Genomic DNA, 144179 nt, shown 5'->3' on the forward strand with positions numbered 1-144179 from the left:
ATGTAAAAGGTTAAGATCTGATTTTCTGGAATGGTCACGAATGAGATGAAATCTTTCAACTGTTAATAGAACTACTGACCAAAACTAAACTGGGAATGGATGGGATCCTGAAGGAAAGAAACTGCAAAGAGTTTATTGAAGGGGCTTAACCTGATAGGATTATATTTAGGAAGCAGATTTCTTTTTCTCCCTCCACTGCCTCAAACAGACTCTGTGGTATCCCCCTCCTCTGCCTCTTTACAATATCTGGGGCAGATCCCAAAAGTTTTTGGTCAATTACAGCTTTAAGAACAGCTTTAAGATCATTTTCAGCCACTGAAAGTTTAGTGTAGTATAACTTAAATTCCAGTCTTGTCCCATCCAATGAAAGCAGGCCTGATCCATGGCCATTTAATATCAGGGCTATTTTTGCTGTTTAATTTTTGCTGATAATTGCTGTTTCTCTCCTGGAAACTCTGCTCTTTACTGAACCTCCCCCTCCCAGCTTTTCCTTTGGAATGCTATTCCCAACCATCTTCCCATCACACTACCAACTCCCCCGACCTTTCTCATCCCACTCCAAATACCCCCAACCTGGATGAACCAAACAATCCTTCTCCTTTGTCTTTGCCCTCTAAGTGCTAAATGTTGATAGAGACAAATCTCATTAACAGTGTAGATTGGTCCCGATCTGTAGTTACCAACCTCAAATGGGCCTAAGTCACTGATCAGCAAGGCTACAATGCTTCTCTAGCCTCCATAACAAATATATTTAAGTATACTCCCTTCTCATCAAACCCCCAATCCTTCCACATCCCCCCCTTCTCAGCATAGGACCTCCTATTTCTCTAGAAAAACAAATAGATAAGACCTCCTATATCTGCATCAATATTTTCCTCCTATTGCCACACCCATTTGCAAAGGAAAACGTATTTCACTGTTCACAGAGTGGCCACGCTGTGCAGGCAAAGTTAAAAAGTGGGTAAGTGTCAATCAGGGAAGAGATCAGTGTGTAACTTGACATTGCTGAGAATAGACAATCTGCACATCAGGCCCCAGTGGTATAGCATTTCCTTACAGCAAGAGGAGAGAGTGCACAAGATCCGGCGTCTTGCAATGCATTGGTCCCTGTTGGCCAGCACATCCAATCTGCAGCTTATATGCAGTATGACTGCATATAACCCACTTCGTGCTACAGTAGAGGACCCTGAGTCCTCCTTTCTGGGGTCTGAAATACAGAACACTGCAGGCATGCCTGAGGGCCATTAATGCACAAATGTAAGCAGAACAAAGGAGTATAATTCCAGCTCAGAACAGGGGAAGATATTTCCTCACAAGGCAATAAGCCCAGCACAGGCTGTGAGAGTCCTCTATCTCTTTGCAAAAGGAAATATTCCAGGCAAAAGGCCAATCTTATATCTAGCCCATGCATGGGGTTACAAATTGTGCATGACTGCCTTTCCCAACAAAAATCATCCTACCTTCCATCCAAGACCAACCATCTTATTCCAAACCAAAAACCTCTTTCAACCCCCACATCAACCTATAGATACTGCTCAATCTCCTTCCCTTCAATTCACTACTGTCATTTCCTAATATTCTACTCATCTTCACCCCACTTCAATCTTGCTTCTACAATAAACACCATAAAATTATCCAGGTCAATTTCAGCAAGGACTTCTCATCACTAAATTCAGATTAGACATCAGAAGATGTTTCTGTTTTATCTTGACTGAACACTGTGCACATTTGACATTCTTGACCACTCTCTCCTTCCTCCGAGTTCTTTCTGCCTTTAGTGTCTCTGCCACCACACTGTCCTGATTTTCTTCACCGGCAAGACCCTGTTTTCTCCACTAGCATTCTCAACTCCACATGCCCCTTACATTTAGAGCACCTCAAGGTTCTGCCCTTTCCTCCCTGTAAAGCTCAGGCAATTCTATTGCTTCTAGGATCCTCTCATTGATACTGTTATTCCAAAAATATTTTATGAGCATCCTCTATGGGACAGGCACTATGGGAGGTGGCAGAATTCAGTGGCAGGGCCACTTCACTGCATGACTCCAGAAGGCACCTTTCACCTAGAATGCTGTGCAAGGCAGTGACACTGTTTAGTGGTTCTCAGAGAAACCGAAGGGACACCTACCCTCATAGGCTTTACTGGTTTGCAGGAGAAATATAAACATAACAAATAATTTCAAAAGTAATTACTCAATTATGGTTGGGAATAGCATTCCAAAGGAAAAGCTGGGAGAGGGAGGTTCAGTAAAGAGCAGAGTTTCCAGGAGAGAAACAGCAATGTGCCAAGCACTGAGGTAGGAAGAAGCATGGTATATTGGAAGGCCTGATAGAAGGCCGCTGTGCTGGCATGAGGGAGCGGGAGAGAAAGCAGTGTGACATGAACCTGGAGGGGCAGACACAGGCTACATCACATAGACTCTCAAAGGCCACTTGAAGCATTTTACTCTTGACCTTGAGTTTTACTCTGGATTTCTAGGGAAATCACTGAAAGACTTTAGTGGACAGAAATACAATCAACTCTGCATTTTAAAAAGCTTATTTTAGCCGCAGGGTGATTATAGTAGATACAGGGAGGCTGGTTTCAATGCTAAGAAAGTGACTTACAGTGACTTATAGGCTGTTGGCAGTAGCTAGAGAGAAGTAGACATTTTCAAGATATAATTTTAGGAGGGCTCTTGTAAGAATGTTCTGGTCTAACCAACTGGCTACACAGTGGTACCGTTTCCTAAGACGAAGAACCATGGGAGAATCATGTTTAGGGAAAGCAGCACAGTTCATGTTTGGACATACTGAATTTGAGATGCTTGAAGAGCATCCCAGGGGAGAGAGGCTAACTGGCAGTTAGCTGTATGTTGTTCTGAGTTAGAGATATGTTATTCCTCTCAGCAGTGATTAGTCCTTCTCAAAACACTCTCTTCCTCTGTTGTCCTGCTCACCGTTGCCTGTCCTTCTCCGGTTGTCCTCTTATCTCTGTATCTTAGGCCCCTTTAGTCACTGGGAGAGGATAATCTTTTTTTTTTATTTTTTTATTGTGATGTTAATCACCATACATTACATCATTAATTTTAGATGTAGTGTTCCATGATTCATTGTTTGCGTATAACACCCAGTGCTCCATGCAGTACGTGCCCTCTTTGATACCCATCACCAGGCTAACCCATCCTCCCACCTCCTTCCCCTCTAGAACCCTCAGTTTGTTTCTCAGAGTCCATCGTCTCTCATGGTTCGTCTCCCCTTCCGATTTCCACCCCTTCATTCTTCCCCTCCTGCCATCTTTTTCCCTTTTTTTTTTCCCTAACATATATTGCATTATTTGTTTCAGAGGTACAGATCTGTGATTCAACAGTCTTGCACAATTCACAGCGCTTACCAGAGCACATACCCTCCCCAGTGTCTATCACCCAGTCACCCCATCCCTCCCACCCCACCCCCCACTCCAGCAACCCTCAGTTTGTTTCCTGAGATTAAGAATTCCTCATATCAGTGAGGTCATATAATACATGTCTTTCTCTGTTTGACTTATTTCACTCAACATAATACCCTCCAGTTCCATCCACGTCATTGCAAATGGCAAGATCTCATTCCTTTTGATGGCTGCATAATACTCCATTGTATATATATACCACATCTTCTTTATCCATTCATCTGTCGATGGACATCTTGGCTCTTTCCACAGTTTGGCTATTGTGGACATTGCTGCTATAAACATTGGGGTGCATGTACCCCTTTGGATCCCGACATTTGTATCTTTGGTGTAAATACCCAGTAGTGCAATTGCTGGATCGTATGGTAGCTCTATTTTCAACTTTTTGAGGAACCTCCATACTGTTTTCCAGAGTGGCTGCACCAGCTTGCATTCTCACCAACAGTGTAGGAGGGTTCCCCTTTCTCCGCATCCCCGCCAACATCTGTCATTTCCTGACTTGTTAATTTTAGCCATTCTGACTGGTGTGAGGATAATCTTGTATTGTTTTCAGCCACCCTCTTGGTGGTAATTTGTTATGGCAGTACCAGGAAATCAATACCCTGACTCGCCCTTGGCTCCTCCCTCTGCACATGAACCCATCACAGATCTCTAGTCTAACCAACCAGTGCCCCTCAAATCCATTTGTTTCCTCCATCCCCACTCCCAACAACTCATGTAAGACTCTATCATCTCTCATCTTGCTACTATTAAAAAAAAAAAAAAAAAAAAAAACACCTAACTGGCTCAATGGGTTTATTTTTGCCCTTCTTCAAACCTACTCAGAGGCCAGGGTGACCTTAAAAAAACAAATATTGACACCCCCCTCTCTTGAATAAAACACATCTGGTATAATTAGGATAAAGTTCACCATCTTCAATATGGAAAACAAACCCTTCTGTGATCTCACCAACCTGCCACCCAAAGTCAACACTCAGTTTCCTGTTCATTACTCTTCCAGCTCCAGCCATATCGGACTTCTTTAGGCTCCTCAACCTTGCCATGTTTTCTCACCTTTTATTACTAGCCTATTGCTCACACACTTCTAGTTATGTATTTAATGCATAAATTCCATGACAGCATGGACTACATCTGCCACATTCACTAGTATATCCTCTGTGCCTAATGTGTACCTAAGAAATACGAAGTGTTCAGTAAACACGTTTTGAAATAATGGCACAGAATGCAATCAAATTTCAAGTTACATTAGACTAAACCTGATCAGATCGATTTTTCTGGAAATCCAAGTTTTAACTCAGGATATATTTTAACAGAAATAATGTATGAGGGGCACCTGGGTAGCTCAGTTGGTTAAGCATCTGCTTTCAGCTCAGGTCATGATCTCAGGGTCCTGGGGTCAAGTCCCGCATCAGGCTTCCTGCTTGGGGGGGGGCTGCTTCTCCCTTTCCTGCTACCCCTGCTTGTGCGCTGGTTCTCTCTCTCTCTGTCAAATAAATAAATAAAATCTTTTTTAAAAAAAAGAAATAATGTGTGAAAAATTCAATCACCATTTATATCAGTGTGTCTAGGGAGATAAATATAATTTCATTCAACGAGCTCCCCCCCAAAAATGAACTTTTGAGAATGAGGAACTGTCTCTACTCCAAACATGCTCAGTCATTACCACCTGACCTTGTCATTCAAGCCAAGTCCTCAAGCTCAACATGCACTCAAGCATGCCCTGAGGATGCCAAGTAGAAACATAGGTCTTAACTCTTTCTGAGGGAGGGTGCCACTGCCCTGGAGAGTTTGAAGACAGGAGAGAAGGCCAAGGGAAACAAAGTCAATATTTCTCGGCCTGACTGGGGATTACTCCATTTCCCCTTCCTTCCATTTGGTCAAATGCTTCACATAAACAGTAATGGCAGCTGACAGCTTGGAAGAGAAGTTCATCTCTACAAATAAACAAGCTCGTGGTTCTTCTCTTCTCTTTCTCTGCCACCGTCCTATTACTTGCCCAAATCACAAAGAAAAACTAATGCAAATTCTGTTCTACATTTACACCCAACCTATTCAATACACTTGTGATTACAAAGCCCACCATTCTGTATTCTGGTATCCTGATATATGTAAAATTAATAGGAGCACTGTCATTCATTCTAAACTCACGATAGTACCACCCAAATCTAACCTCCTCCTATGATCCTAACTCAATAGAGGTATGACTCATCTTATTGCACTCACTTTATTGTACTTCACAGATACTGCATTTGTTATAAACTGAAGGTCTATCCCAACTCTGCATCAAGCAAGTCTATGGGCATCATTTTTCCAACAGCATTTGCTCACTTCATGTCTCTGTGTCATGTTTTGGTAATTCTCACAGTATGTCAAACTTTTTCATTATTATTATATTTGTCATGGTGATCTGTGATCAGGGATCTTTGATGTTACTATTGTAATTATTTTTGGGGTGTTACAAACTGCACCCATACAAGACAGCAAACTTAATAAATGTTATGTGTTCTGACTGATCCACTGACTCACTGTTATCCATCTCTCCTCCTGTCCTCAAGTCTCCCTATTTCCTGAGACACAACAATATTGAAATTAGGCCAGTCAATAACCCTACAATGGCCCCTCAGTGTTCAAGTAAAAGGAAGAGTCACATGTCTCCACTTTAAATCAAAAGCTAGAAATGATTAAGCTTAGTGAAGAAGGCCTATCAAAAGCTGAGATAGACTGAAAGCTAGGCCTCTTGTGTCAAACAGCAGAGTTTTGAACACAAAGAAAAAGTTCTTGAAGGAAATTAAAAGTGTTACTCCAGTGAGCACACAAATAAGAAATCAAAACAGCCTTATGCTGATGTGGAGAAAGTTTGAGTGGTCTGGATACAAGACGGAACCAGCCACAACATTCCCTTAAGCCAAAGTCCAATCCACAGCAAGACCCACCCCTCTTCAATTCTGTGAAGGCTGGCAGAGGTGAAGAGGCTGCAGAAGAAAGTTGGAAGCTGGCAGAGATTGGTCCATGAGGTTTAAGGAAAGAAGTGGTCTCCATAATAGAAGAGTGCAAGGTGAAGCAGTAAGTGCTGATGTAGAAGCTGCAGCAAATTCCCCAGAAGATCTAGCTCACATAATTCATGAAGGTGGCTACACTAAGCAACAGATTTTCCACGTAGATGAAACAGCCTTCTACTGGAAAAAGATGCCGTCTAGGACTTTCATAGCTAGAGAAAAGTCAATGCCTGGCTTCAAAGCTTCAAAAGACAGGCTGATTCTCCTGTTATGGGCTAATGCAGCTGGTGACTTTATGTTGAAGCCAATGCTCATTTATCACTCAAAAATCCTACAGCCCTTAAGAATTATGCTAAATCTACTCTGTCTGTGCTATATAAATGTAATAACAAGGCCTGGACGACAGCACATCTGTTTATGACATGGCTTACTGAATATTTTAAGCCCACTGTTGAGACCTACTGCTCAGAAAATAAAATTCTGTTCAGAATATAACTGCTCATTGACAATGCACCTGGTCATCCAGGAGCCCTGACGGAGATGGACAATGAGACTAATGTTTTCATGCCTGCTCACACAATATCCACTCTGCAGACCATAGATCAAGGAGTATTTTTGACCTCCAGTTTTATTATTAAAGAAATACATTTCGTAAGGCTACAGCTGCCACAGATAGTGATGACTCTGCTGGATCTGAGTGAGTCAACTAAAACCTTCTGGAAACGATTCACCGTTCTAGATGTACACTCATAACTCAGGAGAAGAGGTCAAAATATTAACCTTAACAGCAGTTTGGAAAAAGCGGATTCCAACCCTCATGGATGACTTTGAGGGGTTCAAGACTTCAGTGGGGGAAATAACTGCAGATGTGGTGGGAATAGCAAGAGAACTAGAGTTAGTAGTGGCGCCTGTAAAATCAACAACACAAGAAACAACAGGTGTTGGCAAGGATGTGGAGAAACAGGAACCCTCGTACACTGTGGGTAGGAAGGCAAACTGGTGTAGCCACTTGGAAAACAGGGTGGAGGTTCCTAAAAAGTTAAAAATAGAACTACCCTAGGGCGCCTGGGTGGCTCAGTTGGTTAAGCAACTGCCTTCGGCTCAGGTCATGATCCTGGAGCCCCAGGATCGAGTCCCGCATCGGGCTCCCTGCTCGGCGGGGAGTCTGCTTCTCCCTCTGATCCTCCCCCTCTCATGCTCTCTGTCTCCCATTCTCTCTCTCAGATAAATAAATAAAAAATCTTTAAAAAAAAATAGAATTACCCTATGATCCAGCAATTGCACTATGTGGGTATTTGCCCAAAGAATACAAGAACACTAATTCAAAGGGACACATACACCCTTATGTTTATAGCAACATTATTTACAATTGCCAAGATATGGAAGCAGCACAAGTGTCCATCTACTAATGAATGGATAAACAAGAGGTGGTATATATAGACAATGGAATACTATCCAGCCATAAAAAGAATGAAAACTTGCCACTTACAGTGACATGGCTGGAGCTACAGAGTAAAATGCTAATTGAATAAGTCAGTCACTGGGACTGACTGAGCCTGCGTGGCTCAGTTGGTTGGGCAACTGCCTTCAGCTCAGGTCATGATCTCAGGGTCCTGGAATTGAGCCCCATATTGGGCTCCCTGCTCAGTAGGGATCCTGCTTCTCCTTCTCCCTCTGCCACCCCTTTTACTTGTGCTCTCTTGTGCTCTGTCAACTAAATAAAAATAAAATCTTTTTTTTAAAGAAAGAAAGAAATCAGTCAGAGAAAGGCAAATACCATATGATTTCACTCACATGTGGAATTTAAGAAAACAAACAAGCAAAGAAGAAAAAAGAGAGAGAGAGAGACAAAGCAAGAAACAGACTTTTTTTTTTAATTATAGAGAACAAACTGATGGTTACCAAAGGGGAAGTGGGTGGGGGGATGGGTAAAACAGGTGATGGGGATTAAGGAGGGCACTTGCCGTGATGAGCACTGGGTAATGTATAGAATTGTTGAATTACTATATTGTATACCTGAAACTAATATAACACTGTATGTTAACTATACTGGAATTAAAATAAAAACTTAAAAAAAAAAAAAAAGAAATGGACCCTGAAGCTGTGGGTGAATTGCTGCAATCTCCTGATAAAGCTAATGGATGAGAAGTCACTCATGGACGAACAAAGAAAGTGGTTTCTTGAGATAGAATCTACTCCTGGTGAAGATGCTGTGAAGATTGCTGAAATAACAACAAAGGATTGAGAATACTATGTAAACGTAGTTGATAAAGCAGCATCAGGGTTTGAGTGGATTGACTCCAATTCTGAAAGAAGTTCTACTGTGGATAAAATGCTATCCAACAGCATCACATGCCACAGAGAAATCCCCATGAAAGGAAGAGTCAATCAATGCAGCAAACTTCATTGTTGTCTTATTTTAAGAAGTTACCACAGTCACTCCAACCTTCAGCAACCACCACCCTGATCAGTTAGCCACCATCCATATTGAGAAAAGACCCTCCACCAGCAAAAAGATTAGGACTCACTAAAAGCTCAGATGATAGTTGGCAATTTTTAGCAATAAAGTATTTTTCAATTAAGGGATATACATTGTTATATATATGTATATAATTATTATACAATATATTATAAATATATACAAATATATAATTATTATACAACATAATATAATGTTATTGTATAATGTTAGATGTTATATTATATATATTATATAATTATATGTTATATGTTATGTATTTTATATTATACAATATAACATGTTATATATTATATATGTTATATACATTATATAATTATATATGCTATATAATTATACAATATAATGTAACATAATATGCTATTGTATAATATTATATGTTATATATTATTACATATAATATACAATATATAATAATTATATATGCTATATTATATATTATATAATTATACAACATAATATAACGTTATATTATATATAATGTAGAATTAAATATACAATGCCATTATGCACTTCATAAACTACAGCATAGTGTAAGCATCACTTTTATATGCACTGGGGAACCAAAAAATTCATTTGAGTCACTTTTTTTGGTATTTACTTTATCTACTCAACTCAGCCATTTTCCCCTTACTGTCGGGATAAGACCTAAAATCTTGACTAGAGCCTACAAAAACCAGTATGATTTGACCTGTCTCCTGAGTTGCATCTCTTCCCAGTCAACTCTTCAGTTTCTAGCCTCCTTTCATTTCCTTGAATATACCATGTTTCCTTATCTAGGAAACCATTGCACATTCTGTTTCTGTTGCTGGGAGTGCTCTCTCTTTCATCCACCCTACATTTGCCTACTTCTACTCAGCCTTTATTTTTTTTTTTTTAAGATTTATTTGAGAGGGAGAGAGAGAGCAGGAAAGGGGGGGGTGGGGAGAAACTCAAGCAGACTTCACACTGAGAGGGGAGCCCGAACTGGGGCTCGATCTCACAGCCCTGAGATCAGACCCGAACTGAAATCAAGAGTCAGACACTTAACTGACTGCCCCACCCAGGCGCCCCTCTACTCAACCTTTAGATCTCAGTGGAAACATCACTTCCTCAGAAAACTGTCTCCCTTCAACCCTGAGACTACATCACTGCACCATTAAATACTATCACAGCACTGTGTGCCTTTCTTCTCAGCCCTTCCCAGGGCCTATTAAAGCACTGGATATAGGAAATCCCAAACAAATATTTTTCAAATCAACCCTTGCTCTGGGGGCTTCAACTCACCAAAAAGAATACCTTGCTGCCTATTTTGAATCTTGCTTCAGCTGCCACCTGCACACTTCTTTTTGGGGGAAAAAAAAAAAAAAGTCAACAGGCCAAAAATTTCTATTTGTTTTCTGAGTTTATGTCCACATTGTAGTTCTAATAGTTGGGAAGGTGAGATAATATTATACCCCCTTCTTTACTATAGATTTTAAGCCCAGAATACCCACCTGTAAACTTGATTGTCTAAAACAAACTTCTCTCAGATCATGGATAGATTCTGTGGTAAATACGTTGAATAAGGGAAAAGTCTCTCCTTTAAAATTAATCATTGCCATCTGTGTGCTTTATATATTTACTTTCCTCAGCCACTTTGTAGTTTTCATGTTGTTCTATCATTATTTGTTGACTTGTAGGACCTGCTGTATATACCCATTTATATACTTGCTCATCAATAATAGGAACTTGGTGTTGTCTTAGTAAACTCAGCTCAAGTTTGCACTTGGTAAACATCTAGTAATTCTTTGTAATTTGATGAATTTAGTCCCCTTAGGCTTCTGAGAAATCCTTAAGAATCCTTTCTAGGGATGCTTTCTAGGTTAAGCATCTGCCTTCGACTCAGGTCGTGAGCCCAAGGTCCTGAGATGGAGTCCCGCATTGGGCTCCTTGCTCAGCGGGGAGCCTGCTTCTCCCTCTGCCTGCCACTCCCCACTACTTGTGCGTGCTCGCTCGTGCTCTCTCTCTCTCTCTGACAAATAAATAAATAAAATCTTTAAAAAATAAATAAGTTTTTAAAAATCCTTCCTAAGTAAGATTTCTCAGAATATTCTGAGTTGCCTCTTTTATCATTCATATTGCTGATTATAATTAATATTTCTAATTTAATATTGCTGATAATAAGAATGAAAACAGCTGATAATTATTAGGCATTTATATGTCAGATACTGCAAAGCAAACTATTATGCATTTAACAGTCATAATAATCCTCTGAGAGGGGTGACTTTTTTTTTTTAAGTAGGGTCCACACCCAGTGTGGAGCTGAACGTAGGGCTTGAACTCACAGCCCTGAGATCAAGACTTGACCTGGGATCAAGGGTCGGACGCTTAACTGACTGAGCCACCCAGGTGCCGCTGGATAACATTTTAATGCTATTTTACGAGCTAGGTGATTCAGAAATAAAGAGGTTAAGTAATTTGTGCAAGAACACACAGAATGTAAGTGGTAAAGCTGAGATTTGAAACCAAGCAGTCTGATCCCAAGGCTGTAATCACTCACTGCACTATATTACATCCCCTCCTTGTAAAAGGGCTGCAGCCATAGGTTTCTACTTTGGATATAAATAAGTATGTTCCTACTGGACCCAAACCTCCTGAAGAGAACAAATATAAGTTCCGCACAAAATGCGAGAAGGAAGGGAAGGAGGGAAAAAAAAAAAAAACCTGGAGTCTCGCGAGAGTGAACAAAAGCCTGCAGAATCTGGAGGGAATCTACACTTGAAAGAAGAGATTCCTATTTTTACAACTTCCTGTATAAGAACAGGCCAAAATCAACACCCCATGAGGCAGTTAGCTCCAGGGGAAAAACCGCAGTCTCTCTGGTCTAAAGAACAAAAGGACAGATTTCAGGGCAACCACAGGCGCTAAAAAGTGAAAGGCAAAATCCCAGGAAAGAGAGAGCTGGAGAAGGCATCCCAAAGCCTGTGTATAAGTCTGTGTATTCTCTGCCCCAAGTCCCTAACAGATCCTTGAACCATGCAGCATGCATGCACAGAAAAAACTCAAAACAGCCCCACTAAAAGAGAAAAGAGCTGAACTGAGATTTGAACTGCTGCCCAAGAGATAGAAATTATACTTTGATTTGAACCAAGTTAATTGCCTGCTGAAAGAAAAACCTCCATATTTTTAGAGGAATATAACAGAATCCAGAGTCTTTACAGCACAATACCAAAGTGAATTCAAAAATATTCAATATATTAAGGACCAGAAGAATGTGAATTCATCTCAGGAAAAAAGACAAAGGAAATTAACTCTGAATGACCCAGATGTTTCAATTAGCAGACAAGGATTTGAGAGCAACAAGTATAACAACGTTAAACCAACTATTAGTGTTTTCCTTGGCCTTAGAATGTTCCAGAAAAACATGTTTACAATGATGAACAATATAGTTGATCTCAACAGAAAAATAGAAACTTTATACAGGGCCAAATGGAAATTATAAAGCTGAAAAATACAGTATCTGAAATCAAAAAGGCAGCTTTGCAGGTACAACTTTCTTCCTCAAAAGAATTCTTTCTCTTTTTGTATATAATAATCTCTTTTGTTTAGTCTCTCTGATAACTAATCTTAGCTATCTAACTCCTCAGTTCCTCCTTCCTTGAGTGTTCAGTGGCTGACTCCAGTATTTATGACAGGTATAATCTCTCTGACTTGATTCCTGCCTTAGTTTTATTCCACTACCCTAACTAACATTTGTGTCTAATTTGACCTAACCCCGCATCCCATCTACAGTAGTTTTAAAAAATGTCCATGGGGCACCTGGCTGGCTCAGTCGGTATAGCATGTGACCCTTGGTCTTGGTGTTATAAGTTTGAGCCCCATATTGGGGCTTAAAAAATCCAAATTTTATGACATTCCCTCCTCCAAAAAGTAGACCATGATTCTCCTCCCCTTGAGAGTGGACTGGACTCAAAGAATCACTTCTAATAAACAGAATAAGGCAAAAGTGACAGTGTGATTTCCAAGACTAGGTCATGGAAGGCACTGAAGCCTCTTCCTTTCTCTCTTGGGTCACTCAACCTGAGGGAAGCCAGCTATCCATGTCATGAAGACATTCAGGCAACTCTATGGGTAGGTACATGTGGAAAGCAACTGAGTTCTCCTACCGATAGCCAGCAAGAGGTCTTCAGCCAAGAGTCATGTGTTATGTGTTAAACTGTGTCCCCCCTAAAAGATAAGCTGGAGTCTTAACTTAGATACCACAGTACCTAAAAATATGACCTTATCTAAAATAGAGTTCTTAACACAGGTAATCAAATTAGAATAAAGTCATTAAGATGAGGCCTAATCCAATATGACTGATGTCCTTATGAAAGAGGGAAGAGACACACACACAGGGAGAACGCCATGTGGAGATGATTGCAGAGATCAGGACAATGCAAGTACAAGCCACGGAACGTCAAAGACTGCCAGCAAACCACAGTAAGCTAGGAGAGAGGCATGGTATAGATTCTTCCTCCCAGCTCTCTGAAAGAACCACCCTGCGAATACCTTGATCTTTCACGTCTAGCCCCCAGAACAGAGACGGTACATTTCTGCTGCTCTAAGCCACCCAGTTTGGGGCACTTTGTTACTGCAGCCCCAGGAAACTAACAAATCATGTGAATGAACCGCTTTGGAAGCAGATCATCTAGTTCCAGACAAGCTTTCAGATGACTGTAGCCCTAACCATTATCTTGACCTCCACTTCTGGAGACAACCCTAGCCGGAACTGACTGCTAAATGGCTACTGAATTCCCCACCCACGGAAATTATAAGTGTTTGATGTTTTTAACTGTTGTGATGGACGGAACTGTGTCCCCACCCTATATTCATATGTTGAAACCCTAACCCCTCAAGTGACTATATTAGGATGAGGGCCTAATCCAGTATGACTGGTGTCCTTATAAAAAGAGGAAGAAACACCAGGGATGGGCACACACAAAGAAAAGGCCATGTGAGGACACAGGGAGAAGGCGGCCATCTGCAAGACAAGCAGAGGGGACCCAAGGGAAACCCACCCTACTGACATCTTGACCTTGGAATTCCAGCCTCTAGAACTGTGAGAAAATAATGTTCTGTTGTTTAAGCCATTCAATCTGTGGTATTTTGTTATGGTAACCCCAGAAGAATAATATAGCTGGTAAGTTTGGGGAAAACTTATCACACAACAGATAATAATATACTTTCCCACACCAGCCCCCCAAACACACACATTTTCCATCTCCATTTATCACCCAAAATTGTCTCAACAGTCTAGCCCCAAAGTATGCAAATTAGAAACATCAGCAACATTTCTTTGAACAGGTTTGGTGTTTTGAAACTTGATTCCCTTGGAGCGCCTGGGTGGCTCAGTCCTTAAGCATCTGCCTTCAGCTCAGGTCATGATCCCAGGACCCTGGGATTGAGCCCCACAGCAGGCTCCCTGCTCAGCAGGGAGTCTGCTTCTCCCTCTGCCTGCCACCAACCCCCACCCCCGCTTGTTCTCTCTCTCTCCCCTCCCCCCATCAAATAAATAAATAAAATCTTAAAAACAACAACAACAACAACAACAAAGAAATTTGCTTCCCTCACAGATTATGGGAAAGGCTCTGGGATAAATCTGTCAAGTAAGGAACAAGTCTTCCTATTAGGACCTCTAACCTTTAAGAGAAAGTAGTAAAAGATGACAATTAGCCTATGCATGACCCTGTTTGATTTTAGACTATGAGCACGACCAAGATCATAATAGGAAACTTATACTTCTAACTCAATGGGAAACTTGTGTCCATTGGAAATAACCACTACCTTCTCTCTGCTTTCCGTAGCAGCTTGGATGTCTGCTAAGGATGTTGAATTATATGAAATTGTTAACCCCTCAACCAACAAACACTTGCTCTTCCAGACTTGTCTCAGTTATATTTTTAAATTCCTTATAGTTCCTAGCACAGAGCAAACACTCAATAAATGTTTAGAGAATGATTAGATCCAGAAGAACTGTCCCCTTTAATTCTATCCGCAGGCAGTCCTACTCCAAGACTTTAAAAAGGCAGCGCTGAGCTGGGAACCTTGCTCATTCATCTTACTCCTGCAGGAGAATTCCTTCTGCTGTCGCTCCTGACAAATTCAAAGTCTGGTCTGTTTGATTTCTCTGGTAATCAATTTTCAGCATCTGATTGTCAGGTAAGCTCTCTCTAACTTAACTCTTGCCTGTCCCTTTCCCATCACAGTGACCATTTTCTGCCTTGCGTTTTTTGAACATAATCCTAAAGTCCATGCATTCCATTTAGCCCTTCCTCAAGGGCCAATTCTCTGCCCTTGTACCTGGCTTCACCCTGCTTATAACCAATCAGCACCCTCAACCATCTCACCTATCCAACTCCAGGGCAGGCCCAAAAGAAAATTCAGCAAAAGTGTTTAAGGTTGAGAACCTACGTCTTATGACTTGATGGCCTTAAATCTCTTTAGTTTTGGTTCCTGGAAGTGTATTCTACTTATTTGTTGGGGGACGGGAGGCTAGTTCTGCACTATTTTAATGTCTATATAATAGATATTATGAAAATCATAGAACTTTGCATGAATGTGGTTGGAAAAGCTCATCTTGAGTGTTTTCTTAGCCCAAAACTCAAAACTGCTTTCACCCTTTCCTACTACCAAAGGAATTTAGGTTTCTGTTAAGTATCTGAGGGAACCACACTTATTGGAGCCAAAAAGAAGCTGCAATCTCCAGTAACACCAATTTTTCTAGTTACATTTCATACTTAACCCTGGTCTATACCTTATCTAGAAGTATTTAGAGCTTCTCGAGCTAATTTCTAGAAACATTCAGGGGCAACCCTTTTTAAAATTGACAATCTCAAAAAGATCCTTAATGTGTTCATGAATTAACTAAGGATACAACTTGCCTTGAGTGTTGCCAAGTAGTTTCTCCAGGCAAAAACTTTTGGAGGATGAGTATTTATGTAAAAACATTGTAACTACTCACAATAAGAGCTAACACTTATTGAGTGCTTTTACAATGTGCCCGCTGTGCTCATGTGTTTAATATGGATTACCTCATTTAATCCTGCCAACAGCTGTGAGAAAACTCATGCACAAAAAACGTAACTTGTCCAAAGACATGCAGCTGGTAAATCAAGTAGGGTTTAAACCACTTGAAGTCTCTGAATCCAGAACCCCACTGCCTCTTGGGCTTCTGGCAGCTTTACTAATGAAATTCCCTTCTGGTATTCAGCTGCCGGCATAAAGATTTCACTGAGTTATCTCCTCCTTTTGTTGCCAGGACCTGGATAAGGATAGAAATGTCTCCTGGACTAATCTATTTCTGTCTAGAAGAGAGCCCTTTGACAATATATCAGTACCCATCCAGGAAGTATTCAATAAATGTTTACTGAATGAATGAGGCCAGTTTGGAATTTGTTCAAAATAAATGATTCTTTTATATCCACCTAGGAATAAAAAAAAAAAAAAAAAAAGAGGGACTGTCTCAAAATCTTCATTCACTAAGTGCTCACACGGAAAACTGCATTCCATTTTGGTGACTCAGGAAGGTGAAATCACAGAGAAAACTGGGGGTAGAGGGGGATGCAAGTGGAAGGTGGAGGATGGGGAGAATTGCTCTGTAAGAAAAGAGGTCCGGGTGCTAGACGCAAAGGGATGAATCTAAGTCCTAAGTCTAACGGAAGTCCATAATGAAAGGTCAGAAAATCCAAGGGGAGGGAAGATAGTAAAATCTGAGGAGACCCTCAGAGTGATTCTTCCAAAATTTGTTTCAACACTCCACTCTTCACTCTAAAATGTCCAGATCTTGGAGAAAGTGACGTTGCAAATCATCTGGGTCGCCTAGGTGACTTCCTGGGAGAGTGCCTATAGCTGTACTACGAAAGGTCAGTAAGAAACACAACAGTGCCCGAGGGGTGAAACGCGCCAGCTGCTTCGCCAGAGGCCAGGTAACCAACCACCAGCCACAAGGAATTAGGCGTACCAGACCAAAAGCAGTTTGGGAAGCCCGCTGCAATGGACCAAAGCAGCCACCAGATGGCACGCAAGGATTAGGATCGCGGGGACTTCCGGCGCACCCCCCGCCCCTCGCCCCCACCCCCCAGTAGCCCCTCGGCAAGGTCCCAGGCGGGCGCCCAGGGCAGCCCAGCTTCTTCCTTGCGGCGACTCCCCGCTGCGAGGTCAAGAGTGGGCCTCGCTTTAAACGGACTCAGGCACTGGCCCAGGACTGCAAGGGCCTCGCGGCCGGCCGTCACCCAGCGCGCCCCGCGCGGAGGGCGCTGACCCGGGATGGGGCGGCGCGCGCGGCGGGCGGCCATAGGCTGCGGCGCGGGGCGTAAGGGGGCGAGGCGGGAACCTGCCCCGGCCCCCGCGGCGGCCCGAGTGCGCGGGGCGCGCGCCGCGAGGGGGAGCGACCCTGCGTCTGCGGCGCACTGTGCGGGCCGGCCCCCGGCCCCCGGCCCGTTCGGGACCCAGACGCCGAGCGCAGCCTCCAGCCGCGGCGTGTCAGCGGCGGGGGGTCCAGCGAGGCGGCGTTTCCGAGCTCGGAGCACTCCTCGACGCGGGGTTTGGTTTTCCAGTTTTCCGCTACCGAAGAGCGTGCTTGGGTACCAGAGACATGAATTACGCACGGTTCCTCACCGCCACGAGCGCAGCGAGAACGCCTTCCGCCGTCCGCGTCGTGAGTGAGTCCTGGGCCGGCGCCCCTCCGCCGGGGGGGGTTCTCGCCGAGCCTCCGGCGGCGGTGCCTGCGGGCGGCGCTGGCGCGGGTTCGTTCCTGCGGCTGTGACGCTCCCAGTGGTGCAGGCTCAGCGTGCAGAGCTGAAACGGGGACAGACTTTGTTCTCAGAGCACTTGGGCCGGAACGGGAGGCGGGGAATGGGTCTCTCAGCTGCTGCGGGACACGTCCTTGGAAGAGGGAGGGTGTGCTGTCTAGAAAGGCTCTTCGCGGCAGGATGAGTGCATGTTAGGCGCAGGTGCAGGTGTGTGCGGAGTGGGCAGGGCCTGGTAAAGCGGGAAGGAGTGAGCGCTGGAGCCTGACGGGCAGGGAGGCGCTCAGAGGAGGAGAGGAGGCTTTCTGGGATTGTGGCCCCTCGCTTAACTGGCTCATCGCTCCGCCTTAGTTGGACATCTCCATTCTTTGGTTCCCCCACCAGCGAGCTGGGTCCAGAAAAAGTAATTTTACGTGTTTATTTTAGGTTAGTATTCTATCCCTAGAAATTGTTCAGCTTTACAGTTTTATTGAATGCAACATATTGAGCTGTCTCTGTTGATGAAAAGTCTTCAATGGAAATGTTTATTCTTCTCTTCCGTATGTATTGTAGCTGAGACTTGGAGCAGGGCACCGAAATCAGTCATCTCCTTGGCTCCTGGATCACCAAACCCCAATACGTTCCCTTTTATGACTGCTGTTATCACCATAAAAAATGGAAAGCCCATCCAGTTTGATGAAGAGATGATGAAGAGAGCACTTCAGTATTCTCAAAGTGCCGGGTAGTTATCAACAGATAACATAATTTTGTTCATTTTCATGAGCAATATTCTAATGCCCACTGATAAAGTAACGTATCTTTTTTAACTGGGTATTCCACAGGTAGGAAGGTTTGGGGGAAAGTTTTCAAAGAATAATTAAGAATAATTAAGAGCAACAGGTTTATTAAATGCTTAACCCTCCTCAGTGACTTCTCCTTGACTTTAAATAATGAAAGGCTTATTTCCTTGTAGAAGCCAAGAGAAGGTATATATCATTGGAGCTGAGACTGGGGAAAAAAAAAAAAAATGATACAGTTAGGGGAAGAGAAGCAGGTTAGGAGGAAGGAGGAAAAGGACAATCCAGAAAGCAGCAAATTTTAAGTCCTGAGGGGGTGGATTTTGTAGAAATTGTGTTCCCTTAATAGTTGCAGACAGCTATGCAAATACTTTGCCCTCTGTTCAGATGTCTTTTATTTTTTTTAAGATTTTATTTATTTGAGAGAGAGAAAGAACAAGTGGGGGAAGGGGCAGAGAGGGAGAAGCAGATTTCCCACTGAGCAGAGAGCCCAACCAGGGCTGGATCCCAGGACCCCAGGATCATGACCTGAGCCTAAGGCAGATGCTTAACCAACTGAGCCAGCCAGGCGCCCCCAGTTGTCTTTAATTTCTTTTTTTTTTTTAAATGGTACATTTTATTATGCATATTTTATCAAAACAAAAAAGTAGGACTGAGATTTGTACTGAAATATGAAAGGTAGGCCACAAAACAAAACTAGCATAATTCAAGATCTACTTTGTAAAAGGTAACAGTAATCAGAGAAGCAGATCTTTTTTTTCTGATTTTTTTATTATGTTAATCACCATACATTACATCATTAGTTTTTGATATAGTGTTCCATGATTCATTGTGCATAACACCCAGTGCTCCATGCAGAACATGCCCTCCTCAATACCCATCACCAGGCTAACCCATCCCCCACCCCCCTCCCCTCTAGAACCCCCAGTTTGTTTCTCAGAGTCCACAGTCTCTCATGTTTCATCTCCCCCTCCGATTTCCCCCCCTTCATTTTTCCCTTCCTACTATCTTCTTCTTTTTTTTTAACATATAATGTATTATTTGTTTCAGAGGTACAGGTCTGTGATTCACCAGTCTTACACAATTCACAGCGCTCACCACAGCACATACCTTCCCCAGTGTCTATCACGCAGCCACCCCATCCTTCCCACCCCCCACCACTCCAGCAACCCTCAGTTTGTTTCCTGAGATTAAGAATTCCTCATATCGGTGAAATCATATGATACATGTCTTTCTCTAATTGACTTATTTCTCTTAGCATAATACCCTCTAGTTCCATCCACGTCGTTGCAAATGGCAAGATTTCGGTTTTTTGATTGCTGCATAATAGTCCATTGTATATATATACACCACATCTTCTTTATCCATTCATAAAAGCAAGCTGGAACACATGCTTTATGACTTTCCTAGCTGGTCTTCTTCCAGTGATAAAGGGTAATTTATGGAGTGTCTACAAATTATACTTTATTAAAGTCTTCTTTGTTCTGTAATTGAGAAGTATATTGAAACATAGCACGTTATGTATATATGAATTATATGTAATATATACTATAGGTTTTTCTTTCCATGATACAAAGATCTTGAGACTGAACTTCTAGGTAGCCTAGGGAAATTTTCCTAGGAGAACACAGAATCGATCATTCAGTGAGTGCTCTAATATAAAAGAAAGAGAATAGGCTTTGGAATAAGAAAGATGTAGATTCATATCTCAGCTCATTTAATGAGTCGATTTCTATAAGTCTGTTGCATTGTCTTTTAAATAGGGTTATTAATATTGGCAAAAAACGTTTGAGGATTTTTAAATTGAATAAAGTGCTTGGCATACAGTTACCATTTAACTATTGTCTAGTATTATTAATGGTTTTTAATACTATAAATTTGAAAATATGTTTTATGCTTTAGAATCCCAGAGCTGTTGTCCTGGCTAAAACAGTTACAAGTAAAATTGCATAATCCTCCCACCATCAATTATCCAACCAGCCAAGGACAGATGGACATATGCATAACATCTGGCAGCCAAGACGGTCTTTGCAAGGTAAGACAGAAAGGAAAGGGAACCCCAAATTAAGAATCAAATACATTCATAAATATAGTCATCTCTCACCTGACCACAAGAGGGTCATGTTTTTTGGGGTTTTTTTATTTATTTATTTGAGACAGAGAGAATGAGAGAGAGAGAGCACATGAGAGGGGGAGGGTCAGAGGCAGAAGCAGGCTCCCTGCCGAGCAGGGAGCCCGATGCGGGACTCGATCCAGGGACTCCAGGATCATGACCTGAGCCGAAGGCAGTCGCTTAGCCAACTGAGCCACCCAGGCGCCCGAGGGTCATATTTTATGAGTTACTGGTAGTCTATCTTGTCTTTACTTAGAATTTTAAACAGGGAACCTAAAGACATTCACCAACCGGATTTTTCTTAAATGTAGATCATGTGGTTAATGTCCCAGAGCTATGAGTCATTAAAACAAGATTCCCCTTAAGGAAGTACTCAACTCCTACCAGAAGCTTAATTAATGAGCACTGCTTAATTTCATCTGGCTTAGAGATTCAGGTTACATTTTGATTTATGTAGTTACGAAGTTTCACTAGGATTTTTATATTCTTTAGAAAACATATCCTGGTACTCCTGAGATGAAATGTTATTCCTTTGCCAGTCTGCTTAGGTCATCTGTGCTCAGCCCTGTTTACATCTGGTCTCCTTGGATGTGCTTCTGTAGATCTAGGTCTGTGTCTGTCCCTGACTTCTCTCTGGGTTAGTTCTCCTATTATCTCCCTCTCTCTCTCTCTCTCTCAGTTCTCTTTCTCTCTCTCTTTCAGTTATTCCATTGGCCTCTCTCCTGGGTTCCAGCAAGTCCACAGATATAACCACTCCTGGGGAGTTCCCACAAGAGACTGCACCAGTGGTTCTCAGTCTCATCTGTTTCTTTTTTTCTTTTCTTTTTCATGAATAATTAGTCCTAGATAAAGATTCTCTATATTCAGTCTTCACATCTAGACTAAAAAGGGCTCTTATTTATCTTTTTTTTTTTTAATTTTATTTTTATATATTTATTTGACAGAGAGAGTGAGAGAGCACATGCAGGGGGAACAGTAGAAGGAGAGGGAGAAGCAGGCTCCCAGCCGAGCAGGGAGCCGAATGTGGGGCTCAATCCCAGGACCCCAAGATCATGACCTGAGCTGAAGGCAGACGTGTAGCCATCTGAGTCACCCAGGTGCCCCATAGACTAAAAAGGGCTCTTATTTGTCTTAAACCAGAGGAGCTTTGTTTTTCTTTTTAGGAAAATGTGAAAGCTGCAATCTAGTTAGCTTTAATGAATTTTAAATTATTGTGACAGAAAAATGTATTTAAGTAATAAGAATATAATTTTTCCTCCCTCTTTTTGTATTTAATTTGGAAAAAAAGGGGAATTAGCTACTGTTTGAGTGTTTACTTGAAGAGAAACATCTGTGATTCTATAGATTAATATGAAAAAAGTTCTTTTTAATTAAATTCTTTTCTTAGGAAGGTATACCCCATGAACTTTTCTCCCAGAACGATGCTCAAGACGATTTCTTCATTATCTTTCACATCAGTCATAACAAAGGGAGATAGCATAGATGGCCAGATACACCAATAACTCACTTACTTATAGACATGCTTATTACAGAGGCCTTCGTGGGAATCTGGTTTACTATTCCTTCCAATTTGTTCTCCAAGATAGATGTTATGTTAGGCACCTCTGTCTCTGTCTACCTCTATTAAATAGTGCTACCAGATAATAAACAGCCCTTCTTTTCATTTAGGATATTTGGCATTTTCATGTTCCCTAATTGACATGGAAAATGTATGTGATTAGGTTTTCGTTTGATTTATTGGCAATACACATGCCACCCAAGTAATTTGTTTGGTCCTAGGATGTCCTCTAAAGCCTGAATCACTTAGAAACTTTTTGGAGGAAGATACTGTTTGTCATAACATGCCAAAAGCTCATAAGGAAAAGATGAAGGGAACATTCTAGGCCAAACTGGAAAACAAAAGCCAGAACGTCTATCTCAATTGATAATGGCCATACTGTTTGTCATGAGATACAGGTTGTTAAAATGATAGGAAGGAGAGGCTTGAACTGATGATTGTGACACACCACAAGGAAAGAAAAGATGATTCCATGAATTATGTAAGATTTTGTCATAAAAGACCCCTTTGATATCTATTGTCTAGATCATATTGTCTGCAGAATCTCTGAAGATTTGTCACGCCTGTCCTTAAATATCCTTTCACATTGTTGATCTTCCCATCCTTTCTGAAACACTCTTCTCTGGTTCTCTCAATATCTCATTGGCCCAACTACCCTGCCTTTGCAGTGCCCTCCTCCTCTACACATCCATCATTTGTCAAGAGTTCTTCAAGGCTCAGTCCTCAGAAACTCTTCTCCCCTTAATCCACATACTCTCCCTGGGTCCCACCATTCACACCCATGCGCTTGATCATATGCTAATAACTTCCAAGCTCCTTTCAAATCCATGTGTCCCATCTGTCTACCTGGCACCATGACAGGATGTTTCAAAGGCATCTCAAACCAAAACACACTCATCACCTTGTCCCTCTCTGAGAGTTTGTGGTTCTGTTTTTTCAGTGAACAGCATCACTCCCTCTATCTGTCTAGCTCCGTGGCCAGCAATCTAGGAGTCATTCTTCATGCCTCCTCTTCCTCACTCCCCTATAGTCCATGATTGTGTTCTGTTGGTTTGGATTTCCTAAATACTTCTCAGTTCTCTCCAATTCCATCATCACTGTCTGTCAGGCTACACCCATATCTCTCCCCAGAACTGCAGCAAAAACATTCCAGATAATCCTCAAACTTCCCAGACTTTCCACATATATTCTCACTCATCTTTCATTCTTTCATATTGAAGGCAGAATGATCTTCCTAACGTGAATATCTGATAATGTGACTCCCCCTATCCAGCCTCTACCTGAAATTCTTACTTGCCTCATGTGGCTTGAATGTCTACATGGTATTTCCCTGCCTACTTCTGTCTGATCTCATTCCACCCTCCTCTTTATATTTCCCCTTCAAGTCACAGAATTATTTCAGTTTCTCAAAGTACCTACTGTGATCCTCTATACCAACTCATCACTTCCTCAAGGAAGCTTTCTCTGATGCCCCGAATTCCCTGAATGCCCAAGTCCTCCTACAATGAGCCCTTATAACATTGTGCATCTATACTTAATAGCACTCACCATTGTTTTTAAATATACATTTATTTGAGTAATTATTTGATTAGTGTCTAGCTTTCCCATTGGACTAGTAGCTCCATGAGGATAAGAACCGTGTTGCTATGCTCATCATTTTGTCTCCATGCCATACACAGGCTTGGCTTATAGTAAATATTTAATGAATTTTCAAAGAAGGAATAAAAGGCATAAGTGAATTTTAGGAGCCAAACCAGTTATCTTACCCTAGAACAGAGTTTGGGAAACTATGGCTTGAGAGCCAAATCCAGCCCTCATCTAACTTTGTAAATAGAGTTTTATAGGAACTCAGCCACACCCATTGGTTTATATAATGTCTTTGGCAACTTTCTCATTATAGAGGCAGAGATAAATAGTTGCAATGGAGACATTATGGCCCACAAAGTATGTACCATCTGGTACTTCACAGAAAATTTACCAATTCCTACTCTAGAATCCTAGTGAGCTCAAACTATAAAAAAGGCGTTCTAAGAATGGAAAGAATACTATCCAGACTAACCTATGCTTCTTTTGTTAGGTGTTTGAAATGATGGTTAATCCTGGAGATAATGTCCTCCTAAATGAACCTGCTTATTCAGGAACACTTCAAGCTGTGAGTACACATTTTTATGAAAGGCAACTCTCTTTCTTTTAATAAACAAGAAGAAAACATTACACTTTAGAATTATCTATGGAAAAATAAAATAGTATCTTCCATCTGTAAACAAGAGCATCTTAAATGATATATGCAAAATATGTTAAATGTGCCCTCTGCTTTATACATTTCTTTTTACAAAGTCTAAATGTAAAGGTGCTAAAATTAAGCTGTGCAAAATCACATCCAGCTTTCTTAATATTTCACTTGAAATGCAACTTCATTTACAAAAACTAATTTTTTATTACTATCTTTTATTACCACATGTCTAAGTATAGTCATATGTCAATTTAATATAACTGTAAACCAATATGGTATAATTAGGACTCTAGTGTTAAATTAATGGGACTATAATGTCCAGAAGGAGGAAGCTGATCGTCTGGCTCTGCTGTGCCCTGCTCAGAGCACAGCACTGAGAAGTAGGTTTGTTTGGGACACAGTACTTTAGGATAGCCATGGACTGATTTGTGCAGGTCATTAGGTTAATAGACCTGGAACCAAAGGGTGGAAACTATAGGGAAACTATTTCAACTCAATATAAGAACTTCCTAGCCATGAGCCTTTACCTGACTCCTGACTCCCTAAGGAGGTAAAGCGCTGCCCATCACTTCAGGTGCTCAAATTACTCTCAACTGTCATCTAACACATTCTAGCTTAAAATAGGGGAATGAATGAGGGGACCTTTCTGCTCTGTTGATTCTAACTTCACATTCTCTCTTTTTTTTTTTTCAAGTTTAGTATTATCTTAATTAATATATAAAGCTATTAGCTAGTCTTAATGAAAGGCATATTTTCTCAAAACTCCTAAGACATGAAATTGGATTATAAAAAATGCTTTTCCAGTGAACAATCTGGAAAGGAAATTAAGAAAGCAATTCCATTTATAATAACAGGCAAAAGAATAAAATATCAGAGATTAAACCTAAGAAAAGAGGTAAAAGAGTTGTACATTAAAAACTACAAAATGCTGCTGAGAGAAATTAAAGAAGACCCAAATAAATAGGAAAACATCACCTATCCATCAATTGGAAGACTTAATCTTGTTTAGATGTCAATACTACCAAAGCAAACTACAGATTCAAAACAATCCCTGTCAAATTCCAGTAGCCTTTTTTGCAGAAATAGAAAAGCCAGCTGTCAGATTCATATGGGATTGGAAGGAATCCAAATGGCCAAAACAATCTTGAAAACGAAGAACAAAGTTGGAGGACTCCCACTTCCTAATTTCAAAACCAACTTCAAAGCTATAATAATTAAAACAGTGTGGTACTGGTATAAGGATGGTTGTATAGACCAGTGGAATAGAATTGAGAGTCCAGAAGTAAACCCACACATCTAGGGTCATTTTATTTCAACAAGGGTACCAAAACCATTCAGTAGAGAAAGAATAATCCCTTCAACATAATGTTCTGGGATAACTGGATTTTCACATGCAAAAGACAGAAATTGGACCCTTGGACCATATAAAAGTTTAACTCAAAATGGATCAAAGACCTAAATGTAAGAGCTAAAACTATAAAATCTTAGAAGAAAACATAAAGGCAAATCTTCGTGACCTTGGGTATGGCACTAAATTCTTAGATACGACACCAAAAACACAGGCAAAAAGAAAAATAAATAAATAAATTGGACGTCATCAAAAATTAAAAACTTGTGTGCCTTAAAGGACATTATGAAGGAAGTGAAAAGACAGCCTACAGAATGGGAGAAAATATTTGCAAATCATATATCTGATAAGGACTTAATATCCAGAATATATAAAGACCTACAACTCAATAACAACAACAACAAAAACAATCTAATTTAAAAATGGATAAAGGACTTGAATAGAAAATTCTCCAAAGAAGATACACAAGCATAAAAAAATAAAATAAAAAAAAGAAGATATACAAGCAGCCAATAAGCACATGAAAAGATGCTCAATATCATCATTAGTCATTAGAGAAATGCAAATCAAAAATAAAATGAGATACTCCCTTATACCTACTAGAATACCTATTTTTTTCATGTAAAATAATAAGTGTTATTGAATCTTGTACATTGCTAGTGGAAATGTAAAATGGTACCGCCACTGTGGAAAACAGTTTGTCAGTTTCTCAAAACAACCATAGAATTACCATGTGACTCATTAATTCAACTCCAAGTATATACCCAAAAAGAATTGAAAACTGGAGCTCAAACAGATAATTGTACACAAATGTTCACTGCAGCATTATTCATAATAGCGAAAAGGTGGAAGCAACTCAAGTGTACATCTACAGATGAATGGATAAACAAAATGTGGCATATACATATGATGGAATATTATTCAGCCATAAAAAGGAACAAAGGTTTTTTTTGTTTTGTTTTGTTTTTTTAAAGATTTTATTTATTTATTTGACAGAGAGAGACACAGCGAGAGAGGGAACACAAGCAGGGGGAGTGGGAGAGGGAGAAGCAGGCTTCCCCTCGAGGAGGGAGCCCGATGCGGGACTCGATCCCAGGACCCTGGGATCATGACCTGAGCCGAAGGCAGTCACTTAACCAACTGAGCCACCCAGGCGCCCAAAAGGAACAAAGTTTTAACACATGCTACATAATGTTGAAAACATTATGCCAACTGAAAGAAGCCAGACACAAAAGGACAAATATTCTATTACTCCATTTATTTGTTTCTTATATCTAAAATAGGCAGATTCACAGAGACAGAAAGTAAGTTAGAGGTTATCAGGGCCTGGGGATACAGAGGAATGGATAGTTATTGCTTAATGGGTACAGAGTTTCTGTTTGGGGTAATGAAAGGTTTTGGAAATCAGCAATGATGGATGCACACATTATGAATGTGATTAATGCCATGAGTTGTACAGTTAAAAATGGGAAAATGTGGGGGGGCCTCTGGGTGGCTCAGTTGATTAAGCATCTGCCTTTGGCTCAGGTCATGATCCTGGGGTCCTGGAATCAAGCCCTGCATGGGGCTCCCTGCTCAGTGCTCAGCGGGGAGTCTGCTTCTCCTCCGCCCCCCGCCGCCCCCCTCTCGTGCTCTCGCTCAAATAAAATCTTTTAAGAAAAAGGCAAAATTTTTGTTATATATCTATTTACCACAATAAAAAACTAAAGTAAAATAATTGCTTTTTCTTAATGATTGGATACTAATTAATAATTATTTACTAAACTCTTTGTATAATGCCTACGAATCTAAAACCAGTGTCTGTGTAATCGGCATCATGCACACATGCACAAATGTTTCCACATACCCAAACAGAAACTATGTGTCAGGCTATGAGATTTGCTAGTAAGCAATATGTGTTTATTTCATGGCCCAATATTAATTTGTTTATTCGTGGTAGATGTGCTTTTTCAGCCTAAGAACTTTTAAATTTGTCATAAATTTGTCTGGATTATTCCCACCTAGTACATAATTCCACATTTGCTAAAAGAGGGTGTGCTTATCCTTTGAAAAATTTTTCTTCTGAGACCCTCACTCAAATTATTGTTATTTCTAAAGTTCCAATTTTTTTCTTTATGTTCATCCAAGAATAAGATTCCCCAAGATTTTGGGTGCCTGGGTGGCTCGTTAAGCGTCTGCCTTTGGCTCAGGTCATGATCCCAGGGTCCTGGGATCGAGCCCCGCATCGGGCTCCCTGCTCCATGGGAGGCCTGCTTCTCCCTCTCCCACTCCCCCTGCTTGTGTTCCTTCTCTGTCTGTGTCTCTCTGTCAAATAAATAAATAAAATCTTTAAAAAAAAAAAAAGATTCGCCAAGATTTTTATAAAATTATGTCTATAAGCAAGGCCACTGCTTGTGATTTCAGGCTTAGCCTTTGGTAAATACAGACTACCTCCATACTCCTTGCTAAGCTGCTGCCCTGTTCCCCTCCATGCCCATCACCACCCTGGTCCCCCTGGCCCCTCTCCTAAGACCACCCGGAACTTCCCATGATACAGAATTAATGCAGGGGGCCCCCAGGACTCTATTCCAGTCAGGTGCTGTTTCTGATGTACCCGTGTTCTACCACCTGTTAAATATTTTGAAGATCACCTCGGCTTGTAACCATTTTAGGTATTAGCATAAAAGATGCTTTCTGTGTTTAACTTTGTCAAGAGAAGCGTTCGTTAACGAACATGTACTTTTTGAACCAGTTCTAATTCTAATTCTAAAGCTAATTCAGTCTGAAGAGGGCAGGTTATGCAGTATAACACCCCACCCCAATCTCCACGGCTTACGGCTAGAAAGTTTCTTGCTCTCACACTCCACGTATCGACCACACAGCTTCTCTGTTCCGGGCCATCTCCATCCCAAGCCCCAAGCTGAGAGAAGCAGCCTCTACCTGGAGCATTGCCAGTCTTAGAGAGAAGGGAGACAGGAAATGGAGAGCCACAAGTTGGATTTTAAAGCTTCTGTTTGAACAAAACACGCATCACTTCTGCTTGCAGTTCACCGGCCAAAGCAAGACAGTATTGCCAATCCTGACATATATGAGCAAGGAAGCATATACTCTTTCCTCTGAGAACTGACAGGGCATATTTCTGAACAATAATGGAATCTACCCCAGGGCAACAATAAAATGAGAATATACACTCAACCCTTGGAGTGTAGAGATGAGTGCAGGTTTCTATGTTTAAGGGTATAAATGGTAACATTCTTGGTTAGTAGAAGAAGAACCAATGACACATTTTGTGATCATGTCTGAATCTTGGGCTTTTCTTTTTATTTGTGCTCAACAGCTGAAGCCGCTGGGCTGCAACATCATTAATGTTGCCAGTGATGAATATGGGATTATTCCGGACTCCCTCAAAGAAGTACTTTCCAAATGGAAACCAGAAAACTCAAAGAACCCCAAGAAAAACACCCCCAAGTTTCTTTACACTGTCCCAAATGGCAACAACCCTACTGGAAACTCATTAACAAGTAATCGCAAGGAGGAAATCTATGAGGTATTTTAAAAGAATGTGTTCTGTGGCAATGTTCTTGTTTATTTGACTTTTGAGAAGAGTACTGTGCAAGCTCCCTTTCTTATTTCTTATTATTACAAGGAAGATAGTTTTTAATAAAAGGAAGTCATCTATGCCCGAGGGTCCTAATAAATTGTAACATAAGAAATTACTCCATCCTTAGTTAACTATGAGATTTTTCTTTTCCTTTAATTGATATTTTCATTAAAAAAATAGCATTTTTTACCTAATGTTAAATTTTATGAGGTTATTTAATCAAACCCCGTTTGATTTTCATTATTTATATTTATATTTTCAACTTCTCTCTTCTCTTTCCTACTCCTTCGCATTTCAGGTTACAAAGAAATTCTTTAAAAATAAGAGGCATGCTCCTTTTGTCAAGTCTCTTTTAGGTACCTGACTACGATGTCTAAACTTTTCACTATTACCATTTTTTTTTTTATATCAAACACATACATAGCAGTACAAAAATCTTTGAAAAATAAGAGAGAAATGTGCCTTTTGTAAAGTCTCTTTTATGTACCTGACTGTGCTCCATAGACTTTTGCTACAAATAGCTTTTTAATATAAGTACCAAAGCCATATTAAACTATATAGAATGTGTAGTGGAATCATAAAGAAAGATTTCAAACAGTTTCTTTCACTTATTTATGTGTGTATGTGTCAAAATATTGTCTTATTTTTCACATACTCCAGAGTTCTGTCCGGAGTTCTCCTCTTATTTACATACTACCCCCAGATAGTCTCATCCAGTTGTATGGCTATAAATTCCATTCTAAATTTCCCCTGAACTCCGCACTTCTGTTTCCAACTCCTCCATCCAACTTCTGTTTCCAACATCCACCATGAATGTCTAATGGGCATTTCCAACCTACCATGGCCAAATGGAACTCTTGATTTAGTCCAGCCACACCCAACCTCCAATCCACAACCCCTCACATTCTCTATCGCTGTAAATAGTGCCACTATGAACAGTCACCCTTTATTCCTCTCTTTCCCTTCTCTCCCCCTTCACCCCCTACATCCAACCCATCCTGTGGACTCCACTACCAAATGGATCCAAATCCACCAGTTTCTCTCCTCTGCGCTTACTGTCACCATCTTCCCAGCCACCACCTTCCTCACTAGTCTACTAGGATAGTTTCCATGCTGGACCTTGCTGCATTCCACTCTCGAAATCCAACCAATCATTCTTCACACAGCAGCCAGTCATGTCCTTCCCTCCCTCCTCTGAAATATAAATGTAAAGCCAGTCTCGTGGTCCTCCTGTTTACAATCCTCTAGTGGCTTCCCTTTTCAATTAAAATAAAATCCAAATTCCTTCATCTGCCTCACAAAGCTATGTGACCTGGTAGTCTAGTCTCAGGCCTTATTGTCTCTTACCTCCTTCTTGCTGCAGGCCACTTTGTCATGCTGAGCACTTGTGTTATCTTGTCAAGGAGGGCTTCCCAATGATTCAGCCTGAAACAGCTACCCTCTTTCTCTCTCTTTCCCCCTCAGATATCACCCTGTTTATCACCCTGCCTAGCCCCTAAAACCTCCTGCTTATATTTCTTCTCTTCATTATCCATTGGCTTATGTATATTGTCTTTCAGAACCTAGAATGTAAGTTCCATGAGAACAAGAGCCTTCAGTGAGTGCCTTGTTCATCTCTGTATCCTCAGTGTCTAGGAAAGAGGCACTCAGTAGTTTCTTGGATGAATAAATGAATACAAAGAATTATGATTCCAAGTGATTTTCAGCTTAGATAGTTCTTAAGAATTAAATATGCTACTTTAACCTTTTTTTAGCTCGCAAGAAAATATGATTTCCTCATCATAGAAGATGATCCGTACTATTTTCTCCAGTTCAGCAAGGTAAGTGATGATGTGAACTTATTTCACAATTAGAAGATAAATTGTGATTACACTGACTTGACTTTAACCTGGCTGCTGAGTCAGAGCTAATCTATCTTTACATTGAAATTATATAAAATTAGTAGTAATTTGCTACCACTTCAATCTTTAGTCTTTCAGTTTTATCGTGGAATTAATACTTCTCATGTCTGGTATTACTGCTTTTTCCAGAAATGACTTACCTTTAAAATAGGAGCTAGTGCTCTATACCATGCATTTGGACAAACAGAGTGAGTCGGGGGCTGATGGTCTTCTTGAACTTCAGATCCTAGTTCATAGTTTTTTAAACATCATACCAGGGATGTGAAGTAGGTGTCAGCTATAATCTCTTGGCAATGGCTGGCTGGAGTGATGTCTGAGAAGGATCTGAAAGAGGAAGACGGTCGTGCTCAGTTAGCGGTGTCCATTACAGACATAGGGGAAAGCAGTACTGGCAGAATGCCACCTATTTACCATCCCTGTCATTGAAGGCCTGGATCTTACCTGCAGAATAAGGGATTTTTAGGTTCCTTTTCACTATATATGCATGCCACTTTCCACGATCACCGTCTCCCAATAGACATTAGCAGTGGTACAGACTCCCAATGCCTGATTCTTCAAAATCAAACACTTTCTTTATTTGCTCTCGGAGCTGCTGAGAACATCTACTTGGATTCAATGCTTCCTTTAAATCTACTGAAAAGAAACAAAAATTCTTGATTTTTCTGTATAGTTTGCTGAATATCACGTCTACCTACCTACTCCCTACCCTCCGCACGACCTGGCCTCTTTTCTTCTGTGCATCTCCTTTTGAAGGAAATATTGAGGTCCATACTGCAGATTGACTACATTCCTCATCTTGTTTTGTCTTTCTAGCTGTTCTAAGGATCAGCATTCTCTCTCAAAACAATCCTGAATGCTGCAGGCCCTCTTCATTTTGATCTAATCCAAATGAGTTTTTCTTGAACCCTTCCTCTAAATCTATTAATCCTGGATCTCAACCTTTGAGCCTTGGAGGGCCCATTTGAGGTTTCCCTAAATTCATAATAATAGCATCTTAAGCAAATGAGTAAATTCTTCTGTATGTTTTTGGCAGAAAAGCTGTGAAGCTAGGCCAGTACTCATAAAAGATCATGCATCTCGGTTTCTTATTCCATTTTAAGGGTTGAGACTAAGGTAACAGAGAAGATGGTTGTGTTACTGCTATCGGAATCTATGCCCTTTCCATTCCCTACACAAAATAATTATACATTCACTAAACAGAGTTCTGAAACCAACAGTATGTGTTTTTTCCATTTCAAGTCCTGGGCACCAACATTTCTTTCCATGGACATTGATGGGCGTGTCATCAGAGCTGACTCTTTTTCAAAAGTCCTCTCCTCTGGGTAAGGCCTTGTGTCTTAATTTACGGCCAGATCTAAAAAAGATAGGCTGTACCTGAGTGTCCTTTAGTCCAAATAATTCTCATTTAAGATGCTAGTATTCCTACTTACCTTAAAACATCAGTTTGATTATCAGTAGTAATATATGCCTTTTCTTTATTCATCTCCAGTAATCAAAGGTATTTGGGCATTAATCTAAAGTTGGAATGGGACTGGTCAGGTTTTGGGTTTCATATATGAAAGAACACATTTCGAATACTTAGACTTGCATTCTATTTTAAATGTACACTTAAATTTGAATTTTAAATAACAAGTAGCTAGTTTTAGTAGAGTGTTTTAATCGTCTAGGTCCCCAGGTCACAACTGTCTTCCTAATGAAATCAGTATGGTGACATGTATTCATTGTTAACCCAGGCCTTTTCTCTTTTTGTGTAGGTTGAGAATAGGGTTTTTAACCGGTCCAAAAGCCTTGATAGAGAGAGTTGTCTTACACACACAAGTTTCAACCTTGCACCCCAGCACTTTTACACAGGTAAGGACAATGTCAGAAATAGGAGGGTTTGGGTTTTTTTTTTAAGCAATCAGAATAGAAAATAGATGTTAGCAAGTAAGCCTGAGTGAAGGTGGCAGGGAGGGAAATCACTGATACATAATCTCGAGATCAGATGCCGCAGATGTTTACTGTAAAAGGCAGATGAGAATTGAATTAACCTAGTGATACTTTGCAGCGTACAGATGTCCCCATGTTTTATCAAGTTGGGGGTTTTTTCCCATATTTTTTGTGTCTGTTACCAACAAAACTTCATTATCCATTTATAACATTTAGAACTTCCATTTTATATAGAAAAATCACTGAAAATATTATACAGCATATATCTACTATGCATTTTTTAATAAATTTAGAGAAGCGATATAGTATGGTAACTAATGGCATGGATCTGGAGCTAGACAGTCTAACTTGAATCCAGGCTCTCTGTCTCACTGACAGGGTGACCTTGGGAAAGTTCATTTAACCCTTGTGCCTTGGTTTCCTCATCAGTAAAATAGAAATGATAGCCTAATTAGGTTATTACAAAGATTAAATTATCTAAAATGTATTAATATATTACAGTAGTTTCTGGCACATAGCAAGTACTACATAAGTATTTGTTATTTTATTGTCATTGTTATTAACATTTATTATAAATCACTGTAAATCTTGGTTCAGCTTGTTATTTTTCTTGTGGTGGTTTACAGGTAATCAAGAGTGATTTGCTTTTTATGCTTTGAAAAGAAAAAAAAACATTTTAGAGGGTGAACCATGACGTGTGTTATTGTGTCTTATCTCTTCTAGCTTCTGGTATCACAGCTTCTACACCAATGGGGAGAAGAGGGTTTCCTGGCTCATGTAGAGAGGTATTGCATGTTAGCTTCCATATTTTACATAGAAATAGGCTTCCCTTTATTAATTTTATTAATTTTCATTGGAATTATTCCAAAATAAAGGAAAAAAACAATGGTCAAAAGTTTGCCACCAGACAGGTCAAATAAACATGCTCTATTCCTTTTTCAAGCATTCCACATTTTAATCAAGATAGAAAACAGATTTTTTTTTTTTTTAAAGATTTTATTTATTTTTTAGAGAGCGAGCGAGAGAGAAACAGCATGAGAGGGGAGAGGGTCAGAGGGAGAAGCACGCTCCCCGCTGAGCCGGGAGCCCGATGTGGGACTCGATCCCAGGACCCTGGGATCATGACCCGAGCCGAAGGCAGACGCTCAACCATCTGAGCCACCCAGGCGCCCCTAGAAAACAGATTCTTATAGACTGGACTCCTGGTTTCTTCAGTCAGTGAACCAAATGCATGCCTTTCGTTGTGTTCTTCTTCTAGGGTTACTGATTTCTATAGGAACCAGAGGGATGCATTACTGGCAGCTGCAGACAAATGGCTAAGTGGTGAGTGGAGCATCATCCTGTCCTGTGACAGACATCAGCACTTTCATGGGGTGGGGGGGTGGCGGGTAACACTGCACAGTTATTGTTAATAATATTGGGAGATGAGAAACAAGAGTCCAGGAGTATTCTTGTCAGGTAATGTGACCCTATAAGCAATCTCAGAAGTAACAGTCTACAAACCCTGGCACTATTCTATCTATCTCTGCTTTACCTGTCCGCTGCAAAGAATTTGTGGCTTAAAGGGGGGGAAAAGACCTTTTATTTTTTTTTTAAGATTTATTTATTTATTTATTTGACAGGAGAGAGACAGCGAGAGAGGGAACACAAGCAGGGGGACTGGGAGAGGGAGAAGCAGGCTTCCTGCTGAGCAGGGAACCCGATGCCCAAAGCGGGGCTCGATCCCAGGACCCTGAAAATCAGCTAGCAATAACTTAAAGCCAAATGATGGCTATACTCAGAAGATTTTAGAGTTACTTCAAAATTTCCCCCAAACAGCAGAGGAATTGTCAAACAGTATGCTCCTTTTCTAATTAGACCATATAAAAACAAAATAGTACAATCTAAGGCAGTTCTCTCATTACAAATTACTTGCATTCTAATCATTAGCATGATTTATCTCTCTAATAATACCTATTGCTAATTTGATTGCAGGATGATTTAGATTTAATTTTCTATTAATGAATTATGTGGTTTTAATTATATCATTAAAAAAGCTTTTGGGGTGGGGCGCCTGGGCGGCTCAGTTGTTAAGCATCTGCCTTCGGCTCAGGTCATGTTCCCAGCGTCCTGGGATCGAGCCCAGCATCAGGCTCCCTGCTCAGTGGAGCGCCTGCTTTTCCTTCTCCCACTGCCCCTGCTTGTATTCCCTCTCTCGCTGTCAAATAAATAAATAAAATCTTAAAAAAAAGAAAAGAAAAAGCTTTTGGGGTGAATAATGGTAAACAAAAAAATCAGTTCCTTATTTCTGTCATATCTTGTTCCCTATAAATTTCTGGTAAATATAGAATTCTTTTTAATAAGAGTACTATTCTACCACTTTGTACAGTGGAGTTAAAGAACAGGTTCTAGGGGCGCCTGGGTGGCTCAGTTGGTTAAGTGTCTGCCTTCAGCTCAGGTCATGATCCCAGGGTCCTGGAATGGAGTCCCACCTCGGGCTCTCTGCTCAGCGGGGAGTCTGCTGCTCCCGCTCCTTCTGCCTGATGCTCCCCTTGCTTGTGCTCTCTCTCTGTCAAATAAATAAATAAAATCTTTAAAAAAATAACAGGTTCTAATCAACAGCAAGTTTTAAAAGATAATTAAAATCAAAATAATTGTCCTTCCTTCTTGGTTTCTCTATCCTAATACTCAATGAAACATAAAGCCTACCAATACTTCTGGAACTCTTGAATTTTCAGTACTTCTTTTCATAATCTATTACATTGTGATAAAAACTCTAATCCACTGGACTTCAAAACTATTGTATAAATGACACAATTTATTGAAGCACTGGAAGAATCTAGAAGGAGTCGAAAAATCTTCTCCTATAATTAAAAGAGCCATAGTTGGCTTCGGTATGGTTCTAACTAAGGGAAGTAGACACAGGCCTTAGATGCCTTGCACTACCCTAAGACTGACTTGGGAATTGGAAATATATACTTGAGTATATATTTGGAATTGGAAATATATACTTGAGTATATTGGAAATATATACTTGAGTCTCCCTCTCTCCCTTCACCCCAGTCTCTTATTTTTTTTAAAGATTTTATTTATTTATTTGACAGAGAGAGACAGTGAGAGAGGGAACACAAGCAGGGGGAGTGGGAGAGGGAGAAGCAGTCTTCCCGCTGAGCCCGACATCAGGCTCCATCCCAGGACCCTGAGATTATGACCTGAGCCCAAAGCAGACGCTTAACCAACTGAGCCACCGAGGTGCTGCCCCTACTCTCTTACTTTTGAAATAAACTCAGAACCTCAATTTTCAGGACTCATTAAATTCTATGTTTTAAAAATGCTATCCCCGAAGGAACTTTTTTGGATATACTAGTTGACAGTTACTGCGATTATGTCATTAATTGATATATTTGATATCATCAAAAATGACTTTAGCAGATATTCTCTTTCTTGGTTTGTAGGTTTGGCAGAATGGCATGTTCCCGCTGCTGGAATGTTTTTATGGGTTAAAATTAAGGGCATTTCTGATATAAAACAACTGATTGAAGAAAAAGCCATTAAGAAAGAGGTAAAATGGGGGGGGTTATACTTTTTCTTTAAAGTGATTTTTCATTTAAAATAAAAATGAAGAGAGGTGTTTATCATTGCCCTCCATCCCAACCCATAATATTTTAATATCAGATGTTATCTGATATTTCTATATCTAATATTTCTAATAATATTGTCTCATTGTTAAAATCATAATAGATTTTTGAGTTACATAATTCTTCTTCTGGTCTACATTAATGGAAATACAGCCGTTCATCTCAGCTACTGGTTAGTTTAGCGACTAAGAGCAGAGGGCTTTTCCCCTCTGATTTAAGAAAGTAAAGCATGCTAGCAAACTTGGGAAATTCGTTAACAGTATAATGAAAAATGTTTAAGTAGCCCATCATTTCACCACCCCGATTTTGTGGCCATTTGTAGTATATTTTCTTGAAGAGCTCATCTACATGTAGTATTTTGGCTGTGCAGTTATTTTCCATGGTTAAAATTACACAGAAAAGTTTGTATCCTGTTATTTTCACTTAAAATTGGCCTGTAAGGATTTCTTCCAGGATTTTTTTTTTCTCCTTTTGTCCTTAAATCTACTTACTTATCATTTGGGGGCATTGATTAAGGTGGAAAATCTAAATATTTTTCTGTGTAGCTGTCCAATTTACCCAACAAATTATCCTTTCTCCCTGAATTAATGCTTTTGGCACATTTGCCAGTCTTTTATAAATACTAAGATCTGTTTCTAGGATCGCTTTTGTTTTGAAGCAATAATTACGAGCGAACAGATTGTGTTGATACAAGCACAGGACCATGCTAGTACATAAGAGATGAGGTGGTTTGGACGCTAGAAAATTGCTATCTAGAGGTTAGACCTGGGAGCTGACTACCTGGACTTTGAGTCATGCATCCTCTCTAACCATCTTACTTGAGGGCAGGACTCACGCTTTATTCATTGTTCTAATCCTACTAATTCTACACAGCAAGTACGTAGTAAATACTGACTTATTTCAAAGAAATACATTTTAGTATAATAAATCAATGTTGTGTTTTCTTTGCCTTTCTGTCAATGCCATTATCATCAGGATCATTTGATAAGTGGCTATCTGTATGTATCTCTGAGGTAGGTGCTGAGGACATAGACCTCAGGTTTTCTCATAGTTTTTTTGGTGCTCTCCATCTATCCCATATATCCTGCTGCATGTAGCCTTTCTTTTTCTAAATAATCTCCAACTTTACAACTACAGCTTTAGCCCAGTTGTTCTGGTCATCTTATAAAGAGATTATCACTACTCCCTCCTTCTCTTACAGCTCCTCGCTTATAGTATACACCCCCAGTATTTTCCACTATATTGGGAGAAATGATGGTTTTCATTTGATTATTAATCAGGACAGAAACCCATCTTCTGCCTTGAAATCTCTTCCCCAGAGTGCCCCAAACCATTTCACTCCCAACTCACTTTACTTTAGTAGGCAGTGCCCAGATGTATACTACATAACAACAATGAATGCTTTTGAATTGCATGATTGTACTACATAACATCTCAAAGACCTACCACAATCGAAGTTTATTTCTGACTCACATAAAACTTTCAAAGATGTGGGGCGCCTGGGTGGCTCAGTTGGTTGAGCGACTGCCTTCGGCTCAGGTCATGATCCTGGAGTCCCGGGATCGAGTCCCACATCGGGCTCCCTGCTCAGCAGGGAGCCTGCTTCTCCCTCTGACCCTCCCCCCTCTCATGTGCTCTCTCTCTCTCATTCTCTGTCTCAAATAAATAAATAAAATCTTTAAAAAAAAAAAAAAACTTTCAAAGATGTGATGTGCAAGCCACCTCTACTCCAACAAGCAATTCAGAGACTCTACTTCCTTCCTTCTTGTTGCTCTTCAGACTTCAACACATGGATGATTCCACAATGGCTACAAAATGGAAAGAGCATGATGGATCACACGCGGGGAGATTTTTATGGGCAAGGCCTAGAAGTGGCATGCATCACTTCACATCCATTGGCTAGGATTCGGTCATATGGCCACACATAACGAGAAAGAACCTGGGCAACAGAATATATTTGTACACCCAGGAAACAGAGGGAATGGAGGTCGCAGTTAGTGAGGCAGCTGCCACAGTGCTCTCACATCAAGAATAGCAGTTGTTCACACAACTCCGTCTTGACATACATAACATTTTTTTTTTTTTTAAAGATTTTATTTATTTATTTGAGAGAGAGAGCACGAGCAGGGTGAAGGGCAGAGGGAGAAGCAGACTCTCCGCCGAGCAGGGAGCCCGATGCGGGACTCGATCCAGGGACTCCGGGATCATGACCCGAGCCGAAGGCAGTCGCTCAACCGACTGAGCCACCCAGGCGCCCGACATACATAACATTTTTATTCATTCACTTTATGTATTAAAATTTCTACCTCCTTTCAGTTCTTTGCACCAATCTTCTTCCCATCTCAAGGCCTTTACACTGTCTTCTCCCTAATATTCTTCACCCACTTTTTGCTCGGCCATCACCTACTTATCATCCAAGTCCCAGCTTAAAAGCCACTTCCAAATTTGGTAACTTAAAAATGGTTTCTCATTGTTTGAATTTATATAACTTCTTGGTTAACCATTTATTCATGTTTGTTACCATTTCTATTTCTTTTATAAGCTGTCCTTTGCCCGTCAAAGCAGGAATTTGAGTGTTTTTCTTCTTGGTTTCTGTGTATACTTTAAATGGAAAAGAGGTAGCATTTGCCATATTTACTATAAACATTTTTTCAGGTTCTGTGCTTTTAGTTATGTTATTGTAGGACATACAGACTTTTTCCATAAAATGGTTTTTCTCATGATTTTTTTAATTGTTTTTAAATATTAAAAGGCTTTCCCCTCTCTGAGATTGGATCTACCTATATTTTAGTAACTCCCTTATTTTCCATAAACTCTCTTAGATATTAATGCTTCCCGGAAATGTCTTCTACATTGATAGCTCAGCTCCTAGCCCTTACTTTAGAGCGTCCTTCTCTTCAGCTTCTCCAGAACAGATGGATATGGTGAGTACAATATTCTCTTCAGAGTAACACCAGATATCAATTCTATTTTTTGGTGCATTTGTTCATTTTTGAGTTATAACATTATTTAATGTCCTCTTGGGTTTCTGAAAAACAGATATCACTTGAAAAGTCATGAATTACTATTAAAAGACACACTTTAGTGGCAACAAATAGACAAAGGCATGAGACCAAGCTGGAGTTAAACTCCATCGTCTTCGTGAACTGTTTTCAGACTTACTGAACCATGCTGGCAGATTACTAGCATGTTATGAAGAAAACTTCTTTCCTTCCTTCATGGAATTAGTATGAGCTAAATTCAGTACAAATTCATGAAAGCCATCAGTCTCTTTCTCAGAAGAAAAATATATCAGCAAGGGTCAAATACAGTAATATTCTTAAATTAATTACAAGTCTGGGTTCAGCCAAAATAACAGGAAGCAAAGAAACAAGTTCCTAAGGACTGCATGTCTGGGAGTCCAAACAGAAGAGTCATAAATTGAACAATGCCATTAACCTTGAGAAGAGTCTGTACTTGCCCTCACAGATGGATTGGTTCTTGGTGTTCTTTATTTAGTTGCTTTCTCATATCATTAAATATGCTTTACATAAGTTACCTCTGCTTTTACATATGAATAGGCAATTGAAATGATATAGAGTGCATATGCAGGTGGGAGATTATATGAAAGAATAACTTGTGTTGTGGGGAAAATGGAAAATAATGATCTTGAGGGCTATAAGAACAAACAGAAATCCTGGGAATCTGATATGCTTATATCTACATATATTAGTGAACATTGATGGCATCCTACCCAGATAAAGCTGATGTTAAATTTGACTTTTGATTGCCTTATCTCAACCTAAGATGAATACTCTGTTTGAATTTTTTAAAATTATCACAGACTTTTCCTAAGTAGCATCCTGATTTCATTAATTCTTGTCTCTTTTCTATTTCAGGCCTTCCAGAGATTAGCCCAGCTTATTAAAGAATCTTTATGAAGAAATCAAACTCTTTATGAAGAAATCAGAATCTCCCATGGGTTTTTCACATAAATTATTTTTAGCTTTTAGCAGGAAGAAATGATCATTGGCATTAGACTTACAGATTGGATTTCAATAAGCATGTCATATCTGCAGTAATTTAACTAGACAACTTTTAAAGTGCCCTTAAATTCATCAGATTGACAAATTTATAATTCACTTATACCTTTTGATAAATTTTCACCCTGCAAAAAGTATTTTTATCCTGGATTTTATTGTAAGGAACTCCAGTTGCTTTATGGTTTCCCATAAATTTTCCTTGAAGCTAACATTTTACCATAAATTATTTTGAAAATGTAAGAAAATAAATTAAATTCAAAATGGTATATAATGTGAACTTTTTCTATTTTTAGGAAAATTTAATGAAAGCTTATTGCAAAAGATTGTTAGAATTTGACTATTATAAATGATTTTCAGTAAGAGTACCACAGACATTGTGTTGTACCACAGAAATCCCTTTAAAATAAAATTCTGAAACTAAGCACATACCTAAAGGCATTAGACCTATTCCTTTTTTTTCTTTTTTTAAGATTTTATTTATTTGACAGAGACATAGCGAGAGAGGAAACACAAGCAGGGGGGAGTCGGAGAGGGAGAAGCAGGCTTCCCGCCGAGTCGGGAGCCCTATGTGGGGCTCCATCCCAGGACCCCCAGGATCATGACCTGAGCCAAAGGCAGACGCTTAACGACTGAGCCACCCAGGCACCCCCAGACCTATTAATTATATATAAGGAAGAAATCAGAGACTTAGAAAAATGTGCTACACTGTATTTTCATAATACCACACAATTCACAAAAACACATTCTTATCAGTTATATCATTTAAATCTGCTACACCCCTTTGAGGTACTTAGGCTATACTTTCTAATGATTTTCTTTCTCACCTTTTCAGATCTTTATTCTTCCTATCTGATTATTAAAGTAATATATGCTCACTAAAAAATCTTCAAACAATAGCATGTAAGCAGTAAAGTAAAAGCTACTTGTTATCTCACCCCCAGTGATAACTGCTGTCAGAATTTAGCATCCATCCTTTTAGATGTTTTTCTATGCATGTGCCTATTATATGTAAAAGAATGAGATCTCATTACGACAGAGTATCATAAATACCCTGTATTTGCTCTCTATTGCTGTGTAACAAACTACCAGTATTCCAAGATCCAGTAATCGTTAAAGTTATAAGTTCCTTTAAGGAATTAGGAAGTCCTTGTCGTTTATGACATCTTTTGTGTATACAGGCATACCTCAGAGATACTGTGGGTTTGGTTCCAGACCACTGCAAAAAAGCAAATACCGCTATAAAACAAGTCAAATGAATTTTTTCATTTCCCAGTGCATATACAAGTTATGTTTACACTATACTGTAGTCTCTCAAGTGTGTGATAGAATTATGTCTAAAAAGCAACATACATGCCTTAATTTAAAAATACTTTCTTTCAGGGCGCCTGGGTGGCTCAGTTGTTAAACGTCTGCCATCGGCTCAGGTCATGATCCCAGGGTCCTGGGATCGAGCCCCACATCGGGCTCCATGCTCCACAGGAAGCCTGCGTCTCCCTGTCTCACTCCCCCTGCTTGTGTTCCTGCCCTCGCTCGCTCTCTCTGTCAAATAAATAAAATCTTTAAAAAAAAAAAAAAAATGAAATCTCATTTAAAAAAAAAACTTTCTTTCACAACTGATGAATTCCTGAACTCTACATCTGAAACTAAGAATGCACTACATACTGGCTAATTGAATTTAAATAAAAAATATATATATTTCTAAAAAAATACCACCATTTGAGCTTTCAGCAAGTAGTAATCACTAATCACAGATATTAACAGATAATGAAAAGTTTAAAATATTGCAAGAACGACCAAAACGTGACACAGAGACATGAAGTGAGCAAATGCTATTGGAAAAATGGTGCTGATAGACTTGCTTGACACAGGGTTGCCTGCCATAAGCCTTCGATTTGTAAAAAAAAAAAAAAAAAAAAACACATCATCTGCAAAGCACAGTAAAGCAAAGCACAATACAATGAGATAGGCCTTTATAAATGTACCCACCATAGTTAGTATTTTTTTTAACATCTGGATGAGATGTCACATCTTCCAACAGCTAAAGTTCTTGAGCAAAAAAATCTCACCTCCGAGCTCACATTAGCTGGCTCCAAGCCCAAGTCCTGATTTTTAAGACAACCGGTGGGAGTTACGTAGGTGAGCCTGGGAAGCCGCAGCGCCTGGAGGAACACTGAGATGAACCTGATGATTCCACTACCCTAAGAAGAAAGAGGAAAGTATACATTAGATTTATAAAAGTAAGCCTTCCGCTTACTTTATTCAGGAGTTCCAAAAGTAATCAAAACTTCTTAGCCAGCACTATATAAGTTCTGCCTTGCATTTGTCTTTAAGTCACCAACACACTGTAGTTGACTTAAGACTGATGTATAATCCCCAGCTTTCAAGGAAGGGATTACCCCTAACCACAGTCTATAGGAATCTGTTGCGTCCGGGAAAAACGGAGTGAGAGCAAAGTAGAGAAAGAGCACAGGAATGATTAGGCTGCCCCTGATTACTCAATGTTTATTTCCATCCAGCGAGATTACTTTCCCCTCAAACTGTAAAGCACTAGAAGACTTGCTGCTGGAGCCACTGTCAATTTTTCCAACCTCTTGGGAAAGCCGTTTGGCAGTGTAGATCAAGAAACATTAAAATGTTTATATCCTTTAACGCAAGATGTGAGCTACTGTGGACCGGCTCACTTGGCATAAATGCTAACTTCCCTCTTGTGGCTTTGAGCACTGTGCACGTGACCTTCTGCATTTCCAGATGCCCTGGCAGCTACGGTTCCCGGTGTGAGTTAAGTTCTGCCACTCAGATGCCTGGATTCAGAGTGGAGTTAAGAGGGCAGCAAGGCAAGATGCAAGGCACCCACTCTGCTGGCATAGCTAAGGGCAACAGGATTTTATCGCAAGCAGCTTCTTGGTTTGGGGGGTTTCTGATTCTGACAGAAGTGAAATCCGGGGACTAGAAGTTGTTTCTGGAAGCCCCATTTACTTTAACACCCATTCCAACAATTTTGGAAACCACAGAATACATAACAAAGACTTTTTGCTTAAACCAGCTAGAGGAGTTCCTGTTCTCTGTAACTGAATGCCAACCAGGCCAGGCGTCAGGGTCTCCAAGAGCACCTTCAGGCTTGATGCTTCCCTAAAAGGACCCAGAGGATGCAGAAGTTGTTGTATTCACAGTTGCCATTTATTGCAGCAAAAAAGATAGAGTAAAGTCTCCAAGGGAAAAGGTGCCTGGGACAAAGTCTGGAGGAAGGCAGGCATGAGCCTCTAAGAGTCCCTTCCTAGCGGAGTCACACCGGATATGCTTAATTCATTCAGCAATGACGTGTGACAAGTGCAAAGTGTGGTCAACGAGGGAAGCTCTCCTGAGCCTGGTTGCCCCGGGTTTTTATGCGGGGGGAGGTCAGTCACATAGACATACAGTGCCTGAATGATGGACCTCAGTAGAAGCTGCACACCCACAGGGGAAAATCAGGTGCTCGCTGTAAATCACATTGTTAGTATAAACTATCTAGAAAAATAGTTACCATGTGGCTCAAGACCCGACATGCAAAACACTTATCACTGAGAATATTCCAAGAGCTCAGTTCCCATGAGCCAGTCAGGGGCCAGTCACAAAAATGGCCCTTTCTTGGGAATGTGCCTTGTTTGAGTGACCCAGAGCTGCTGAGTTAACCCTTTCCCACCCACCAGGAACCCCACTTACGGACATTTATAGTAAACAATTACCCAAAATATGGAAGAAAGTAAAAAAAATATGAAGATAGTAATTGTAATTTAAAACGGCAAAAAGCCAGGGGTAGAGGGAGAGGTTTTGTGACTGAAGGTCTCAGGATAAGAAAACAGTTATGTCAGTTATGGTTCATCTGCTTAACTAAGTTTTAGGCAACCACTAAAACACGATTATGAAGCACTATCATTCATTTTATGAAGCATTATGGTAAAATGATTATATATAATACGGAATGAAAATTCAGGGTATGAAAGTGTCCATATCCTCTAATTACAACTATGTAAAAACTGAGAAGACATCTACCAAAAAAGCAACAACCGGGTAATTTTTTTCTTTATTTTCAAAATATTCTATAACACATGGCTCTTTACTTTTATAATCAAAAAAATAATAATTTTTAATACTTCAAGCAAACTAGTCACAGTTTTGTTTCAGTTGGATAAGCAGAGGTTCCTAAAGGCAATGGTAAAAAGATCTAGGGACAGCAAGGAGGGAAATCAAAATGAAAGTCACATCCATACCACCATAGTCAATTTGGATCTGGTCAAAAATTACATAGGTTTAATTTCCTAGGATTAGTTTATGGAGCTTCTGTGTGGAAACCATGGTGTCACCAAGCATGGTCCACAATGAACGGAAGCGGCTGGCACATTGGGTCTTGGTGGTACTCAATATGGGTATTTCAAGTTGGCCTAAAATGGAAGTTGTCACTTGGTATAGTTTCCTTTTGATTTAAATTTGAATATTTGTCAACTTTAGCAATTTCCTCTCCTCCATGTAAGAAAGTCTTCAATGCTTTCCATATAATACTTACACAGCATGATATATCTTCACATTCCTTTTCAAATGCTAATTAAATCTCTAGTGGGTGGAAATTATTAACTTTAGCAAAAGTAGGTTTAATTACATTTTTTGGAGAATCTAAAAGTCTTAATAAAAATCAAATATCAATGAAATTTTAACTGGTGATGTGTGTTTATTAAGGTTTTAAGTTACCCAAAATAAAAAATCACAACTCCTTTCTCCAGAACCCAATGGTAATTATGAGAATGCCATTTTTAAAAAAGGTGTCTTGATGAGCATGCCTTTACAGTTACCCTACTTTTATGCTTTAGGATTTAAAATTTCATTTATTCATTTTATTCATTCAGTGAGCAAATATTTATTGAGTGTCGACTTATTCCAGGCATTCAACATACAGCAGTGAACAAAACACAGAGCCTACAATTAGGGCAAGGGTTGGTGAGGGAAGACAGACAACAAAGAAATTGAGTAATAAAGTATTTTACATAGTGGTAAGTGCTTACAGGATGGAAGGATAGGTAATGATTGAGTGGGGGTGCTATTTTTAAAAGAGGGCTCGGGGCGCCTGGGTGGCTCAGTTGGTTAAGCGACTGCCTTCGGCTCAGGTCATGATCCTGGAGTCCCTGGATCGAGTCCCGCATCGGGCTCCTGCTCGGCAGGGAGCCTGCTTCTCCCTCTGACCCTCCCCCCTCTCATGTGCTTGCTCTCTCTCATTCTCTCTCTCTCAAATAAATAAATAAAATATTTTAAAAAAAATAAAAAAATAAAAAAAATAAAAGAGGGCTCAGTGAAGCTGGGACAGGTCACAGTTGAGCAGAAAGCAGACTGCAATGGGCCAGGCAGGTATCTGTGAGAAGCACTCCTTGCAGGGGGAGCTGAGAGGGTCAACAGCTCTGAGAAGGGACAGCGCTTGATTTGTCTGAAGAACTATAAAGACCTCAGACAGGCTAAAGACTAAACCAAGGTCCATTAGACTGCTCGGCTGCCATGACCAAGTACTGCAGACTGGTGGCTTAAGAGAAATTTATAGTCTCACAGTGCAATGTCCAATATTGAGGTGTCAGCAGGGTTGGTTTCTTCTGAGGTTTCTCTCCTTGGCATACAGATGGTCACCCTCTCCCTGTGTCTTCACCTGGCCTTTTCTCTGTATGTGGCTGTGTCCTAATTTCTTCTTTTTTTTTTTTTTTTAATTTATTTTTTAGAGAGCAAGCGAGCCAGAAACAGCATGAGAGGGGAGAGGGTCAGAGGGAGAAGCAGGCTCCCCGCTGAGCCGGGAGCCCGATGTGGGACTCGATCCCAGGACCCTGGGATCATGACCTGAGCCGAAGGCAGACGCTTAACCATCCGAGCCACCCAGGCGCCCCTAATTTCTTCTTCTAAGGACACCTGTCACACTGGTCATATTGGATCAGGGCCCATCTTATGACCTCATTTTAACATAATTCCCTTTATCTCCAAATACAGTCTCATTCTGAGGTACTGGGGGTTGGGACTTCAATACAAGAATTTTAGCAGGACACAATTCAGCCCCTAACAAGAGGTAAGTGGTAAAAGATAAAAAGTCAGAGAGGGGGCGCCTGGGTGGCTCAGTCGGTTGGGCGGCCAATTCTTGATTTTGGCTCAGGTCACAAGGTCCTGGGATCGAGCCCTGCATCAGGCTCTGTGCTCAGCGGGGAGTCTGCTTGAGATTCTCTCTTCCTCACCCTCTGCCCCTCCCCCTGCTCACACTTTCTCTCTCTGTAAAATAAATAAATCTTAAAAAAAAAAAGTCAGAGGGATGGGAGGGTGAGGGGAGAAGATTAGGTAGGGCCTTGAGTTTGAATTATTCTGATGGAAATGGGAAGCCATTAGGGGGTTTTAATCAGGAGAACAGCATAAGCTGTGCTTGGTTTTCAAAAGGTCACTCTGACCCTAGCGTGGAAAATAGATGGGAATGGAGCAAGGGTAGAAGCTGGGAGATCACTTAGTAGTCTGGAGACAAGACCTTCTCTTTTGCTTAGGACAGTCAAGAAAGAACTCCCTGACGACAGAGCATTAAAGGGAAGTAAATGAATAAAGGGAAATTCATGGAAATACCTGAGGAAAGAGAGAAGCAAAACAATTTTTCAATAGAAATTGAATGTAAAGAGGCTACCTAATGAATTTAAGGTGAAATAAGTATTAGAGTATTCCTACTCTCACATGATTTGAATATGTAACTCATTTATTAATCTTATTAGCCTGACTTGTCTAATTTGCATTTCTTTCCTATTCCTGCTTTCAGATTTTTTTATTCCCATTTTATTTCACTAATTTTGCAAGCTGTTTTGTATCTTCTTTTATTTGGAATTTATAACTGAAATTGAAAATTTAAGTACTAACTTGAAATATGGTCATAATTTCAGTAACACTTAGTGTTGAAATAGCTAGATTATCTGGATACTACAACCAAGTATTCATTAGAGTCATTGAAAAAGCAATCAAAATCAGAACTTAATGAAGGTCTTAATAATTTTATGTGTTTAAGGAAGAAACTATATAAAGAGAAAATAAAAACATTTCTTACTACACTTCAGACATATTGGAAACTGCTTTGAAAGTTCAGATCATTTGAGGCTCTCCATGCTTATGGCATTTCAACCATCTGCCACCCTCAACTCACAGACCTGCCACAGGGTCTTCTTTTCCAAGACTCCTTGAACCCCATCTTGGGAAGGAAGCAGCAAAATAACAGGGGTCCTAGAATTTCCTAAACACCTAAACTTCCACCCTTCCAGCCACATAATACATGGAAAATTTTGAGAGAGGAAGAAGGAAGGAGGGATGGGAAGAAGACAGGGCGAACCTGCATATATTTTGACCTAGCAATTTTAGTTCTAAGAATTTACCATAAGGAAGTATTTTAAAGATCTCATCACCGCATCTACTCATGAAAGAATGAAACAGCCTAGAGGTCTAGTCATAACAACCTTCCTTCTAGTGCCCCTACTTGGCCCTACTTCCTTCACTTGCCTAATTCCTACTCATCCTATAGGCTCAGCTTAAATTCCACTTTCTGAGAGAACACTGCCCTGACCCCCAAGGTGAGATTAGGGCATTCTGCTAGTGACTCATATAGCACCCTATCTCTCTGATTCTGTAGCACTCACCACAATAGTAAGTAATATTTGTGCGGTGCTTAGTTAATATCTGCCTGTCCTCTTCTCTTCCCAGACCACAATCTCTGTGAGGACAGAAACTATGCCCATTTTCTTCACAGCTATATCCTCAGAGTGTATCACTGTGGGGCAGACAGCATGCTCTCAATAAATATGTGTTGGCACTGGATCCACTTTAAATGGATAAATTTTATGGTATGTGAATTACATCTCAATAAAGCTTTTTTAAAAAGATGTTACCATTAACACATTAATTAAGGGGTGCCTGGGTGGCTCCAGTCGGTTAAGCATCCAACTCTTAATTTCAGCTCAGGTCATAATCTCAGGGTCATGAGATCAACTCTGGCATGGGCGTCCGGCTCTGTGCTCAGCAGGGAGTCTGCTGGAGATTCTCTCTCCCCCTCCCTCTGCTCCTCCCCCCTGCATGCTCACTCTCTCTAAAATAAATAAATAAATATTTTTTAAAAAACATAAATTAGGGGCGCCTGGGTGGCTTAGTCATTGGGCGTCTGCTTCGGCTCAGGTCATGATCCCAGGGTCCTGGGATCGAGCCCCACATCGGGCCCCCTGCTCAGCGGGAAGCCTGCTTCTCCCTCTCCCACTCCCCCTGCTTCCCTCTGTCACTGTCTCTCTCTCTGTGTCAAATAAATAAATAAAATCTTTAAGAAAAAAAAACATAATTAATTAAACAAACTAATGAAAATTGCCAGACAGTGGCAAACAATGTAGATAAAAAAAAGTATTTGGGCTATGTATCTATTGACATAGAAAAATCTTCAAGAAATATTATGCAAAAAGTTTTATAGAACAGTTTATACAACATGATCTTGCTGTTTTTGCTTGACAAAAGGATATACCCTTATATGTAACTAATATATATATATATAAATATATATATAAAACCAATATTAAATGTGCCCATATTTCTAGGCACAGTTCTAAGGGTTTGTGATACCAGTGAATAAAAATCCCCATTATTGTGGAGCTTACATTCCAGCATGGGAGACTGGCCATAAGTAATAAACATAATAAATAAGAACATTTTACAGTATGTTAGAAGGCAAAAAGGGCCATGGGCAGGGGGGTGCAGGGGGTTGGTAGATGAGGATTTAAGAGTGCTGGGGAAAGGCATGCTGCAGTTGTTGTTTTTTTAAGATTTATTTATTAGAGAGAGAGAGAGAATGCAAGCAGTGGGGAGGGACAGAGGGAGAGAGAGAATCCCAAGCAGACTCTTTGGTGAGCGTGAAGCCAATGTGGGGCTCCTCCTGTGAGATCATCATCCCAGCCAAAACCAAGAGTTGATGCTCAACCGACTGAGACACCTAGGGCACCCCCATGCTGCAGTTTTAAATAGGGAGCTTAGCCTAATCTTTGGAGAAGGATTATCTGGATACTACAACCAGAGCATTAGCCAAGCGGGTATCTGACAGAGCAGCAAGCCCCCGAAGCATGTTGTAGCCTTTCCTGTCAAGGAACAGTGAGGAGACCAGTGTGGATGCAGCAAAGCAAACAAGAGGGACTACATTAGGAGAGGAGGCTATGGCAGCCATAGTCCCTGCTGCCATTGTGGGAACTTCAGCTTTCACTCCATGAGGGATGGGGGCCATTGCAGGAATGTCACCAAAGAGAGAGATGATCTCCTGTTTGAGAGGATGGCTCTGGCTGCTGAACTAGGGGGGAGTAGAGAGGCTGTTTAAAGGTTAGTGCAGTAATCCAGGCAAGAGAGGACGGTGGTTAAGACCGTTAAGAACGAGCAGAATAGGCGGCTAGGAGAAGTTAGTGCCCATATTTCCAAAGACGGAGCCAACAGGATTTCCTAATGGACTGAATGTGAGGTGTGAAGACAGGAATCAAAAACCAAAGTTTGGGGCGCCTGGGTGGCTCAGTTGGTTAAGCAACTGCCTTCGGCTCAGGTCATGATCCCGGAGTCCCAGGATCGAGTCCCGCATCAGGCTCCCTGCTCAGCAGGGAGTCTGCTTCTCCCTCTGACCCTCCTCCCTCTCATGCTCTCTGTCTCTCATTCTCTCTCTAGCAAATAAATAAAATCTTAAAAAAAAAAAAAAAAAAAAGTTTGGGGTCTAAGCAACTGGGAGATGGAGTTGACAATAACAAAAATGAAAGCAGAGGATGAAGGCTGGTTTGAAAAGAAAGAATTGGAATTTAGCTTTGGATGTGTTATTTTTGAGCCGTTTACCAAACATTTGTGCTAGATAATTTTCAAATTATCATCACTGGCACCCTCTGCAGAAGTATCTGCCCAGAAGCCAGGACTACACTTCCCAGAATCCCCTTCTCCATCAGTTAGCCAATGAGAGATGTTCCAAGTGGCTTCTGTTTGAGCTTTCTGAAAAATGCTCACCTGGGGATAGGTGCTTGTTATTCACAGTAGCTTCAGGACTTTACTGACTGTTGCCTGAAGGAGCTGGTGGGAGGATCCTGAAATCTGTGATAGCTTCCAGACCTGTGCTTGCTGCAGGCTGAAACACAAGTGACAATTTTTTGTCCTTTCTTCTAACCAATGGCCTTCTAACCATCATTTAAACTTCCAATTCATAATCAGCATGCAGTCTTCTGTTTTCCTGACAGATAAAACATGCAAATGGAGATGGGCAGTGGGCAGTTGGAAATGTCAGTCTGGAATTTGGTGGGGAAGTTGGGGCTGGAGATGAGATTTGGGGGTCATCAGCAAATGACAGCATTTAAATCTTGAGCTTGAATGATCACCGAATGAAGAGAGAGAAAAGTTCAAGAACCAAGCCTGAAGCAAACCAACCTGGACAGGCTGCAGGAAAAAAGAGGCCATGTCGGCTGAGGAGGAACCAATGAAGCAGAAACATCCAGGCCAGCCTCACACCCCGGAAGCCAGAAGACAAAGAGCAGCAAGGAGGAGAGAATGGGCCACCCATGCCAAGTGCTGCTGACGGGTCAGTTTTTAGCTGACGGCTGAGAACTGACCCACTGGATCACATAAAGTGGAGGTCACAGGTGACCTGGACAAAAGCAGTTCTGTGAAGTGGAAGGGTTTTTTTTTTAAGCCTGACTGGAGTGGGTTTTAGAAAGAATGACAGGGAAAGAATTGCACACAGCTGTGTTCGTTGTAAAAAGCCTGGTGACTTACATGAAGAGGTGGGCAAGCAATATCTCTGGGTCATGTAACTACAGGTGAGGTTTTGTCCCTTATATCTTTTTATTGATTAGCTGAAATGAACATGCACTCCTTCTCTAATAAATAAAAATAAAATTATTATCAACATCTCATCTCTCTGTTTCAACTACCAACCTGCTGTGGCCTGGGGCTGACTCTGAGTTCCAAGGGGCTCAGGTCTAAGAAAAACAAACGGTAGACACATACAAGTTCTTGGGTGTCAGTCTCAGTTCCCAGACATTGCTCCACCTTCTCTTCACCCCAACACCATCAAATGATGCACATGCTGTCTGTTGTTCCCAAACTCCAATTACTGAGCATTTTCAAATTAAATAGTACCTTGACAACTTCAAAATTCTTTTCAATAATTAAAATAAATGTTTATGGAACACTTCCCATGTAGTAGGAACTTGCTAAGCACTGCATTTAAAAAGATGAACGTGATTGCCAAGGGCTTAATTTATACTGTGAGCACTGTTTATGCAGGAGAGCCAAAGATCCGTCTAACAGATACACCTGTCAACTCTACTGAGGAGAGAAGGGAAAGATGAGAAATGTCAGGCACTTGAAGCCTGTAAGACCTAAAAAGGTAAAAAAGAATCCTTGGGAAATCCAAATGTGACATTTTATAAAGAGTGTTAACCTGTTACTGGAATTAAAACGCCGAGAGATTTTTGTGAACTGCTTCTGATCCTCTGTACCCAGAAGCACTTAATTAACATTTATTGAACTAATTACCTCACTTGCTCTCCTTTACTGAAGTAGTCATAATGATTATCCCCTCTTTCTAGCAAATACAAAGTTAGGTTTAATGAATGCAGACTAATTAACATACAAGTAAAGCTAGAGAATCTTCAAATGTTTGGAGGGCCCACGGGGGCATTTCTCTCCAGCCTCCAGATGATTTCTGTCATGGTAATGGTGATGTGCTCAATTTCTAGTCCCTGGGGTTGCAAAGTCCATCTGCCAAAGAAGGGGGTCTTCAAAGTACAAAAGGGAAGAAAACAAGGATAAAAAAATGAATATGACAATATAGCTGAGGTGAAAAGTCATAGTGTTAAATCTTGGTGAATCTCCTAACTACTGATAATAGACATACAGTAAAATCTTACCAGGTTAATGAATAATAATGATGAAGCTAAGTGCTTTTTACTAATTTAATGCTTTCACCTAATTTAATGCTCAAAACAACTGGAAGCAGAATTATTAGCCCTATTTTACAAATGAGGAAACCGAGTTTCTGGATGGCCTAAGTGATGAATGACCCCAAGGCCGGCTCAGGGCCAGCCAGATGAATGGGGGCAGCTGCAGGCTGGGGTCCCACAAGGCAACACAGAAGCATTACCAGTACGTTTGTGCAAGAGTGATCAGAAAAAGAAGAGGCAGAGGAGTGCAATTCTGCAGGAGGTTTTCAGCATTTAGGGACCTCTCACCTATAGCTAGATTCTTGGCACACAATGGCTCAAGAGAAAGAAGCCAGAATCGAACTCAGATTATGTCAAAGACTCAGAAATAGACCGCTGTAGATTTATTATCAATGGTCATCAAGAGGGAAGAATCAACATGAAAGCCTCGTGGGGATGACAACTGTCAGAATGTACAGGCTTCAATAATTTGTGACAACCTAGGAAATCTCAAAAGTTGGTATGCAGAATTGCTTCATATTGTATTACACTACTATGTTGTAATGAAAAATGCCAAATTTATTTAAAATGTAAAATGAAGTGACAAATCTTGACCAGCAGGTGGCAGGCTTACCTCATGATGATGTCTTAAAAACCTTGCGGAAGGATTACAGTAAACTTTCGAATCTAGGTAGTATCATTACAAAAATTCAAATATATCTCATACTTAGCAGGAATTAGGAATACAACATGATTTAATCATACTATGTCCTGTAACTTCATGGCTAATGTTGACTAAATGTGTTCATTCAATTAACTGCAAGAACATAAGATAATACATGTAGGTATTAAGTGAATTCATCATCAAGACATTTCCACACACTAGACACAAAGTACAATGTCTAGACCATTCTAAATTATAGTGGGGGAAATTACATATTTAATTATTGATTTCCCACTAAGATATTTAATATATTCTGTCTTCCTATGTGAGGCTTGTACAATTTTATATTGCATACTCCTGTTTCACTTAATTTTTTAAAAAATGTTTAAAGTTTTCATTTATTCTACATTTAAAAGTATATTTCACATACTATTCTAAGTTAAAATGGCAAACCCCATCAGAGAACCATGGTAAATTTATGCTTACTCTTAAAATATATGTTGAGTCTAGCAGAGTAAGATAACACATTTTGCTTTATTGAAAAGAATATTTCTTTCTTTACCTTATTTACATTACGACAACTTCTGGCTTCACTAACTAATGTAATAAGTTAATAAGCATGCCTTCCCCCAGAAGTCTGTTGGGCACTAAGAAGGAAAAGAGAAGTTTCCTGCCTTTGAGGAGCATATAACCATATTACAGAGACAAGACCAATGGAATCTTATGTTTCTGGGAACCTTCTAAAATTCCAAAATATATGATTGCATATACATTCCCTTCAAAAGGCTTACATTATCAAAGTGCAACACGGCAGCTGGTTTGACTTTTGAGTAAGGAATGGTCAGCTAGGCACTCCTTAACTGAGTTACTCATTAGCACCTCCACCACAGCCCAACCCTCACACATTCACGCAGCCACTCTTCAAAATTCAGGTGATTACAATTTGTATCTCAGAAAAGCTTCACAGGCCTAGGTATCCGAGCCCCCTTTACTTACAGAACCAGAAAATGTTCAATCTACAAATGCCAGGCGTCTAAGAAACGCATGGCATGATAAAAACATAAGGGGGTGCATACATTTCAAATGTCGGCTAAGAAAAGTCAGGAGACAGAATGGACCAAGTCACGGAAGGCTGGGGGTGCAGGTGACAAGTGCAGAGCTGGACAAGTGCGGGTGCGAATAGCTAAGGAAGATCTCCTGACAGCAATAAAGGCGAGCTGGAGCTGGGATGATGGCAGAGATTCAGAGAAAGAAGGGCCGTTTGGGTTGGGAGAGAGATATGAGAAAATATAAAAGAGCTTTAATTATTATAGAACATTTGGGAGACACTTCACCTAATTTAATTTTTAAAATCATGTGCTCTTTACTGCTCACTAATCTTCTATGAAGTTTGTATCTAATAATTAATCTTCTAGGATCCTACTGTGCTAACCCTCCATAAGCTGATTTTCTTCATGCCAACTGCACTGTTATGGGCCAAATTGTGTCCCCCCCACCCCCGCCCCAAATTCATATGTTGAAGTCCCAACTTCAGTTACCTCAGAATGTGACCTTATTTGGAAACTGGGTGGTTGCAGATGCAATTACTTAAGATGAGGTCACAATGGAGTAGTGTGGTCACAATATGACTGGTGTGCTTATCAAAAGGGGACATTTGGACACAGACACACCCCAGGGAGAACACCATGTGAAGACTGGAGTGAGGCTGCCACAAGCCAGTAAACTACCAGAAGCCAGGACAGAGGGGCCTGGAACAGATCCCTCCCTAAGGCCTTCAGAGGGAGCACGGCTTGCTGACACCTTGATCTCAGACTTCTCGCCTCCAGAACTATGACACTAGTTTCTATTTAAGCCACTCAATTTGTGGTACTTTATTACAGCTACCCTAGAGCAAACTAACCACGCACATCAACCAGAATTCACTACCTTGACTCAGTGTTGTACAGGTACAAACGGATACGGTGAAATCCAGTAGGAGTATCCAGATGTAGCCGTCTATTGGAATGTCAGAGCAGGGGACAAACTGTTGCAAGCAGAGGCTGTATACATCCAAAGACTCTGGGTCAATCTTCTTTTGCCAACTTGAAATCAAGTGCGGCTGCTGGTGGAGGCCCGTGAAACAGCAAAAGGGGCCGGATGAGGCTCCTCTCTGGGTTCCCATCATGGGGAGGGCGGGCCGTGCCCCTGCTCTATCAACCATCTGTTTGTTTGCCACATCAGCCGGATGCGAGGTATTCACACTGCGCTCCTTGACTCTTCTTGTTCTTGTTCTCATGGCTTATAGGTTGGCAGACAGACTACCTTGCATGGCAGAACTGGGCTTTCAGCTCCACTGCCAGCCCGAAAAATGATCCAGAATGCTCCTGACCCTGATCCACACATCTACGACTCTCCGCCTTTGGTGGCCGTACTGTGCTGATTCTGAAAAACAGAACAAAACAAAACAAAACAAAATAAAAAACCGTCCATATCTCTCTGCTTATTTGGTGACTTATTTATTAACTGACATCCCCATTTCTGAAAAGGACTTGAGGTGACTTAAAACAAAAACACCTGGCCAACATGTACATTGAAACTCTATGATCTGAAATGGACAGGGTAGCTACCCATTCCATGAAGTCTATTTTTATGGAATTGTCAGGTTTTCCCAGATACCTAGTGGAAACATATGCTCATCTGTGCTATTAGAATAACGTGTGCTTTCAAACTCTGAAATAAGTTTTATCAGCTATCATGTTGCCTTTTACACATTGAGCAGATAACCAAAAGTAAATTGATCAGTGGGAATGGTAGAGAGAAGGGGGGGAAATGTTCCCATTTCTCATTCTTATTATCTGCTGATTACATTTCCCTAAAACAGACTCGGTAACACAATAAACTCATGCAGGAAAATTCACTTTGTGGAAAATGTTTTGTGTGTATTTCTAACTTGTTACTGTACATACTCTAAAGGTGACAGAACTTCTAAAAGAGACAGAAAAAACTATAAGAGCCAAATATATAACAGAAGAACAAGGAGAGGCTGAAAATAGGAGAAATAAAAATGAATTGAGTGAATCATTTTTTTCTATGAAATAAGCATTCAAGCACTACAACTCCTTACAAATTTTTTTACACAGAGAACTGCAATTCCAGAAAAGAGGCAGGGGTGGGGGATGACTGACAACATTTAAAATTTGTAACAAATTGATTTTTTAGAAAATTTTTAAAGAAAACAAACAGAATCCAAGAATTTCAGTGAGAGCAAATGATCGTAGACCTTTTCTGTAAGAGATGTTTTGAATTATCTTAAAGAGTCTCAAAATAAACAAACAAAAAACCAGAACCATTTCTTCGAAAAACGAACATATGGTACAGTTGCATTCAAAACCCCATCCCATGCAAACCACATTCAAACTGCATGGCAACACAGCTGCCCTCTCCCGAAAGATTAATCATTTAATTGCATCCTTACAAAAAATAAAACTTCTCAGGCCCTCATGCTAGCAGCACATTGCATTAGCGTGACACTAATGTTGGCCGCCTCTGAAATTGTCACTCATTTGCCCTGCTGTAAGCTGATTCTTCCATATAAGGAGACATGAGTCAGCGTAAGACTATTACACTGAAGGATGACACAATGTTCTAGACAAACGTTTTCTGGAAATACATGGTCTTAGTCAGCTCTGGTTACCATAACAAAATACGATAGGCTAGGCAATTTAAACAACAGACATTTATTGCTCACAATCTGGCAGCTAGAAGTCTGAGACCAGGGTGCCAACACGGTCAGGTTCTGGTAAGAGTTTCTTCCTGGCTGCAGAAGACTGCCTTCTGGCTGTGTCCTCCCATGGCAAGGAGAAAGATCTTCTTGAGTCTCTTCTTGTAAAAGCGCTAATCCCAGCAGGACCCTACCTTTAGGACCTAACTACTTTCTAACCCCACTCCTAACACCATCACGTTGGGGGTTAGGGTTTCAACATATGAATCTGGGGAGGACATAACTCAGTCCATAGCACACACACAGGATCTATCCAGTTCTGCTCCCCTTTTGAGGTCCTCTCTCACATAAATTACTCATCTGCGCATAGCACCCAAACCCAGCAGAACTCACCCCAGTGGGTTTTGAGCCTGTACTTTGGGCTAAGACAGTAGGGCACCTGCCACCTCAATAGCAACAGGATGCTGTGCATGTTTGTGTATAGAGCTTCTCGGCCACAGGTAAACACCATAGGCAGTCAGCACTTTTTTTTTTTAAAGAGAAAGAAGGCATTTTTTTTTTTTTTTAAAGATTTTATTTATTTATTTGACAGAGAGATAGAGAGCACAAGTAGGCAGAGTGGCAGGGAGAGGGAGAAGCAGGCTTCCCGCTGAGCAGGGAGCCCGATGTGGGGCTCCATCCCAGGACCCTGGGATCATGACCTGAGCTGAAGGCAGCCACTTAGCCGACTGAGCCACCCAGGCGCCCCCAGTCAGCACTTTCTTACACCAGATCGCAAGCACTCGAAGGAAGGATCAGTACATACATTTTGTAAATGAGGTGGAACTCGCGTGGTAGGTAGGCTACGCGGCTGGGAGGAAAGTAGCATTCGTGGCAGGCTGGCCAGAGACACAGGATATAGAAGACTCTTATTTCCAAGCAACTCCATCTCTGGAGGTCCAGCTACTCTACCCCCATCGAACACCAGGCCTGTTGGAAAGGGCCTCATTACATTCCACTTTGGGCTGGAAATGTTAAGTGTAATTAAATGAGAAGAGCACAAAGATTCGTGGAGCTCATGAACTCCATGCTCTCCATCATTCAGCTTTTATCAACAATATGCCTAGTATTAGTGCTCTTGTGACCATCGTAAAACACTGGACAGACTCCTCCAAAATCCAGAACAAGGTGAAATCAAATTCCAAACATAAATGATATCTTGGTTTTCCTGGCATGCTGTAGTATGTTGTGATCTGAGACCAGTAATCAACCAATTAGGCCTTCATCAAACAGTCCAAACTGGATTAAAACCTCTCTGTGCAACCCCACTCCAATGTGGCCACAGCAACTCTCAAGTAATTTGACTGAATCAAAGAAATGCCACGGACTCCCAGTGTCCCTTCACATAACAAAACCCCTACTTACAGGGCAAAGGGCAGTGGAGTCTCTGACTTCAGCATCCGATCCCTATAAGATACAGAATATATGAATCCTTATTATATTTAATCCTCATAGTATCATGCATTCCTTAGGTATTACAGTTATAGAGATTTAATATTAAGCCAGAATGGAGCCAACCCTGTGGTCAAGCAGGAACCTTTGCAAGTCTCCCCGTAGGCTCCCTTCACCTGGGAATTTGATAGGTATCTTCAAAACAGATGGATCTGATGCCCAGATATTTACATAGAGAATTTCCTTTCATCCCTCCCTTTGGAAATAGGTTATATACTCAAACAGGTACGTTAAATTTTATGGTTAATGGAAGGGATTTTCTTTTTTCTTATTTAAATTCAATTAGCCACATAGAGTACATCATTAGTTTCAGATGTAGTGTTCAGTAATTTATCAGGTGCATATAATACCCAGTGCTCATCACATCACGTGCTGGAAGGCATTTTCTAGATTAAGTCTTACTATATACTAATTTTATAACCTAACTCTACAAGAGAAGCCACCTCCCCAAGTAGCAACTTGCTTCTAACTAAATAATCATTCTTTTTTTTTCTTAAGGCAAGCAACCATTCAAAATGAAGTCATTGCCTATTCTCCATATATCTCCTTTCCTAATATAGACTAGTTTATTTGAAAACTGTATAAGTCACTATTAAGCTCATATTTTATTCAACAGATATTTAGCAAACACCCACTATGTGCAGGATAATACCCTGGATGCAGAGCCTGTAAGAACATGAGCCGTGGCCTCTATCCTCCAGAGTTTTAACTAGTTTGGGTGGATAAGAAATGCCTGTTAAATGTAGCTTACAGGGCGCCTGGGTGGCTCAGTTGGTTAAGCGACTGCCTTCGGCTCAGGTCATGATCCTGGAGTCCCGGGATCGAGTCCCACATCAGGCTCCCTGCTCGGCGGGGAGTCTGCTTCTCCCTCTGCCCTTCCCCCCTCTCATGCTCTCTCTCTGATAAATAAATAAATAAATCTTAAAAAAAATGTAGCTTGCACAATAAAACAGTTTTAATGTTGTACCAGATAAAAATGAAATCACTTTGGGGCGCCTGGGTGGCTCAGTCGGTTAAGCGGCTGCCTTCGGCTCAGGTCATGATCCCAGGGTCCTGGGATCGAGCCCCGCATCGGGCTCCCTGCTCAGCGGGGAGCCTGCTTCTCCCTCTCCCTCTGCCTGCCTCTCTGCGTACTTGTTCTCTCTATCTCTCTGTCAAATAAATAAAAATAAAATCTTTAAAAAAAAAAATGAAATCACTTCATTTGACGTTTAGGAAAATTCTTTAGACTGATTAAAAATGTAAAAGTCATTATATTTTTATTGTTGCTGGTATTTATTCTTGCTGTAGGCCTGTCACTGAAAATTCATTCATCATGCTTAATGGTTTTATTAATCTTCCACTATAAATAACTCATGGGATAAGAGTCACTCTCCAATTTGTTTGATAGCTAACCAAAAAAAAAGGCACCCTAGTTCCTTTGTAAATGAACTGTCACTATAAATTATGCAATGTCCCCAAATTGAAGACAAATCTGGCATATTTATTTTGTAATAAATTAAAAATGTATGCATTAGACTTGATTTTCCCCTCTTACTGCAATATTAGTTTCACTGATCCAAAATACTACATCTAATTCATTCTCAAACTCAGGAATTATATGGCTAATTTATTGTGATGACATTAAGAGCCAATCATACTGAAACTCATAAAACATTACTCAATTTACCATGCCCTCACAGGTATGCTGGTGGGCCACATCGCCTTAATGTTTAGGATGACACAGCTTGACAGTTAATGCAACAAATAAAAAATAATCTCACTCTAAACTTATCAATATGCATTTACAGATATTAAAGATAATTATTCCATTAAAAGTTGCTTCCAGTTGATAAAGAGTACGAAGTGAAGATATACAGACCCCCTTCCTAAATTCCCATTTCCCCTCACTCCATGGCCCCACCTCTAGACCTTCTAAGGAACTCACAGCTCTAACCACCACTCCAGATGGAGGTGTGGCTCTAAGGGTCCCACTGGCATTTGAGGAGCTCTGAGGAAATCCCCGAGTGATCTATAGGATGCCAGATACCTTTACTAGGACTGCGTCAGGGGTAACAGTGCCTCAGCACTAAAAACCAGCAGGTCATCAGCCTATACGCTTGGTGAAGCAGAGATGATAAGAGCAAGGGGGAGAGTCATTTCAGCCCCAACACCAGGCTTCCGGCTGGTGCCACCATAGGGAATTGGGAGATTGGGGCGGGGGGGGCGGGTAGCTAAGGGAAGTGGCAGAGGACTACTAACTATATTCTTTCATCACCCTCAACCCCGATGACAGAAGACAGGGGCCAAGAAAGAGCTGGAACACGAAGCAGGACACAACGCTCCTGACCCAGGGTAACCCTGAGCACCCAGAAGGCCCCCAGCACCCTGTGTTTGGACATGAGCCTCCTGGCCCCTAAGCACTGCCTGACAAGAGGGCCACTTAGACTGTGACCTTCTCCTACAGCAAGTGAGCCCCTGGTGGAGCCGGGGGCAGGCGGGGCTCTGGGGGAAGCCAGGGAGGTTGAGCAAGGGAAACCCAAGAAGGGATCTGGTAACGCAGCAGGCTCTCTGAAACTGCCAATACTACTTTCTCAGTGTGGTTTCTTAAAAACCCAAATGCCTTTGTAAGTAGATCTCACAAACTGAAAAAGGTGTGTTTTGGTACCACATGCTGGCATCAAAGAGCCAGTGATCCTTGAATTGTGCAACTTCCATGTTCCTGATTTGCCTGTCAGACCACATTTTTAATATTTTAGGTTAGACAACAACTACTATTTACAAGAAGCCTATGCCTGAGCCCGAATCGTATAAGAAATAAATCAATCCAACCACTGAAGCATGTGGTCTTTGGGAACTGTCCTGGAAGTCAGGCGAACAGGAATGGGATCTGGAGGGCTACAGCTGGGCTTGCATCTGAGAAGTCTCTCAGATTCTTCCCATAATGGCTTTGGTTCCTCATTTCCCATGAGTCTTCCCATAATATTATGAAAGGGAGGCAAGTAACACTCTCAAGAAAAATAGTGTGAGGGTAAATACGGGCAAAGATAAAAGACAGAAATCCAGATTAAGACCTTTAAAAGAAAACCACCCTAGTTCCAAAAAGAGTACACAGTGACTTCAAAATGCTGACCTTCAAGCTATAAAATGAGTGTGAGGCAGGGGGAGAAGGAGTGTGATTTTCCTATGGATGCCTGTTTTGGGGCTCTTTTGTAATACTACCATCTCCAGAAATCTCTTTGGTTCTCCTGCTCTTCAGGTAGGTACCCTGAGGAATGGGGGCCCAGTGCCAGATGAATTACAAGTTGGTAAAGGGCTAAGGGATGACAGGTAGTTCTGCTTGGAGTGAACTTATTACCTACCATGTCTCTTATGGGCAATAAGCAATAGTGGGCTTTTAATGTAATTAAATGTAATATTCATGTAACAGATTCCTAAAGATGGGCTGGGTACTCCCCTTTCAAGCTTAGTCCATTTTCAATAATTAGTCCCACAGGCCAAAGCACACACACAGAATTATAAATCACTGAAATCAATCACATCGAGACAGATGTGCAGAATCCTTTTATACTCCATTCTGTTTTCTCCCTGTCATTGCAAGCCAATGCCATTACACTTATTAATGATTCTTAGCTGTACCTCTGATCCACCTCACCCTACATTCTATACTTGTGAGCACCAAATCATAATTTCTGCTCAGTTTAAGGAAACCGGTCCATTTAGTTCATAAATATAATCACAGAATTCTTCAAGTTTTAAGGATGGTTAATTTCAAAATTAAGCCGCCTTTAAAATTCCTACAAAAGCAAAAAGGAAGACTAATTGACATTAATAGTAGAAATGCTATTATATTTAATTAATAGCTGAAATTAGAAGAGAGAACCCGTAAACCATGATGCTGAAAAAATAGCCACAAACTATTTCTTAGAAACCTTCTTCAAAATGTTTCATGCTTTCAGCCCTATAGTGATCCACAATATTTTAGCAGCTTTCCCTTTGTGCCAGCTGACCCAAATCAGGGAGAAACATGCTGGTAACAGATCTGAAACACTTCATCAGAAAAAAAAAGCAGAATCAATGTCACACAGACTGAGGCCAAAGTCTGAATGGCGTTTCAGACCAGCCAAGCGACTGATGGTATTTGTATTTTAAAATGCCTGCCTCCAAGATACTCCAATGCAAAGTTCTAATACCAATATCCAGCATGTAGTTGAACAAAATTTATTGGCATCTATTACAGGCCAGAAACGGTACTAGATTAGACTGAAAAGACTCCTAAAGAGAAGCTGTGAAGCTTATACATGCCTGAGAAGCAGGTGTGGTCCAAATGGGAGAGACCCTATTCCCTTAGCCATATAACCAGAGTTATCTCAAACCCCCACACTGTCCCTAAGTGAAAACAACGATCCGTAAGCACACTCATCCATGGTGGAGAATGAATCAAACACTGTGGTTCCTGTAATGACATGTAGAAATTGTATGTGTTATTTGGGAGAGGGAGGGCGGGGGTCACACTAAAGGCTAGGACACAGAACTGTGTCTTTTGCGATAGGAAAGAACAGAGTTTCAATCTGTTAGAAAACTTCCTTCCTAGGGTTGGCTCAAACCACCATTGTAACATCATCAAAAGTACATTTCAGTCCCCTCTCAGCACTCACCTGTGGTGACAATTCACTTGTGGATGTCCAGAGTGTTCATGCTCCCCACTATGAAGCCTCTCAGGGAAGGGCCTGGGCTTTGGACCACAGCTTTATGGAAACCTAGCCTAGCAGAGGAGAAGGCCTCAAGAAAGGAAACCAGATCTCCATATAATGAGGGCCTTCTCAGCCCTCCAGTGTCCTTCAAATCCTACCAAATGAAAACCAGTTATTTCTACCCAGTGCCGGGCAAGCATCTTATTCTCCCCATTCTTGCCTCTGTAAGTCCCCTAAGCCCCCAAAAGAGCTTGTGCTCCCCCATCATCCACCTCATCCTCTGCCCTCCCTGCCCTAGCCACACAGAGATTTCTGGTGTTACATTTAACTATAAGCTAAAAAGAAAAAATAATAGAATTTCCTTCCCTTCCCTCTCAACACAAGTATATTTACCACTCAAAAGACAGAGGCATGAAAATCACCAGCAGAGAAATGGGCAATTCACCTCTCCGAGTTTATTTTGGGTTTCTCACTGAGCAGATTTACCAGGTTATTCCAGCTGAGGTCACAGTGATGCTGTAGATGTTCACCTGGGCTTGAGAACCCCTCCAGCCTGAGTGCCCCTCGGGCCTGAGCAGCATTCTGACGTTGGTACTGTGACCTCCCTGTCAAGTGTCAGGGACAAAGGACTGTCCTTGTGGGACTCTTGGAGAATATGTTGGCTTCCCGTGGATGTTCGCTTTCCCACTTGTTGGACAGTGATTTGTTTGTTTGATTACTTGGGTCCCCCAACACTGACCTCTGCCACCCTATGGTGGGAAAGTGGATGTTTGACCTTCCCTCCTTCCCAAGGAAATTATAAACTAAAACAAAACAAGCTATGTGCAAAACATAACTTTTCCAGAATCCAAGAGAGAGGCACCTGTGAAGTCAAGTTTTTACAAAGGGTTCCCTCTAGGACTCACCCCATCTCCCCGGGCAGCCTTTCCAGGGCTCTGTTCACACTTCTCTTACCAAGGGGTGCCCTCTTCTCACCTTCCTCTGCAAATATCCATCTGCCATTCAGAAAGCCCCTACACACAGGAAAAGATTCTTGGATTCATCCCTTTTCCTGCCAATAATTCATCCCTAAATGTGACTCACCGTGTCCACGGAAGCCCTGATGGGTGGGAGGCTTGTCTGCAATGGTTATTAATGTGGCAAAGTGTCCGGGAGGGCAGGGCTTTGATGCCTTCTCCCAGGGAGGGCCAGGGAGGGCGTGACCCTTTGAGCTGGAGCTTCTGCCCCATGTGAGTTGCAAGCACGCCATCTGCACTCCTGATTATTGCCGCTGGCTAACTGGTTAGACCACACGCACATGCCCACACACCTCCAAAGGACCAACACCAGTGCTCAGTCGAAACCCATAATGAGGAAGGGAGTATTTTTCTAATACTGATTCATACTTCTCAAGATGCTTCACTCTCCTTGGCCAGCGCGTCACAAGATCGTGGAGAGAAGTATTTGTTTTCTTTCATTCCTCCCCCATGCCCCTTCCTAACTGTGTCCTTTCAGACTCCCAAGAACAAGGAAAAGGCCTAATGTAGGGTCACAAGAGCTCTTACTGTCCCCTTGCAGGAAGGGGGTAAGGCCAGAACTTCCCCTGTCCCACCCACCCTTGGTCAACGGAGGCTGAATTGAGGACAGAGGTGCTGGCGAATAACACGGGGCCTACGTGGTCACTGAGTACGAATCCTTGTGTGCCTCAACACAGAGAAAAGCGAGAAGCTCCCCTCCGAGGGGCTCTTCCGTATTCTCCACACTCTAAAATAAGTCAAGGCTATGTAATCAGCCCAAACATGGACGACACTCTTTGAAACGGACTGATACCCTTTCCACTCACATATATCTCTCTGCCAAAGAAAACCAATCATTGGGGCTACTCGAAGTTCTGGACTAAGAGTTACTAGCTTTCCTTTTATCCATGTGATACAGAGCGATGTTTCGCAAATACAGGGTGTGAAATCCCCTTGAGGGCTGCCCTGGAGACCATTCTATCCAGGAGGTCTGGAAGGCGGTCCTCATCCCCGGGGGGGGGGGGGGGTTTCTAAAGCAGGTGGTCATTCCCCTCCATAGTTAGCTTTAGGTGGTCCAGGCAGACAATAGGAGCTGGAAGAACTATAAAAATTATGTTCATTCCTAAAGGGTTAATCTGCTTTCCAGAGGTGCCATACTTTCAACAGAAAAAATAAACAAAATCTATTCTAAGGACTAACTATATAATTAGAGGATAATAACAACCCCATGGAAAAAAACACAGTGATAAAGAACAATGGAATTTGTGGATTAATTAGCAATACAATGCTGAGCTTTGTGCAGTTAGAGACTGATAATACAAGTACATCAGACTGGCTCACAACACACTTCCTGGATTTCTGAAGCTGAAGAAAATTCACTGAGTTTAAGGTCAAATCTGAGATCTTGCTTATATTACTCAAAAAAGCATAACCATTCAGTAGGTTGTATGTGATGTGGCTTTGTTCTGGTATTTTTTTCTTTGCATTCTATTTACAATACTCAGGAAGAATTTTTAAAAATTAATGAGTTTTAAATATTGTATGTGTACAAATGTCAATCATTCATTAAGTAAAATATTACTGAAAACTGAGAAACAAAGATACAAAGATGATTGCAACAAGCTCTTATTGTCACACTGCCTACAATGTAATGCAGGAGTTGAAAAAAAAAATAATAAACCAAGGTTAGGTGTCAAACTGAAGAAAGTATATGGTACATAGGTGAAGTATTCACGAGAAAGTCATCTTGAGGAGATCGCAGGGGACCAAGCTTGAACTGGACCTTGAAGGCTTGTCAGTTGCCAAAGGGTGAACAAGCAGAAAGAAGAAACAAAAGAACTAAAGGAACATGGAGGCATGAATTCGCATAGCAAGTAGCTAGGGTTGGCTAGGATATGGGACACTAGGGGACACTGGCTGGATGGAGCCTGATCTGGAGAGGGAGACGGGCCAGTTCATGCTCAAAATTTGGACTTTATCCTGAAGGCACTATGAATCCATACACTGAGGGCTTAGCAAATATACTAAAATATAATTTTAATTTATAAAATATAATTTATATTTAATTATATTTATAAATTAAATATAATTTAGAGAGAGGACTCATTTGGAAGGGATAATGGGCCTGAGAGGGCAGTGCAGGTGGAGGGTCCATATGCAGAGATGTCTAAGGGTAGGGTGGGCAGTGCCCAGTGGCTAGCTGGATGACAGACAAAAGGTAGATGGGTGAATCGAGGATAGCATCCATATTTGTGGTGTGCAGAGCTGAGAAGATGGGGGTTCCAGTAACCAAGTTAGGACACATAAGTAGGAGAGCAACTACAGCTCTTGAGTTGTGTTTGGGACATATAGAGCTCAAGTTTCCTAAGGGTCACAGGAATTAAGATATTGGTAGATTACATATAAGAGTCCAAACTCAGGGAGATTTGGAGAGGAATATAACGTTTGGGGCAAAGATAATACTCAAAATATTAATAACCATTAGAGACCAATGGTCAGGCATAGACACTGACCAATGAGAATAGGTGCCTGATGGACCAGAAAGAATTGCAGCAATTAACAGCTAGCAAGACACCAGCTGAACACCACCTTGGTACTGACAGTCATCGGATTGGAAGAGCAGAAGGGAAAGCAGAAGGGAAGAGGCCACAGGACAGAACACTTACAATGGGGTGGTGCAAAGGAAAAGAACCTGGAGAACGAAGATGAGAAGGAACCGTCAGAAAGACAGGAAAACGAAGAAAGGTTTATGTCATAGAAGACTGGGGACCAGGAAGCTTCAGATGGGAAGGAATGGCAGTATGGACTATTAAAAAGATGTCTTACCCATCTCTTCCCCAGACAGACAATTTGTGGTGTGGATGTCTATAGGGAACAAGAGCAGTGCTCAGGAGGTACCAGGAACCATGGAGTCTCAAAGCTGAGGGATGAGGGTGACCCAGCACAAGTTAGGGTCCAGGGGGAAACACTTAAGTTCTTCCCAGGAGTGACCTTCCACTAAAGATGGTGTCTCCAATCATGCTGAAGCTAAACCGGGGCTGGATGAGAGCAAGAGGTTGAAATGAAGCCAACCTTTAGTGACGGTATCTCCCACTATCACACCAAACGTCACTAGGCGGCTGACCCATCTGCCCATTTCCTTCCTCAGACAGAAAACAGACAAATATCCCACTGACCTGCCTGGGCTCACTGCAAGGCTCTCTCTGGGTTCTCGAGTTTATTTACCTCAAGCCTGTAAAATCTCTTCCCTGTAATCTTTCTCCACTTCAGTCTTCTCCTCTGTGACAGAGCATTAAAAGCAAATTTCCCACACCTGCTTCAAGCCTATTTAAAATAGCATGAGAGCATTCTGCTGATTCTCTGAGAATTTGAAAAAAGGTGGACAGGAGTCGCAGTGAACACAGAATTGTTGGAAGGAAAAAAAAGTAATACAATACTGTGGAATTATTTTAAAGTGAGGACAAACATTTAATCTTTGATAAAACAAGAGAAAATTTAGGGCTCTAGTGCAAATCAAAAAAAGATTCAGGTTTTTTTAAAGATGGGCTGAAAAGTTCTTAGAGCTTAAAACGTGTTATTATTGGAGATGCCATAAAGCCAATGTTAAAATATTATTTCTAATTTTAATCTTTTAGGGAAAAATCAGGCTTTGAGTCACTTATAAGCCAGAACCCATGCACCGCCCCCCCCAACACAGGCCTGGGTAGAAGCGACCTGTCCACGTGTCGAAGCTATAGCGCAACTCGAGGACCCCGCTTCCACCCGCCTCCTGACCTTCGATGTCGTGACGAGCGAGCGCAGCTACACCAACCTTGGGCAACGAGATGCAGCCGCGTGCGGCATTCTGGCACTGTCCGGAGCATGCTCAGTCGAGTCCTGACCCACTTTGCAGGTCCGAGCTCCTGGCAGGGTGTCGGAGGTGCTACTTTGTTCCGTTTGCCAAGGACCGAGAGCAGGAGGAGAGAGGCTGGGAGTTGCTTAAAGACGCCTCTCTCCTTGTCAGCAGTCCCTGACCCGGCGGCGGAACAGGCCCAGCCTGGCATAGGAGCCACCGGGAACGTCAGTGTTGAAAGTCCACCCTTCCGGGTTTTCTCAGCAACCAAAGGAGAAGAGGGCGGTACTGGAGTAAAAGGGTCGGTATGGGGGCGTGGTCAAGGGGCGGCCCGAAAGGAGCCAGGGAGGAGGAGCCTGGTCCGGGCCCCAGAAATTTTCTCCCGCAAGCCTAAAAAAAGGGGGGGTGGGGGGTCGCTGCTTACATTGCAGGACGGTGCTGCCGAAGTTCTGCAGGCGTTTTCAAAAAATCATTTTAGAATAACATAGAATAACATATCTTATTTAAAAAGCACCAGATTGTCCGTTATAGAAAACTGAGAAACTGTAACTAATCAAAAAAGAAGGAAATTAAAAATCCCTGGGACCCCACCGCTCAGAAGCCACCAGTGAACATCCTGCTGTACTTTGTTGCAGCCGCTTCTGTGTGGGCTTTAGAAGTGACAGCAGAGTCACCCGGTAAGGCCTGCGAAGCTTTTGATTGCCAGGTGGCTTCACAGGTGGCCTTGGAATAGGGTAAGTCCAGAGGCTGGACGGTTAGCTCTCTCCCGAGTCCCAGGATGGAATCCTAGGAAACCTGTTCCTGGGTGTCCCTGAACAACAATGCGACACGACGCTCAGAAAAGTTGCGCTGGAAGCCCTGGGAGCGCCCTGCTCCCCAACAATTATCAGTCACGCCGCCCAAGCATCACAGCGTCGGAAATAAGTGCCCTCGGCTCCAGCAACACCCTAGGCGTGCTTGAGCGGAGCCCGGGGGACCGAATCCCGCCCCAGAGGCTGCGCCGGCTGAATGAGGGACTCCCGGGCACACTCAGCCCGCCCCCCTCCTCTGCGGGTGGATCCCGCGGCTCTCACAGGTTCGCCCGGCGCCGCCCGCTCCGCCCCGCGCCCGCGGCTGCTGCGAAAACCCGGCGGCGACACCCCTCCCGGCCCCGCGCCTCCGCGCCGCCCGGCGAGCCGCACTGGGCATGCTCGGCACCGGCCGGCTCCGGCTGCTGTAGGTGGGAAGCTCCGCACTCCCGGCCGCCCGCGGCGCAGCCCGCATCGCTGCCCGGCGCCTGCGGAGGCAGCTCGCCCGCAGTAGGCGCTGCTGGGCGCGGGGCGTGGAGCGGCGACGGCTCGCAGGCTGGCCATGGCGAGGAGCGCAAGGCGGCCACCTGAGTGGCGTGGCGGCGTCAGGTTAGCAGGGGCGCCGGGACAGCAGGGGCGGCGGGGCGCGGGTGGCAGGGAGCCCCGCACGGGGTGGGCGGCCGAGTCGCTGCGGCCGCTGGGGCCGAGGAACTTTCGGGCGCTTAGGCTGGCGGAGCCGGAGGAGGAGGCTGCGTGCTGGAGGCGCCGCGAGGTCCCAGTAGCGGGCTCCTGGGGGTCTCAGGATGCTTCGAGATCCGTGCGGGGCGGGACCCGGGGGGCCGGTGGTTTGGGGACAGCCACCTCCCAGGCTTGTGCCGTAATCTTCCTACGGCGAAGAGCGCGGTGTCTACAGTGTGATGCCTAGGAGCCTCCTGAACCTCCGGGGGGCAAGGGAACGCCAAGCAGCGGCGGGGGCCTTCGCCGGACTTCAGATCGCTCGGGTCACCGTGCCTCAGTTTCCCCGGGACGGGGGTAGGGTGTACTGTCCCGTGGCCCGGAGGCCCTGAGTTCGTGTTCTGCGCCCAGAGCCGGGAGAGTGCAGCGTCCCGATGCTGCAGGAGTGCGAGAAGCTGTGGGTGCAGCAAGCCACCGCCTCGCGACTGGAGCTCTCGGAGTTTGTCGCATTTGACTCCATAGCAAGTTGACATCGAATTGCTTCATGGCATGGAATGGGGAAACGTGCTTCATCGGCTTAAAAAAAACCAAAGTAATTGCAAAGCCGATTTATTTTAAGCTCGACTATTAACTTGCCTTGGCCTCCAAAAAAACTTGAGCTTGCAAGTTGCAAGATTTATAAAGCAAGCTAGCAAAAAAAAAAAAAAGAAGAAGAAGAAGAATGTAGGTCCATTATCTGCTCACACTGTAGAAAATAATCTATTGTGGTCGAATTGTCATTGTTTTTAAGGATACTTTTTAGCAGAAAAGTTTGGTTACTGTAGCAGTCTTTATTTTGTGTTAGCTTATATTAAGAACTTGGAAATCTAGCTTTGGAGAAGCTCAGTGTTTTTTGTAAAGGTTTCTCACTTTTGCTTCTAGATGAAACACATTTTTTTCAGTTGCTACTATGCTGAACATAGTAAAATTGTTCAGGATGAAATGCAAGATGGAAGAAGATTTATATTCAGAAGGGAGACTGTTAGAACGATATCGTTCCTACTGGCATTTTACTTTTACAGAAAAATGCAGTTTGTAGATCCCACTGGGGTTTCTACTGTTGATTCTTGCTAAAACATTTAGTACCATTACAACTCTTAGGATTATTGGATTTAATCGGAGCAAGGTAAACAATCCTTGTTCTAGTGGGAACCTGTTCTACCTCTCAGGCTATATCCTCAAGCCTGTTTCCGTAAGTACCACTTAGTAGGTTCAGTTGTTTTATTTATTAAGCTTATTACAAAACTTCTTGCTTGCATTCTTGACAGACCTTAAGACTTTGGAGGTGCATTGACTTTTCATTGGTTTGTGAATAGCCTTTAATGTTTGTTCTGGCCTGAGATGGCTCCAGCTCTAATTCCAGATCCTCTGAGTGATTTCCCCAGGGAGCTTTCTGCTTAGCCTATACATAACCAAGATTTAAGAACAGGAAAGGCTTAAAATGTCCAGACAACAACAATAGCAATGACATGATAGTCTTTCTACAAATTAGGCCTGAAGTCCTCCATGTTAGCCCAGTTGGTTGGTTGGTGGTGTTCATTGCTCCTAAATGTACTTCTAACTACATTCACAGAACAATTTAGAAGTTTGGGGAAAAAAACAAAAAAACACAAACACTGAGAAATTGCACTTCTCTTCTCTATAAAAATGCACCAAGTTTGAAGTCGGCCTTGAAGCACCGCATATATGCACAATTAATCCTGTAGAGCAAGTCTTGTGTTCTCAGGCTGCATTCCCAAGTGGCAGTCAATAATGTCTCCCCTTAGCCTTGGCTTCTTCGTGACCTAGAGGAAGCAGCAAGGCCTAAGTGTCCCTCTTTGTGAATGTGAGGTTTAATACGGATCAGTAGGCCCCCTTTTGGAGCTAAAAAAATCTCATTTTTTCAAGATTAGGAAAAGCAGTGAAATTTAACAAATGGCATGTTTAAACGCTGCTTATTGCCTCAGGAATTCCACAAAAGAATGGAGTTTCCTAAATGAAAATGACCAAAACTGACAAGATTTAGGTCCAAGAGGGGTTTTACTATTGCTAATGAAGAAAAAATAGCAGAGTAGACTTTGTATTCAAATGAGGAAACAGGTGATCAATTCTTCTTTTTCTTTTCTTTTCTTTTTTTTTTTTTTTAAGATTTTTATTTATTTATTTGACAGAGAGAGATACAGCGAGAGAGGGAACACAAGCAGGGGGAGTGGGAGAGGGAGAAGCAGGCCTCCTGCGGAGCAGGGAGCCAGACACGGGGCTTGGCTCCATCCCAGGACCCTGGGATCATGACCTGAGTGGAAGGCAGACGCTTAACGACTGAGCCACCCAGGCACCCCCAATTCTTCTTTTTCTGTGCCTGTTGGGTTCTTTCAACTCAACTGCTAGGCATGTAATTTTTCATTTTATTTTCATGTCTTTAGATTTCTGTACTGTATGGTGTTGTAGGTGACATTGGATATTCATAGCAAACTATTGGCCTTTAAAAATAGATCTTCCCGCATTCACGTGGCCATAATTTATTCAACCTCTCCTTTGGCTTGTAATTTGAATAGTTGAGTAGTTAAGGCTATTTTAAATTTTGTTTAATTTTGAATTTTTGTTCTTTTTTTTTTCTTAAATGAAAAACTTCCAGATACTGAAATACCAAATAAATATTGTGGCAAAGTGGCTTTTAACCTCCAACGTAGTATAGTCAGATTTGTTAGATGAGTGTCATTTTTTGGAACTCAGAAATCATTCAGATAGTATCACTTCCCTCACCTAACCAAGCACTTGGGGTGCAGCTTGCCCTTTCCAGCCATGCCTAGGAGGACACTTAAAACTGACATGTTGCGATCCATGGCAATTCACATTAAAGTTAGAAATCTTAAAAAAGAAAAGAAAAGAAATATCCTTAGATGTGAATTGTCTAAGTTTGCTATAACGCCTCCTGGAATGGTTGAAGAATTAAGGGGTTTGATTGAAAATGGGTTAAGACCCAGTTAAGAGCTGTTGGAACTAGTTTCTAAGCTACACTCAAAACAGAAGCCCTGTGAATTTATGGTCTTGCCTCTGCCTCCACCTGAGGTCTTCACTCATTAAAATATCACATTCATTTTTCTTCCCCACAGTCTTTAATAGTTAGGCCCCAGGGGCTGCAGAAATGAATAAGACTTGGTGACTCAGAATCTAGTCAGAGAGACAGACTTGAGGACAAATAAACTATAGTGCAAGGTAAGTGCTCCAAGAGAGGTATTTGTACATGGGACTGGGGAGACAGGAGAAATGAGCCCCTTGGGTTGGAGGAAGAGGGGGGGCATGAAAATAGTGACATTTCCATAGGATCTTAAGGAATGCCTAAGGAATTTGGGCAGAAGTCTTCAAAGCAGAGAAGTGAACTCTCCAGGCAGAAGGAACACCACTTTGGTAGTTAGAATAATGGCCTCCCAAAGATGTCCACTCTGGGACTTTGCAGATTGATTAAGTTGAAGATTTGGAGATGGAGAGATTATCTGGATCATTCAGTGGGCCTAGTGGAATCACGAGAGTCCATATAGGTGAAAGAGGAGAGCAGAAGTCAGTGTCAGAGTGAGGCCATGTGAAAAAGATTCAGCTGCCCCTTGCTGGCTTTGAAGATAGAAGGGGCCCACGAATCAAGAATGCAGGCAGCCTCTAGAAGCTGGCAAAGGCAAGGAAACAGATGCTCTTCTAGAGCTTCCAGAAGGAACACAGCAGGGCCAACTCTCCGATTAGCCTAGTAAGATCTCTTTTGAACTTTTAACCCACAGAACTGAAAGATGATACATTTGTATGTTAAAGTCACTAAGTTTACGACTTAGTGTCATAGAAAGGAGCAGTAGAAAGCTAATACAACCATTATGCAAAGCAAGACTTGATATGATGGAATAATGAGCAGAGGCAGGAGAAGGAATGAAATGGTCCTTTCATTGTGATGAACTTGGTGCCATGCAAAGGGGTTTGGATTTTATCCTATTATATATAGAGAAACAATGGGAAACCAGCTAAGCATTTTTAAACAGGAACATGCAATGAAAGACTGCTGCAAGATTTATCTTCCTAAAAAAGCAATGTATGGCTACACCCCAAGTTTCATACAGCTGTTTGACAAAGGGTGTCTAGCCAGAGGTGGTCAGTGACAGAAATCTGGAACCCGCATGGTATATAATTCAGTTCTCTGAATTGATCTGAGACAGCATTTGTATACATCTGTGAAATTAATATCTTAAGAGACTCTTATTCACAATTTATAATAGAAGAAGGTCATAAAAAATAAAGCAGAAGGGCCAAGTCACATTTTGACTACTTTGTTTCTGCCCATTGTCCCCTTAGCAGACAGCTGCTCTCCTGGCTATGTACCATGCAGACATGACCAGAGAGCCATGAAAGCTCAAATCTAATGCAGTTAACTTGAGATGATGTGATGTCACCTGGGCCAGCTCTGACCAGTTGCTCGTAGCTTGTGGGATGTTATGGGCTTGTACAGGCTCAGCTGGGAAATGGCCAGAATCAACTAGCAGTCTTCACTATAGGCTCTGTATTTGCCAGGATATGGATGAAAGCTATGATACTAGATGACCTAACTTCTGTAAGAAATTCAGTCATTCTTTCCAAACATATTTATTCACTCTCTCTCTGATGTTCAAGAGTTTAATTTCTGTCCTATAAAAACTTACAGTCTGGTTGAGTTGACATCTCTGAGTCTGGAAAACCTCAACTGAAGAAATCTACCTTAGTGTTACAAGAGAGGCTCTGAACTGAAACTAAACTATATGTTAGAAAAAATCGGTAAGAGGAAAGTACACTTTTCAGACAGCATGGGTAAAGGAAGCCCTTGGCTGGCAAAATCTGAAACTGGAAACAGTAAGACTTGACTAAGAATCATCTTAATAAAAATAAACTGTGTATCTACATTGTCTAGCTCCCGTTTGTATAACTTTTAAGATTTTTATCCAAATGTCCTTATAAAATGACATAATAATTATTGTTTACCACTGTAAAGGACTAGCTCGTTGCAAACCATTCCTCTTTCTTGAATCTCCTCTGCCTTGGTCTACTGGGATATGCATCCCTAGTTCTCTCCATGCTTAGTTTATTTATTTTTTTTTTTTATTGCTCTTTCCCAAAAAGAGGCTTTGTCTCTCTTTTCTCTGAGTTCTAACCTTGGTCTTCTCGTCTTGTGGTCTACTGTGTTCCTTCTGGGTGATTTCTTTTTCCTCATGATTGCATCACTAGCCCACACACCAATGTCTTCAAATCGGTATCTTCAGATAAGTTTCTCTCATCCATTCATTAGTTAATTCATCAATCCATTCAACAAATATTGATGACCTGAAAGCTTAATGGTGGGGCAGATGTGCCCAAAAATAATGGCAGGGGGAAAAATGAAGGTATGGGTAAAGATCAGTGAGAAGAGGAGTGTCCGGGGCTACCTGGGGAAGTCCTAGAGGGCTTTTGAACCAAGACTTAAAAGCCAAGTAGGGGTTTGCCAGATATGTAAGGTTAGGAAAGGCAGCATGGCCAGCTGGAGACACAGAGATGCTGTGGGGAATGTGAGAAGGTCAGGAAAGAAGAGGGGCAGGGGAAGCTCCAGAGGTGAAGTTGAAGAGGTGGATAGGAATCAGATCATGAAGGATCATGTATGTCCTGCCAAGAATGTTACTTTTGTACTACTGACAAAGACATGGAATATGTTTTAAGTCGGATCTTTCAGAGTCAGCTGATTTCGGCAACAACCTGGTATGTGGATTGGAGGCAGGCAAAGCTAGAGGGAGGTCAGCGAGGAAGGAGTCTGGTAGACTGGTGCCAGTCAGAGACAATGAGCACATGAAGCTGGGACAAACCAGGGGTGTGATGGCCACGTGGGAACTATTCCAAGCTGACCAGTTAATTCTTCCCAGTGGCCAAGCTCCCCTGTAAAGAAGTAAGTAGATGTATGTTTAGGCATTGTGTTTTCTTAAAGATGCAAAACCCACTTCCCTTGGTCTTCAGCATGGGGAGGTATTTGAATAAAGACTGCATTAGTATTTGGCTCCAAGCTTCACCCAGGACTTTGTTCTGGGTCTTTACACCCCAGGCTGGCCATGGGATGGTTTGAACATCTAGTAACCCTTGAGATTTCTTGCTTCTCAGCTGCTAGTGCTAACTTCACTTTGTAAATTCCTGCTTCGTTACCAAAGCCAGGCACTGGGCTGCATTGCCCTTACTAATCACGCCTGTGCTTCTGCTCATGCTCTCTCCTCACCCACCTTTTTACCATTCCTGTTGTCAGTCCCAAGTTGGAGGGAAGGTTTTTTTTCCTTCAGGGTTTGGACAACCCTGGATTATTTGGCGTCCGAATGAGTCTTGCTCTTGTTAGACTTCCCAAAGGTAACTTGGTTTTCTCCATCTTAAAACACTTTTGAGGAACTTGAAATTAATTTCTAGAAAACACTTGAGTATTACCAATACTTTGCTTCACTTGGGGCAGAGCATTTCTCCCTGTGCAGCTGGACCCAGGACCTATAGTGGACTTTTGCTTCCCTCCTGCCTTGCTAGGGCATCTCATCTCTACCTCTGTGTTATGGCTGTCTCCCCTTCTTTCACTGGTGTGTTAGTTTTTACTTCCTAAGAAATGGATCATCCGTCCCAGAACCCTCTTCATCATTTCTCGTAAGCAGCCCTAGAGGCCCCCTTATTAAATGGAATTTCTGGAGGAATACTCTAATATCCCAGAGTTCTTGAGATGAGGATGTACATCAGATCCATTACATGAGTGTTGCAAAAACATACTATAACATAGATTTTTATTTTTAATTGGCATGCCGTGTTTCTTTCCATCCCTACTTATCTAAACTAAGCCATTACTCCCGCTGAGAAAACTATCCTGTCTCCTTTATTCATCCTTCAGGATTTGACCAACCCCAGGGAACATTCTATGACCTTTCCAGCTGGCCCTCTGAATTTCTGTGGTATTTGCCCAGTTTAGTGCTTAATTATATATTGTTTGGTATACAGTTATCACCAAGATTCTAAGCACCATTAGGATAAAGAACTGGTCTTAAAATTTTTTTTAAGCCCACAGCAATTGGTACTAACCTGATAATAGTGGCCTCATAAATACTTTGAGTTCAGCTTAACTGATATAACTGGCTCTTAATTTTTTATCACTTAGCTGAATCTGACTGCACAGGTTGAGAAATCATTAAGAACATCGGGCAAGTGTGCTCAGGGCCTTTTCCCATCAAAGCTGAGAGAATAGCAAAGCTTCCTTCAAAACTGTGTGTGGCAATCACTAAATCCATATTTTCAACTTTCTTCTGGTTTTTTGTTTAGTTAAGGTAATTTTCCATATTGTTGCACTGAAAAACTTAATTTTGGGGAAAGGTTGATCTTACGATATGCACTAAAGTCAAGCTAGAAGAGTATTTGGATTCAACAAAATTTTGAAAGATAATTGATTTTATGTCCAAAATTTTAAAATAATTTTTAAAATAATAACAGTATTTCAAAATAATTAATTTTAAATAACAATTCTGAAAGCTTGGGTGCTTATGACATTTAGACAGTTTGGCCAAGCCGTGGTATTCATTAAGTGATATCTGTGCATGGGCTGTAAGAGCCAGGGAGTGAGGGAAGACGAGGTTCTGTGAGGGGCTTCTCCTAGTGGGTTGGCGGCTTGGTCTCTGCTGCTTTCACCGTCAATGTGGACAGAAAGAGCACCAGGGGCCTGCCTGTGTCCTAGGGTAGCGTGAGACTCAAATGGGATACCATCCATGGGAGTGTTTTATAAACCGTAAGTGCTAGGTAAGCATAAGGGACATTGTTATTGAGCTCTTAATAACAAATCAGATAGGGTTTGAATTACAGGATCTCTTCTGATCTGTTTTTCACTAAGATCCAGTTCCTAGTGTCTGTGAAAAACACTTGGCATATGTGATTCAGGGAAATATTCATTATGCAATTTCACTTTGTGATAATAAGCTGGTAAAGGAGGAAGGAGGAAAGGCTTTTTTAACTACCCTCTTCAGTTACTGAGCATATTTTTTTCAAATAGATGAAATTTTACTCTGCTGAAAGGAGAAACCCAGGGTAATCCAGTTCCTATACCGTGAATCTGAATGGCCTTAATCAAACAAGCAGAGAGATAAGGAGTAAGGGATGGTTTTGACATTTGATGTATAAATTAAGTAGGCGGTTGCTTTTCATCTCAACAATAAAAAGAATGCATATTTCAGGCATGGAAAATAGTCCCCAGATACATTACGCATGCCAGACAGCAGCCCCAAGTCCTCTGACAGACCGGCTCCCTCAGCCTTGCTCCAGGGCCGTGTTGGGAGCAGCTCAGCCCCTCAGGGCTCTCTGTAAGGAAGGATGGGTCTCTTGAAGACGGACTTTTAAAGAAATCTTGGTTTATATTTTAAAGTTAGTTTCATGGTAAGGAATAGACCTAGTTACCCAGAATTTCTAAGAAATGGGCAGAGTTTGCAGGAAATGTAGGGCAAATGTAGATGCCTAGTAAGTTAGTAATACGTCGAAATGAGAGGGCATAGAACTAGTATAAATTCACTCAGCAGATATCCAAGCCCTGGCAATGAGCACAGCATGTTTCTAGACACAGGGATACGACATACTACAGCGAACAAGGTCAACAACAGAAGTCCATCCGTCCAGGAGCTCACATCTGCATAGGAACAGGGTAGTTCACGGTATGGAGAAAAAGGCAGGGTAAAGGTGACAAGGATTGATGGCGGGTTGGAGCATGCTATTTTTTTGTAAGATTACCAGGGAGGGCCTTGCTGATGAGGTGACATTTGAGAAAGGAAATGTAGGAAGTGAGCCTTGCAGGCATACCAGGGACTTATTTCAGACAGAAGGAATAGTAAGTGCAAGGGTTCTAGTATATCTGGCACATTCCAGGATTAGCAAGGCCCAGTGTGGCTGGCAGCGAGCGAGAGAAGGGTAGAGAGGTCAGAAATGAAGATTGCGAGGCTGCTAGGGGCCAAATATCGTAGAGGCCGTGGGAAGGCTTTCTCTGGTCTTTACCTTTGAATGAATAACCTCTGGAAATGTACACTGTAATAATTTAAAAGTGTTCGTGTTTCATTTTCATTTTCTTTGAAGCTTCCCCGTGTTGTTACTAGTCATTAAAAAGGGGGGGGGGGAGTAATGAACACCTGTTCCTAGGACAATCAATAAATATTTGAACACCAACCATATTTTGTCATAGTGGAATTTCATGATAAAAATTGTACCCCTAAATGGCAAGAGCAGACCCAAGACCTCTCTGTAGTGAATTAGGCTTGAGATGAAATGTAGATTTCACAGCCCCAGTTGGGGACTGTGGTATGCCTCGACCAGCCCCTGCAGGAATCTGAGCTGATTCACCTCAGCAGTGTGGTGAGGGTGTCTGGAGGGTGTGGATGGAGGGTCCAAAGGCCTTGGGAGCTTGAGTTGGTTTTCTTTTTCATTATATGGCTTAGGATGTGAGAAACACTCAAGAAGTTGCCTTTCCTACGGAGAACAAGTTACCATGTGCTGTATGATGCACAAGCTGGTTCCTGGGCCATCACCAAGTCACGAATGGCTTGGCGACTACAGTTCTTTGCCCTGGTTGAATTTCCTGCAATGGGATCTTCCTTGGACACAAAAAAGTCCCTGCTCTTTCCCTCTCCCCCTGCCCTTCTTTACCACTCACCATTCCATCCCTTGGCCAGCCCCAGCCACGCTCCTGGTTGTCATGGTCATAGAATGGTAGATCAGAAGGGGCCTAAGAGATGGGTCTGCAGCTGAGAGGGATCAGCTGACTCCCAGAAGTCATCTACTAGTAAATGGCAAAACTGAGGAAAGGAATTTGTGGGTTTTAATCCTAAAATGCTAAACTAGTTCCCTCTTCACCGCTCATCCTAAAATTTCTGTTCTTGACTTTAACCTCAGGGCCCATCCCATTTCTCACCTTAGGAACCTAATTCCAACCCTTTGCTGTATTATGATCTCAGTTCTCTGGCTACAGGGAGTCCTGTAGCAAGTTCCTCTCCACATTGGCTATCCCTTGGAACACTGGATGTATTCCTATTAGACATTACTCTGTGTCTTGTTTGGGTACTATTAATACTGTCCTTCATACTCATGATAAGTGAAATAGCTTTATCATGGGCTGTCCAAGCACAAAATAATCAACCACCCTCATAATATCATGTCAGTGGAAAACTGCCCACAAGTGCATTACATCTGGCCAGTTGGGAAGCTTTCTATGTCCAATCAAATGGGGAAACTGAGAAAGGCACTTTTACTCTGAAGGCCTTAGGAGTTTACAAAGTATACCAGAATCCACAAGAAAATGTACTTGTTGGCAGTTGCCTCAGGCCATATGTCCTATTTAGGAAAGCAAGTGAAGAATATTGCTTCTGATATGTAGAGCGGCATACTCTGCTGCACGGCAGACATGCATCTGCCTCTTCCGTCCGGGCAGAGAGCTGGCCAGCCTGGATCTGCAGGCAGGCAGCTAGGGGTCAGCACCTCAACAAAACATCTCCCTGATACCGTGGGATCCTCTGGCCATTCTTCCAGGCTGGAGAAGAGTTCTTACTCATTGATATGTGCAGCCTTCCAGATGCCCATCAGCCCCTGCCTGACTTCACTCTGGATAGAGAGGCTTATATATTAAGTACCTCAAGAACTTCTGAGGAAATGGGCTTGAGATGAAATGAAAAAAAGAAATGAAAGTTGGCAGAAGTAGTGCTATAGATTAGCAAGTGACATAAATTAGTTGTGCTAGAAAGAAAATGTGAATCTCTCTATACACGCACTCCAAGTGCATAGGGAAAATATTTTGAAAGCACTCAATTATTTTTTAAAAGGGAGGAGATACTGGAAAAAATATCTTGTGAATAGGGACAGGAAGAGAAAGACATAAACAGAGGTGCTTCTGAACCAGCTTTAGGTTTTATAGGTGTATAGAATCTGATAAATGATGGTGTCAGAGATTCAAGAAAAATGCCAAGACAGCATCTTAACCCTTTTATCTGCATTGTAATGTGTTTTGGGTATTGAGCTGGTCGCATAAAGGCACCATCCACCAGTGAGTCTATCCCATTTGTATTCATTTCCCAGGTTTGGTTTATTCCCTGGACCATCAGATTCTGGAGGAAACATCTCTCTGATCGGTTAAGGATTTGCATTAATTGGGCCCAAAACTATTTTAGCCTGTTTGTTTAGAATGAGAATTTGAAGAAGCTGAATAACACACTGAAACATCAGTAAACTCTTCCAAAAGATATACCTATGATTAGAATAGCCCTCAGTGCATGTTTCAGCTGCTGGGACAACTCAAGAATTGCCTTTGTGGAACCAAGAGATTGTAATGTAATTCAGGCCAATCTGGGTGTGAGCTTTTTATCCTGGTTCTAAGCCACTTAAAGTGTGTGATGCTGGGAAATGGCTCATCTTCTGTGGGCCTCCCTTTCTCATCCTGTATAAAGGAATACCTTTATGAAAACACATGTGAGTTTTTCCAGATCTAATATTCTAGTTATGTGAACAGATATGTATGATAGACCTGTTTTTATCTTGCCTAATGTAACTGGACCTGTACAGGAAAACCTTTATTATAATTCTCTTTCTCTTCCTCCTTTTTAAAACATTACATTTCTGGGGGCGCCTGGGTGGCTCAGTCGTTGAGCGTCTGCCTTCGGCTCGGGTCATGATCCCAGGGTCCTGGGATCGAGCCCCGCGTCAGGCTCCCTGCTCCGCGGGAAGCCTGCTTCTCCCTCTCCCACTCCCCCTGCTTGTGTTCCCTCTCTCGCTGTGTCTCTCTCTGTCAAATAAATAAATAAAATCTTTAAAAAAAAAAAAAAAACATTACATTTCTGGGGGCTTTATTTTATATCAGCCTTACTTTTAATCAGAGAAACATACCATGTGGGAAATTGTGATGAAGATCCAAGAATGGTTTCTTAATATTATGCACCACCAAAAATAAAGTATTACAAAGATGGCATCTCTGGGCCTAGAGTTCCTTTTCAGGTTTGAAAAACAGCGATTTAAAACAGGTCCGTCGGGCGCCTGGGTGGCTCAGTTGGTTAAGCGACTGCCTTCGGCTCAGGTCATGGTCCTGGAGTCCCGGGATTGAGTCCTGCTCAGTAGGGAGTCTGCTTCTCCCTCTGACCCTCCTCCCTCTCATGCTCTCTGTATCTCATTCTCTCTGTCTCAAATAAATAAATAAAATCTTTAAAAATAATAATAATAAATAAAATAAAACAGATCCGTTTTTGAAAAGTATGTGCCTTTTATGTATCGAAAAAATAACAAAGCATAGAATTCTGTAGACGCCTGAACATTAGCGCAGTTGATAAAGTAGGATTGAGACCTTTTGTTCTAGCTCCTTCTAAATTGTTGGGTGAGCTTAAAAGAGCTCATCTGGTGGCCATTCACAGCAGTCCAGCAAGTCAGGGTATACATTTTGTTCTGCCCATTAAGTAGCTATAAATTATCCCATTACCAGGCAGTTAATAGACAAAGGGGGTGCCAAGAATGCCATGAGGCCTCTTAGTGTCTTTTTCCTTCTAGGGGCTGACTACTTCCCTAAGACAGTCCTACTTCTCCCATGATATGCTGCCATATAGCTCCCAGTTTGTGACAGTTGGTAAATGTCAGTGTCGCGGCGGCTGCTTGTCCTCCTCCCAAACCTTCCATCAGCGGGGACTTGCAGAGCAAGGAAGGCGTGAAGCCAGGAGGAGAGGGTCGTGGAACAGGCAGGAGCCACCACGGGCTGTGCTCAGCCATGCGGCCAGCAGACAGGCCCTCATCCACGTGTAGCCGCACCTGAGCAGCGCAGCCCCAGGGAGGTGTTGGCTGCAATCCCTAACTCCTGCGTTCGTGCATAGCCCACACACAGTGCCAGGCGCTGGTTCTTCCGAGAGCCGTTGGTGTGACCCGAGGCACGGCTGCTCCAGAAGTCTGGAGTTCCTTTCACCCGCTGTATTGTCAGGCACTCATTAAATCCTGTACGTTCTAATTCCTGCACCTTTTTTGGATCTGCCCACATCTTGGCTGCCCCACTGCTCTTAGTTCACACCCTTCTGTTCCTTCTTTCCTTCCGGCATATTGTAGTAAGCCTCTAGCCACCTCTGCATCACCACACTCTGAGCCGAGTGATCTTTCTAAACACGAAACTGGCCATGTCACTTCCCCCTTCCAGAACCTGTGAGTGTGCCCCATCCTTGGTATTATACACCATTCCCTTCATTATTTGGACCAGCCTACCTTTCCAGCCTTCTTCCCCCTCCTTTCTTCTACATATCACGAAGTGGTGCCTAATTCCGTGCAGCTCCCTAAATGTACCAGGTTCCCACCAGTCATTTTGGTGAACTCCTTTATAATTGCACTAAAGGGCCACTTCTTATAGAATGTTCTTCCTGGCCCTTCCAGACCACTTGGGTCTCCTCTCCTGTACCCCCAGAGGATCTTTGACCTCTTTCTGATGGGTCAGTTTTCATACTGCCTTTAATTGTTGCCTTACTTTTCTCTCTCCCCCTACTAGATTTGCAGATGACAGGGGGTAAGGACTGTGTCTTACCTTTATACTCCTAATCCCTGGCAGTATGCCTGGCACAGAAAAATTTCTCTGTTAATGTGTGTTGATTTGGATTGAACTGACCTATCTGGGTGCCTCTAAAAGTAACCTAACAACAGTGTTCTTCCATTCTTTCATGTAATGATCCCATTTGCCATCTGAGTGAGCAATTACCTTTGTGTTATTAGCAGCATTAAGAATGTCTACACATATAGATTCCAGAACATCCAAAGGAAAGAAACAAAGACAGTGTGAATCTTTCTGCAATATAGCTGGACATTGAGATAAAACTTATTAGACTTATCACTTAAATGACTTGATTCTGGACTGTCATAATTGCTACAGGAATATTGTTGTTCTACAAGTTTTTTGGACTTTGACTTTGGATCCTCATAGTCCATATTCAGACACCACCTTAGCTACCTAAAAACTCGGTATATGTTGATCTTAAAAGAAGTTAGGGGAGTCCAAATTGGGGCCATAACCAAAACGGCCCCAGTTGCCTACCAGTTTTTAAAAAGTTAGTGTTTATGACGTAATGAGTATTTCAGTGTCTCTGTTCACGTCCCATGAAGTTGGGATTTCTTCTCCTTGCTGCAAGAGGAGAAACCTATCAAGAATGTGTTCTGGGCTCCTGGGTGGCTCAGTTGGTTAAGCGACTGCCTTCGGCTCAGGTCATGATCCTGGAGTCCCGGGATCGAGTCCCGCATCGGGCTCCCTGCTCAGCAGGGAGTCTGCTTCTCCCTCTCCCGCTCCCCCCTCTTGTGCTCTTTCTCTCTCTCACTCTCTCTCTCAAATAAATAAATAAAATCTTAAAAAAAAAAAAAAAAAAGAATGTGTTCTAAACTAAAAGGCAGCCTTTGTGTCAATGGCATCATTTACACACAAATGAAAATAGTGGTGACTCTCAGTAGATGTTGTGACAAAATCTAGTTATGTAACTATGAAATTACTCATCATAGTTGATGGGGAAATGTCAGCGTGAACTGTGCCAAGAACAAACAACAATGTATATTCATTTAGTCCAAAACACCCTTAAACAAGGGGCCCTTTCCTCCCAACTCCAGAAATACATGGTCAATAGTCATGTTTTATTATAGGTGAGGGAACAAAAATAAGATCCAAAAAAGCATTTTATTACATGCTTTTAAGATAAAGTACAATCATTGGGAAAAAGGGAAGAGGCTGAGTAAAGAAAGGACATTTGATGTTTGCTAAATATTTTCTCTTTTGTTTTATTTATAGAAAATATTCTATGACAGTTTTCCCAAAGGCCATGAGTAAACACATGAAGCTTAACAATTTGTCCATTGTAGCTTTTGTTAAACCCTGGTTTTGGAATCTGTGGCCTTTGTTCTTGTATGTTGAAGGACTGCATTTTAAACTGCTGGATTATAGTGCTTTTGGTTTAGTCTTTGGTATCTAAAATGTCTTTCACAATGTTATAGTGTTATTAACTGAACTTTTCACGATGCTGTCTGTAACATCTGACAAGCTGCACGAAGTACATTTGTAGAGTATTTCCCCGGTGCCCAAAGTGACATGATGTCTCTATGTTTTTCTGGCAACACATTGTGAATTTACTCCAGTTGCCATTGGATCTCACGTAATTGTGGCTTCATACAGCAAGTATGTAAGCATTACTTCGGGTGCCCAGTACTAAGAAAACTCTACAGAGCTATTTGCCAGAGTTTCTACCATCAAGGAGCTCTGCTTGTAATTGTGAAAAGACATTTCCTCAGCACAAAGCTAAGAAAAATGCAAGATCATACACCAGGAAGGAGTGTCACAGGTTCGGTACAAGCTGCAGGCTCACGGGAAAATTAGAAGGACCGGGATGGCTGTGAGCTATGGGGCTGTGGTAAGGGGAAAGTGGAACTGGGATTGGGTGCTGGGTAGGCAGTCAACAAACAGCTCCTCCAAGCGTCACCCGGACCAGCCAGTGCTCCTTCTACATACCCACCACTAAGCTCATTGCACCTGGAGAACATACTGGAATTAGCTATATCTCTCTCCCTAGTAGATTGTAAGTGGACTAGCCTATGGCTTATTGAGCTTTGTAGCACTCCCACACCCCACCGCTTGCCCCAGACCCCTAGCAGTGTGGCCAACACAGAAGCCATACTTAAAAAAAAAAAAAAAAGAACTAAAAGGGCATGGTATGCGATCTGGTGAATTCCTACTAAAAACTTTTAATTCATTAATGTTGATCAGTTAAATGCTTTATTTTTTAAAATAAATGTTCCCAGAGAGTTTTTGAGTAAAAATGCATTGGCACAAACAACCTACAAATTACACATGATGATTTCTGTACTTTGGTAACTTTTCAAAATGGGAATGAGATGGGGGAGGGAGGGATGAGTTTGCTACCTGAAAACCCTGCACTAAAATCTCTGCCTCTGTTCCTGTGAAGGACTCTAAGGGAACTCATTACAGTTTTGGAACAGTTGCTGTGTTTCTAGCCCAAAGTACCTACTGACATTATTAAAATAGAATAGCAGTGTCCCATTCTCTTTATTCTTGCTAGCACAAGGTGTTTGAAAGTAGAAAACCAAAGTGGCCAGCCTTTGTTTGAAAACAGTTTTAGAGTTCTGCATTTTAAAACCCAGTTTGATCTTCCATTTGTTGCATTCTCCCTAGTCGTGAAAAAAAGAAATGTTACAGAATACTTACTACACACACTGATTAGAACCTACCTCGTACGTTGTCTTGTCTGTCATTCTCCCCCAAGCTATTTAGTCAGGCATTGGCTCTGGTGTGGGCGTCAGGGCGTCAGAGAGGAGTGACCCCAGATGCTGTCCTCAGGGGGCTCAGTTCAGGGTCTGCCCAGAGGGGCAGCTCGTGTATTTTCAGACTCGAGTCCCTGCAAAAGGAGCCAGCGTTGAAAATCCTTTGTAATTACTTCCGGTGCTGGCGGGAGGGCAGTCAATAATGTCTTAGACAAGACCAAAAACAAGGTAGGTCTTTTAAATGCTATAATAAAAATCAACTCGAGAAGCGTAATTTCAGCAAAGGCTACTTTATACGTTAGGCTGGCAATTCTTGTTTCTCAAGCTGAGTGTTTAGTAAGTACGTTATGTGCATTTGATCATGAGTCCTTGTAATTGTCCTGTACTTGGTGAGTTCTTGGCCAGAAACACATAGCCAATGAGGGTGGTTAGATCCCGGGTCCTGGCCCAGTCTACCTGCAACCTGAGGCCGTGCTCTGAACAGCCATTCTGTACTGAATAGGTCAGCTTTACAACTTCCCTGTTCAAAGGAAACCACAAGTTAGCCAAGGAAACATTTACAAACTCACAACAGGGTATGTGTCATGTGGTTGCAGCCTGTGCTATCTCCCAAAGACCACGATTCCTGCTGGCGGAAAAATGTGTTGGCCTTCCTGGCGCAGGAAGGCCCTCGCATCCACGGGGGAGTGTGGAAGTCCACAGCACTAAGAAAACTCTTTGTCTTCCCCACTGAAGAAATGTATGCTCTGAAGCTAATTTACCACCCCTGATTTATTTACCTCTTCAGTTTCATTGTCTACCGAACTGGAATAATTATTTCTGCCTTTGGAGAGAGATTCATTTATTCAATAACTTACTGTCAGGGGCAACTTCAGACACTAAGAATGCCAAGAGGAATGAGGCAGACAGAACGGTTAGTGTGGGACAGGCCCAAGGATAGACATACACATTAGAGGAACAGAATGCAGTTTAGAAGTAGACTCACTGTTTTTGACAAGAAGGCAAGACAATCCATGGAAGAAATGATAGTCTTTTTTTTTTTAGAAATGGTGCTGAAACAACGGGCTATCCATATGGGGGAGAAATGAACCTCAGCCCTTACCTCATGCCATACATATACACACAGCAAATACTGGAATGGATCAGTAAAAACATGGGGCACAAGGGAACTTTTGGTGATAATGGAAACATTCCATATTTTGTTTATTGTGGTAGTTACGTAGTTACATACATCTGTCAAAGCCCACTAAAATGTATACCTAAAATGGGCACATTTTATCGTTTGTAAATTATACCACAGTAAAGTTGATTTTATTTTATTTTATTTTATTTTTTTAAAGATTTTATTTATTTATTTGACAGAGAGAGACAGCGAGAGAGGGAACACAAGCAGGGTGGGTGGGAGAGGGAGAAGCAGGCTTCCAGTGGAGCAGGGAGCCCAATGCGGGGCTCGACCCCAGGACCCTGGCATCATGACCTGAGCTGAAGGCAGACGCTTAATGACTGAGCCACCCAGGTGCCCTGTAAAGTTGATTTTAAAAAAGAAATCATATCCTGTCACCCCTTTGCTAAAATTTTCCAGTGAACGTTAGGTAAATCCAAACTCCTTTGCTCTGTCCTACAAAGTCCTAGGTGATCTGGACCTGTCCACTCCTCTGTTTGCTTTTGTTGTTCTTCCTGGAATGCTCTTCTCCCAGATCTAGGTGTGGCTGATTCCTAAAGAGGCTTCAGCTCAGGGGCCACCTCCTTGGTGAAGTTCCCACCTCCTCAGTGAAGTTCTCCCTGATTGCCTAACTCAGTATTTGAGTACATCATGGTGTGTTTTCCAAAGCATGCATCATTAGCTGAAATTCTTATTTACGTGGTATTTATTTATTGTCTGTTTTTCCCCATGAGAATATAATATCCACATAACAGGAAAGGTCTGTCTTGTCTACTGTTCTATCTTTAGGACCTACAATAATGTCTGCCTAATAGTTGATGTTCAATAATTATTAAAAAATTAATATAATAAAGTAATAAAAAGGGTAAGGAATTCCGATTCTATAACATAGTGCAGAAACACTGAAGGTTGCTAAGTAAAGAAATGGCACCACAGAATTTGTGTTGCAGAATGGTTATAGGGATTGGATTGGGATCTGGGGTAAGACTGAAGGCAGGCAGATGATATAGAAGGCGAGCCCACCATTTCTGGTAAGGAAAAGATAGGGAGGCTAAGCTGAGGCTCACTCAGAGGACACAAGGGGTGGAACAATCCAAGCAATATTTATCAAGAGATGGAATCAGCAACCTGTAGCCACGTACATTCTGAGGGGCCAAGGGTCATAGTGGAATCGAGGATTCTATCCATGCATACCTGAGCTAATGATGGTGCCCTGAACTGACAGAAGGGGATGAGGGAAATGTAGCATAGTTAGCAGATGAGTTTGGCTTGGGATGTTGATTTTGAGTTACCTGCAAGACATCCTCCTAAAGCTGTTTACTGGACAGTTGGTAATACCAGTCAGAAATTCAGGACGGAGTCAGGACTGAGGACATGGATTTGAGAGTTATTAAATAAAGGCATGGAAATGGAACTTTGGTAAGAGCTGAAAAGAGAAGAGGGCCAGTGATGAAACTCTAGGGGTTAACTGCCTTGTAAGGACTGGAAAGAAGAAGAGGAACCAGTAAAGAATAATGAGAGCAGTTAGGAGGAGCAGAGTGTGGAAGCTGGGGAAGCAACTTTGCTCACTATAGTGGCACTTGCCACGGAAATCTGGCAAGAGAAAGACTGAAAACTTGGCAACTCAGAGTGACTGGTGACTTGAGCAAGAGTTGTTTCAGTAAAGAGCAGGCCAAATACAGAATGTAGTCGTTTGAGGAGTGAGGGGGGGGGGGGGGGGGGGGGGGAGTTAGGATAAGACGCAGATTCTTTCCAAAAGGTGGGAAAGTAGGAATTCATGCCTACACAAACTAGTAGGAGAAAGCAGTCTTTTGAGAAAGGTAAGGATACCACTGGGCTAAGGTGCTTGATTCAAAACCTTAAGGTGTCTATAGGCATCTTGGGAAAAGGCTACTGAACGAACTCAGCACTGATACACAGATCACCAGATGTCACCGAGGGCCTGGCTAGGGTGAGATGGTTCCTTTAGTTTGGCAGTAATGACATGGTTGTATGATTCTCTCCAGTAGGTGCTCCAGCCTCCTGGGTGCAGGCACCAGGATGACAAGTGATCAGCTTGATCACGGTTATATACTGGCAGAGTAGTTGTGGCAGAAGGACAGGGGGTGAGGATAGCAGGGACTGTGGTCCACGTCATTGGGTCTAGACTGAGACAGAAGTGGAGCATGCAGGTCTGGTGGGGGGCAGAGATAGAGACTGAGGAAAATAGAAGGGCTAGAAAGTTCAGTGAGGGGAGTAAGAGATCTGGAAGAATGGTCAGGTGCAGTTAAAGATGGTAGAACTTCAGAACTCCTCGGCACTTCGGAATTGAGAATGTGGAGAGATGAAAGGTGCAGGGTGTGGCTATGTGGTTCATGGATGAAATGGAGGATAGAGATGTAGGTGACGGTTAGATCTTTATAAGCACAGCCACCACAGTGTCACCCCATTCATACTGGTGTCCCCCTGCCTCCGGGAGACAGATGAAGATTGAAACCAGGGAATTCAGTGAGTGATCACTAGTTGATAGATAACAATTACATGGAGCAGAGAGAGCTAGATGGTATGAAGCTCAAAGGAGCATGGGCAGTTGCCGGAAGTGGGGGGAAGGCATATATAGAAGCCATAATGGGGAGTGAGGAGAATGCCACACCGATTCTGGTGGAGTGCTTCCAAATGCTGGCAGCACTCAAGCTGTGACCACTGAAATCAACTGGAAGGAAAGAGAAGAGATGAAGAGGGACCCCAGGTGAACAGTCAGGTCATCTGCAATAGCAACAGGTGACAGGGTAGAAGGAGACCTTATCATGCTAAATGAAGGAAGCCTGAATTGGTTTTGGAACTCTCTAAAGTCATGTGATATAAATTTAACATACAAAGTATATATTTGTTCCTACTAAGCTATATGTTTCAACAGCAAAAATAACAAAATTGTATTGTTACGATTTCTGTGAAAAATGTAATTTAACCTTCCGAACATCTAGTTTGTGTGTTTAAAAATTATATAGGTGTGTATTTTAGCTGGGTTTCTAACATTTTATAAATAATATTGTTAAAGTATGAATGCTAATATTTATGTGTGTGGATTTTTTTTTTAACAGGTTCTTAATCAAGAACCAGCTCTATGGATCCAGGACAGGTTTGTCCCATGGCCTGCTCTGAACAGCGTGTTGTCCGATAGAAGATTCCATTGGCAAACCATCTCTATTGCCTTATAGAGCAAGCAAAGAAGATGGATCGATTAAAGAACCATCTACCTGTGTGCTTTCTACCTACTGTGCCCTTTTTAATCCTAGTATCCACTCTAGCAACTGCTAAGAGTGTGACTAATAGCACTTTAAATGGCACTGACGTGGTCTTGGGCTCTGTGCCTGTAATCATTGCCAGAACTGACCATATCATAGTCAAGGAAGGGAACAGTGCCTTGATTAATTGTAGTGTTTATGGCATCCCTGATCCACAATTCAAGTGGTATAATTCCGTTGGCAAGCTGCTGAAAGAAGACGAGGAGAAGGAGCGAGGAGGAGGTAGGCTTTCAAGTTGTGTCAAATGTCATAAAATACAAACAGACTCTGGAAGCCACACTGAGAATGTTAGTTGCTCTTATTCAAGTCATTTAAAGATCTCATTCTGTCTTCTTTGCTAAGGCAAGAGAGAGAAATATATATCCTTAAGGATTCGAAGCAGTAATTAATTCATAGTTTTCACTCTTCGACTCAGAAGACAAAGGGCAAACATAAAAGTCTCTTAAAAGGCCTCTTGGAATTTTGTAGTATAATGCATACAAAATGTTACGGGGACGAATGTAAAGTGGATTTTCCATTAGTATACATTCCATTTATAAGGAAGTTTTATTTTGTTTCAGGGGAGCTGGCTCCAGTTAACAATATAGCAGTTGTTTATGGTTAAATGGTTAATTCATTGACTGTGGATTTAAGGACCACACTTCTTAAAAGAAGTCTCTGTGCAAGGTTGTCAGGCACCGACTAGAGATGGCTCTGTGCTCCTGAAGACCTGGCTGAAGTTTCTAGATTGTCTGTTGCAGCTGAGGCCAAGAGGGAGGGAGGATTCACGAGCAAGAAATAACATGTGGCAATCGGGGAATGTTTGGTTTTTAATGAGTGTATTTCTGGCCAAAAAGTGTGAATCACCTACCTAAGCACCAAGCTTGCTTCAGGAAAGCCTCCAGCCAAAAAGAGAGGATTGGTTGGGTCATTGGGAATCAGTACATTTCTTGTTTTAGATGGGAGAGGTACTTGTCTAAAAACCCAAGCCTGCTCTAATTGACCTGAAGGAGTTACCGGGCTTTCTGAAGCATTTACTGTGTGAAGTAGGGGAGTAAAAAGACCATTGTTCCTGAAGTAGCGGCTTATTAGTTTCTATCACCTTTCATTCATATTGTACTTCCCATCCCACAGCCCTTTGACCAATGAGTAATCCCCAGAGCGTTTCTGCTCCAAGAAAACCTACATTTTTAATCTCTTTCCCTCATTTCATCTTCTGTACTCTGAAAAAGAGTAGAGGCTAATGCCTTATGTCTCCTCAGGAGCTGAGTGAATGGAGTTTTCTTGCAATTACATACTTCCGGTTCCCAGCTGTGTTCCTCACGGTTGAGGCGCTAGCAGTCCAGCTCCCTGGGATGTGGGGTTTCCTTGTAGTGCTCTCATTACACTGCTTTTGGTTAGCCATTCAAGGATGTACAGTATGACAAAGCTTCTTCCCTTAATGAAAATACTGTATGTTACGTATCACATGTGTGTCTGTCGGTTTAACCTAGGAGAGCGGAACTCTTTCCCCACCAAGTAAAATTATGAGGCCATAGAATTTTTAAATTGGATGGGACTTAGAGACAGTGTAATCCAAATCCCTCTTTTACGCATGTTTTCCCAAGGTCCTACTGTTATTAAGTGTCTATGACTAGAACCTTCACTACTGATGCTGAGAAGATGAGACACTACCACCCCTTAGCCCACAACTGGCTTCCATTCCTCCCATTCCTTCCTCCCAGACTCACAGGCAAAAGGAAGTGATATCACACTTGTGCAGGGGGGCAGTAACCATAGTAACATATACATTCTCAAGTCCCTGTACCTCATCAGATCTCTCCGCAGGCTGGGCCACTGCGAGGAATAACAAGGTAACTGAAGTGAGGGGAGCGAGGACTCCAGACCTGAATCTACCTTTCACGTGGACACTGAAGCCCAGGTTATGTCTGGTGGCCAGGAGCTGGGGCTGGGGCACTGAACCCCTGAGTCCTAGAGAGGAAGAAAACCATGGGAACCTGACAGTGCTGGGGCCTGAATTTCAGGCACAACATTCTGAGTGCATTCCTGAGGTGGTACCTTTCTCCTTCAGAGAGATCATGTGTTGCCTCCATTGAAAAGGTCCTTATCGCTACTAACTCAGTCCGGCAAGCATATGCTGCATCTTGCCTTCTCTGTCTGTGTCCTGGGAGGGTGGGCTAGAGCAAAGCCCCACACGGCTCAATTTCCCTTTGTTCTGCCGGTGCTCAGGTGACCCTATAGTAGCAGCCTGTCCCGGGACCCCGGAAGCAGGGGGAGCCACTGAAAACCTTTGCTGCAGACACCTGCTCCATCAGAAGCCAGTGCTCCATCAGCCAGTTAGCTGTTTTTAAACCTCATAAGGAAGATGCACTGCCGATTTTTAAAAAGAACTCACGATACTAGTACTTGATGTTCCAGCTCAGCTTTTGTGTTATGATGCATAATAATAGTAACCTCCGAACATAAGGAACACAGGGTAATACACAAAACACTGCACCGAACAACTAAGCAAGACGTAAGAAATAGCAGAAATGAGACTCCTCATCATGGAATACTAGAATTTTAGTGCTCAAATGGCCTATTAGAGGACCCATAAGTCTTTAACTCTTCCTTTCTGATGGGGAAAATGCCCATATTATAACCATGGACAAAAATTTCAGTTTTCAGGCTGATAGTCTAGGAGTTTAAATGGAGCAGTGTTTCATTTATAACTCAACAAAAACGTAATTGAATATAGTATGAAAAATGATGCTAATATCCCAGAACATTACCTAGATACAATAGACTACTGTGAAAACCAAACTAACAAAATTAATGCAATTTTCATTAACAATCCCCACCACTGATTAAGCCCCCCGTACCAAGTTTCAGATATTATCTCTAATCCTTACAGTAAGCATGACGGGTAGATGTTACTAATCCTGATGCCTACAGACGAGGAACCAGGTGAATAGAGAGGATATTGCACAACCGGAGTGTGGCCAAGCAAGTGTGTATTTTCCCTTTCTGCCCGACCAGCATCTGCTCACCCTCTAGGCCTTGGTAGGCAAAAACCACTGAAGAGCATCTAACCCAGACGGAGCGAAGGAGAGAAGCCTTCCAGGATACAAAGTGCATGGTGATCACCCATATCACAGTCACAGTGTTAGGAAGTGTGCACATGGCATGTGTGTGCGTGCACGCTCACACACACGCACACGCACATCATCAGAATCCAGGAGCACACCACCATTAGTGTGGAAAGGAACAGTTTCATTTCTTGGTTATGCTGAAGAAGTGAGCTCGCTGCCAGTCCTAGAAAGAATGGGGCTGTCTCCTGTCACTGGCCAGAGCGGCAGCTGCTTTGCCTTGCTTCCCTGGTGCTTGTTACTTGGAGTCCGCAGGATCAGGAGAGGCTAATGTGGAATCTATTTCTGGAGGAGGACTTTCTTTTATTTATTTATTTTTTTTCTTGGTAGTTCACCGAAGGACATGTTGGGGGTGGTCTACCAACCACATTACAGAAATAACTCAGAATTCGAGTACCATGCATAACCACAAATGGCCACACACTGCACTGTTTTCCATTTTCCTTCTGCTAGAGGTGAGTAGAAATAGATAGTTGTCAGCAGGTATTATGAAAGAAGTCCCAGTTATTTCAGGTACGAATTACCCAGTGTATTTGTGCCATGCCTTCTTGCTCCAACTTTAAGCCATGGAAATGCACATTATTAGCACCTTTATCAGATGACAAATAACAAGCATTTCAAGAAAGTCAGCTGGCATTGGCCTTAGTAAACACGTCTGGCTTGTTAGCAATTATGTTTGAAAGTCTTCCTTCGGGCGCCTGGGTGGCTCAGTCGTTAAGCGTCTGCCTTCGGCTCAGGTCATGATCCCAGGGTCCTGGGATCGAGCCCCACATCGGGCTCCCTGCTCTGCGGGAAGCCTGCTTCTCCCTCTCCCACTCCCCCGGCTTGTGTTCCTGCTCTCGCTATGTCTCTCTCTGTCAAATAAATAAATAAAATCTTTAAAAAAAAAAAAAAAAGAAAGTCTTCCTTCAAGTTAGGTTTGAGACTTTCCCGTGGGCTTGTTCTCCATACCCTTGCCGCATTCTTTCACCAAAAATAATTAAGAACGATAGAACGAGCTTTGAAAATAAACCTGCACAGAGTAAACTGAGCTGAACTGCACAGAGTTCACAGTTGTCACAACTGGAATTCATGGTTATAAATTTTGCATTTACTTCACGTCACTCCATTGTTTTTATCTTCACTTTTCAAATTTTTTGAGTAGACTGTGAAATGCTTATTAACTACTTCTGCAAGGGACCAGACGCTGTGCCAGCCCAGTTTGCAGACCAAAGCGTCTGACCTCCCTACTTACTACATGTAGATAAAAGGAGATCCATCCCCACCTTCAAGGTAAATTATCCTTTGCCTCTAAGATTGGCACGAAGTAGTGCATTAACTTCTGGAAATGTGATTGCTGAATTCTTCTTTTGGTAGATTAAATATCTGAGATGAAAAATCAGCTTTCAAAGGCCTAAAACAAGATTGATGCAATTACGAACATATGGTGGGAAATTCAGAAGCATCACAAAGAGGCTTTCTTTGAGCAAGTGCCTCAACTTCCCTGAGCCACAGTTTTTTGTATCTGTAAAATAGAGACCATCCTTTTTTACTAGCAGGTGGGGCCGAGAGGCTTGAACAAACTATTGTGTATGAAATGTTTTGGATAGTTACCTGGAGCACATCAAGCTGTCCATAAAGGGCACCTGCTGTCACTGTTATTGGTAATACTGCCCTGTGTTGTCACAGGCATAGAATCCAAGTGCTTACATCTCTGTTGCATAACCCAGTGTGTTTTTGAAAAAACAGGAAATAATTTTCTGGGTGATTTCTTATTCTCTAGCTCAGTTTCTCAGCCTTAAAAACGTATTTGATATAAAAAAATTGTATGTCCCTTAAAAGTTATTGGAAATTTCAAAACAATGTCATGACTGCTATGATAGCAGGTTTGGAACCCTCCTCCTCCATCAGAGGCTTCCCCTTGCCCCAACATCACTCTTGGGTACAAATGGGCCCATTGATAGCCAATAACGCTTCTATCTCTGAGAAGGCAGCAGATGTGCAAATTACTAAGCATATGATGCACAAGATAAACTTTACATTTGCCTAACCCAGTGGTTCTCAGCGGGGGCCTGTTTTCCACCCAGAGGCCATTTGGCAAAGTCTGGAGATATTTTTCAGTTGTCATAACTTGGGGGGGGAGGGAAAGGAAGGGGGAGATGATGCTACTGGCATCTGGTGGGCAGAAGGAAGGAGTGCTGCTAAGCGTCCTGTAATGCACAGGATAGGCCCCTACAAAGAATTATTGGGCACGAAATGTCAGTGGTGTCAAAGTTGAGAAGCCCTGATCTAACCCAAAGACGCACTCCTCAGCTAACTGAAGGATCATTCCAAAGTAGATCTTCAGGTCAGTTGTTTGAACCCATTATGTATTTTCCCTCAAAAGTGGTTTAATTTATTTTGGTTCACTGAGCCATATCAAGGGCCAACCTGACAACCACCATTGATAGCTATGCTTTGTTTGGGAGATGAGTTCAGAGCGCTCTAGTCTTAGCTGTGAAAAGACCCTTCCAGATCCATCTCAGATAAGGATGACAGCTGAGATTCCCCAAATGGAAGTTATTTATATGAGCCCAGTGTTGGGTGCTCTTGTCTCGGAAAACCACCTGCAGCTCTTCTCAGAAAAGACTGTTGCTAGCCTCCGTGGAATTACACGCTTGGCACTTTTTTAAAAAAATGAAGATCACCAGATCAAATTAAGCTAGAGGGTCAGATGTTTCCTTTGCCGGGAAATGAAAAGACAGTAGGTCCTCTTCAGATATTATTTATACCTTTAAGCAGAGCGTAACTGCAGGCTCTGAACAGAATAGCCTTCCACCCCCACCTTCCTGCGCTCAGAGCCGAGCTAAGCCTGTATTATCCCGGGCCACCTTTGTTCCACATGATGTAGGAAATAGCTTGTTCGAACTGCCCTGGTATACTCTGAAGAGGTCTCTTGGAAGGACTGGGGCAGGAAGGGGGGGCACACAAGAGCCCTCGAAGCCTGCGGTGTTTATAACCAGCCTTTGCCGTAGCTTCAAGGAGCTGTCACCTACTGCAGAAGCCCTGCAACAGGTGCAGCCATGCAGTGCTAAATTTGTTTTCAGTTATGTTTTGTAAAAAGGCGTGGATCCTTTCTCTTCATCGGTCTATATTTCACATATTGGACAAGAAGTGCCATGTGTTATAGGCACCTACCCACATGTGCATTTTGGTCTTATTTATAAAGAGTGTCAATTCAATGTGTTACTCATTCCAGTGAACCTAGTACTCCATTTATGTTCGCATAAACATTTCTTGGAACTCTTACCACATAAAAATGTTTAAAGTTGGTCTCAAAGTAACCTACTTATTTTGGCCAGTTGAACCCTCCTCTTTAAAAAGCATGGGCATGTAAGGCTCGAGAGCCTCAGTATCTAAATGGGATTGTGAAGAGAGCTTTAGTCTTTTCATACCACTGACTGGGGAGACAGACAAACCGTACATCAGCTTGTTTCCACATTCACAGAAAGATACCACCAAAGAAAAAGAAATCCTTATCGTCGAATAAGTAATTTGGGGGAAATTCTAAGAGCTTAGTATTTGGGCGTAATTGTAATGTCTAATGCTCCATGATCCTCAGGAAAAACTGGAGAAATTTAGGACTGTAGTGGACATGGTGTTTGAAGGAAGCTGTATTTAAACAGTATCTTTGTAGGTTGTGCTCTCACTTTCTTTGTGGTTCTTTAGTTCCAGAAGGTATACGGATGCTGCTTATTTCTCTACAGCAATAATGTGGTCAGAAGTTGCATGAGCCATAGCTCTGATCTGGTGCCATTCAGTGGCTAGACACTGAGCCACAGTAACTCCTATAGGTTTGACCGTAGCCATATGATGCCATTGATCTGCTTCTCTCATTACCGGACGGTCTACCCGACACTGTCGTAGTGACATGACATTGTACTTTCTTTTTTTTTTTTTTTTTTTAAAAGATTTTTATTTATTTATTTGAGAGAGGGAGTGAGAGAGAGAAAGAGCACAAGAGGGGGGAGCGGGAGAAGCAGACTCCCTGCTGAGCAGGGAGCCCAATGCGGGACTCGATCCCGGGACTCCAGGATCATGACCTGAGCCGAAGGCAGTCACTTAAGCAACTGAGCCACCCAGGCGCCCCGACATTGTACTTTCTAGAGCGACTTCCCCCGGCATGTTTTTGTGCCCCACAGTGAGCACAGTGGTACCAGGTCAGCCACCTTCCTGGGTTGGGACCGAAGTTACGGCTTCTCCCAGGGAATGTTGGCAGGGGAGGAAAGCTCTGGAACTATGTTCCTTGGAGAAAAACTATCTTGAAAAGGAGATTTTTGTTGTTGTTGTTACCTTGATTTTCTTACATTCATTAATATTTTTCCAGTCAATTTAGGCTTGTCTGATTTGAAGAGTTTCAAGAAATCTAAAAGTGGGTCATAGATTACATTCATTCTGAATTTTTGTCAGATGTCTCCATTTCAACCTCCCAAAGGTTTTAACAGCCCAACTCCCACCTGCAGTGTGTGTGAGCATCCCTTTCCCCATTCTCTCAGCATCCTGTCTAATCTGTGCCTCCCCGCTTTTCCTGGCACTCTGAAAGTTTAAAAAGTTACCTTTTTAAAAATTACTTTAATCTCTTTGAATTCCATTGTAATGTAATCATTAGTGATTTTTATAGTTAGACACTATTTGTATTTCTTTTTTCTGTGACCTATCTGTTCATACCTTTTCCCCATTTTTTTCTTTTGGGTTATTTGTTTTGATTTATAGGAGTTCTTTATGTTTTATACTTATTCAGCATTGTCAAATATTCAAACAAAGTTTTCTTCCACTCTGTCATTTGCTTTTAATTTTACTTAGTATGATATATTTTGTAGTGTAACAACTTTAATTTCAGAGAAATCTGATCCATCAATGTTTTCCTTTACAGTTTCTGGGATTCGTGAAATGCTTAAAAAGGCCTTCCTATCCCCAGTTTGTGAAAATGTTTTTATATCCTCTATTAATTTTATACTTTTATAGATCTTCCAAATACTTGGAATTTATGTTTATGTATCACATAAAATAGGGGTGTAACTTTATTTTCTTTTAAGTGAATTGTCAATTATCCCAATATTCTTTCCCTCTGATTTGAAGTATCTTCCTTTTTTTTAAATTCCCATGCTTCCTGGCATCTGCTTCTGGACTTAATGATTTTCTGCACTGGTTTAATTGGGGGTCTGAGAAGGCCTTCTCAGGGAGCGCGATGAGACATGAAGTGGTATCTAAACTGGGCTAAGAATGTGTGAGGTAAGGGCTTGGAGTGGAGGGAGGAGAGCTTTCCAGTCAGAGAGGAAGCATATAGGAAGGTCCTGTGGCAGCTCTAAGAAATGAAATAAGGCTGGCTTGTCAGGGGGAAGTCCTGCAGGGTGAGGGGTTCCTGTTCTCCCACAGGATAAATACGAAGCTCTTTAACATTCTGACCCTGCATTCCTCTCAGCCCTGTCTCCACCCTAGCCCTTCTCTTGGTGTTAGACACCGTTTGTCGGTTTGTCAGCTGGAGCAGCACTGTCTGGCTTCCCCCTTTTACTCGTAGGCTCCCAGCATCCCCTTCCTGCCTGCACCCTCCAGCCCGCCCTGGTGCCCCATGCCTCACTAAGAAGGTGGTGCTCCATCCCACTGCCCTGGGCCAGCGCCTTTGCCAAGTGATCCACAGTTGTTTGTAGTAGTCTGTGCCCTCGTTGGGCTGGATGGTTTTCTCAGTCGGGGATCTTGTCTTACTCATCTCTGTATTTGCATAGTCTAGCGTGGAACCTGGTGCAAACGCAATTTACTCAATAATATTTGTTGACTAAATGCGTGAACAAGATTAAAAAAAGATCACTGCCCTTCTAAAAATGTCAGCTTTTGTGTGTGTGTGTGCTGCATAATATACGCACTGCAGTACAGCTGAGAAATAACATCTGTCAGCTTTTCTCTCTGCAAAGGAGAGATTGTCACCACACTACTTCTGTTCGCACGTGGCAGATTTTCACATGTGGTTCTTGTGCCTGGAGTTTCTTGGGGAGACTGTGACAGATTCCTGGGCAAACTCTGGTCTCCAGCAGAGCAGACTCCAGCAGCCCTTCTCCTACTGCGTGTGGCAGTATTTTAGCGTGAAGCCTTCAGGTGAGGGTCCCCTTACAGGACCACAGCCAGACCAGAGGAGGTGGGGGACGGGCTTTCCAAGGAAGGAGCCACCATCTGAGCAAGGCGCAGGACTTGAATAAGTGAACCACTAGCAAGGGCGTTAGAGAGACATTTTGCACATCATCTTTGGTAATATATTCAGAAAGTCATGGTTAAACATCCGGCTCTTTCTTTCCTCCAAAGTCATTGCATGCAGAACCGACTTGGCATCAACTACTGACATTTTAGGTTTTTATTTGTGCTGAAGTGATGCAACTTAATGAAAATTCAACACATAAGTTTGACATTCCCACTCAATTACCATCTTAAATACACGAGAACAGCACTGTATCCCCACTCCATGGATAGCCCTGATGGTTTCCTGTAACAGTCATTGTGGGTTATTTTTGTTTCTTTAACTAAAGTTAAAGCCAAAGTCAGGACCCTTCCAGAATGAGTCTCAGGACAAGGTATTTGTAGACTGAGGTGAATGGCAGTGTGCAGCAGAGAAAATGTTCTCAGGATGATCCCAGCTGCTGGGTTCCATATGGAGATTCTTCGTGAGCCTGGGCCCGAAGATGTGGGAGGACCCTCAAAGTGCCATTTGTGCCATCTTCCTAGTTTTCAGGGCTGCAAATGGTAGTAGAACATGCAGAAAGTTTTATTTTCCACTAATCAAAGGTCAAGCTGAGACTGAGAGGAAATCTGTAGTCTTAGTATCAGCCTTTAAAAAAAAAATGATACAGATGTACATCACTTTTGAGGTTGGTATCTTAGCTCTTCTGATACTGTAATCTTTAGAAGTGAGTGTGTGTGTGTGTGTGTGTGTGTGTGTTGGCTACCAAAGACCTGCTTGTGACCCATAGCAATTAGAATACAGCTATCACCGTAATTCTTAATAGGTATGAGGAGAAAGCTGTTTATAGTACCATTGGATGCCTGCCTTAGTTTAGTGTTCTTGTCTGCTTTTCTTCTCCTACACCCAGGTTCTGACTACTTTGGAGGTAATTCCTCCATAAAAGGAGTGGTCATGGGTGGTTAGGAGGTGACAGTTTGACCCTAAGCATTCCCCATACAAATAACCTCACCTCACCCTCTTCCATCGTATTCTCTGTTATATTTTCCAACAAAAGAAGGAAGGTAAATTTGAGAAACTACTATGAGTATAGTCTGTAATTCTTTGGAACCAAATACCTTGCATATCCATAATAAGCTTTCAATCAACTAGAGCTTTTTTCCTATGTCTGCTGTCGTCCACTTTCATGAAACATGTAAATTTTAAGAAAGTCAATGGATAATTTCCCTTGCATATTTGGATAGATCTGCAGCTGAAGTATCAAAATCCATGTTGAGGGAACGAAGGGGGTGGAAGCCTTGCCCCAGCCCACTCTGAATGAGACACCGTTTCACAGACTGGGTGCTTATTAGGTTTGTCTGTTAAGACAGTCACAAGAAACTGAAAATTCACTAGATTTTCCAAACCAGTGTTTTCTACTCTTGGGGAAAATACACTGGCTGAATTGTTAGAAAAGGGTTACTCAGGGACACCAGGAACCACTCTCCACAGATGTTCTTTCAGAAAGCAAAGTGATAGGACAGCATCGACGAGAGGTGTCCTGCCAGATCCAGCATGGCTAGCATGGAGGAGAAACTGTAGGCCCCCAGAAGGCACCTCGCTGCTCCGTCTAGCTTTCTTAAGAATGTTCCTTGGAGCAGAAGATGCTGGAAAAAAGAAGGCCCTCTGTTGCCTCCTTCCATAGTCCCTTGAGACTGTAGTCACTTAGGTGCTCACAAATTTAAAAAAACGTGGGGAGGGGAACGTGTTGCTTGTTGCTTTTGGGAAATATCAGACTTTTAAATAGAACGAAAAGTCACTGTCAGAGGGGGAAGAAACAAGAAAAAAATACAAGTCAATAATAAATGCTGAAAAGGGAAACTACATGTTAAATTACCCCATCTCTCAGGAGAGGTTCCTCCAGTTGGCTTAGGGAGTTGGAATGCTTTTATGGGGAAATATCTGCCTGCCTGCTCCTCAGAACTTCCAAGGGGCCTGATCTGGACCCTCCTTTCTCTGTAGGACAATATAGGGAGGTGGTAGGGTTTCAGAAAGGCTCAGACCCAATACCTGGAAGCCAAACGTCATATCCTGTTTCCCAGGGTTCTTCTGACGTGTGGGTACGCAGGCAGACTAAGAATCAATTCCAACTAAAGAGCTTCTCCTGATTCAGAACCTCATTGCCAGAGCAACACTAGATCCTTTCCAGGCCAGAGAAGGAAATTGCACTTACCAACAGGCATTGTCGATCATGTGAGGCTTCTTTTCAACTTGATGGTCTATAATTTATTTGCAAGGCTAAGACAAATTGATAGTAATTCATATCCAGCCTCTGAATGTTCACATTGTTAGCTTGTAACTTTTAAGTACTATAAACAATTCCTTGTAAATTTTCAAAATTAATGACAGGTTATGTTTTAATTAACTGAGGTCATACAAGCATAACTCCAACCTCAAATATGAAAAATCCAGGTAAACAATTATAATTTAATTGACTTACTCCAGATTTTACATTGATCCTAAAATACTTTATATTCTGAGAAGCATTAAACTCCCCAGTGAACATACATCCAACAGAGTCATGCTCACAGGCGGGTTAGAAAACCAGATGCTATGTTTATGGAATTCTTTAATAAGAGCACAGGATTTTCCAGATGGTTTATTTTTCCTATTTCTCACAAGGCTGTGGAATTCCATAGTACGGTTTGGGGGTTAAGGGTGTAATCTTTTGAGCTTGAGTTCATCTACTAGCTCTACTCCTTCCAAACTGGTGACCTTGGGAAGGTGGTCTAATCTATCTGTGCCTTAGTTTCTTCATCCTGTGAAATGGAGCTGGTATTAGTACCTACCTCACAGAATTGTTGTGAAGATGAAATGAGTTAGTATGTGTCACTGTCTGGCACACAGTAAATGTCCATTGTCATTATCATTCGTAGTAACAGAAGCAGTAGTTGTAGTAATAAGAGATGTTTTTAGTAACGTGAGAGTTTGTAGACACTTTGATGGGACCCATATGTCCTTGGTTGAATTCTCCACTCTTCCTTCCAACAGGAAAATGGCAGATGCACGACAGCGGCCTCCTGAACATCACCAAGGTGTCTTTTTCAGACCGAGGTAAATACACATGTGTTGCTTCTAACATCCATGGCACTGTGAACAACACGGTGACCCTGAGAGTCATCTTTACCTCTGGAGACATGGGCGTCTACTACATGGTCGTCTGCCTTGTGGCCTTCACCGTCGTCATGATCCTCAACATCACCCGCCTGTGCATGATGAGCAGCCACCTGAAGAAGACCGAGAAAGCCATCAACGAGTTCTTTAGGACAGAAGGCGCAGAGAAGCTGCAAAAGGCATTTGAGATTGCCAAGCGGATCCCCATCATCACCTCAGCCAAAACTCTAGAGCTTGCCAAAGTCACCCAGTTCAAAACCATGGAGTTTGCCCGCTATATCGAAGAGCTTGCCAGGAGTGTGCCTCTGCCTCCCCTCATTATGAACTGTAGGACTATCATGGAGGAAATCATGGAAGTGGTTGGGCTGGAGGAGCAGGGGCAGAATTTTGTGCGGCATACTCCAGAAGGCCAGGAGGCCTCAGACAGGGATGAGGTTTACACAATCCCAAACTCCCTGAAGAGAAGTGACTCGCCCACCGCAGACTCGGATGCCTCATCGCTGCACGAGCAGCCCCAGCAAATTGCCATCAAGGTGTCTGTGCACTCACAGTCCAAAAAAGATCACGGGAATGACCCAGAGGGTGTACAGTTTGAAGTCAAAGATGAAGAGGAGACAGAACCGTCCGCTGAACATTCCCCAGAAACTGCAGAGCCTTCTACAGATATAACATCCACAGAGCTAACATCTGAAGAGCCAACGCCTGTTGAGGTATTGGATAGAGTCCTGCCACCAACTCACCTGGAAACTACAGAGCCAGCGGTGGGGCATGACAGAAACACCTGCATTATTTATGAAAGCCATGTCTAATATCAACTATGAAAAGCTATGCATATCAAGAAAATCAGGGGCTGCTCCTCGTAGTGCAGATGTAGTACGCACTTGCCGCTAAGCCTTACCAGGAGACTCTCATCCCTTAGGTAGGAGTGATGCCATTTTCAAAGGGGAAACACCTGAGTGCAGTTTATTATGTGACTGGAATTTCCTCAGTAGAAAAGGATGTGAGAAGCATCAGGGTGCAGAATTGATAATACTGGACAGAAGGCGTCTGTCCACGTGATACGAATTTTAGAGGCTCTTCTCTGCCAAATACCTTAATGGGTGATGCCCTTTTGGCAAAGAGAATATTACTGTAAGATATTCTGAGGTCAAGAGCCCTGTCCAATGCACACTGCATTGCTTTTCCTTAAAAAAAAAAAAAAAAAACATATATATATATAGGTCTGCTATGATAGCAAATGCACGTACATGGGTTTGTTGCACTTTCCTCTCAGTTTTTATTCCTGTCACTGTTCCTTTAAAATGGAGTAGTTGCTGTTGTTATAGTAATACTAATTGCTCTTTCCGGTTTAGTCCTCTTAGCCACTTTGTCCTTATTTTCCCCTCGAACATGTACCTCAGAGGCTTTGGTATCAGTCACTAGTACCAGGGCTGATATCTACAAGTCAGTTGTAATGTTCCAGAGTAGTTACTACGCTCATTATTTTTGTCACTTCCCAAGCCTATTTTCATACATTACTTTTTTTTTTTTTTCCAATGAAGCTGCTATTGTGAAACTGAGAAAAACCTTTGCCCAGGAATAGCACTTTAAGAGCCAAATAAAAATGTGTTTACCTGTCCAATTCTGAGAGCCTTTTGGTGAGCTCAACTGAAGTATGGAGGGAGATTGTAAAAGGTTGAATATACCCATATTACCCGTGAAAACTGCTCTTTTTATGGTTAAGTAACATCATCCTACAAACAAAAACTGATTCTTTATCTGGAAAATATATTGCTTCCAAAGACAGAGGCATCTGATGAATCCCTGCAGGTTGTAGAGTATTGGCTTCCCAGAAGGGCTTGTAGGGACATACGCTGTTGGGTGACTCAAACACTGGATTTGGGGCAGCAAAAGAAAGATCTGGGAAGCCGTGTAACCAGGTCCACTTTTGTAAACCACAGAGCTAACTCGTTGGTCTTGAGGAGCTGAGTGAGGGAGAGTGAAAGGTTAGAACAATGACCTAGGGAGCTGTGCCATCAAATTTCATGCCAGATTGTGGAATTATTTTTTAGTCTCACAAGAAAGCAGTTATACGCGAGACTGAATGATGTTATGGAAAGAAGAAAAAGTCAGTCTATGCAAAGGCCAATACTTTACCTGACTGTGCCAGTAATCAGCTGCCTGGCTTTGGGCAGGTCTGGGTCTCAGTTTCCTTATCTGTTAGAGGGGGCAGACTAGATGGACTCTGAGTACCATCTAAATGGTCTCACTCTCACAGAACCAAACCAATATCATCATGCTTGCTCTCTTTCCAGTTACTTAACAGATTTTCACTTTTCTCTCTGGGTTCAGCTCACGTTGTTTATGCTGCATGACTTACTCAAAGAGGATCAATTTCAAATAATCATAGCATTTTAAGCAAGTTGTGGATCTTCTCTCCCAAAACATCATTAGGACCACTTCTGTAGTTGAAATTTAATCGTGGTGAGAATGAGTGGTATTTCATTTTCACTTAGAACCTTAAAGTTGTCGTAAGGGTCGTGGCCACATCAAGTGGATGGGATCATGACATTGGAGGTTACACGGGCCACGTTGGTGTAAAGAGAGAGAGCAGACCCAGATGTGTAGTCCTCACTCTGTCACTATCTGGATAAGTGACCTTGGACAACTCCTTTTCCCTCTCCAGGGTTTCATCTTTTTCACCTGCAGAATATGGGGGTTGTGCCTGATGAGTCACAGGATCCCTTCTAGCTCAGACATTTATTGCTTTCTAGAAAGTTTGTAATCTCCCAAGATGGCATGGTCCCCACTGCAAGAGACAAACAACATTGGGAGCAAAAATGGATACAGGAGATTGGTTGCTTTTGAGGTTCCGATTTTACAATGAATGTGTCTAGCTCTGCAGCCTGAGGGCAGTGGGTTTGGCTTTAGGGGTGGCCTGCTGGGCTTCTTCATTCATAGATAATTCGTGTGGAAGGCAATCTGACAAGACCTGGAGTTTGGTCAGACATCACTTAGCCAGGAAGGAACTGCTGGCATCTAGTTAGAAGTGTCTTGGGTCGTCACGGAAAGCAACTACTAGTCCAGCAGTCAGGAGTAACCATGACTCCCAGTGGGCTCTCTGGGCTAGGATTTTATGTATTTGGATTGCGGAACAGCTTTACCTCCAACTCTCAGAATATAAACATTGTCCAGTTGCTGTGGAGGTCAGCAAATTCTTAGTATGGATCTGTTTGCCCAAAACAGTAACAGAGATTTAAGCTCATTTTGTGATAGTGTGTAAACTTTTCCCCATTCTGTTCAGTTCTCATTCCACCCAGACCCATGTGCAGATTTCCACATGGAAATTACAGGAGAAGGCATCAGTTCTATCTAGACATTGATTAGGATTTAAAAATGTAAAATCAGCAGATTTTTTATGAAGCGGGAGCAGAAATGTGTAGACCAAAGAATGTTCCAGATTGGTTTTAGCTTCTTAAGACTGGGGAGATTATTATATAGATTTTCCAAACTTTTACCTTCTGAGGCATCAAAAAGCTCTTGATATAATAATAGCCAACCTAAAAGGAGGTTGGCTTACAATGGAGATTTCTCCTTCCAGAAATTCTGTGCTCTTCCTGTCCCATCTTACAGCTTCTTTATGAAATGAGAAAGGCTCTCCTCTAGAATATAAAATGCAGAAAGACCTCGTGACTTTCAGCTGATTTTTCAAAGATAAACTGTTCAGCTTCATAGAAATGTATAGAAGTATGGCTGTAGGTGTGTGTGTTTGTGTGCGCGCATGCATCTCAGGCTCATTTGGGCAGTTTTAAAAGCTTAACACTAAATCCCAAGCCATGTCCTTTGGGTCTTATGTAGTCATTCTCAATATCAAACAGCTTCTGGTTTCTGAGTCATATCTCTAACGACTTTTTTTCTTGAAATTCTGAAAATGATTCAGATATGTGTGCATATTTAATTCACTTTGATGACCTGTAAACTTGGACGGTATTTATTCTAAATGGAAAAAAAAACAATTTTATACTGAAAATCTATGTAATTTATAATGGTTTTGTTTTATATATTATATTTTCATATCTTTAGGGCACATCTACTGTTCTCATCTTTTTGTATATCATACTCGGCAAAAAGAAATACTAATACTTGACTAAAATCTAGGAACCAAATGTGACATATGACATATAGAAATTGCTCTAAAAATATCTGAATGTTCTCACCCATCCCAAGCGTTATTGTGCCATTACATCCGGAATGATTTGTCTCAGATGCTTGTGAGCATTCCTTTTTTTTTTTTTCTCCCAAAAGTAAGGCTAAAAGGCCCGACATCCCACGCAACGGATTCTGGAATCTCCTTCCTTCCTTTACCTTTTTTATTGTTTCTTTCATTTTTAACTGTAGAAGTCTGTGTTGTTTATGTTTCCCTTTGAAGGGCAAAGGTGAGATAAGAAAGCAATTTGATGAAAAGACTGAATTGAACTATGGCTATGTAAATTATTTAATGGACTGATGACCTGTTTGAAGTCTAATGCTTGGATTGTTATTTATCGGTGATCTAGGATCTGCTCAGCTCTTTAGCACACAAAGAAAATGTAAGGCACAGAGAGTATTTGCATGTCGTGAGCAGGCCCCCTCTCGGTGTAGTGCAGCCAACACGAATCAACTTCACTGTAAACACGCCCGTCCCAGCCACTGGAGATGCAGTTTTAGAAAGGCAAATCGGACACCTCTTAGTCACAGGTTGAAATACAGTGTTCTGTCAGTGCTAAAACTCCCTTAACGGCAGCCCCTGTGGTTCTGTTAACAGGGGACTTCCTCTCAGTGTTTCATTTGGGAAGAAAATGGGACATTTAACTTATCTTGCAGATACTCTATTTTGTAATCAGCACAGTTCAGTTACTATTCTGTACCTATCTTCACAGATAGGTTGGCATTCCCTTAAGATTATAATCCCTGTTCCTATTCTTGCTTTTTAAACCAATTTACTGGTACTCTTTCAACCTACCAAATCTCACTGTATATTCGCACACATATTTTGAGCACCTGATACCGTCAAGACACTAGTCATTTGGATGTTCACTTACTCACTTAAAACTCCCTCAGTAGATAACAAAGTTCATTTTCCTAATGACTTTTTTAGGGTTTCTACAGTGATTAATCAGGTTTGGATTAAACAAACCAATGGTGTTGGGGGGGAATCAAAACAGAATTGCTTAATATGTTTTCCAAAGGACTGAGTGTGTGTCTGCTATACAAGAAAGTATCATCTGAAGATGATAATGATCTTCGAGATTTTTTAGAAATACCAGTTTTAAGGGGGCTAATACTTAGAATACCACAATCAAAAATGAAGCTGTTAGGGAATGTAAAAATAGAAAACAAATAGTTCTAAGAATATTCTGGCATAAATTGATTTTATTTAACCAGTAATAAAAGGCTTCAAATGTATCTGTCAGATACCATAGAGCTGCTTACAGTGAGTTAGGGTTGAAGAAGATGCTTGCTTGTACTTATGTTTGGCTTGCTATATCTCTAGTTCTGGATGTCCTTTGTTAAAATTGGAAAATAAGATGAAAAACTTTATCTGGGCAGAAATTTCAAACTGTTGATTTTGTGAGCTATAAATGTTCACTTTTAAAAAATAATTTAAAGATATAAACAAATGACTTTTAAGTTGATGTTATAGTAGCAAAACAAAAAAACCATGTGCTCCATCCTGTATTTTGATTGTTGCTTTAATAAAGGATTTGCGCAGGTGTGTGGATGATGTGTCATGTCCCACCTGAAGGGCATTTGATTGTGGCCTGATTCACTCTTTCAGTGGTAAGATGTCTGTCACCAATTCTTTTCCCTACCTTTTGCATCCATGACATGTCTTGGGAGAAAAAAAGGAAAAATGAAATTATTTGTACGTAAAACTACAAAACTTATCCAAATTCAGAAACCTTAACTCCATCCTAACAAACTTTATAGCAGTGTATTTTTATCTGTATCAAGAAATCATTTTTAACATGTAACATCAAGCATTCTGTAGAGAATCCAAAAAGGCCAGGAAACTTACATACTCAGAACATTCCACAGAAGGTATGAGTAATAGGTCTGCCTAGACAGCACCTAGACAACAACCAAATCCAGGCCAAATGCAAGAACATGCTAAGTAGGTTCCTTTGACAATCAGTAAGCTTCAAAAGCTGAATCCCTCTCCAATAAGATGAGATGTGGGGCATGTAAGCAAAACAAGACAGGGCACAACCAAATGGGAAAGCAAGACAAAAAGGGAAGAAAGTTATTTACTTCAGACTAAAGAGGCAAACAAAATAATTGAGTTATCCAATAAACTACACAGATAACTAACCATCCCCAGGTTCTCCCAAGCAAAAAAAAGAAAACTAGCCTAAGAGAATTATGCTGGCATTAATGGAAAAATTAGCACTTGTGTCATCATGAGAGAGAAAATAGGAAAGTTTTGTGCTAACCAGCTAATTTTGACTAGTGCATATTTTCAGACCCAGAGCAAAGAGTTGCTCAATTTTCTGCAGGTTTTAGAATGCAATGGACCTTAATCAAAGGAGCTAGATAAAGATTCATATTAATCAGTGATTTTCAAATAAGCCTATAGTCACTGAGTGGGAAAATAAATGTAAAGTTATCTGATTTACATATCTTTTTTACAAGCTTGAAAATCTCTGATAAAGGGGGAGCTCATTACCTCCTGCAGTAGCATATGCCACTGTGGCGGGGTTTTAAGTGCTGAGTCAAAAACTGTTGAAGTGGTACCACACTGGTCCTTGAGCTACCTGGAGCTGAAAATGTGAGTTAGTCTTACCACAATAAAACTGCCTTTTTACTGTCAACGCAAACTAAAATTGTAAATGTATTCATGTAAAAGACAGGATTACAAAAATTTGGCGTGCTCCTGATGCTACTACATTAATTAACATGCCATGTGGCAAACACCTTTTGAGTGAATGGTTTCTGCCAATGGGTGGTAGAGGCAGAAGTCAGGTGAATCAGGTGCTCCCCCGGCCCCACCACCCCAGCCCCTGAGATGTCCTAAGGTGACAGCTCACTAAATAAAGGATGGTTCAGCAGCCAGAAGAAAGAAGTGAATCAAGCAGCAGATTAATTGCCTCAGTATATTAGTATACATTTGAAGAAGGACTATTAGAACTGACTACTGAGAGACGTGTATATATATGTGTTAGGTGGCATATTGAGGTATTTTAAAATAGCAATCGAGTTAGAGCTGGCCCCAACTGCATTTACACTATTAGGTAAAATGAAGATACCAAGGGTAAAATAACAACTTTGCTAAGATATTAACTAATGAGGGGCACCTGGGTGGCTCAGTTGGTTAAGCGACTGACTTCGGCTCAGGTCATGATCCTGGAGTCCCGGGATCGAGTCCCGCATTGGGCTCCCTGCTCGGCAGGGAGTCTGCTTCTCCCTCTGACCCTCCCCCGTCTCATGCTCTCTCTATCTCATTCTCTCTCTCAAATAAATAAATAAAATCTTTAAAAAAAAAAGATATTAACTAATGAGTAAGCTAAAAATATGAAGATTGATAAAGCAATATGAATTTTTCAAAAAACAAATTTTTCACTACCAGTGGAATGGCTTTCCTTACAATTACTCTTGTTTTAAAGTTCATTATGGAATAGGAGTCCCAGTGAATTATGCAGAAAAATCACCTGCATCTAGAATTCTTAAGAACATTAGGGGACTTTCTGTTCAGTGCAAATGCTGTATGGCACCTATTTCCTGAAGCTCTTCGTGAGTCATAGGAAGCTGATGTGTTTTGAAGACCCCTGAGGTGTTCAGTGCCTCTGGTTTTAAGTCTGATTGACTATCGTGTCTGCTGGGCTGCACGCTTCTTCCAACTAGGCAAATGGTGAGGTGAACAAAGTTGTCCCAAAGCTGTAAGAAGCTTCCTAATTCTAACCATCAAGGAAAAAATGACAAGTGTGTGTGAAGAAAGAGGTACAACTCTCTGTCCTAGCTGTACAGACTGCCCCCATGGCGGATGATGTTTCCCGCTCTCATCCCCGCTAGCATTACCTCAGCTGTTCTGCCAGAGGACCAAGTTACTGGGCATGAAGTAAAATGCTTGATTACAGAATAGAGTCTATGAAAAAAAATTCATCGACCACGTAGTAGACATTTTATCAGTTTAACATAAAAGAAGTAAATTTTAATGCTGGTTATGTTTGAAATTATTTTAAAACTGAAACATTACAAAAATTATGACTTGGCATCATCTTTGTAGCAATGTCTTCATCTAAAGAAGAAATTTGAAAGTGTTAAGACCGTAGAAATTGCAGATGATTTAAATACATTCTATTTGTAGGGGGTAAAAATGACAGCTGATGTAGAGCATCTGTGATCATTAAATTTTTTAATGTGCAGAATGTAACGTTCTTAATTTTTTGGTCATCACAGTAATTACTGTGATTAATAAATTTCTGAAACCCTGCCAGATCATGAAACAAAATTTAATCCCCCAATTAAAAATATATACGTACTATTCTTGTATCATGTTAACTACTTTATGTTAGCTTCTCTCATTCCACAATGAGTTTTATGTGATTGAGTTAAATATATTGTACTTTATGTGAGTCCTTTGAAACTGGAAATCGCTGTTTCATACAAGCTCACTAACTTTCAATAACAAGAATACTTTATTAATCAAACATCTTACTCCCAATCATTTTGAGTCAATGAGACATTTACAGTATGATTAAAAAAGCAGAACAGCTGGATGATCTATAAATGCTTTTCTTTATCTGAAGCTAAAAATGGAAGGTTTTCTGCTATAACACAAGAATAAGACGTTATTATGCTATGCTTACATATAGACCAAACGTTTGTGTCCACCTCAAATTCTACATTGAAATCCTAATCCCCAGTGTGATAGTGTTTGGAGGTGGGGCCTTTGGCAGGGGGTTAGGTCATGAAGGATGAAGCCCTCATCAATGGGATTAGTGCCCTTATTTAAAAAGACCCCACACAACTCCCTGACCCCTTCTGCCATGTGAGGACACAGCAAGAGGTCAGCTGTCCATGAACCAGGAAGCAGGCTCCCACCAGACACTGAATCTTCCACTGCCTTGATCTTGGACTTCCAGCCTCCAGGACATTAAAAAATAAACCTTTGTTGTTTAAGCCACCCAGTCTATGGTATTTTTGTCATAGCAGCCCGAACGGACTAAGACAGGATGAACAGTGTAAAACAATGTAGGAACACATAAAGCATGCAACTTATTTCCTCCAAGTCCTTACACATGGATTTGGATTACCTTTTTAAACATTTTCCTTATAATATTTTTTAACACTTCAATATAAAAATCAATACAAATATAGAATTATGAACGTTCAATTATTTTTCTTCATTAAACATGTACATTCATCAGGGTAAGAAAATTATGATAGTCATGACTGTCTTCTTTGTATGAGATCTAAAGAAGATGGCTACGCCTTATGACACCAAATTTAGATTCAATCCTTTACCTAAACACAAAATTGTCTCCAATTGGTAGCAAAAATGTATATGTACCTACTATGGCAGAATGAACCTTGACTACTGTTTGTGAACACATGTGTTTGCTTCTGTGTTGCATGTATGAATTTTACCTTCCTAAATACTCTGAGCCTAGAACATTAAACCCATTTTAATTAGACTTTATTTTGAGATAATTGTAGATTCACTTGCAGATGTAAAAAATAATACAGAGAGATCCCATGTACCCTTTACCCAGGGCAAAGGGTAACATTTGGTAACATTTCACAAAACTACAAGTACACTATCACAATCACGGTATCAACACTGATAGACTTCTCAGTCTTAATCAGATTTTCTCAGGTGTACTCATTTGCATGTGTGTATTTTGTGTATCTGTCACCACAGTCAAGATATGGAACTGTTCCATCACCACAAGGATCCCTCGTGTGGCTCTCTTACAACTACATCTACCCCCACCCCATCCCAGGACACATTAATTGTAAATCAGTAAACTCAATTAGATAACTAAAATGTGTCGGGGGAGCCAATTATAACAAGTGTGTTTTTCCATAGAAGTATGTTCAAATTTATCAGTTTCTTGGTATCTGGTTTCCTGTTCCTTTTGAAGGACTTACATGGTGAACACAGAGAGATGGTTTCTGAAACACAAAGGAAGGACAGCCATATATTTGAAATTCTAGAAAATTCTTGAGAAGTAGGGGATCTGAAGTAGCAACAGGTCACAGTGTGTTGGTGGGGGAACTCTTGGACATCCCATTCATACCCTAAACTGTTCCTGTAGCCAAAAGACACAGAACATAGAACAAAGGCATGATTTTTACATGTCTTTGCAAGTCTCAAGGGAAGAAAAAGTAGTCCCTCCAGTATCTAAAACATCTAGTATTCCAGAAATTCTAAAACTAAGGGAGGCAGAAAATCACGAGTAAAGATTCAAACAACCTCTGTGATACTGGTTGTCTTGTTAGCCTTGTATTCTTCTCTCTTAGATAAGACAAGACTTAGAATTTAAATGCCCAGCACCTAGGCCATAATGAGATATCGATTCTGAGGCTATATTAAGCATCAAGGGCCTTAGTAAAACCCAAGTAATGACAGTTACCATCTCAAGTATTGAAATCAAGACAACTGGCCACACCGTTGAGGGAAAAGATCCTCTACCTTCCCAACTCGAGGGAACGTGCAGGAGGCAGATTCTTAAGCAGGGTCACTTGAGTCTTAAAAGATCCTTACTCAAGGCCACTGAAATGGCATCATGAAAAATTCATTCCTTCAGAGTAACGTTTTTTCTTATTACACAAATACCCTAGGCTTGTAATCACTTTTAGCCTCTGTCAGGCATCATGAATACAGAAAAGGAATTGGTTTAATCCTATGACTCTACCTAACAACCAGCTAAGATCTGAGGACCTAGGGGGCAAGGAGTGTTGAAAGGGTAGAGGAGAAGAATGATTTTGACTCTAAGGAGACATCCAGTAGGGCAGACCTAGATAGAGGTCCAGAGCAGCCAAAAAGCTGAATGCTGACCTGTTGGAAATATGAGAGGAGTTGCCTAAGGGAAGTATGAGAAAGCCAAAAATAAATAAAAATAAGTATGAGAAAAATAAAAATTTCACACTGTTCCCCAGGACGAGCCATGCCCAGATAGTGAGTTCTTAAAATATGGCAAATAGTATATGCACTAGCTAATACAAATCAGTCATTAAAATTATGGAAAGTTATACTCATCTAATTTCTAGTCAAAAAAAAAAAAATCCCTTCAGTTTTAATCCTTGTTCTCTCCTCAATGACACGAACCTCAGTACTTAAAAGCATTTTGTTCTAAGCTAATCAACAGTGTCCTGTTATAAAAAAAATCAAGTTATTAAATCACTTCTAAAAAATTATTCCCAGTGAAAGTGGAGGGCAGACTTTCAGCTGAGTAGCAACATTAAAGCATCTTTAAAATGCTTATTTATTTTGAGTGTGATACATTAATTAGGATGCTTTATTTCAATCACATTCAAAAAGGTTCTTTACAATTGCCAGATCAGTAACATTACTATTCTGTATTTTCCACTCAAACTCCAAGATTAAACACAAAATCTACACACCATACTCTAACTATAATGCTCAATTTTATCCTGTTCTACCTAAGTTTTGCTCTGTTTTCTCTGCACATGCTGGATTTCAGTCTTATAAAATTGCTTCCAGTGGTTTATCAACAGTGGGATATAACATTTCCTGTCTTTTTTTTTTTTTTTTTTTCAGAGTAGTTAGATAAAGCAGGGTAAAAACCCTTAGGACTTTTCTTTGGTCTCGCCTCTGTAACAATACATGCCCTCCCTCCATCTTACAGGCAGATTAGCTTAATAGATGGTCTTGTGTTCTAAAAAAACAAAAAAGTAATTTTCCCAAGACCATACTAGAGTCTTCAGCCTGTGAGCTCTACACAAACAGGAATCACACCCATATTGCCATATGGCCACAGTGCTTCCTACAGAACCTTAAGGATTACTGGCCTTTAGTAAATGTTAATTAAATAAAAACTCTTATGTCTTCTAGCTAACTAGGATTTATTAGGATTGGATTAAATGTCCTCAGTTATAGGGCCCAGTGAAGGGTAAAGAGTACATTTTGAAGAATCTCTTTGAACCTAAAACCATACTTGTACAGACTCCCCTGATCTCAGCATGGTTTTTCTGGGTAGATTCCTTTTTTTGTGAACAGAATATAGCTGTAAATTTCTTCCTGTGTTCTCTTCTTTCACACTTTAACTTACTATTTAAAAGGGCTGTTTAAAAGTCTTTGGTCCATTCTAGTGGTGTCATGGTGAGACAATGTTCTCCAATTCAAAGTCTGCAGCGAATCCAAGAGAAATGAATTGTGACACTGAAATTACTTCTATGTCATCACATGTTATATTCTCTGCAAGTACTTTATAGTCACCGGAAGACGGAGCAAGATCAAACCCTGTCCTTTCTGCAGTGCAGATATTGGCGTGGACAGTACATGCATCCCAACAGGTTAATAGATTACCTGTTCGGATTGCCCTGGTTTTGTTCTCAAAAGAAACAAAACAAAATTCTAGTGAAAAATAGGGTTAGAGATTCCAGTTCCTAGAGCTCGTCCTACCTCCCCCTTAAATCTTCACCAAGGCAGACTAGCTCCGATGGAAAAATAATCCCCAAACAGCTGATGAGTTTAAATTTTCCTTTCCTAAATGATAAGGTGTTTGTCTTCCCTGATTTGCTTTCAAGGCACAAACAGGGCAGCACTGCACATGGACCTCATTGTAGGAGCAAGAAGATGGGACACATTAGGTGAGGGAATTATTTCAAGATTGAGAAGGCAGAGGGTATAGACATAACTGGCACAATATACCAACTGATACCTATATTGACTCCGAAATCCTGAGCCTGTACAGTCCGGTGTTGCCCGCATGCATTTCGCTTACATGAATGCCAGAGGGTCTACGTGAAGGGCCACCATCGGACCGCACCACTCACGGGGACACAGAAGCCTTCTGCAGCTTGATGCTGCTTCACTTCCTCAAGGACTCACTACTGTCTCCCTCCCTCCTCCTCTTTCCCCAGAGAAACCCAGTTTCCCCTTATCTTTTTATGCCCCTGCATCTCGGTCTTTTTATTCGGCATGTTGGACCAGTTATCCAGCTCTGGCCTCAGCCCCCGTGGGTAATGAACACTTTACTTTTCCTCCCATCTTGAAGTTAGCCAGCTGCTTCACAGTAGCCTGGTGCTCAAATTTACACAAGCAACTTCTGAATACACTCCAAGAGATATTGGCATTTACTCATATTTCTGCCTTAATTATCTCTGGCCCCTCCACCCATTCTTGGTCACCATATGTCTCCGCTGAGACACAAAAATGTCCAAACATGAATTGCTTTCAGTGCTGTGAGTTAACTTTTCCTCCATATTTTACAAAGGCCTTTGAAAGATAAGCTGCATATTTCCTTAATTCCACCTCTCTTTCCAACCTTCATAACTGATTAGGCTCAATTTATCTCCGCTCGCCTGACTCGGCCTTACTGTCCTGATCCCTGGACCTCACAAACTCATTCTCATTCTCCCCTTTCTGAGCCTACCCTCCACTGACCCATGCCCTGAACATCGTTAATGCCTTTGGAACATTATCATCATCGTTCATCCTTGTTCTCTGGGACACTGAGCAAACTTGTCTTAGAGGCCTTGCGCTATGAGGCCCTGAACTGCTTCCCTATGTGAGAAACTGCTTATGTACCTATGTGCCCCACACCCCCCATCACACCTGCATGTGTTCATGTACACACACACACGTGTACATACAACCCGGCACCTTACCGGCCACCAGAGGCAAGCAAGGAAGAAAAAGAAGTGCCAACAGGGATGTGAGCCATTCTGGTCATTCTCAGAAACGGTAAATATAGATCATCAAAAGGATAGGTCTTAGAATGGCAGAACCACATCACAATACGATACACATGTGATCTTGCAACAGTGGGACTGATAACTGCAACCATGAAAGTCTACCTATCCCCTCTCACGTCCTCCCTGATGCCCCATCCAGACAGAAACACACTCATAACCAAATAAGCCAGTTCTTTGTCCTGGTTCTAATACTACCCTCCATCCTGAAGTTTAATGACATTCTAGAGGCAGTGGTGAAGGCGGAATTCAGAGCCAGATTCCAAACTTGTCTCTGCTAGAGTCCATTTGCGGCCACTCTTCACGCTCCCCTGAATGGCCTAGTTCCATAATTGCTGCTGCATGAATGTGAGAAAGTTCTGGGATCCCAGAGTGCTCCACTGACCTGGCATCTGGCAGGGTGGCTCAGCTGCTGCCTTCTTATGTAACATCAGTCTTCCCAATCTCACTGTAAATCCTCTTTTCTAGCATTTGCAGAGTCACGAGAGGCTGGACCCTAGGTATTATTTAGCGGCAGACTAAAAATCCTTTTGAACCCTCTTTGTAAATCACTTCTCTCTACTTATTTGCTGTGTTTCTCTGAGCTCCATTTGACCTCTTTATCACCACTTGATAAAGGAACTATCAGACGCAGCTATGGATTAAAGGTGGGCCCAGTTGTTTTTTACTTTTATGAGAACATTATACAAATAAAATCTTAATTGTTCTTGCTAAGTACTAAGGAATTCAATTTTACGAATTATCAAGTGCTTTCTTTGTAATCTGTCCTTAAACTAACTGAGTCAGAATAAATCCTACTGTGTTATTGGGTTACATTATCTTCTTATCCAATAAGCAATATTGGAAATGAATGGGATGCATTTACCATACAGTTTCTCTAATCTAATAACCTCTAGGTCTACGTCTGTTTTACACTGTGTATTAAATTTAAGCTAAACAGCAGGAAAAAATTAAGGGTGAGAAAATGTGGAGAGTAATCCTAAATATTTCTCAGAATTCCCCCATGCATGGGTATGTATTGCATTGTTTTTCTTTAGGCCAGCAGATTAGAGATTCCAGAAGTTCAATAGAATCTCCCTTATGTTAATTGCCAACTAGGTAATTATGCACCTCATCACAATACCTACAAGTGAGATGCAGTACACTAACCTTGATAAGCAGAAAGGAAGTTCTGCCTAGGGAAGAACTAGGCATTTTTTTTTTTATAAAAGTATCCTTCATCTTGATATTAATGCATATGACTCTTGACTCATTGAAAAGTGGTGTTTTCCAGTAAAGCAAACAACCATCTTTTTGTAAAATTCAAAAATCTTCAGAAGAAAGACCAAAAAGTACTTACAAAGTTGGAGAATAATGCTGAAGCATATATGTTATTCAAACTCTCTTCCAGATTAAGAATATTTCTGAAATGAAAAACTAAGTTATCTATCCTGTTTGTAGTTAGTATAATTCTGAATTCATTGCTCTTAAAGAATTCTCCCTCATGTGGTCCATTACTGACCATCTGAACCAAATAATTTCCCTTTTTCCCAAAACTTTTTTACATATTAGTTGATCAGATGGTGATAAGAAAAAGATTGAACAGAAAGCTGATCACTCTTTAATAATTCAACTCTATTTATTGGGTATTTGTCACAATCAAGGAAATACCAGGCTCCAAGATGAACACAAAAGTGAACAGGATCTGGTTCCTGTCCTCAAGAACTTCACCTTTTTAGAAAGGACATAAGATATATAGTAAATAATTATAATAGATGGTTAAAAAGGAACAAATGCCTTCATTAATAGAGAGATGAAATCCCAGTAAAATCCAAGGGATGAAGAGCATAATAGTTTTGACTGGGAGAAATCAAGAGATCTTTGTAAAGAAAAAGGTAATTTCAGATAACCTGTGACCACTAGTTAGGATTTGAACAGATGAAGGTAAGAAACTCAATGTGAGATGAGGGATCAAGTCAATAAAGGGCAATAAAGGACCTTGTCTTGGACTAGAACATAGAATGTGAAGAGGACAGCAGTACCAAGGAAGGTTGAGAGGTCAGCTGAAGCCAACTCTTTGGACCTTGAATGCCAGCATGTAGAGCTCAAGCTTTTTCCTTGGGCAATGTGGACACACTAAGGAGAAAGTAAGCATCACAGATCTCTGCTTTAGAAAGAAGAATGGAGGGGCACCTGGGTGGCTCAGTCAGTTGAGCCTCTGGCTCTGGATTTTGGCTCAGGTCATGATCTCAGGGCGGTGGGATTGAGCCCCTCAGTGGGCTCCACATTCAGCATGGAGTCTGCTGGAGATTCTCTCTCCCTCTCTCTCCGCCCTTTCCCCTGCTTGCCAGCCTTCTCTCTAAATAAATAAATAAAATTAAAAAAAAAAAAAAAAAAGAAAGAAGAATGGAGAGAACATGGAAACTCTCTGCAAAGCAGTTCAGAAGACTTTTGATGAACTAAATTAGTGGCAGTGAGAGTAGAGCAAATGGAAGGGATGTAACAGTATTTCTTTTTTTTTAATATATTTTTTTTAAGATTTTATTTATTTATTTGACAGAGACAGAGACAGCGAGAGCAGGAACACAAGCAGGGGGAGTGGGAGAGGGAGAAGCAGGCTTCCCGCTGAGCAGGGAGCCCGATGTGGGACTCGATCCCAGGACTCTGGGATCATGACCTGAGCCGAAGGCAGACGCTTAACGACTGAGCCACCCAGGCGCCCCTGTAAGAGTATTTCTAAGATGGCATTATTGAGGGCTTGGCAACAGATTGTTTCTGGAGTAAGAGAGTAGGAGGAGCCAAAAATAAATTAGAGATTTTAAGCCTGGATGACTAAGAGAATTATAGTGCCATTAGCAGAAATAGCGGGGAGAACATAAAGAAAATAGAACATTTGGAACAATTATAATTATTAATGTGATTTTTAAAACTCCTTTTAGTACCTCAAAATTGACATATATGAGTATATAAACATGCAATTTGACAGAAATGTTTTCTCTCAGTACATTTGGAATTATTAAATATCTTCTTGTCCTTGGACTGATAGAGTAGGCAGTTAATTAGACATGAGCTGGGGGCAAAAGCAGTGATAAACAGGTGACACATTAGAAGCCCCGAGGCACAACATCCTGACTTTATGGCTTCCAAGACCCCTCAACGTCCTGGCCTTGTGGCTCCCAAGACCCTGGGGGCTAAGAGACCAAGACGCACAGGTACAGAGCATGTGCTGTCCTCTTCTACCTCTGCCCCAGGGTAACCCCTAGACTCATTATAATGCATTTGTATTGTGATTTGAGCTCCCACTCCCCTGGGGGAAGGCTGCCATGATAGTTCCAGTATAAACTTTGTACGGTCAAAAACTCCTCCTCCCACCCTGTGGGAAGAGTCCCCCAAATGATTGGAAGCAGCCTCCATTAGAGACTGCCCCTGTCCATGACCCAAGATTTTGCTCACATAAAAAGAAAAGACCCCTGTAATCTCAGGGCAGTTGCTACCCCTGGGCATGCCTGCTCTCCCTTCCTGAGAGTGTACTGTCCTTAATAAACTGCTTTGTGCTTGCTACCTTTCTTCTGGCTGCTTTATTTGAGCATAAATCTTTTGTGAGGAATTCGAGAACCAAGACCTCCATTCACACAACGCATCTCTCCCACCAGTAACAAGGACTCCCTCACACGGTAGGACTTTAAGAGCCTGCTGTGATATGAGAATATGCAATGGCATTTTTGTATATTGAAAATAAAATACAAATAACACTGAATTTTCTAGCACTTAAAAATAGAATCAATAATTTGTCTTCTGTTGCAAATAGAGACTCATCATATTTACTATCTTGACTTATTAATTCCTAGGAAGTCTTATTGTTGTTCCAAAGTCCAACGAAGAGAGGGGAATTATAAAGACATGTTGAGCAAGCAACCAGAAGTGAAATGGCTCAGTTAGGATGCTTTTGGCTGCCCTAGGAGAAAACCCAACTCCAAATGATTTAAACAGGCGTTAGGATTTTTTTTTTTTTTTCTAATCTCACATAACAAGAACTCTGGAGAGTTTCCCAGATTGATTAAATCATCAGCATAATTGAGTACTAAGATTTCTCCAGGCTTCAACAGTCCCATTTTCTCCTTAGTCCTTCAACTGGGTTCCCTCATGATTATCCAGGTAGCAAAAGCAACTGCAGATATGGTCTGTTCGTACTTGCCATTTGGAAAAGAAAATAAGAAAGGGCGATTTCTTCTTATTCCTGTTAGTTTGTTTTGTTTTAAGGAAGGAAAACCTTTCTCATAAGTGCACCCAGCACACTTCCTCCCACATCTCATTTCTGGCGCGGAGTGAAATGTCCATCCTTAAGTCAGTCACCGGCTTATAGCAACCATAATACATACCCTGTTGATAGGGCCAACCCCCCCCCCAAAATCCACAACTATTAAGAGGGGTGAGCAAAATCGGGGTTCTATTAAAAAGGAAGATAATACAGATGAATGGTAGTTGGGTGACAACCAGTGGTATTTGCCGTAATCTCAATGGCAGAAGAGAGAGAGAAAGAGGAGGAGGGAGGGGGGAGAGAGAAAGAAAGAGAATAATCAATTTGAGAATGGATTCAGAGGGTGGATTTTTTTTTTTAACACTTTATATCAGTGAATTCAGAAATTGAGAACAATCTGCCCTTATTTTCTGTCACTCTTTCAGGGGACTTTCGTAGCCATAGAAACTAGAACTGATTGGAATAAAGTTCTTGGCCTCTCCAGCCACAGCCAATGTTTGGAAGGGAATTCAAAGTCACCGGAGAGCTAGCGCTGATTCTTGGGAGAATGTGAGAGCGAACCCTCCTCATGCTGCCAAACTGGCACGGGATACTGTGGCCACTCTGCAAATGAACAGTACACAATAAACAAGCCAAGGGAAAGAGCTTCAAGTCCTAAATGCCCTCTTGAGAGAAGAGAGAAAGCAGTTCCTGGGAACAGCGAACAAACACTGTCAGAAAAGTGGAATCATTGATTTCTATCATGAATGACTAATGATCATTACGCTGTGGTTTAGAATTGAAATACAAGTTCGGCAGCCCAAAGGACTACTGGCCCTATCTCCTGTGATGTTCCCTTTACCCTCGCTTGATAAAAGCATCCCGATAAGTTAGACTGTCTGGGGTTTGTTTAAACCCGTCCATCTCAGATTTATGAAAGTATTTACTCATGAATCCAATTTTCATTCCCATTTGTCGTGCCTCCGGGAATTTTCTTACTTGATTAGGGATGGCTGATACACGTCTGAGTTTTGGGGAAGATAAATACTGCCAACACAGCTGAGTTCTTGGTATCTTCATGTCAATGCACATGGTACTTTTAGCCTGTCAATTTGATAGATTTGTGCATTTGCCAACTCAAGGCAATATGAAAACCTTGAACAGTTCATGCCCATGTGTCTAAATCCAACGAACTGGACACCTATCTTTACCAACAAGTTAATAGACACAAGACACCTATAACTTGCCAGCAAGTTATCAACTCACTGGGTCATATACAAACGCTACCACAGCCTGGTGATCAAGGACACCCTGGCCTGTCTGTTGGCTGTACTGTTCTCCATTCTCCTCTATTCATTTTCTTTTAAATCAATATAAAGAATATATACCAATATACCAAAATCAAATATGATACCACAGAATAATGGTGATGATCATGATGACAATAATCATTCATTTAACAAATGTTATTAAATGCCCACTAATGTATATGCTAGGTACAATTCTGGGTGTTGGAAGCGCAGCAGTGAACCAGGCAAAAATATCTTATGATATTTATTTTTGCTAAGGCAAAAACAATAATGCAGCATAAAGAGAAAATGAAGTGTGGTAGGTGGGGACAGGTCCCTAGTCCATATGTAGTGGTCTTTATGTGAAGGCCTCAATAATAGGGTAATATTGGAGCAGAACCCTGAGGAAATTGAGAGAGCAAGCCAAAGTGGATATCCGAACAAGGAATTTCTAGGTAGGGGGAGGAATAAGTACAAAATGCCTAGAGAGAAGAGCACACTGTGTGTTCCAGGAGCAGCAAGGATCCAGTGTGAGCTAGTGAGGGGGAGCCGCAGGACATAAGACAGGGAGGAAGAGGCAAATTTCCCAGGCCCTGGTCAGCAATTTAAAGATCTGTGACTTTAATTTGAGATGGGATACCACTGGAGGCCTTTGGTCACAGTAATGGTAGGATCTAGGGAATCTGCAAAATGAGGAAGTTCAGTACTAACTTAAAGTCCCAGGATTCGAATGCAGTCGTGTGGTGTAACGACCCTAAAGTCATGCCTTCAGTAGAGCGCAGCACCTCCCTTCCGACCTCGATTCCTTCTCACCACCCTTTGGCGGTACGGAGCCTGCGCTCTTGGCAGAGTCCCGCAGAAGGCAGCTCATTCTGCCCATCTCCACTCTGGCATTGGCAGCACATGCTGTGATGGTCGTCTGCCATTCCTTTAGGCAGCTTACTATCTAAACCCCCTTCTTGTGTTTGAAGAATCCTCCACTTCATGGGACAGAGGGTAGCTCTCACTCTAGAAGCTTAAAATGCCCAATAGTCTCCCAGCTTCCCTTGCAGCGAGGACACGGCTCCACAAAGAAGACCTAGCATATTTAGAGGTCCAGGAGGAAGGTGGGGACCCATGGAAGCAGGGGCCACACACTTGCCGTCCTTCCTTCTTCCAGGGCCAGAAGTGGCAGAGGTTTTGTCATACCACTCGTGCTAGCCCATGTGATCATAGTGGTACGAGCTGCAGTGTCTACACCCAGTCCAAGGTAGTACATTGTTCTGGTTATCTATTGCTGCACAAAAAACCACTCTTACAACTATTTGACTATATGCACACTTTCAAATACCCAATACACTATTGCTAACCATAGACGCTATGCTGCATATTACATCTCCAGGACTTATGTATCCTGTAACTGGAAGTTTGTACCTTTTGTCCACATTTGCCCTTAGATCTCCCAACTCTGGCAACCACCAATCTGTTCTTTATTTCTACAGTTTTTTTTGTAGATTCCATATATATGTATCTCTGATTTATTTCACTTAGCATAATGCCCTCAAGGTTCATCCAAGTTGTCACAGATAGCAGGATTTCCTTCTTTATTATGACTGAATAATATTCTACTTCTCACATTTCTTTTTCTTTTTTTTTGGAAAGCTTTCTATTTTTTGGTGGTTTAAAACAACAGAAATTTATTTTTTTCTTTCACAGTTCTAAAGGTCAGAAGTCTGAAATCAACTGCAAAACAGTCCAGCAGTTTCTACACTTACCAAATGACCAGTAATTCCACTCCAAGTATAAAATCAGTAGAAATGAAAACTAATATCCACATAACAATTTGTACACAAAATGTTGAAAAATGCACACAAACCAGTGTCTGTTCTTTCGCAGTTACGGAGGCCAAAAGTCTGAAGTCAATTTCACTGGATCAAAATCAAGGTGTCAGCAGGGCCAGGCTCCTCTGGAACTTCTAGGGGAGAATCTGTTCCTTATACCTTTCAGCTTCTGGTAGCTACTCGCATTCCTTGGTTTCTGGTGCATCAGTCCAATCTCTGCCTCAATGCCTTCTGTGTCAAATCTCCCTCTGTCTCTCTCTCTCTCTTTTTTTTAAAGATTTATTTATTTATTTATTTATTTGACAGAGAGAGCACAAGTAGGCAGAGCAGAAGGTAGAGGGAGAGGGAGAAGCAGTCTCCCGCTGAGCAGGGAGCCCCACGCGGGGCTCGATCCCAGGACCCTGGGATCATGACCTGAGCTGAAGGCAGATGCTTACCCGAATGAGCCACCCAGGCACCCATCTCTCTCTTTTTTTAAGTTTTTAGTTTAGTCACCTGGTGCTCATCACAACAAGTATACTCCTTAATCCCCATTACCTGTTTCACCCATCCCCTCACCCACCCCCTCCTCTGGTAACCGGCAGTTTATTCTCTAGAGTTAAGAGTCTGTTTCTTGGTTTGCCTTCCTCTCTCTCACTTTTTCCCCCCTTCACTTGTTTGTTTTGTTCCTTAAATTCCACATATTAGTGAAGTCATATGGTATTTCTCTTTCTCTGACTGACTTATTTCAATTAGCATAAAGCTCTCTAGCTCCATCCATGTCACTGCAAATAGCAAGATTTCATTTTTTTTTATGGCTGACTAAATATTCCATTGTATATAGATATATACTAAATCTTCTTTATCCATTCATTTGCCGATGGACACTTGGGCTGCTTCTATATCTTGGCTATTGTAAATAATGCTGCTATAAACATAGGGGTGCATGTATCCCTTTGAATTAGTGTTTTGTATTCTTTGGGTAAATACCTAGTAGTGCAATTGCTGGGTCGTAGATTAGTTCTATTTTTAACTTTTTTTAAGGGTGGGTGCAGAGGGAGAGGAAGAGATAGAAACAAGCAGGCTCCACACCCAGTGCAGAGCCCAATGTGGGGCTCAGTCTTACAACTTTGAGATCATGACCTGAGCTGAAATCAAGAGTCAGGTGCTTAACCGACTGAGTCACCCAGGTGCCCCTATTTTTCACTTTTTGAGGAACCTCCATACTGCTTTCCAGAGTGTCTGTACCAGATTGCATTCCCACCAACAGTGCAGGAGGGTTCCCCTTTCTCCACGTTCTCGACAACACCTGTTGTTTCTTGTGCTGTTGATTTTAGACATTCTGACAGGTGTGAGGTGATATCTCATTGTAGTTGTTATTTGCATTTCCCTTATGGTAAGTGATGAGCATCTCTTCATGTGCCTGTTGGCCATCTCTATGTCTTCTTTGGAGAAATGTCTATTCATGTCTTCTGCCCATTTTAATTGGATTATTCTTTTTTTCCTACTTCACCACCATTTTCCCCTCCTCCTACTTCTCACATTTCTTCATTCATTTATATGTTGATAAACACTTTGGTTGTTTCCATATCTTGGCTATTACAAATAATGCTGCAATGAACTTGAGGGTGTAGATATCTCTTTGAGATAGTGATTTTGTTTCCTATGGATAAATACCCAGTAGTGGAATTGCTGGATCATATGGTAGTTCAATTTTTCAATTTTTGAGGAACCTCCATGCTGTTTTCCATAGTGGCTGCACCAATTTACATTCCCACCAATAGTGCACAAGGGTTTCCCTTTTTCCACATCCTTGCCAACACTTGTTATCTCTTGTTTTGTTTTTTAAGATTTTATTTATTTATTTGACAGAGAGAGAGAGACAGGGAGAGAGGGAACACAAGCAGGGGGAGTGGGAGAGGGAGAAGCAGGCCTCCTACAGAGCAGGGAGCCTGATGAAGGGCTCGATCCCAGGACTCTGGGATCATAACCTGAGCCGAAGGCAGACGCTTAACGACTGAGCCACCCAGGTGCCCCTATCTTGCCATTCTTTACCCTTGTGTTTCCCTGCTGTCTTAAGGATCAGGGGGCAAATATAACTGTCAAACATCATGAATTCCCCAGAATGTTAAGAGTTATATAATATTATCAACCATGATTATGGCTATTAGTATAAAATGCTAGAAAACATGATTTTTTTTTTTTTTTTTTGGTTTCTTTGTGTGTTTGTTTGCCAATGAAGTGTGAATGTCAAATATCAGGGGGGAAAAAATGTACTGATTCACCAGGTTAAAAGTGGCTGAGACACATTTCCAGTGGTTTCCCACATAACTATTTTAGAGCATAGTATTTCTACAGCTTGGACTTGTGCCTAATCATACAATCAGATTGCTTCAACCACCCAGATGTATATGGGCAAAAACAGTAGTTCCACACTAAGTTATTATTAGCTTTTGCTGCTTGAATCATGGCTTGAGATCTATTTGTTTTTAGAAATTATATTGACATAATCAGATTACAATTAATTTGAATATTTTCTTCCTAGCTTGTGCCCCCTTAGCAGCTCTCAGAAATCTTTTCATAAATGGACAAAGTATTCTTCTTAAGCATTATCAGTTTACCCGTAACACTTGATCCTTTAAGGAAGTCTGACCTACTGCGTATGTTATAGTAGTGAACTTTTTAAGTATAAAACATTAGTATTAGATGTAGCTACTAACTATTATTTTAGGTTGAGGGCTGTAAAGTTGAAGCCAGGCAGCCAGCAGGCTAAGAGATTCTGAAATAGTGAGAATTAAATATTACACACAGTATTAGAATCAGAACAGTCAAGTCCATGGTATAATATAGCAAGGCTCTTTCTCTAATAGGGAGCATGAAGTACAGGGATCACTATATAAATGTGAAATGTGTGTGTATTAATTGGAGTGGCTATTTGGGAAGTTTTATCTCATTTGGTTTTAAATAAGCTTCAAGTGTTAAGGTAACAATTCTAAACCACCTAAAATCCTTTCTAATGGTAGACAATATAAGTATATTAATTTGAAACGTAGCTATTAATAACAAATGGTGTTTCATTATTGAGAGGGTATAAGTTGGGTGTTACTTTTAAAGACAGCATTTGGAGCTATCCCAGACTAGCAGTTCAGATCTAACATGAGTTACTGGCCCAATTAACCCTTTTATGAAGCAGCAATTTGAGGAAATTAGGCCAAATTAAATGAGGGGCAGGGGAGGTTGAATATGTAATCTTGGTTTTGCCAGTTCTCCACCTTCCCTTTCATTTTTTCCTCCTCATTCCTGATGCCCCTGCTTTCACTAGCTTCCTATCTTATACCTGCTTCTCCTAGGTCTTATGCCCATCCAGCTATTCAACAAACCTCCAAGTAAGTTTGCACTGATAACTTTTTAAACAAGATCAAAGAAATAAATATCACTAACAGTAGAATTTCAGGTAGATGGTGACAGGCCAGGATGGTAATTGAAACCATTAGGGGTGGTTGGAAGGACTTTGAAATGGGAATTTTGAATCCCCCATATCTGCCTCCCCTTAGGTTCTAAAGGTCAGAGATGAAGAATGTGAAGAACACCCCATCATTACTGTTTTTGCCTATCACAAACTTTTGCCAGACCAACCCCCATCCAATGCCCTTAAAATAGATATGCCAGAGATACTGGCTTACCCTGACCTATCATTCTTCTGCCAATAAAACAATAACTATAAATAACTTAGAATACAATTACTGGAAAAATGGCAGAGCAAAAGTTCATTCTACATTGACAGATAAAAGCAACATTTTAAATCAGATCAGATTGAAGCACTGACAATATTTAATAAAATGTTTCTAAGCAACAGGGTAGAAGAATCAAAAAGCTTCAACAGAGCTGACTTTAATAGAATGAAAAGGGATCCAAAAATAGCCTCATTTTCTTATAAGCAATTCAGTCTGCAAAGGTAAAACAAACTCCTTCCCAAAACTCAGCCTATTGAATAGTAATCTCTTTCCAAACATCCTGCATTTGGCCTCAGCATGGAATAACCATGTTAGTAGCCAAGTTTTAATATGTATGAAAACTCGGGGAGTAAGTACGGGGAAACAGCAGTGATTTTCATGCCCTGGCCATGTGATGGACCCTTCTTCAACTCTTTGTTACCAAGATAACCACAAATAAAAAGGAATGCTTGACTTCTCTTTTATATATGTTCTAAGCCCATCTAAGTGGAAGTTTTGAAATCCCATTGCTAGTGGCACCTAGCTTTGTCAGCAAGAAAAATTTTTGAAAGAGAAATTCAAATCTCTGTAATAGGCCAGAATGAGTACTTAATAGATTTGAGTCGAGGGAAATATGTGATCTTTCCCTGTCACCTTCATGCCACAAGACTAAGATCACTTTAATACTTGTGGATCAATTTTCCCACCATTGCGTCTTTGAAATTATGGCTTAGGAATCAGTAAACATTCTCATTAGCTTTTTCAAAAGGTGAGTACAGTGTGTGTGAATGTCCTTTTTAAATAACAGTCTGTAGAGAAGGCCTTTGGCATACAAATGTGTATTCTCAGCTCTCTTTCACTCTGCATAAAAAAAAAAAATGTATAATGGGCTCAAGAAAGAAAAAAAAAAAGGAAACCCCTGTGCAGGCTACTGGTCTGATTGACAAACCAGTACTGGATACTTTGATTTCCCCATTTCTGCTGCCAGCGGGAGGTGGGCATAGAGTCAAGGAAGGAAACTATAGATCATTTCATTGGAGAAAAAGATGTTTAGTGAAATACATATATACACACATACATTCAGGGAGTCATAGTTTTTAGGGTTGTTTATTTGATGGCTAACCACTCTGAGAAAAGTCACCAAAAATATATAGTGTGTGTGTCCACTTAAGCCCACCAGAGATGATTTGTAACATCAGGGCCCATAACTTTGGTCCCACCAAGTTTCAGCCCAGTGACTGTATACCTCCTGCCAGAATGAGCCTGAATTTTCTCCATGTCATGTCTTTCTACATTCCATACACAAATTCCAGAACTACTGCTTTGCTCTTTAAACCACCTTTAATTTCAAAATTAACTTAACCTCATCCAGTCCTTTTTCATGAGTTTCCTTAGTGGGCATTTTTGAGACAGGTGTTTGATGCTATGGTTTTCATTGTTTTTATTATTCCTAGCACCTTTTAATATATATCAGTGAAAGTATAATGTCATCCAAAAGTAAAAGGTTTAAATTTTTTATAGAAAATGATTAGCACAACGTCCGTTTTAAATCATTTCCACAAAGCCTGAAATTAAGCTGCTAACTGCTCCTACCATTTTTCTAAGGTAGCCATTATAATGTGCCTCCCCCGACTTTTTAAACTATTATGCATCTTAGGTTCTATAATAACTACATGAGGGAGTCTGAGATGTGAGACTAAAATTGAGTGCAAGGTTAATGTTCTTTTACTCGGCCTCCATCCCTAATATTCTGCTGATGTAGCCATTTTTCATTATAATAATATAATGGCATTTTCATTCAGATATATTGCCTGCATTAATGCTGTCTGTCCTGATGTCAGCATGTATATTTAAATTGCACCACACCATGCAGCAAAATATTAGGTCAGCCATAGCTCATGGCAGTAAAAGACAGTGCTGAATTGATGGAGAAATTAAACTGCTTCTAATTATATATTGCGTTTTATCTTTGAGAGTCAAACTACAAACTATGCTTTGCATTATTCTAGATTAGCCTTAAGATGACCGATGTAGGTAAATCAACTCATTTGACTTAACCTGGAGAGTACCTTGCAGATAAATCCTGAGTGGCAAGGCATGAGTTACCCCCATTGCTTGCTTCTTCTTCAAGAGCCCAAGCTCTTAAATCATGATTGAAAAGATTGAGAAGTGGTGCTGAACCATGAAATACTCTCTCCAGGCACAAGAGCTTTGGGGAAGAGCAAAGAACACTGAACTAAGAAGCAAAAGACTTGTTTTCTTATCTGGCTCAGCCAATAAATAGCTATGTGAGCACAATTTAGACCACATTTATTGCCATTGTAGTTGCTCTAAGTGGCTCCCAATTACCATACAGACCAAATTCAAGCTCCCAGTGTGGCCTTCAATTTCAGCCCTGTTGTGCTCCAGCTGTCTGAGAGGTGATCTTGTTTAGTGGTAAGGTGTCCAGACTCTGCTGTGAATCCTCAGTCTGCCACTGGCCAGCTATGTGACCCTGGGCAAATTACTTAATCTCTCTGGGACTCAATTTCCTAATTTGTAATGAGAGCTAATAACCACAGCTGCCTTGTCAGGCTGTGGTGAGGATTAAATGAGTTGAAATTGCCATGTCCTTAGTATAGTACCTGTAAACAGTAAGTACTCTGTGTTTGTAAAGAAAAAAGAGTCTCTTCACAACCCCCACTTTAAACCCATCTGCTGTGCAATGTTTTCCAGAATGAATGAACATGCTTTCAGAATCGATGGACAATTGTCGAGTTGCATTAGCGGCTCAGACATGCTGATGTGTTCAAGGTGTCTGAAAGCAATGAGACTGATTTTCCTCTGATGCTTGATCCACTTTATAGTCACCCTTCATGTTTCTTCTTACATTTCTTTGTTCCCTGTGTATGTGTAAGCCTGAGAGACGTTGTTCCCTCTGAAGAATCACTTCTTACCCACGCCAATTCTCCTGGCAAATTTCCATTCCTCTTTCAATGACACCTCTCCTGTGAAGCCTTCCCGGATTCCCCCTGCTCATAAGGCACTGTCGTTTCACAGCAGTTTGTAAATGGCCACAAAGTCCTTGACATTCCTCTCCTTGAGAGTTAGGATCCGTGTTCCTTCCTCTTGGTTCTGGGTGGACTTGTAGCTGCTTCATCTGAGAGGGTATATGGCAATAAGTGAAACTCATGTCTTATGAAGCCGGGTCATGAAAGGTGATAAGGCTTCCACCTTGTCTGCTGCGACACCTGCACTTGGAGCCCGAGGCTGCCATGCATGAGGAAACCCGTGTATGGAGAGGTCATGTATGCACACTCTGGTCAGTAGTCATAGTCATCATGCCTTCCCAGTTGGGGTCCCAGACATTGTGGGACACACACAAGCCATCTCTTTCCTATCTCTTTCTGTGCCCTTTCCAAATTCCTAAGCCACCAAATCTGTGAGAAATGAAAAAAGGTTGCTTTAAGCCACTAAGTCCTGGGCTAATTTATTACACAGCAAAGTGACTGGAACAATTTTCTCTGATTGCAAAAGACTTCGTATATATCAACATTATAGCATTCAATAACATTGTAGAATAATGATTTTTATTTGTCCTACTCACTGGATTGTGAGCTCCACAAAGACGGGAATTCTGCTTTATTCATCTTTGTATGTTAGCACCGAATATGGCACCTTACACCTAATACATGCTCAGTATATGTTTGTTGAGTAAGTTATTTCTTAGAGAGTACAGATGTCAAATAATGTTAAATTATGATAAATTAAATTAAGATATAATTTTAGTTTATAATCACCAGAAGTTTTTGTTCAATGCCCCAAGCTCTATGAATTCTCAAAAATGCAATAATGGATGGCAGTGCTTGTTATCCGTATATACATTTAATGCATATGAATGTACATACCTATTTTGTGTGCATTCATCCACCCCAGACTCCCTGCCCCCACCTCACCAGCACCTACATATTTATTGGGCTCTTCACTTAAAGGGATCACCTAATTTGGACTAGCTTAGAGAAAACTCTTCTTTCTTCCTGGCCCTAAATCATGCCTAAGTATAAAAGCCCTCCTTGAAGTCAACCTTGTTAAATTAGTACAGAACATGAGGAGAAGCTGGCCTCTGACTTCCAAACCAAGAGGCAGTCAGACTGCAAGATTCTTAACAGATTCTTTCATGGGAAATGCACACACCCTTTAACTAGCAGTGGCTTGCATATTGTTCTCTATTTTTACTCAGCTTAAATAAGCCAAGAAAGTACAGAGATTTTGTTTTCATTGCCAGCTTTAGCTGACTATATATAGATACGATATTATATGCTCACGTAGACACATAACATATATATGTATATTCATGCCAAGTTTTTTTCCATTGGGTTAGCAGCCTGATTTGGCTCAACTCTGTAGCTTAGAGCTCCTGGTAATACTTCAGGGAATGCTGTTCACTTGTTCTTCCATGTGCTATGCTGGGGAAATCTGTGCCATCCCTGCTAAATGCCAAGCAGAAGCCTCATTATGGCTTCATTTATTTTGTTGGGTTTGAGGTAAATCTTTGATTCAGTGTCTACATGCAAATCAATTTTGCCACTTCTCAAATGTCTAATTCTATAAATAGAATTTAAGAAACCATGTGAGTCAACAAGCATGTAAAAGGGCTGAGATGGAAGTAAACACGAAACTGACTCAAAAGTGACATCACAAACTCTGAGATTGGGATTTACGGTGGGATGCCAGCCTGTGAACCATGAAAGTGGAAGGTGGGATTTTCTGGGATGGGGCAGTGCCTGCAAGACCATACAATGAAAAGTGTGGGTCAGGGAGAAGGAATACACTGGCAGAGCAGTCACTGATCTGTGGGCCCTGGATTGAAAAGAGTCCATATTCAGGGATCTGGTAAAGTTACAAAATGAAAAATAAAAGAGGGATCAAACATTTATGGAGCACCAATTAGTTGTGTGCCAGGAATTTTTCTAGGTACTTTACTTGCTGACTCATGCGCTTTGCACAACCTTCATGGCAAGTCATGTGATCCCTGGGTCTGTTTCCTCATCTGAGACAATGGTTCTCACTCCCAAGGCTGTTTTACCCCACTCCCACCATCACGTTCAAGACTCTTCCCTCCCTTCACTGAGATCAGGGCATCTGGTGTGAAATCACTGTGCTTCCAAACTTCTCATTATCTTCACTTACATTTGTTACTATTTTTCTTTCCTGACTTCAGACAAACTTTTCCAATGCTCCTTCTTTGATCCCAATTTTCTTCTCTCTTGTATCTTCAAATATTACCTCTGAACCAGCCCTTTTCCCCGGCCTCTAAATGTTTTTAAACCAGCGATATCCTCTTGACTACTTTCTCTTCCAGAGACTTTCTTCAATGTCTACCTGAAGAAATGTTGAACTCCCAAACCCCTGAGGTTCAAGTCCTTCTAAATATGGTTGAAAAAAATTTCCCAACTTTATCTTCTACTTCTCTTCATTCATACCATATTTTCTAGATCTATCAGCTTATTTGTTACTCTCTACCCTATGCCCCAGACTGCCTGAATTTTTCCACATCTGTATCTTTGCATATATATATTCTTTCTTCTGCCTTCTCTGTCCATTGAAATCTTACTTATGCCTCAGAGTAAATCTCATATTGCACCTCCTCCTCCTCGAATACTTACTCAAGATCAGCCACAAAATGAAATTTCTGTCCTTCATGGGTATCAACCTATTTCTATGCAAGAGCAAACAACCCCCAAATCTCAGTGGCTTAAAATAAAGGTTTCTTAATCTCATTGCATATATATTGTGTATCCTTTTATTCTGAGACCCAGCCTAAAGGATCAACCCAATCTGGGTTACTCTTTTGGTTGAGAGAAAGAACAAGTGAGCTGGTGGAAATTCACAATGACTCTTGCATCTTTTGCCTGGAGGTAATACGCATCTGGTTCTCTCACATTCCATTGGCCAAAGCACATCACATGGCCAAGTCCCCATTTTCTATGGGGGTGAAAATGTTTAATCTTCTTCCAGGGAAAGGAAAAGTAAATAATTGCAAATCTGATCTCATGGTACTTTACCTGTATCTTTATGAAAGCATGAAGCACAGTACCTCCTGTATCACTTTTATTTGAGGTAAGAAATAAGCTTTGATCATTATTGTATCTCTCATATTTGTCTTATATATTGAGATACTGGAATATTTAGAGACTTTAAAATACTGTAATTTGCTAATGTAGAACACATAATTTGATTTTTCTTTTTTTTGTTTGTTTTGTTTTGTTTATTTGTTTGTTTGTTTTTTTAAGATTTTATTTATTTGAGAGCCAGAGACAGAGATAGCGAGTGAGAACACTGAGCGGGGAGGAGAGGGAGAAGCAGGCTTCCCACTGAGCAGGGAGCCCAATGCGGGGCTCGATCCCAGGACCCTGGGATCATGACCTGAGCCGAAGGCAGACACTCAACCGACTGAGCCACCCAGGCACCCCCATAATTTGATTTTTCAATAATACTCTGTATTGGGCAAGTACTGCATTCAATAAATATTTATTGAGCACTTATTATGTATTAAGGTCCTCCTAAAAAAATAAAATAAAAGAGCCCAAAGCAGTCATATAGAGTGAATTTGATTGACTCCCTAGTAGGCTTTTTACCAAGAGAATAGTAGCAGTCAGGGTTTTCAAGCACAATGAGACTTCACACAAGATATCAAGTACCTACAAAATCATAGCTTAGTGCAAGTTGTTGGTAAGCTGCCACCAGACTTCTGATTTCAAAGATACACCACCACAGGTGAAAATCAGATGGTATCAGAAGGCTGATACTGTTGTCGCCTTTGCTGCTAAAACAAATGCCTCCCGTACTCACTGGGCTGAGTACTACACATTGGAATGCTGAGTCCAGCTGTAAAACTTCAGGCCTCAGCAGCACAAAATGACCTTTGCTCCCCTTCCCCTTGTGTATGTCATTGAGGAAATAGGTTCACTTCCAGAACCCTAGCTGCAAGGGAGTCAAATAAATGCTGCTTTTGGTTTTTCAGCTAAGTGTGTTTTAGAAAGGTAGATGCGGGATGGGAGCATTATGCTGAGTGCCTTATGTCATAGGCAGCACCCACATGAGGCTAGCGGAACGCTCTCACACAAGGAGTCATGGAACTATATCTCCCACCCACGCTCTGATGTTTGGGACAATTGCTTAATATTTCATCATGAACATGGACACTGACTTCACAGCATTCCTGTATGAGGTATTTGGTCATATTAAAGCACATAAAATAGGTGGTAACTAGTGTCATTTATTAAAATGCAGTTTAAGTTGAGTGCTGCTAAGTCTGTTTAGGGACTTGGACTAAATTCTGAAGTTAAGATGGGACTCTGAAAATCGCCCTCATCTTACCAGCATGAATCAGGGATGATGTGATGGTAGAAGACAATAAGATAAAAGAGGGAACATGAAGAGCAAGAGATTGGGTATTAACTGAATTACATGACAAGCTTCAACTACTCCTAGAAGACACGATGCTGAGACTTGTCCGGCTGTGTAAGAAAATAGAAGTCTATGAAGGAAGGTCTTCGATTTCTCAGACTTCCTCTCTAAGAGATGGAACCTGGGGTGAGAACTAGAGTTTGCAAGCTGAATAACATAGATAGAAAGCAGCCTGTTAGGTCTTACCTTTGGAATATGCCTCTGAAATTACAATTCACTTTAAAAAATATTTTTAATATTGAAATACTAAGCCAATATTGAAGGAAGTTCTATATCAAAAAATACTCCTTCTTATCACACAACTACCTTTATTTTTTCATGTCCTACTTCAGTCTTGTCATGTGTATACTCATTCATTCATTCAATTATTATCCTTCTAAGAGCCAGACACTGTTCTGAGTGCTAGGATGCCATGGTGAGCAGGAAGGACACAGCATGTATCCTCATAGAAGTTATATTCCAGTGGGAGGGTGAGATCATGAACAAGTAATAAATAAAATTAGAGCAGCGTGTGTCAAGGTGCTCTGCAGAAACAAAGGGATGCAGGGGGCCACTTTATATAGGAAGGTCTGGGAAGGCCTCTCTGAGGATGGTTACAATCTCAATGTGTATATGTGATTAGGTATTGAGAACCCCGGCTTCTATATTGAATTAGATAATGCTCTGGATATTGGTTAAAATTTATTTCTTTCTCCTAAAATAGTATTAATATATATCCTGGTTGTTTACGACTTCAGGCTTAACTCCAGTTTTAGGTAACAGGCAAGAAAATACACACTTATGCTTTATTACAATTTGTCATACATTGAATTAACTTGTATTTTTTTTTTAAAGATTTTATTTATTTATTTGACAGAGAGAGACACAGCAAGAGAGGGAACACAAGCAGGGGGAGTGGGAGAGGGAGAAGCAGGCTTCCCGCCGAGGAGGGAGCCCGATGTGGGACTCGATCCCAGGAACCTGGAATCATGACCTGAGCCGAAGGCAGACGCTTAACGACTGAGCCACCCAGGCGCCCCTAACTTGTGTTTTATCTACTTAAAATATGGATGTTTCGATGTAGCATTCATGTGATATAAATAAAAATATATGCAAAATAATGTAAAACTGTGTATTGTAGGATTTTACTGGAAGAGCTTAATAGCATGTAAAACATCATGCATGCCAAGGTCCAGACACCCCATTAATTGCTCCTCATCTAGTTTTCTGTACTTTATACACATCCTTATTATACCACCTATCATATTGTCTTTTAGCTATTTATAAACAACTCTTCTTTTCTCATTACATAGCACACTAAATGATAATGATTAATATTTGTTGAATTCATGCCTTCCAGTTTCTCTCAGAGTGAAAGTAACTGTCACCATTTTTTATCCATTACTCCCTCATATCCAATCTCAACAGGGAAACTAAATGTAAGCCCAGGAGCATGCACATAGACATTTCTTAATCTCTAGTCATGTGGAGACAAGAATGACAAGAGAAAAGACATTCTGCAGCTTAGAGGAAACCAGATACTTCATAGCAAACTGAGGTTCATTTATGTTGTGAGTGATTGTGATGAATGTAAAAAGGAAGCTGGATGATTTTCATAACTTGTACTAGAAAAATGACAGAACTCAAGACATGGGATGGTCAAAGTGAAAGTTAGAGAGGTAGGTTTGCTTCAAGTATTCTCTGGAATTTCATGAACTGAATTGTGTTCCACATAAAAAGCCTAGTTAGCAACCATTGTGTATTCTCAAGCTACTATTCAGGGTTCTGCAGATATGTTTTTCATCACCATTACGTAGAGAATCTAACTCCCAAAGACATCTCAGTAGTAAGCACTTTGAGGAGAGCAGAAAATTAATCTTAAGCACCTATCACTTGTGGTTACTGAATGACTCATGGCAAAAACCAAGCCCAGTCTGGTTCTCAAAATTTCACATGTAAAAGGATCACTTGAAGAGCTTATGAAAGCACGGATTGCTTGCACCCCCCCCCCCCCCCCCCGAGATTCTGACTTAGTAGATCTTAATTGGGGCCCAAGAATTCACATTTCTAGCAAATATCATCCCAAGTGATGCTAATGCTCCTTGACTGGGGACCTCATATGAGAACCACTGCCCTTGCTCATCTCCCATGCTGGTCTCCAGGCAGGATCATTTAGGTCTGCATGCTTTCTCATAAACTTTTCCTACCATTCCAGTCTAATGGGATGAGATGCCAGGTGATGACTATCAACAATGCCCAGGCATGCTACATCTAAAATAACAAAGAGATGAAGTTATGAAAAAAAGGAAGTGAGGAAAGATACACATTTAGTTGGAAAGAAAGCAAAAAACAGATATCCCATGCATTCTACAATACCAAAATTTATACTCTGTCAAGGGTAGGGCATGCCTTCTTTTGAGCTCCTCTACAAGGACTTAAAACTATCTAATTCACAAAAGCTCTCTGTTTTTTTTTTTTTATATTCTTTTTATAATTTAAATTTAATTAGCCAAGATATACTACATCATTAGTTTTTGATATAATGTTCAATGATTCATTAGTTGACTATAACACCCAGTGCTCGTCATATCACGTGCCCTAAAAAGTTCTCTTTGAATCTTCTCAAAAACACACTGTCTTTATCCAAATGTATTGATAATCCTTCCTTCCCATCCCTTCTCTTGTTCCATGTAGCTAAAGACAATAATGGTTTGCAGTCATAACATTAATGATAAAGATAACCATAGACATATATTTGATTTTCGCAACTCAGTGTCAATTGGGCACACTTTGTGTTTTGAGATTAAAATAAAATTGGCTCAAATTTCTAATTCATATAGTCTGGGAAATACTCTGAGCCTCCCAATGTCCCTATGGATTTCATGGGGTTATGCTTTTGCCTAGTCACCTCTAGCTACCATTTTCTCTTCAACTCAATTCTAGATCTCACTCATTCCTTACTTCTTGTATTGACCCTTTAGCTGCACCGTTTAATCACCCAAATGGGAAATACAATTATCATATGATTTCACTCATATGTGGAACATAAGGAATAGCGAGCGCCAAGGACCACAGGGAAAGGGAGGGAAAACTAAATGGGAAGAAATCAGAGAGGGAGACAACCCATGAGAGACTCCAGATTCCGGGAAAGAAACCAAGGGTTACAGAAGGGAGGGGGGTGGGGGGATGGGGTAACCAGGTGATGGGTATTAAGGAGGGCATGTGTGGTGATGAGCACTGGGTGTTATACGCAACTAATGAATCATTGAACACTATATCAAAAACTAATGATGTACTATATGCTGGCTAATTGAACATAATAATATAAATAAATAAATAAATAAATAAATAAATAAATAAATAAATAAAATTTTTAAAAAAGGAAATACAGCTGTTGAACCCATATTTTCTCCCAAACATTTTTTATTCAAAGCTCTTTTGTATTGTGGACTCTACTGAAGATCTGTGGATAATAGTAGGAGATTCCATAACTTCCTAACATAAACTCAAAATTGAATATTAGATATCAATTTTTTAAGTGGAAAAAAATGGCCATTAACCTGGAAAAAGATAAGGGAAGGTGTGGAGCCACATACAGATAGAGCCACTCCTTTGAACTCTATCAATGCTTGGAATTGTTTTAACTCTTAGATTCATTCATTCATTCAACAAATATTTATTGAGCAACTACTGTGACCCAGGTTCTGTGAAAAACATTGCAAGTACAATAACTAATAAGACAGAATAATGTTGGAGATAGCCAAATGAAAATGTTAATACTGTAGAATGTACTAGGTTCACATTCCATAAGACAAGTTGAACCCAGGAAAAGGGAGCTTCCTGGAGGTAGTAATCTGAAGGATTATCCGAAGGATGAGTTGGAATGAGCCAGGTGAAGAGGGAAGTATAGACAGAGATGTGACTGGAGAGTTACATCTGGACCAGATAATGAAAGTCCTGAAAGATCATGCTAAGGATTTGTTCTTTAACATGTATAGTGTGAATCCTAGTGCCTAGTATATAATAAATTCTCAGTAAATCTTATCCTGTATTAATTATTCTAGGGGCAATAGGAAGTCAATGAAGGATTTTTTTTCAACGAAGGATTTTAAGTGGTGTATATGTGTCAGGATGGGGTGTATTGACATAGTAGTTGCATTTTGCAAGCTCCCTTGACTAGAAGGAGGAAAACAGATTGTAGAGGATTAACATTAGAAGTAGTGAGGCAGTGTAGGAGCCTGATGGAGTAATCTGACAAAAATATGATGGTAGCTGGAGTAGAAGAGTGGCAACATAGAAAGGGGGAGTGGTAAAGTGTTACAGATGGCTATGGGGTGAAGAAAAGAGTAGTGTCAGGGATGACACCAAGTTTCCTAGTGGAGCAAATAAGTGAGTGTTGGTGCCATTCCCCAAAATAGGAAATACTGGAGGAAAGGGAGGGCAAGGAGAGAGGGAAAAATGATGCTTTCTATTTTTGAAATGTCCAGCTTCAGTGCCTGTGGGACATGCAGGCAGCTGGGCATAGGCTGAAACTAATGAGAAAATCTGAACCAGAAATGTAACTTTTGGAAGTTGGCAGCCTTTAGAAAGTAATTAAATCCATGGGAGTGGATGAAATCACCCTGAGAGGATAATAAGAGAAGCAGCCCTAAGGGAAAACCCTGAGGATGAAGAGAGAAACAAGAGTTGCTGAACAAAATCAAGACTCTAGAGAAGTAAGAAACAACCCAGAGAGTGCATGTTATGGAAGCCAAGAGAGGAGAATATTTCAAGAACAGAGTGTTTCCAATTTTGTTGGAAATTCAAATAAGATTAAGAATTTTTAAAATTCTCTTTGCTATAACACTTTCTTAGCCTTATTGAACCTACTATTTGCCTTCTTAGAAATCTCATGCCCTTCAAACTCTCTGTTCTTAGCATTTTTTACTTATTCTTGACCTCATTTGCCTCCTTACATAGCTTGATCTCATCACCAACCATTTTCACATCACTTTTATTGTTGGTCAATAGTTTTAAATCAATTCATGATAAACAACTTAATATAGCCCTGTCTTCTATTTATTTTCTTTTTCTCTCCCTATTTTCATTTCTAATCAACATCTATAACATTCTCCATAGTCCCTATTTCAAATATTTTCCACTTTCCTCAAAGCATGAATCCCTCCTCAACACACAGACTGAGGAAATAATATCACCTCCTATTTGCCAGGGAGATCCACTGATTAGAACTCTCTTGGAAACTTCCCTTCACACTTTAAAACTTCTCGTACCTTCTCCAATTACTTCCCTCTTCCTATTTATTCAAAATGAAAAGTCCTCCTTTCCAAATCTAACTTACATGTGACCTTAACCCCTGCCCACCAGTCATCCCTGACCTGTCTCTAAAGATTGATTTTTCCTCTACTCTGGCCATTGCCTTCCAGACTATAAATAAATCCAAATCTTCTGTGGTAAACTAACTCTAGGTTGGTCCCTATAATCCCCACTTCCTGGTATTCATGACCTTGTTTGTTCCCTGCTGTTGAGTGTGGGTGGGACTTGTGACTTGCTTTCTAACAATTAGAACATGGTGAATGTGACAGGATATGCATGATTACATGTATGTGATTAAAATACATAATGCCTGTCTTGTAAGGACACTTATTCCCTCTTGCTGGCTTTGAGAAAGCAAGTACATGCAGGGAAGTCTCATGTGGCAAGGAACTGAGGGTGGCCTCCAGCCAATAGCCACCAAAACTGTGGTCCTTGGTCCAGTAGCCCACAAGGAACTGAGTGCTGCTAAAAGCTATGAAAGCCTAGAAGTGGCCCTCCCCCAGTTGAGCATTAGATGAGACTGCAGCCCCAAATGATATTTTGATTGCAGCTTTGTGAAATCTTCATGGCCAAGGATCAACTTGGCCATGCCTAGATTCCTGATCCACAGAAACTGTGAAATAATAATGGTTGTGGTTTTAGGCTGCAAGTTTGAGGTCATATTGGTACATAGCACTATATATTTTATATTTTCATCTATATCCTAAGAATGCCCTTCCCTAAAACCTCTGTGCTCTCAAACAACCACTATTGTTCTCTTTTCCCCTTTATTTTAGTATTTCTTGAAAGGTAAATAGTATATATTAACTACATCTACCTTCTCATCACCCACCCTGTGGCAAATTAAAAATGGTTTCAAATTCTTGGCCACTTCTCCCATTGAGAAGTAGAGTCTATTTCTCTAACCCCTGAATCTGGCTTTTGAATCCAGCTGGCCTTGTGGCTTGCTTTTACTATAAGAATATGGTTGAAATAATGTTAAATTCAGAGACTGGGGCTTAAGAGATCTACAGCTCTGACTTTTATGTACTTGAAATATATCTCCTTATAATCCCACTGCCTGGCTGTGAGAAACCCAGTTCTCACGGATAAACTCTACACCTATATTGGATAACAGGTACTCTTTGGCCAACAGCCAGCACTCACTGCCATTCACTATCATGTGAGTGAGCCACTTTGGATATTTCTGGCCAATCAAACCTCTGATCCTAGTCAACACCAGGTGGAGCTGAAGAACCACCCAGCTGAGCCAAATCAACTCATAGAAATGTGAGAAACAATAAAGGATGCTATTATTTTAAGACACTGTCTGGAGTTGTTTGTTAATCAGCAACAGATCAACACAGAGCTTTTCATCTTTACTTCTCTGGTGAAGTAGTTCCTTTAAAGATCAACAATGACCTAAGTCTCAAAGTTCAGTGGCCTTTCCTTAATCTTTTCCTTTTTTGACACCTCCAAGGTATATGGCGCTAATGAAATTCTTTCTCTAGACGCCTTCTTCTCTTTTCATTTCTGTGAAATACCCTAGGACTCAACTTCTTCTCCATATGCCCTAAACATAGATGTTCCCCTTGGTACTATACTTGAACATTTATCTCTAAACCCTCTTCCCTGGTAGTTTCATCCAATCTCATTGTTTTAAATATCACCTCTATGCAAATAATGTTCAAATCCTTTAAAAGGCATAATGATTAGGAGCTCAAGGTTTGGAAACGGGCCAGATGGGGCTTTAATCCTGAATCTGCCAATTACTAGCCATGTGACATTGAAGTGAACCACTGAAGTGGTTTAACCTCTCTAAACCTCCATTTTCTCCTCTCTTAAATCTGGATAATAATAGCATCTTGCTCATAGGGATATCACTTGAGCCTACCACAGAATAAGCACTCAGCAAATCAGTGCTTTCCAATATTTTACAGTTTTTCATACCACTGCTTACATAAGCAAAATGATAATGTTTGTATGCACTCTGGGGTAAACAGAGACAGCTGCTCAGGTCAAAGACAATTGACTCAAGGGCTCTGGCCTCTCCATCCCCCCCAACCCCTCCCCACCCTGTAGCCCTTCCCCAGGGCTATGATCAATACTTAGGCCTATTATTGGCATAACAATGGGAAGCTTTACAGTAAATGGGAGCAATTATTATCCTTCTATCTGGGCTGGATCTCTCTCCCTGCCCTCTCTACTGGATACCTCCCACCACCTCCACTCCAAAAACCAGATGGTGATTCTCAAAGTGAGGTCCCCTGGTCAGTAGCATAGCATCATCTGGGAACTTGTTAGAACTGCAGATTTCTAACCCAACCCGTACCTAGTGAATCAGCAACTATGTGGATGGACCCAGCAATGTGGATTTCAACAAATTCTACAGTGATTCTGATACAGACTGAAGTTTGAGAACCAATGACTAGTAGCGATTTCAACTTGGAGTAGCCAAACCTATTCCTCTCCCTTGGCTCCCAATTTGGGTTAATTTCCACAACCCTCTCAGCGATCTGGATCCAAAACCTCAGATTCATTCTCGACTCCTCCATCCCACCTGCCTTCTATATCTAGTTGGTCACCAATCCTGTCTTTGCCTTCAGTAACATTATTCGCATCTCTTTCTCCTCTCTGTTCCTACCACCATTTCCCTCTGAGGGGGAGCTGGCCAATTTCCCCCAAACCAATTCACTTAAAATCCAATTTGCCTATGACCGATTTCATGAACAGCCAGTTAGGATAAAGCAAATTTAATTTAAAAATTACATTAAGATTAAATTAACATTTAATTAAATATTAATGAAAATACAACTAAAATATAATTAAACATAATTATATATTAACATTTTTTAATCTTAGGTAAAAATATTAAGTAAAAGTTAAATTAATTTTAATTTAAAAATTAATTTCATACAATCAAAGCTGCCCATTCTTTTCTTTTTTAAAGATTTTATTTATTTGTCAAAGAGAGAAAGAATGACAGGGTGAGGGGCAGAGGGAGAAGCAGTCTCCCTGCTAAGCAAGGAGCCCGATGCAGGACTTGATCCCAGGACCCAGGGATCATGACTTAAGCCAAAGGCAGATGCTTAACCAACTGAGCCACCCAGGCGTCCCTGTCCATTCTTTTCTTCATGATGTCTACTGCCACTTCTAAATTTACTGTGTCCGTGCCTCTCCCGATGTTTGATAAATATTTAATTCTAATTTTCTAGTTCTTCCACACTTTAATTTTCTCACATGTAACTTGAATTATCTGGGGTTTGTTTTGGTTTTTGGTATAAAGTGAAGGTCAAATTACTTGCCCACTTGCTGCACAAAAGGGAAAGGCTCCTCATTTACAAGTTTAAGTTCTTAGCCACTTATATTTCAGTCCCCTCCAGGCCAAGCATAAAGATCAAAGAAGATAACCAAGATGTGTAAAGTGCTGTGGTTGCTGTTTCACAAGTGAGTGATTGTCCCACTTTCTACATTTGACTGACTTTCCCTGAAGGACCTTCCTTTCTTAGTAGCTTAAAATGGGTTTATTTACTAGAAACTAAGGCAGAAGTGTCCTTGGACAAATTAGCTTGAAAATCCTTAAATTCTCAAAAATTAGTGTTAGGAAGTTAAAACTTCTGCATCTTCCCTTTCTCTGAGGCAGTTTCTCTCCCTGGCCCAGGGAAGGAGGTGGGAAGAAGGAGGGGGTAGAGTAGAAGTCACTATAAGATAAGAGGAAATGCCAGGCCCACCCCTTCTGCCCTGATAGAATGTCTAAAGGAGGAAGCAGGGATTGGGGAGACAAGGGTCAGACCAATGTGGGATGACTGCTCCCTTCCAGGCGATTCCCTAAAGGGGAGCAGTACACACAGAGGGGAAAGCTAAAACCAGAACA

The 144179-nt window shown here is 41.3% G+C and overlaps 2 protein-coding genes and 1 long non-coding RNA gene across 7 annotated transcripts; 2 read left to right on the forward strand and 1 right to left on the reverse strand.

Moving 5' to 3' along the window:
- The first annotated feature begins 17043 nt into the window (after positions 1-17043).
- Positions 17044-41211, forward strand: AADAT (aminoadipate aminotransferase). Of its 4 annotated transcripts, none has more exons than XM_035022707.1 (14): positions 17044-17058; positions 17458-17562; positions 18202-18370; positions 20328-20460; positions 24174-24248; positions 28994-29203; positions 31012-31077; positions 32398-32480; positions 32913-33009; positions 33811-33872; positions 34346-34410; positions 36522-36628; positions 39527-39628; positions 40583-41211. In XM_035022707.1, exons 2-14 carry the CDS (start codon positions 17496-17498, stop codon positions 40622-40624), a joined length of 1278 nt encoding a protein of 425 aa, XP_034878598.1. In that variant the 5' UTR covers positions 17044-17058; positions 17458-17495; the 3' UTR covers positions 40625-41211. The 4 variants fall into 4 exon arrangements, with proteins under 4 accessions (XP_034878598.1, XP_034878597.1, XP_034878596.1 ...); XM_035022706.1 differs by lacking the exon at positions 17044-17058 and adding an exon at positions 17074-17091; XM_035022705.1 differs by lacking the exon at positions 17044-17058 and adding an exon at positions 17259-17382.
- On the reverse strand, positions 31096-68549 carry LOC118022160. Its single transcript, XR_004682386.1, has 6 exons — positions 67997-68549; positions 55253-55747; positions 42793-42924; positions 39584-39732; positions 31600-31791; positions 31096-31482 (listed from the first exon to the last, which is right to left on the reverse strand). It is a non-coding gene; the product is annotated as an uncharacterized LOC118022160 (long non-coding RNA).
- Positions 68550-69207: 658 nt separating this feature from the next.
- MFAP3L (microfibril associated protein 3 like) lies at positions 69208-108401 on the forward strand. Of its 2 annotated transcripts, XM_035022708.1 has the most exons (3): positions 69208-69414; positions 90022-90447; positions 102547-108401. In XM_035022708.1, exons 2-3 carry the CDS (start codon positions 90153-90155, stop codon positions 103476-103478), a joined length of 1227 nt encoding a protein of 408 aa, XP_034878599.1. In that variant the 5' UTR covers positions 69208-69414; positions 90022-90152; the 3' UTR covers positions 103479-108401. The 2 variants fall into 2 exon arrangements, with proteins under 2 accessions (XP_034878599.1, XP_034878600.1); XM_035022709.1 differs by lacking the exon at positions 90022-90447 and having other exon boundaries at positions 69251-69414.
- Positions 108402-144179: the final 35778 nt, after the last annotated feature.

Source organism: Mirounga leonina, unplaced genomic scaffold, assembly GCF_011800145.1.
Source record: "Mirounga leonina isolate KUSES-001 unplaced genomic scaffold, KU_Mleo_1.0 Mir_176, whole genome shotgun sequence".
NCBI classification, from domain to species: domain Eukaryota; kingdom Metazoa; phylum Chordata; class Mammalia; order Carnivora; family Phocidae; genus Mirounga; species Mirounga leonina.

Bases quoted from the DNA above. Each gene is read 5' to 3' on its own strand.
- AADAT (XM_035022707.1), top strand. From the start codon at position 17,496: ATGAATTACGCACGGTTCCTCACCGCCACGAGCGCAGCGAGAACGCCT. The intron at 17,563-18,201 runs GTGAGTCCTGGG...TATGTATTGTAG, and splicing joins TTCCGCCGTCCGCGTCGTGA to CTGAGACTTGGAGCAGGGCA. The intron at 39,629-40,582 runs GTGAGTACAATA...TTTCTATTTCAG, and splicing joins CTCCAGAACAGATGGATATG to GCCTTCCAGAGATTAGCCCA.
- MFAP3L (XM_035022708.1), top strand. From the start codon at position 90,153: ATGGATCGATTAAAGAACCATCTACCTGTGTGCTTTCTACCTACTGTG. The intron at 90,448-102,546 runs GTAGGCTTTCAA...TCCTTCCAACAG, and splicing joins GGAGAAGGAGCGAGGAGGAG to GAAAATGGCAGATGCACGAC.